This window comes from Arachis ipaensis, chromosome B8 (genome assembly GCF_059453495.1).
Source record: "Arachis ipaensis isolate K30076 ecotype BB chromosome B8, ASM5945349v1, whole genome shotgun sequence".
NCBI classification, from domain to species: Eukaryota; Viridiplantae; Streptophyta; class Magnoliopsida; order Fabales; family Fabaceae; genus Arachis; species Arachis ipaensis.
Window position 1 is genome coordinate 125,664,051 of NC_142443.1, and position 144,179 is coordinate 125,808,229.

General features: G+C 35.4%; 2 protein-coding genes, 1 non-coding gene and 4 pseudogenes across 17 annotated transcripts; 3 read left to right on the plus strand and 4 right to left on the minus strand.

The window, feature by feature from the left end:
* Window positions 1–9,381: 9,381 nt before the first annotated feature.
* Window positions 9,382–9,489, plus strand: LOC148549763 (small nucleolar RNA R71). Its single transcript, XR_015897501.1, has one exon. It is a non-coding gene; the product is annotated as a small nucleolar RNA R71 (small nucleolar RNA).
* A 10,411-nt stretch (window positions 9,490–19,900) lies between these two features.
* LOC107611433 (naringenin 8-dimethylallyltransferase 1, chloroplastic) lies at window positions 19,901–28,713 on the minus strand. Its single transcript, XM_088497088.1, has 13 exons — window positions 28,460–28,713; window positions 25,752–25,799; window positions 23,487–23,773; window positions 23,052–23,138; window positions 22,138–22,212; window positions 21,828–21,911; window positions 21,562–21,651; window positions 21,339–21,440; window positions 21,064–21,159; window positions 20,887–20,958; window positions 20,710–20,805; window positions 20,433–20,540; window positions 19,901–20,283 (listed from the first exon to the last, which is right to left on the minus strand). Exons 1-13 carry the CDS (start codon window positions 28,518–28,520, stop codon window positions 20,242–20,244), a joined length of 1,248 nt encoding a protein of 415 aa, XP_088353214.1. The 5' UTR covers window positions 28,521–28,713; the 3' UTR covers window positions 19,901–20,241.
* A 19,366-nt stretch (window positions 28,714–48,079) lies between these two features.
* LOC110266037 (EH domain-containing protein 1-like) lies at window positions 48,080–93,950 on the minus strand. Of its 15 annotated transcripts, XM_088497361.1 has the most exons (14): window positions 93,804–93,943; window positions 86,905–86,949; window positions 86,729–86,825; window positions 84,658–84,805; window positions 84,404–84,522; window positions 52,650–52,662; window positions 52,311–52,379; window positions 52,178–52,235; window positions 51,990–52,045; window positions 51,860–51,896; window positions 51,689–51,753; window positions 49,715–49,815; window positions 49,425–49,538; window positions 48,082–49,087 (listed from the first exon to the last, which is right to left on the minus strand). In XM_088497361.1, the coding sequence occupies exons 5-12, from the start codon at window positions 84,457–84,459 to the stop codon at window positions 49,753–49,755; spliced, it is 417 nt and encodes a 138-aa protein (XP_088353487.1). In that variant the 5' UTR covers window positions 84,460–84,522; window positions 84,658–84,805; window positions 86,729–86,825; window positions 86,905–86,949; window positions 93,804–93,943; the 3' UTR covers window positions 48,082–49,087; window positions 49,425–49,538; window positions 49,715–49,752. The 15 variants fall into 15 exon arrangements, 14 of the variants coding, with proteins under 14 accessions (XP_088353485.1, XP_088353481.1, XP_088353480.1 ...); XM_088497362.1 differs by lacking the exons at window positions 86,729–86,825; window positions 86,905–86,949 and adding an exon at window positions 91,486–91,571 and having other exon boundaries at window positions 93,804–93,855; XM_088497365.1 differs by having other exon boundaries at window positions 52,311–52,756; window positions 86,729–86,949.
* On the plus strand, window positions 63,620–64,594 carry LOC148549764 (uncharacterized; annotated as a pseudogene).
* Window positions 65,728–66,688, plus strand: LOC148549765 (uncharacterized; annotated as a pseudogene).
* A 6,486-nt stretch (window positions 93,951–100,436) lies between the features above and the next one.
* On the minus strand, window positions 100,437–101,735 carry LOC148549766 (zinc finger BED domain-containing protein RICESLEEPER 2-like; annotated as a pseudogene).
* Window positions 101,736–101,889: 154 nt separating this feature from the next.
* LOC148549767 (zinc finger BED domain-containing protein RICESLEEPER 2-like) lies at window positions 101,890–102,779 on the minus strand (annotated as a pseudogene).
* Between the last annotated feature and the right edge of the window lie 41,400 nt (window positions 102,780–144,179).

The window sequence follows — 144,179 nt, forward strand, 5'->3', positions numbered from 1 at the left end:
AAAAACTTCACTTCACTCTTTCAAAATTCGCATTTAGATAGCTTAGCATACAACTTCCTATCTTTCAGGATTTGTAGCACAGTCCGTAAGTGATCCACATGCTCATCTTCTGTCTTGGAGTAAAGAAGAATGTCATCGATGAATACAACAACAAATTTATCTAGATACGGATGGAAAATTCTATTCATGTAATCCATGAATATTGCCGGAGCATCAGTCAACCCGAAAGACATCACTGTGTACTCATAATGGCCATAACACGTTCGGCAAGCAGTCTTCGAAATATCCTCATCTCCAACTCTTATCTGGTGATACCCAGATCGCAAGTCAATCTTAGAAAATACACTGGCTCCCTATAACTGATCTATTAGGTTATCAATCCTTGGCAACGGATATTTATTTTTCATAGTAACCTGATTCAGCTGTCGATAATTGACACACAGGTGCATACTTCCGTCCTTCTTCTTTACCAATAGCACTGGCGCTCCCCACGGAGAAACACTTGGGTGAATAAAGCGTTTACCCAACAAATTTTCCAACTAAGCCTTAAGCTCGGCCATCTCTAGAGGTGACATCCTATAAGGAGCACTCGGGATTGGACCGACTCCAGGCACCAATTCAATTGCAAATTCAAACTCTCCGTTAGGTGAAAATTCATCAATATAACCCAGAAACACTTCAGGAAACTTACAAACAACCAGAATCTGCTCTAAACTTTTTGTCATCGCTTGAAACACCTGCAATTAATAGCATGATACCCTAACATTCAGTTCCAGAATAATTCACTATCATAGAGTTCAAATAATAGCTATTTGCCACAACCAGCCCTTCCGTATCCTCCAACATAAAGCATACTGATTTCTCAGAGTAGTCAAGCAAGACATGATTCTTGGACAAACAATCTAGTCCCAAGATGAGATCAAGACCAGTCATCGGCAGACAAATCAGATCATGCATGAATTCACGTCGTTGTACTCAAAACGGAACTTGTGGACATCCTAACCTAGTTACCATAGCTTCATGGGTAGCATTATACACCTTTAAATCATAACCCAAGACCACTATTTTCAACCCTAACTCATTAGCCTTTTCAAATGCAATGAATGAATGTGTTGCTCCAGAATCAAATAAATCACTTAAAACTTTACCGACTATCTCACAGTTACTTCTAATCAGTGTCTCTGATCCCTCAGCACCTGCTGCAGAAGTAGTATACACTCTCCCTGGCTGCTGCGCTCTACCAGTCTCATACTTCTTCTCTAGACAGTTCCTAGCTAGGTGCCCGAGTTGTCCACAAAAGTAGCATACCCCAAATCCTGACCTGTACGGGGCTCCAGGATGATACTTCCCGCACCTCTGACAGCTCAAATTCTGCTGTGGCTGTTTCCCAAATCTTCTACCTTGATTATTATTGTGAGTCGGCCTCCTGAAGTAGCCTTGCCCCTGATTATTTTGAGGGACAAAGCCCCCACTCTTAAAGTTCTTGCCCCTCGGTGCCAAGTTCCTCCCCTGAGTCCTCTGAAAAGGCATCCTCATGCTCCCTTTTTCTACTGCTGCCTTCCTCATGCACTCCTCAGCCACTCTACTCTTATTTACAAGTTCAGAGAATACTCTGATCTCTATTGGTGCAACGGAGCTTAGAATATCACTCCAAAGACCTCCCTCATACTTGATGCACTTCCATTTAGCAAAATCCTCTAGAACACCTTGACAAATGCGAGAAAATCGGCACAACTCTTCGAACTTGTTGGTATACTCAGTAATAGTCATCTGGCCTTGCTTCAGTTGCATCAACTCAAGTTCCTTGGCATTTTTGACTGAATTGGGAAAATACTTTTTATAAAACTTAGTTCGGAACACTTCCCAAGAGATCACGACACCACCTGGCTGCAGGATTCGCCGTGTTCCCTACCACCAGTGCTGGGCCTCGCCTTGTAGCTGATAAGTTCCAAGCTCAATCCACTGCTCCTCAGGAACCTGTTGACCCTGTAATGCTCGCTCTATAGCCTGTATCCAGTTGTTTGCATTGGTGGGGTTTGAGGTTCCCCTGAAGGTTAGAGGATAAACCTTCAGGAATGTGGCAAGCGTCATAGGACCATCTTCACCATTATTATTTCCGTGATTACCATTGTTTATTTGGTTCCCCAAAGCTTCAGCTGCCGCCTACATAGCCGCAGCCATGTTTCCCAGGGCAGCCATGAAGTCTACAGGATCATTCCCTATCGGGTCAGGATTAGCATTGCCTATTCTACCTCTGCGTCACCCGCGACTGCGTCTGCGAGTCGACATCTGGTTCCTATACACACCAAACAAGTGATATCAAGTTGATCAGTCTCAATATCGCAAGTCTAGTGCTTCAGGATTCAAATGCATGCTCATGAACGTTTATGCCACATATATCAGTTAGATATCCTAATAGCACATAGACACATATACAGAGAATACACAGAAGTATAGTCAGTCCGTCCCTCAGCCTCTATAGGAACGAACTGCTCTGATACCATAATGTAACACCCTATCACACAGAGCCTTACGCTTAAGCCGTAAAACAGAGGTAGTGTGATGTTACGACCTCTAAAATAAAATATATACATATATAGCAGAAAAATATAATAAACTAGGAGCCTTGAAAAACAGGTGAAACAAAAACAAAAAAATCGTGAAAATAAAAAGCGCAACGCTCAGGAAACGAGATTACTTGTTGGTGCACGAAATTGTGATGTCCAGGATCGAACAATCCCTGGTAATGGCTCCAAAGCTTGGTGCTTTGATCTTAATTCATAATTGTCATAACTTCGATACAACTAACCAGCAAGTGCACTGGGTTGTCCAAGTAATACCTTACGTGAGTAAGGGTCGAATCCCACGGAGATTGTTGGTATGAAGCAAGCTATGGTCACCTTGTAAATCTCAGTCAGGCGGATATAAAGTGATAATGGTGTTTTCGAATATTATATAATAAAATAGGGATAGAGATACTTATGTAAATCATTGGTAGGAATTTCAGATAAGCGAATGGAGATGCTTTTCGTTCCTCTGAACCTCTGCTCTCCTGCTATCTTCATCCAATCAGTCTTACTCCTTTCCATGGCTGGCTTTATGTGATACATCACCACTGTCAATGGCTACTTTCGGTCATCTCACAGGAAAATGATCCAATACCCTGTCACGGCACGGCTAATCGTCTGGAGGCATCACCCTTGTCAATGGCTTCATCTTATCCTCTCAGTGAATAATATGCTCACGCACCCTGTCACGGCATGGCTATTCATCTGTCGGTTCTCGATCATGCCGGAATAGGATTTACTATCCTTTTGCGTCTGTCACTAACGCCCTGCAATCGCGAGTTAGGAGCTCGTCACAGTCATTCAATCATTGAATCCTACTCGGAATACCACAGACAAGGTTTAGACCTTCCGGATTCTCTTGAATGCTGCCATCATTCTAGCTTACGCCACGAAGATTCTGGTTAGGAGATCTAAGAGATATTCATTCTAGCTTAATTCATGTAGAACAGAAGTGTTTGTTAGGCACGCGTTCATAAGGGAGAAGGATGATGAGCGTCACACATAATCATCACCTTCATCACGTTCCTGGGTGCGAATAGATATCTTAGAAGCGAAATAAGAAGAATTAAATAGAAAACAGTAGTACTTTGCATAAATCTTTGAGGAACAGCAGAGCTCCACACCTTAATCTATGGAGTGTAGAAACTCTACCGTTGAAAATACATAAGTGAAAGGTCCAGGCATGGCCGAGATGGCCAGCCCCCTCAACGAGATCAATAGTCTCCTAAGATGAACAATGGAATAAAACTGAGACCAAAGATGCCTAATACAATAGTAAAAGGTCCTATTTATAATAAACTAGCTACTAGGGTTTACATGAGTAAGTAATTGATGCATAAATCCACTTCCGGGGCCCACTTGGTGTGTGTTTGGGCTGAGCCTGAGTGTTGCACGTGCAGAGGCCATTTGTGGAGTTGAACGCCAGTTTCTGTGCCAGTTTGGGCGTTCAACTCTGGTTTTGGATCCTTTTCTGGCGCTGGACGCCAGATTTGGGCAGAAGGCTGGCGTTGAACGCCAGTTTACGTCGTCAATTCTTGGCCAAAGTATGGACTATTATATATTGCTGGAAAGCCCTGGATGTCTACTTTCCAACGCAATTGGAAGCGCGCCATTTCGAGTTCTGTAGCTCCAGAAAATCCACTTTGAGTGCAGGGAGGTCAGAATCCAACAGCATCAGCAGTCCTTTTTCAACCTCTGAATCTGATTTTTGCTCAAGTCCCTCAATTTCAGCCAGAAAATACCTGAAATCACAGAAAAACACACAAACTCATAGTAAAGTCCAGAAATGTGAATTTAACATAAAAACTAATGAAAACATCCCTAAAAGTAACTAGATCCTACTAAAAACATACTAAAAACAATGCCGAAAAGCGTATAAATTATCCGCTCATCACAACACCAAACTTAAATTGTTGCTTGTCCCCAAGCAACTGAAAATCAAATCGGATAAAAAGAAGAGAATATACTATAAATTCCAAACTATCAATGAAACATAGCTGCAATCATATGAGCGGGACTTATAGCTTTTTGCCTCTTGAATAGTTTTGGCATCTCACTTTATCCATTGAGGTTCAGAATGATTGGCATCTATAGGAACTTCAGATTTCGAATAGTGTTATTGACTCTCCTAGTTCAGTATGATGATTCTTGAACACAGCTTCTTTATGAGTCTTGGCCGTGGCCCTAAGCACTTTGTTTTCCAGTATTACCACCGGATACATAAATGCCACAGACACATAATTGGGTGAACCTTTTCAGATTGTGACTCAGCTTTACTAAAGTCCCCAATTAGAGGTATCCAGGGTTCTTAAGCACACTCTTTGTTTTTGCCTTGGACCTTGACTTTAACCGCTCAGTCTCAAGTTTTCACTTGACACCTACACGCCACAAGCACATGGTTAGGGACAGCTTGGTTTAGCCGCTTAGACCAGGATTTTATTCCTTTAGGCCCTCCTATCCACTGATGCTCAAAGCCTTGGGATCCTTTTTATTTGCCCTTGCCTTTTGGTTTTAAGGGTTATTGGCTTTTTCTGCTTGCTTTTTCTTTTTCTTTCTATTTTTTTTTTTCGCCTATTTTTTTTTCTCTTTTTTTTTTCTGCAAGCTTTGTTCTTTACTGCTTTTTTTTGCTTCAAGAATCATTTTTATAATTTTTCAGATTATCAAATAACATGTCTCCTAGTCATCATTCTTTCAAGAGCCAACATATTTAACATTCTTAAACAACAACTTCAAAAGACATATGCACTGTTCAAGCATACATTCAGAAAACAAGAAGCATTGTCACCACATCAATATAATTAAACTAAGTTCAAGGATAAATTCGAAACTCATGTACTTCTTGTTCTTTTGAATTAAAACATTTTTCATTTAAGAGAGGTGATGGATTCATAGGACATTCATATCTTTAAGACAAAGTTACTAACTACTAATGATCATGTAATGAAGGCACAAACATAGATAAGCACATAATACAGAAAACGAAAAACAGAGAAAGCAAGAACAAGGAATGAATCCACCTTAGTGATGGTGGCGTTTCCTTCTTGAGGAACCAATGATGTCCTTGAGCTCTTCTATGTCTCTTCCTTGTCTTTGTTGCTCCTCCCTCATTGCTTTCTGATCTTCTCTTATTTCATGGAGCATGATGGAGTGCTCTTGATGTTCAACCCTTAGTTGTCCCACATTGGAACTCAATTCTTCTAGGGAGGTGTTGATGTGCTCCCAATAGTTTTGTGGAGGAAAGTGCATTTGAGGCATTTCCGGAATCTCATGGTGATGAGCTTCTTGCGCCTCTTGAGCTCCATGACTGGGCTCTCTTGCTTGCTCCATCTTTTTCTTAGTGATGGGCTTTTCCTCTTTAATGAGGATATCTCCCTCTATGTCAATCCCAGCTGAATTGCATAGGTGGCAAATGAGGTGAGGAAAGGCTAACCTTGCCATAGTGGAGGACTTGTCAGCCACCTTGTAGAGTTCTTGAGGTATAATCTCATGAACTTCCACCTCTTCTCCAATCATGATGCTATGGATCATGATGGCCCGGTCTATAGTAACTTCAGACCGGTTGCTAGTGGGAATGATTGAGCATTGAATAAACTCCAACCATCCTCTAGCAATAGGCTTGAGGTCCAATCTTCTTAGTTGAACCGGCTTGCCTTTGGAGTCAATCTTCCATTGAGCTCCTTCTACACATATGTCCATAAGGACTTGGTCCAACCTTTGATCAAAGTTGACTCTCCTTGTGTAGGGGCGTGCGTTCTCTTCCATGTATGGCAAGTTGAACGCCAACCTCACATTCTCCGGACTAAAATCTAAGTATTTCCCCCGAACCATTGTAACATAGTTCTTTGGATCCGGGTTCTTACTTTGATCATGGTTCTTGGTGATCCATGCATTGGCATAGAACTCTTGAACCATTAGGATGCCGACTTGTTGGATGGGATTTGTTAGAACTTCCCAACCTCTTCTTTGAATTTCATGTCGGATCTCCGGATACTCATTTCTTTTGAGTTTAAAAGGGACCTCAGGAATCACCTTCTTCTTGGCCACAACATCATAGAAGTGGTCTTGATGGGCTTTGGAGATGAACCTTTCCATCTCCCATGACTCGGATGTGGAAGCTTTTATCTTCTCTTTCCCTCTTCTAGAGGATTCTCCGGTCTTAGGTGCCATCAATGGTAATGGAGAAACAAAAAAAGCTATGCTTTTACCACACCAAACTTAGAATATTGCTCGCCCTCGAGCAATAAACAAAAGAATAGAAGAAGAAGAAGAAGAAATATGGAGAGGGAGAGGGAGATGAGGTTTCGGCCAAGAAGGGTATAGAGGGGCTGTGTTGTGTGAATTTGATGAAGAATGGAGGTCTTTATATAGGGAAGGGAGGTGGGGTATTGTTTCGGCCATATGGGTGGGTTTGGGTGGGAAATTGGTTTTGAATTTTGAAGGTAGGTGGAGTTTATGAGGTAGGTTTATTGGGAAGAGTGGGTGGATGTGAGTGGTGAAGGTTTAGTGGGGAAGAGAGATTGAGGTGATTGGTGAGGGGTTTTTAGGGAAGAGTGTTTATGGGGTTGTGTGAAAGAGAGTGGTGAGAAGAAGTGAGTGGAGGTAGTTGGGGATCCTGTGGGGTCCATAGATCCTGAGTGGATCCTGTGGGATCCACAGATCCTGAGTGGATCCTGTGGGGTCCACAGATCCTGAGGTGTTCAAGGATTTACATCCCTGCACCCATTAAGCATGTAAAAATGCCTTTGTATCCAACTCTGGGCGTTCAGCGCCAGGTTGGTGGCCATTTTGGGCGTTCAACGCCCATTTGTGTGCCATTTCTGGCGTTGAACGCCAGAACCATGCCTGTTCTGGTGTTCAGCGCCCAGAAGCTGCCCATTTTGGGCGTTCAGCGCCAGAACCATGCTCTGTTCTGGCGCTGAACGCCAGACAGATGCTCCTCCAGGGTGTGATTTTTCTTCTGCTGTTTTTGATTCCGTTTTCAATTTTTATATTTATTTTGTGACTCCACATGATCATGAACCTAAGAAAACATGAAAAACAATAAAAATAAGAATTAGATAAACATTGGGTTGCCTCCCAACAAGCGCTTCTTTAATGTCAATAGCTTGACAGTGGGCTCTCATGGAGCCTCACAGATGTGGAGCTTTGTTGAGACTTTCCAACACCAAACTTAGAGTTTGGATATGGGAGTTCAACACCAAACTTAGAGTTTGGTTGTGGCCTCCCAACACCAAACTTAGAGTTTGACTGTGGGGGCTCTGGTTGACTCTGCTTTGAGAGAAGCTTTTCAAGCTTCCTCTCCATGGTTGCAGAGGGAGATCCTTGAGTTTTGAATACAAGGGAGTTCTCATTCCATTGAAGGAATATTTCACCTCTGTCAACATCAATCACAGCTCTTGCTGTGGCCAGGAAAGGTCTTCCTAGGATGATGGATTCATCCTCTTTCTTTCCAGTATCCAGGACTATGAAATCAGCAGGGATGTAAAGGCCCTCAACCTTTACTAATACATCTTCTACTTTTCCATAACCCTGTTTTCTTGAGCTGTCTGCCATCTCCAGTGAGATTTTAGCAGCTTGCACCCCATAGATTCCCAGTTTCTCTATTACAGAGAGGGGCATGAGGTTTATTCCTGAACCAAGGTCACACAGAGCCTTAAAGATCATGGTGCCTATGGTACAGGGTATTATGAACTTTCCAGGATCCTGTCTCTTCTGAGGCAATGTCAGTTGATCCAGATCACTTAGTTCATTGATGAACAAGGGAGGTTCAACTTCCCAAGCATCAATGCCAAATAATTTGGCATTCAGCTTCATGATTGCACCAAGAAACTTGGCAGTTTGCTCTTCAGTAACATCCTCATTCTCTTCAGAAGAGGAATACTCATCAGAGCTCATGAAGGGCATAAGGAGGTTCAATGGAATCTCTATGGTCTCTAGATGAGCCTCAGAGTCCTTTGGTTCCTCAGAGGGAAGCTCCTTATTGACCACTGGACGTCCCAGGAGGTCTTCCTCCTTGGGATTCACGTCCTCTCCTCTCCTCACAGGTTCGGCCATGGCGCTTATGTCAATGGCCTTGCACTCTCCTTTTGGATTCTCTTCTGTATTGCTTGGGAGAGTACTAGGAGGGATTTCAGTGATCCTTTTACTCAGCTGGCCCACTTGTGCTTCCAGATTTCTAATGGAAGACCTTGTTTCATTCATGAAACTTACAGTGGCCTTAGATAGATCAGAGACTAGATTTGCTAAATTAGAAGCATTTTGTTCAGAATTCTCTGTCTGTTGCTGAGTTAATGATGGAAAAGGCTTGCTATTGCTAAACCTGTTTCTTCCACCATTATTAAAGCCTTGTTGGGGCTTTTGATCCTTCCATGAGAAATTTGGATGATTTCTCCATGTTGAGTTATAGGTGTTTCCATAAGGTTCACCTAAGTAATTTACCTCTGCTATTGCAGGGTTCTCAGGATCATAGGCTTCTTCTTCAGAAGATGCCTCTTGAGTACTGTTGGATGCAGCTTGCATTCCATGCAGACTCTGAGAAATCATATTGACTTGCTGAGTCAATATTTTGTTCTGAGCCAATATGGCATTCAGAGTATCAACTTCAAGAACTCCCTTCTTCGTAGGCGTCCCATTATTCACAGGATTCCTTTCAGAAGTGTACATGAACTGGTTATTAGCAACCATGTTAATGAGTTCTTGAGCTTCTGCAGGCGTTTTCTTTAGGTGAATGGATCCACCTGCAGAAGTGTCCAGTGACATCTTTGATAGCTCAGATAAACCATCATAGAATATATCCAGGATGGTCCATTCTGAAAGCATGTCAGAAGGACACTTTTTGGTCAACTGTTTGTATCTTTCCCAAGCTTCATAGAGGGATTCACCTTCTTTCTGTCTGAAGGTTTGAACATCAGCTCTAAGCTTGCTCAGCTTTTGAGGAGGAAAGTACTTGGCTAAGAAAGCCGTGACCAGCTTATCCCAAGAGTTCAGGCTGTCTTTGGGTTGAGAATCCAACCATAATCTAGCTCTGTCTCTTACAGCAAAAGGGAAAAGCATGAGCCTGTAGACTTCAGGATCTACTCCATTAGTCTTAACAGTATCACATATCTGCAAGAATTCAGTCAAGAACTGAAAAGGATCTTCAGATGGAAGTCCATGAAACTTGCAGTTCTGCTGCATCAGAGAAACTAATTTAGGTTTCAGCTCAAAGTTGTTTGCTCCAATGGCAGGAATGAAGATGCTTCTTCCATGTAAATTGGAATTAGGTGCAGTAAAGTCACCAAGCATCTTCCTTACATTATTATTATTTTCGGCTGCCATCTCCTCTGTCTGTTCGAAAATTTCTGAAAGGTTTTCTCTGGATTGTTGTATTTTAGCTTCTCTTAATTTTCTCTTCAGAGTCCTTTCAGGTTCTGGATCTGCTTCCACAAGAATGTTCTTATCCTTACTCCTGCTCATATGACAAAGAAGAAGGCACAGAAAAATAATAATAATAATAGAGATCCTTTATACCACAGTATAGGGATCCCTTTGTGAGTGGAAGAAAAGAGGGGGGGACAAAGAATGTGATGTAAAGGAAGAAACACAACTGTACGGATGGAAGAGATGTGAGATGAGATGTTAGGATATGAATGAATAAATAGAATAGGATGGGGGAGGGATAATTTTCGAAAATTATTTTGAAAAAGAGTTAGTGATTTTTGAAAAATGTTTTTTGAAAAATGTTAGAAATTTTCGAAAAATTTTTAAAATTTAAACATAAAAATAATTAGTTAATTAAAAAGAAATTTTTGAAAAAGAGGGAAGATATTTTCGAAAATTAGAGAGAGAGAGTTAGTTAGGTAGTTTTGAAAAAGTTAAGAAACAAATAAAAAAGTTAGTTAGTTAGTTGAAACAAATTTTGAAAAGATAAGAAGTTAGGAGGTTAGAGAAGATATTTTGAAAAGATATTTTTGAAAAAGATAAGATAAGAAGATATTTTTGAAAAGATATGATTGAAGTTAGTTTTGAAGAAGATTTGATTTTTTTAAAATCTCAATTAATGACTTGATTCATAAGAAATCACAAGATATGATTCTAGAACTTAAAGTTTGAATCTTTCTTAACAAGCAAGTAACAAACTTCAAATTTTTTTGAATCAAAACATTAATTGATTATGTTATTTTCGAAAATTTGATATAAAAATAAGAAAAAGATTTTTGAAAAATATTTTTGGAATTTTCGAAAATAACTAAGAATTTTGAAAAAGATTTGATTTTTGAAAAAGATTTTGAAAAAGATAAGATTTTCAAATTGAAAATTTGATTTGACTCATAAGAAACAACTTGATTTTAAAAATTTTTGAAAAAGTCAATCCAAATTTTCGAATTTGATGAGAGAAAAAGGGAAAGATATTTTTTGATTTTTGAAATTTTTATGAAAAACATGAAAATTATGCAATGCATGAAATTTTTAGATCAAAACATGTGATGCATGCAAGAATGCTATGAATGTCAAGATGAACACCAAGAACACTTTGAATGCCAAGATGAACATCATAGACACAATTTTGAAAAACCTTTAATGCAAAGAAAACATGCAAGACACCAAACTTAGAATTCTTTAATGCTTACGCACTAAGAATTCAAGAATGCATATGATAAACATAAAAAGACACAAAACAAAAAATCATCAAGATCAAACAAGAAGACTTACCAAGAACAACTTGAAGATCATGAAGAACACTATGAATGCATGAAATTTTCGAAAAATGCTAGATGCATATGCAAGTGACACCAAACTTATGATATGACTCAAGACTCAAACAAGAAACAGAAAATATTTTTGATTTTTATGATTTTCTAAATTTTTTTGGATTTTTTTCGAAAATAATATGAAAAAGAAAAATAAGGATTCCAAAATTTTTAATATGAATTCCAGGAATCTTGCATTTTTAGTCTAAAGCTTCAGTCCAGGAATTAGACATGGCTCACTAGCCAGCCAAGCTTTCAATGAAAGCTTCAGTCCAAAACACTAGACATGGCCAATGGCCAGCCAAGCTTTAGCCTTTAACACGAGAGTATATTGCTCTTTGATAACAAATTGCAAGCCTCAGTCCAAAAGAATTTAGACATGGCTTTACAGCCAGCCAGGCTTCACATGCTTCATGAAACACTAGAATTCATTCTTAAAAATTCTGAATAAATTTTTGAAAACATTTTTATTTTTTTTTTCGAAAACAGATGAGAAAATTTTTTTTGAAAATATTTTTGAAAAATTTTTGAAATTAAAATAAAAAGAAAATTACCTAATCTGAGCAACAAGATGAACCGTCAGTTGTCCAAACTCGAACAATCCCCCGCAACGGCGCCAAAAACTTGGTGCACGAAATTGTGATGTCCAGCCTCGAACAATCCCTGGTAATGGCTCCAAAGCTTGGTGCTTTGATCTTAATTCATAATTGTCACAACTTCGATACAACTAACCAGCAAGTGCACTGGGTCGTCCAAGTAATACCTTACGTGAGTAAGGGTCGAATCCCACGGAGATTGTTGGTATGAAGCAAGCTATGGTCACCTTGTAAATCTCAGTCAGGCGGATATAAAGTGATAATGGTGTTTTCGAATATTATATAATAAAATAGGGATAGAGATACTTATGTAAATCATTGGTAGGAATTTCAGATAAGCGAATGGAGATGCTTTTCGTTCCTCTAAACCTCTGCTCTCCTGCTATCTTCATCCAATCAGTCTTACTCCTTTCCATGGCTGGCTTTATGTGATACATCACCACTGTCAATGGCTACTTTCGGTCATCTCACGGGAAAATGATCCAATGCCCTGTCACGGCACGGCTAATCGTCTGGAGGCATCACCCTTGTCAATGGCTTCATCTTATCCTCTCAGTGAATAATATGCTCACGCACCCTGTCACGGCACGGCTATTCATCTGTCGGTTCTCGATCATGCCGGAATAGGATTTACTATCCTTTTGCGTCTGTCACTAACGCCCTGCAATCGCGAGTTAGGAGCTCGTCACAGTCATTCAATCATTGAATCCTACTCGGAATACCACAGACAAGGTTTAGACCTTCCGGATTCTCTTGAATGCCGCCATCATTCTAGCTTACGCCACGAAGATTCTGGTTAGGAGATCTAAGAGATATTCATTCTAGCTTAATTCATGTAGAACAGAAGTGTTTGTCAGGCACGCGTTCATAAGGGAGAAGGATGATGAGCGTCACACATAATCATCACCTTCATCATGTTCTTGGGTGCGAATAGATATCTTAGAAGCGAAATAAGAAGAATTGAATAGAAAACAGTAGTACTTTGCATAAATCTTTGAGGAACAGCAGAGCTCCACACCTTAATCTATGGAGTGTAGAAACTCTACCGTTGAAAATACATAAGTGAAAGGTCCAGGCATGGCCGAGATGGCCAGCCCCCTAAACGAGATCAATAGTCTCCTAAGATGAACAATGGAATAAAACTGAGACCAAAGATGCCTAATACAATAGTAAAAGGTCCTATTTATAATAAACTAGCTACTAGGGTTTACATGAGTAAGTAATTGATGCATAAATCCACTTCCGGGGCCCACTTGGTGTGTGTTTGGGCTGAGCCTGAGTGTTGCACGTGCAGAGGCCATTTGTGGAGTTGAACGCCAGTTTCTGTGCCAGTTTGGGCGTTCAACTCTGGTTTTGGATCCTTTTCTGGCGCTGGACGCCAGATTTGGGCAGAAGGCTGGCGTTGAACGCCAGTTTACGTCGTCAATTCTTGGCCAAAGTATGGACTATTATATATTGCTGGAAAGCCCTGGATGTCTACTTTCCAACGCAATTAGAAGCGCGCCATTTCGAGTTCTGTAGCTCCAGAAAATTCACTTTGAGTGCAGGGAGGTCAGAATCCAACAGCATCAGCAGTCCTTTTTCAACCTCTGAATCTGATTTTTGCTCAAGTCTCTCAATTTTAGCCAGAAAATACCTGAAATCACAGAAAAACACACAAACTCATAGTAAAGTCCAGAAATGTGAATTTAACATAAAAACTAATGAAAATATCCCTAAAAGTAACTAGATCCTACTAAAAACATACTAAAAACAATGCCGAAAAGCGTATAAATTATCCGCTCATCACTTGTGTGAAAAGAAATCTAAGATTCATAAGAAGTAGAAATAGAGGGACGGGAAAATGATATAACAAGATCCAAGCTCAGCCTACGAAGCCAAAGCTGGCCGGAGAATATTTACAGATATATATACATATCCCAAATCCCAAAATATATAGATGAAACCTAACTCTCCTTAGACCTCTAGGAGGCATAAAATAAACAAGTTATATGGAGAGGAAGTTAAGTATATATACATATAAACTATATAACAAAAGGAACCCAGAACCCACTCTGCTTCAGAAATCTAGACGCCTACCGATGAGACTCTCAACCTGCATCTGAAAATAACAACACAGTATGGGGTGAGAACTGGATGTTCTCAGCATGGTAAAGGTGCCACGCATATAATATATAAGGTCTTGGGAATGCCAGAGGCAATCCTAGAACGCCGACACTCAGATTATAAAGCTTAAAATAATAAACAGAAATCATAAAAGAGGGTAGGTATCTAAGGAATTATAAAATCAACTTAAACTTATCCTTATCACTCAACCTGTCCACCTTTCCTCCGTTCCTCCATCTCCAGAGAGTTTGCAAAGACAAACAAACAGACAATTGCAAGCATCGGTAGGAGACAAGTAGTGGAAGTAGCCATTATCATAATTAACACAATATATTCAGTTAGACATTCCCAAATAAGGCATAGCAAACAAACAAACAAAATACACATGATGTATGCCTGTCCTATGGCTGATGAGGCTCATCTGTCAGTTATTAAGCCAACCCGACAACTCCAAAACCCTTGGACTATCCCCCGACGCGTATTCCCAAGAATTTATGCATAGCTTTTCTCCAGTATATAAAATTTCTCAATGGGGCTCAACATTCCCAGGAATAATTTATAAGTGCCCGGTTACACTTACGTTATAGGGTCAACAGATTATCGAGTCTCAACCTGGTACACGAGGTGGCAAGTCACAGTACTTTACCCAGAGAAACTCGTATCTCAGATCAATTGAATATATAAGCTAAATCATTTTCATAATCAATGTAAACTTTGCATAAGCATGTCATATGAGCCATGGTATCATATATACTCCAACATACTCTTTTCCATATTCACTTTATCATTTTTCCACTTTACTTCGTCTCCAAGTTACATTAATTTCCTATCTCTGTCCTACTACTAGAGCTATTACTATGATTTGAGGCTAAAAGAATGAAAATGGAGGTTTATATATTCAAAGTTGAGCTTTAAAACACAAATGGACCATCACACGTACGCATCCCTTCATTACGCGTACGCATAGGCACCTGACAGAAGCACCCAATCGCGCATGGAAGTTTCGCGTACTCAAGCACCCCATGTCATGCGTACGCATGGGCCACGTGTATGCGTGGACATGCATCCTGGCCCACTACGAGTACATAAAACTTTCATTCCACGCGTACGCGTGGGCGTACGTTTTTCCAAAAATTTTACTAAGTTGAAAAAGCTGCAGAATTCCAATTTTTAACCCCAAACTTCTGACGTGCATAACTATTTCGTTTTAAATCATTTTTCCTCCGTTCTTCAAACGGCATAAACTTCGCGAATCCAATTTTCATATAAAATAAGTTTGAAATCATTTGGGGGTCCGGAAGCCAAGTTATGGCTCGCTAAAGTTCGGCCAAAAAATCAAATTTCTCAAAAAGTCCAAACCTCACTTCATTAAAATCAAGTTCAATATCCACTCCCTATATATATATATATATATATATATATATATATATATATATATATATATATATATTCAGCACAACACAAATCATAACATCTCCATACAACTCTACTATCCACTTACCAAATCACAACCTAAGTTTCTTGCCTCTATCAACATAATCAGCAACATATAACCATGCATACATATACAACCAATATCATCAATTTGCCAACAATATCCACACACCAAGGAATTATGATTGCCAACACATACATAACTTATATCATCAATCAACATCATTAATGCTAAGCATCCAACTTACATAATCATTCCAACTTATCCTATGGTTCTCTAGCCTAAGTTTTCACACGACATTATATATTAAGTACGAAAAACCTAAACCATACCTTGGCCGATTTTTGCGTATACCCCAAGACACCACCAAGGCACCCAAAGCAAACCTCAAGGTTCAAAATCGTCAAGACAAGGCCTCCCAAACTCCACCAAGCCTCCAATGTACTTAATCAACTTCAATATACACATATACAAGCCTAATTCACATAGTTCACACCCAAATTCAATACCCAAACCCACATAAGCTAGAATTTGTAGAATTTTGAGAGTTCTCACCTTATATATGTCTTGATTAAACAAGGACCCATAAGCTCCTCCAGCTAGTTTGAGCCTAAACATCAAGTCACCGAATTTTAATAACCAAAACCTCAATTGTCAAAAATCCAAGAGAATAATAGTCTGAGACAGAAACTGAGGTTTCTTACCAAAATTGGATACCGGGCTTCGTTGAGCTCGACGTGCTGGACGCGTGCCCATAAACAGTGTGGCGATCGGAACTCGGATGAAGAAGTTATGGTGGATTGATGTGGAGGTTAGGGTTTGGAAACTCTCCTCTTCCCTTGGCTGTGTTAAGTGTTCTTCTTGCTGAATAGGGAAGGAGATGAGCTTCAGCTCATTTAATTGATGGGCTGGTTGGGCCCACGGGTCCGGTTTGGACCCAGTTGGTCCGTTCGGCCCAATTTCGGGCCAAATTCTTTGAAATTAGTGTCAAAAATTTTATTTTAACGAGCTCTATCCTAACTTAATATAAAATTCACATGACGAGCCTCTGGTAGATGGCCCCAACATTTTTCAACTCGAATGGCATGACCGTACAGTAGTACGTGTCGTCCTCGTCAGGTCAATGCATGGGTATTTGATTGTACCCGGAGTATGCGTCCATGAAGCTGAGGTACTGATGTTCTGAGGCGGCGTCAACTAGTCTATCGATGTTTGGTTGGGGAAAGGCTTCTTTAGGACATGCTTTGTTCAAGTCCATGTAGTCGACGTACATTCACCACTTGTGTTTGCCTTTTTGACTAGTACAACGTGGCCAACTAGGTCGTGTAAGGGAGTTCTCGATCGGATGAAGCCTGCTTCGAGCAGGTCTTTGACTTGGTTTTGTACTTTAGATGCTCGGTCGGGGGACATTTTCCTTTTTCTTTAAGCCACCGGTTTGGCTTTTGGATCCACGGCTAAACGGTGGGACATTAGATTAGGGTCTATGCCCGACATATCGGCTGGGGTGAATCCGAACAAGTCCCTATGTTGCTTTAAGATCTTAATTAGGTCGTCCTTTAGGTCGTAGGGTAGCTTTTTGTTGATGGATGTGAATTCTTCCTTGGTTTGCCCTATTTGCAGTTTTTCCTTGTCTCCTTTTGATTCTGGTCGGAGTTGGGTGTCTTAGCATGCATCGAGGTCGGCAAGAAAGATGCCTATCATATCTCGGAATCTCTTATGGAGGGCCAAGCTAGTGTTGTTGCACTCCACCGCAACTTCTCGGTCCCCGTGTATCGTTCTGATGGTGCCGTTGTCGGCCTGAAACTTCAGGATTAGGAGACAGCGGATAGATTGTTGATCATCTTTCTTCCGAGAATGATGTTGTAGATAATGGAATCCTTGAAGACCACAAATTCGGAGAGAATGATTTTACTCTGGCTTCCGGTTCCGTTGATTAGTGGTAACACTATAGAACCATTCAGTTTGAGGAAGTTGTCTACGAGTCTGGTCACCCCAATGCGGTGGCTTTGCAGATTTTTGTTTCGAAGACCCAGCTTATCGAAGGCTCCACTGAAGAGGATGTTGGAATCAGCTCCGGTGTCGACCAATATTCTTTTCACCAGTCCGGTTTCAACCTTTTCTGAGATGACGAATGGGGCGTCTTCCGCCGAGGTGTCCTGTTGGCAGTCATCGGGGGAGAACTTGATCGCCAATGGAACTGAAGGGGTTAGTACTTGATTTTTTACGGCTAGGACTTTGAGATCATTTTTTAGTGCTGATTTCGACTTTTTGAGCGCGTCCTTTCCGGTGATGACATTTACTATTATGGTGCGGTCAATTTCTAGACTTTCTTAGGGGTGCCTGTCGTTCGTCCTCAGGTTACGTCCTTCACGCTCTGGTGATCTTTCTCTTTCAGCTCTTCTGGGTTCTCGAATGAGCTCGGCAAACTCGGGGAGTTTTTCGTCTCAGAAGGCTTTTTCGAGAGCGTCCTGTAGGTTGAAGCAATCTTGGGTTTTATATTCATATCCTTGGTGGTATTCACAGTATAGACTCTTGTTCCTGCCTGTCTGTTCCTTCAGTTGTCGCACCTTTGGAAGTATGCCTCGTTCCACTATTTGGTGATATATTTCTGTGATAGGGGCAGGTAGGGCGTGTAGTTCATGAACTTCCCTACCCTGGGTGGTCGATTGGGGTAGTGGATTTGAAGTGTTCCTTCGGGATATCTTTCAGTGGTGGGTTGTTACAGGGTGCCGTGTTCCCATGCTGTCGTTTATTGGTTGCCACGAATTGGCTTATTTCTTTGTCATTTATGTATTTTCTGGAGACGTTTTAGATTTTTTACATTGTCCAGACTGGTTTGGTGGTGAGTTGATTTTGGAAGTCTTCATTCATGAGACCATTGGTCAGACAAAGATTGGCTACCGAGTCTGTGAGCCCGTCGACCGTTAGGCATTTATCTTTTCTTTGAGTGATTCCGAGTAGGCTAATCGAGATTTTTTACTTTGGTGATCCTAGTGGTGAACTGTGCTATAAACTTCCTAGAAACATTGTCGAAGCTGGCTATGGAGCCATTGGAGAGGGCATTGAACCACTTGATCGCGGGTCTGGCTAAGGTTATCGGAAAGGCCTTGCATCGTACCATATCGGCGGCTCCTTCCAGGTTTATCCTGTCCTCGAAAGCCATTAGATGTTTCTGAGGATCTTTGGTGCAGTCATACTTCATGTCGGTGGGTTTGTCAAAGCCTTTTGGGAGTTTGGTTTTCAGGATTTTCTCGGTAAAAGGGGTAGTTCCCATTATCACATGCTCATCGAGTTGGTGTTCCGGATATCTGGAAATGCTGTGGTTGCATCGTATGTCGTGTCATTGTTCAAGTAACATGTTGTTCCCGATTTCACGATGCGATCGAATCCTGGAGGTTGCTTGACTTGCATGTTCTGGGTGATATCACTCTTTGGAAGTGACTTAGCCTTCGAGGTTTTGCACTCTGAGGCAAAGTTTTTGGATTATTTGGATTGCTTTCTCTCCTAGGCCATCGGGTGCTCGAATTTGTCAGGTTGACGATCGTCCTCCTTCTGTTGCCGAACAGGGGTTGGCTGGCGGTGCACGGTGCTAGTTATCCTCCCATGGGTGGGGAGAACACTATCCTGAAGTTCGGGCGTTGGGCTTCGTGGGTTTGAGTTGTGGTGGTGGCTGGAGGATTGCTTCTCGAGGTTCTCTGCCATGCCGCCACGACTTGGCAGTCCCCACAGACGGCACCAATGTACTAGATATCTCTTGTACGGGTAGTGAGATAGATCGGGGACTTGCGAATCGAGGCGGTTGCCAGATCGTCTGATTGGAATGGCTGGGGGTGGTACCTACAAAAATACTCCGACGCCGAAGTTAGAATAAATCTGAGATGTATGAGGTGTGTGGAATGAGTAACGTACCTAAGGGGTCTCTAGCTTCCCTTTATATAGCTGGTGATAGTTATCTTATATTATCTATATTTAGCTAAGATAAGGGAGGAATTTGAATCTGAATACTGGGTTAGGATGTTAGAAGTTATTAATCCGTTTTGGGTCGTAAAGATGGTCCAATCATGAGACTGCCGAGTTCGGTGATCGTTTCGAGGAAGGACCCGGGAGGTCGGATCGGAACACTTCTATAATTAATACAACATTATATACATATGTCTTGCAGTTTTGTGTTAATTAGAGAGTAGTAAAGGAATTATGGGAAAGAGATCAGATTTTGCATAGAAGCTTGTGGACGATCATACGCTAAGGAAGGAAAAGAGTGTGAACTAGTCAATGAAGGATCACAAATTAAGCCTTCAATGGAGGAAGAGTAAGCCATACATGCTCTCAAAGAACTTGGATGGATTTTTAGGTAACTCGTGATGAGCAATTTAATGCTAAACACAAACCATTGAATCAAACTCTCCTTATCAGAATGATAAGCTTTTAAAACAAGACATAACAACATAAATAAATAAATAAATAAATAAATAAATAACATTCATACATTAACTTGAAAATGATTCCTCAATTATACACTGTTTATCATGGTACAAATTATAGCCGCAAAACAGAAAGACACATGATAATCGATCATAGAATGATAGCTTTAATTTCTAATGTTAAAATAATACAGTTGTATAACGAAGTACTTGAAGTATTTGAATTTATTAGAATTTGACTAAAGTTAAAAAATAATATTATCTATCTCATCACAAAATAATTTACTTGATACAAAAATATAAAGGCATAAATAATCTTGCATGAATATTCATGAATCTAGTTGAAAATGTTGCACCATTTATTAAATCAACAATCTCCTACTTCTTCAACGAACAAATTGTATAAGGATGCTTTCCACAGTTACAAGCTGCAACCAAAAAGAGCATAAAAACGATAAATCTCATAACTCTAGTCTTCACAAGCATAACAGTTTTATTCATAGAATATCACTTAATTGAAAAAGAATCGAAATGATTAAGAGGAACAAATACCCAATCATAATAAGTTATTGCTTACCTTAAACATAAATAAATGAAAGGAATGTAACGAATCTTTGCTTGATAAATCTACTGAATTAAGAGCATGGTTCCACACGTAGAAAACCATGAAGGCATGTGCCACAACCTAACAAATTAAAAATTACAACAAATTTAAAATATTGATAAAATGATCAACAATTTCACTTTAATTTTATTCTTAAATTAAACAACATAGATATATATAGTCTAAAGAAAATTGAATAAATGAATTAGAATAAAAATACTATAATCTATATATGCATGTATCATATTACCGTAACAATTTTGCTCCATAGAACAGGAGATAATGCTCCCATTGTAATAGCAATTCCATAAGCCATTTGAATAAGTGATACACATAACCAAAATACCTAAAAAAAAGATGTGAGTATATATCATCAAAACTTCATTTTTAATTAGATAATATAAGAAATTAAAGAAAAATAAATTACCGGCTTAACACCCAAGCGTATTGGCAAAGTTTTCAAACCTGCTGCTTTGTCTCCTTCAACATCCCCTAAATCCTATTTATCAGCAAATAATATTAGATCTAGTTGTGATTAAACACATCCAATAAAAAAAATGGAATTAAAGTTTAATGTTTCTTTTTAAAAAGTTGAAAGTTTTACCTTTGTTAATGTTATTATTGTGTAGAACAAACCTATGACCACACAACCAAGAATCATAGATCTTGGAAAGGTAGCTGCCTTTTTTAGCACAAAGGTCTAAACGTCATCGCACGAATTTGAAGCCAAAAAAAAAAAAAAAAAAATTAGACTTCATGAAAATTGCATGATAGGAAACTAAATAATATAATTTATAAAAAATATATAAAAATTAATAAAATTATAAAGACTAATAAAATAATTTAAGGATTAAATATTATAGTTTAGTAAAGCAATACCTTCATGTGAAGAAAAGGTCCTATATGAAATGATGCCAACATAGCAATTGCATTAGATAGTGATGTGAGGATTATAGATCTCTTCCATCTCAATAAAGGAAACTGAAAAAATAAAGAGTTACAAACATGTCAATAATCTAGTTTCTATTAAATAAATATGTTATACTTGAAAATATTAAAATCACAAGCCAATGCCCTTTAATTTTATTTTAAAGCAACTCACATTAACTGAATATGCTCCCATTAGCGCAGCAGTAACAGCAACATTCCAAATTAATGGTTGTGATCCTAACATCCATGCAACTCCAAAACCCTGCACAAAAAGCACAAAGAATAAGCTTTTCTAGGTAATGTTTTTCAATAACCTGTTAGATAATTCAATTAAATAATATATATAATAAAAAATATAAAATTATTTAACAATTAATAATATCATCTTTATATAAAAATATCTTTATAAAAATAAAAAAAAAATTCTATATGTAATACCGCAAGTAAAAACGATGTCACAAGTATAACTCCGGAAGTGAAGGAATATTCTCCGGATGCCAAAGGAAGATCTGGCTTATTAATCTACAACAAAATTTATAACAAAGGTAAAAAGAATTAATAACAAATTAAAACAAAATATGCAAATGCAATGATACGTTAATTGGTAAATTTATCTTATGTCTTAGGCATATGTTAATTAAACCCTAAAGGTTAAATGATCTATTTTTATTAACCAAACAATTAATGAAGGCCTAGTCTATTGAAGCAATGAAAATCCAAGTGTTGACTTTTAGTAAGAAGTGCATACCTTGTCTATTTCCACATCGGATAATTGATTCACTCCCATAACAAATTGAGACGTGAAGAAGAAAGTTACTATATACTGAAACATGGGGAAAAAATTGAGTAGATTATTAAACTATTTCAAAAAGAATTGAATATATGAATCAATTTTTAATTAGTTAATATATATTAGTTAATTTTTTTATTATAAAATTATTTTTTAACTTTTATTTTTAAAGGATTAAGGATTAGAATTTAAGATTTAACTTTTTGTGATTATTTAATATTTAAGATTTAAGATGCAAAATTTAAAGCTTAAAATTTAAAATAAAAAAAATAATTTCAAAAAATTAGCTGAAAAAAACTTAACTTTCTTGTTAAACTATTTCAAAATAGTAAAATTACACCTTTTAAAATAGAAAAAAAAAATTCTTTTCTAGGCAACTTGCGTTGATGAGCAGAGATGTTGTCGTTACACAAAGTTAATTAAATATGAAACTTTGAAAACTTCGAACAAGACCAAATGTTATATCAAAGAATAATTATACCTTAATAAATACATTTTCTAAATCAATTCATACAATAACTAAATATAAATAAATAGTTTGAAATATCTAATAAACCTAAAATCAAGAAGTACAAACATACTTGAAATGTGTAATTACCATACAAATTCAATTTTATGTTATTTATTGTGTAGAATAATATTCATCTCTTAAAATAAGTTTTGAAATTTTTATAAAACTATTATTTTTATATTAAAATGTGTAAATTAGCACTTTTTTATTATAATAAAAAGATGCATGTAATGTACCATTAAATTTATTTTTTTTTTCTTTTTCTACTGATTTATAATAATATCTATTATGAAATTAGTTAAAATACAACCGTGATTTTAGAATTTATATTAAACAAATTATCTAAATTTTTAGAGCTCACCTGCAAGACTCCTTTTAAAAATAATAATGGAGATATTTCTGAAAAATTATCCACGGCAAGAAGTGATGAAGAAAGTCCTGCTGGTATCTGTTCAAAATAAACAAAATGAGCAATTGATGATGACTAATTTTTATTTAGGACGCGTTTAATTAAAAATAAAGTTAAAAGTTAAAATCAATTTATATAAATTTTACACAATATAATGCTAATTCAACACACCATTAAATAGATAAGTTTGGTTTTCCGACCCTAAATTCGATATCAAATCAATTAAGGTTAAGTATAATTAGGTTTTACTCATTTAGACTCGATTAGCACTCGAATATATCTAATATAATCGAGTCAGACTGGATTTAATGAGATAATCAAATTATTCGTATCTGTTTACACCGCTATCATTAAGTATTAGTATATGGAATTAAGAATGAAACTAACCATGCCAAGAAATGCATAAAGTCTGCAAAACTGGAGAAACATAACGAGTCCCTTTTTAATAGACTCTAAAGCTTTTGGTGATTCATGAACTTGTGGTTCAGATTCATGTGATTGTGCAGAAGATGATGCATTTGTTAAGTATGTTTTCTCAATTTTATTGCTTCTAGATCCTCTTTCAATGGGATTGTAATGGAGCTTTGAAATGTTGTGCTGCAAAGATGTCTTGATGCTGTGATCTTTTGTGAAATTCCTATCACTCTGCCATAAAGCTCTTCTTCCATAAGAATCTGGAGACCCAAATCAAATTTCATATTAGCACTGATATTAGGAATTAAGATACTAAAAGTTTTTATTTTCAGTGTGTTTAGTTTGTATATTAAATTTTAGTTTTTTTGTTTTTAAAATTTTATGAAAAAATAAAAAGTAGAAATAAAAACTCATAATTTAGAAACATAATAAATAATTCTCTGTCTTTTATTCCAAAGCCAAATAAATTTTTTATTAAATTTAATTTTAAAGAAGTTTTTTATCTTTATAAAAAGAAAGACACATAGCTCTTTTTGCGCTGAATTCAAACTATTGTTACAGGAACCTATGTGTTTTTTACTTTTTTATTTATAAAGGTTAAACACCTATTTGTATTTTAATTTGGTAAAAAAAATTATTTATTTTAATAATAAAAGATCAGAAATTTATTTACTATTTTTTTTCAAAATTTTATTATTTTAAATTTTTTATAAATTTTTTAAATTATAAAATATTAAAAATAAAAATAAAAAATAAAAATGTAAATCAAATATATTCTAACTGTTTATGTATATTAAATTACTTGAGCTGCAGCTTATTAATACTATTTTCCACATTCAGCTAAACTTTCCTCTTAGATCATGACTACTTTAGCTATTTAATATTCCAATTTTATATTATCTTCTGTTGAGAATTTTAGTATTTTAGCTATTAATATATTTGAATAAGTATTTATTTGGGTTTCATTAAATTTATAAAAAATAATTTTTTTTTTATTTTTTAGTGTATTTGACAAATTTTTAATACTAAAAATAAAAGTACTAAAAAAATAAAAAAATTATTTTAACATATATTCTTAACATATATTCTTAATATAAATTTAGATATAGTATATATTATTATTTATTAAAACAAAAAATATTTTAAATACTTGATATAATTAAAATAAAATATTAAAAATAATTAAAAAAATAATTTATATTTTAATTTCAATAAAATATCAAAATTATGTTACGATTTATTTAAAAAATACTTTATATTTTATATGTATACGTATCTTCATGTCTTAAAAATTTTAAAATTCGCGTGTCAGTGTATCTCGTATCGTGTCCCGTATCCGTATCAATATCCGTACATTATAAATTTAAATACAACAAGAAAAGGACGAAGCATCATCTTTTAATTTAATAATAATAATAATAATAATAATAATAATAATAATAATAATTTGCAAATATATAAATGAATGAGTGATAAAAATTTACTATAAGAGATAATGGTATCCAATATTTTCTCTTAAAATTAATTATGTTATATGTATATAAAAAATTAATTATCAATATAATTATTTTGTATAAAATATATATTAAAAAAATATATATCACATATGTTTATATATAAATATATAATAATTATTTTTAATAATTAATTTTATTTTTTATTTCTGATATTTGACCACATATACAAGACTACAGGTTGATGAAAAACCGGAATACTTATTTATTTGACAAATTTTACATTTATTAATGTTATTATTATTGAATAAAAAAACAAGGGCGAATTAATATACAGACACGCATGTTTGGATCTATATAAGGTGAATGCTATGGCCTATGGTGTCTATAATATATAATATTGTCCCTAATTTATTAAAAAAAACAAATAAATAATATTTAATAAATTTTAAATTTTTTATTTTTATTTTATATATTTTATTATTTATTTATAAAAATAAATTAAACAATTTAAGTACCATAATAAAAATTATTATAGAACTCACCTATATATAAATCCATGATGATCTTACGCGATCTCCTTTTCTAGAGTCTAAATTTTATTTTACTAAAATATTTGTTTCATGTATAAATATAAAATATTTTACTATTCCCAAAGTTGGAATCCAAGACCAATTTTGTTAGAAAAATTAGTAAAAGTTTGGCCACTTGTCCTAGCAAAGCATATTTCTATTTTTTATTATTAAATCTAACTTTTTTTAGAGGAAAGAGAAAGAGAGCATACTTGCATAGTAATTGTCGGCGAATTTTTTACTCTTCCAGCAGCAACTTCCTATAAGAAATGAAAAAGACAAAAAACATAAAATATAGATAGACAATAACATTATTTAATAATGTAAATAATAAAATTAAAATAATAAATTAATTTTAAATTTAATTAGTGACATAATGTATTTTAATTGAATTGGACTAATTTTAAAATTTGTTATTTATGTTATTTAAAAAAATTATTAATTATCTAGTATAATCTATAAAATATTTCACCCTTGCTAACAAGCAAATATCAAGAGAAAAATTTTACTAACAGCTATAATTTCAAGATTTCATTAGTAAGAAAAAAATATATATACAGTCATGATTTGTGAATATATTTACCAGAAAGCTTTTCGTTTCTCCATTAATAATTTGAAATAACTTTAATTTGTAGTTGTATTTCGTATATAATTAATTATCCCTCTATATCTTATTTCCATTGGTTGATGTGCATATTTATATGGCTGACTAGGAAACTAAATCGTTTAGAAAAATGCTTAATGCAACAATTTTATTTAATATTGTTCAGTAATCAATAGTCTAATATTTTATAATTTTATAATTTAATAATATATTTTTAATTAATATTTTTAAATATTATTATCTAACTATTGGACTAAAAACAATAAATTATTGAGGTGTAGCATTACTCAATAGTTAATTACCCTGCAGAACACTTTGAGAGATCCATTATAAATTTTTACAATCATAATTCATGACAATATAATATTTTTTATAAGTCACATGTATTTTTTTTTTGTAATTGTTATGGTGTCTAAAAGTGTTTGTCTAACTTATTAAAAAGGGTTAAAATTAATATTTAATTTTAAAAATATAAAAGTAAATAATTATTAAATATTCAAAAGTTACTATAATAAGTAAGTTAGACAAAAATTAGACACTAAATTATAGGCACCATAAAATTTATTTTTTTTAGTAAAATAAGTTACATGTATCTCTTTTAAGTTTTAACATGTTTAGTGCGTCAGGTATTTGTCGGCCCACTTTCTATATTTTTAGATAATAACATAATTTATTAAATTAAAATAATAAAATTATGTAAGTGCAAAGAATTTGGCCGTCTGATGAATTCGTCTCCTAAAATAAATTAAGAAAAAGTACAAGGTACTAACATATTATTCGTCAATTTATTGTCAATAATAATTAATTATTATATTTTAAATATATATATAAAGAAACACATTTAAAAAATATATTTATAAAAATATTTTTATTAAATATAGTCATAAAAAATATATTTTTATTTGGCATATCTATAAAGACACTTTTATTAAATACAATTATAAATAAGAGTTGGCAAAAATTGACAGAAATATTATTAATAACGTAACGAAATTGATTAATTAATTAACTACGTCTCTAATCCCTAATATTCACATCCATGCGTTAGATTTAGCCGATTAATACCATATTCTTTCTTAAATCTTAAACCACCCCCAAACAATCGTCAAAAATACATCGTTACAACCTTGAGTCAGCGTTAATGGAAAAAAAGAATATAAAAGATTAGGTCGTAAAATTTAGGAGAGGATTTGGGGTATTGAATACTTTTACACAGAAAGAGAAGGATGAATTTTTTATACAAGGCCCTTTTTAAAACATCTTCGTATATGAACATCTAGACACTCAAATTGGAGATAAATCTGTCTATTTAAAATAAAGTAGTTTAGATTTATTATAAAATGACATCGTTTTAACCGCTTGTACAAATAATTTAAAATATCCTAAAAACGACGATAACCTAATCAAATTTTTTTTTGGAAAACAAATTCATCAGCCGGCCAAATTTTTAAAAATCTATTTAGGGTATTACTAAAAAGACAAAAAATATAAGTAGACAATAAAAATATTAAATAATATAAATAATTGATATATCAAATGTTTATTTTAATAAGTATGTAGATAGTTATTTTAATATTAAAATTTAAATAAATAATTTTAAAATATAATTTTTTTTTTATTTAATTGGTGATTGTTTATATTGTTCAAAAAATTTATTGATTATCTAGATAACTCAAAAAAATATTATAGTTTAGCTGTCATCTAATCCTCTTTATTTATGTATATACGGCTGTATATTCAACAAACAAATGCATGCTTAATGATATTTTGAAATTATTATTATATCACTTGTGTTAAAAAATTTAAATTAATAAAAATAGTATATAAATGATTATATTTTTTTATATAAGAGTTTTTTAGAATTATATAAAATTTACACAAATTTTCTTTTCATTTTTATTTGTCTAATGTTAAAGTTTTTTTAAAAAAATTAATAGAGATTAATCATAGATATTTTAATCATAAAAATTTTAATTTAATATAATAATATATTTTTTTTAAAAAAAAATTAAACTCATATATATAAGAAACAAAGAAGGCAAAAACGGAATTGCTCATTTCTAATCAAACTTATGATTGTTAATACGTTATTAAAACAAATAGATCAGAATATATCAAACAACACTCTGTGTCTTCTTTTCTGTTTCTTTTTTGAAGAAAAGAACACTGATTGATTAAGGTTAAAATATATCAGCCTAGAGAAAAATGATACTCTATCTTATTTTTAATATTTATCATCTTCTAACATTCTTCGACTTTTGCTGTGTGAGAAAAGAATACAAGAAGAAGAAGAAGAAGAAGAAGAAAGATGTATACCAGCAGTAGTGGCAATGGAAGAAGTTGATCTGGGAATTGACACCAAATGCCCAAAAGCCATTAGAAATCAGCTAATAATTAATGTTAATGTAATGTGCATCAAACTGAAGATGTGTTGCAATTAGAGCATCGATCAGAGAGCGCTCTCTATGTGTTGCGATTCATGATTGCATATATATATATAGAACGAACTAGTTAGGAAATCGACGAGCCACTATTGGCGGCTTCTACGGTTATTATTTTTTTATTCATGCAATACATGCACGCCCACTTAGCAACTTAGTATACTACTTTTTTTTTTTTTTTGCTTAGCTTTTTCCAAATTGACCGTTCAATGAAAATAAACATTATTTTTTTCCTTTTTCCAAATTGAACATTCAACGAAACTAAACATTATTTTATATTGTTCTTGTCTAGCCATCATATAAGTTCTAAGAACTTTTTATTTAAAAATAACAAATTTTTTATTAGAGAAAATTTCATCCGTCTCTCTTGAGAGATGTTAAAATGGCACTCTTCTCTTCTCTATTTGTGAAATATACATTCTCTTTTTTTATAACTTTTAAAAAATCTTCTCTTTAATCTATTTTAAATTTTTTGTGTTAACTAATGTTAACTATATGCATTTTTCAAAAAAATATTCTTTAATAAAAATTTTATTTTTTTATCATTAATTTTTACTTACAAAAATATCCTTTAATAAATTATTTTTTTATTGATTAAATTGTATTCTTATCAAAATATTTTTTTTTAAAAATTAATAATTAAATTATTTTTTATTGATTAAATTGTATTTTATCAAAATATTTTTTTTAAAAATTAATAATTAATTTTTTTTCTAAAATATTCTTCAATAATTTTTTAATTATTAAATTATGATTTTACCAAAATTTTTGTTAACAATTATAGTTATATTTTGTTATTAATTTTTTTATATCAATATATATTACTTGTTATACATATTAATAGCGGTAAGATTTTTTATTTAATGTTAAAATAATATATATTGATATTAAAAAATTAATAGTAAAATATAAAAATAATTGTTCACTAAGATTTTGGTAAAATTACAATTTAATAATTAAAAAATTATTGAAAGGTATCTTAATAAAAAATAATTTAATTTTTAATTTTTTAAATATATTTTGATAAAAATACAATTTAATCAATAAAAAATAATTTATTAAAGGATATTTTTGTAAGTAAAATTTAATGACAAAAAAATAAAATTTTTGCTAAAGGTATTTTTGTAAAAAAAATATTTTTCTTAAAAAATGGATAAAGTTAACATTAGTTAACACAAAAAAAAATTAAAATGGATTAAAGATGAAGTTTTTTAAAAGTTATAAGAAATGGGAATGTACATTTTACAAATAAAAGAGAGAAGAGTATCATTTTAGTATCTTTCAGAAGAGAAGAGTGAAATTTTCTCTTTTTATTATTGTTGTTGGGTTTATGAGTGTTTTATGTATACCTCGTCTGGATTTAAAAGAGACGTAGACTTCACTGAGGAGTGTGTATTGTCTTTATAAAACTATTAAGGCCTATAAAGTTCGGATATTTTATTAAGTTGTTCGATATTCATTTCATATGTGTGTCTGTTGTATTTAATTTTGTCTTAATAAAAGTAAAAAAAATGTTTGTCATACTTAAATATCATTACATGTCAGTATGTCCAGTTTTATTTTTAATATGTCCAGCTTTATTATTTATTAAAATAAAAAATATTTTAAATATTTTATATAGTTAAAGTAAGACATTAAAATATTAAAAAATAAATTTATATTTTAATATCAATAAAATATTAAAATATTATTTTTTTGTTATAATATCAAAATATCATTATAATTTATCTAAAAAATACTTTATATTATATATATATGTGTGTGTGTGTCTTCGTGTTTTATAAAATTTTAAAATTTGTGTGTCGGTGTGTCTCCTAACGTGTCATGTCCCGTGTAAATGTCAATGCGTCATATATTAATACTAAATGATGTGGCCGTTATAACTCGATTACACATTATAACTCGTCTATATACGTTATAGATCGGTTACAATAAAACATCAAAGCAGATATTAAAACGCTCAAACGAGCTATTACTCTCTGTTTAATGACAAAATTACTCGGAGACTCAACCATCACCTTCTATTTCAGATATAAAAGAAATGGTAAGAATGTTGTTCAGATTATTGCATATTACAAAGCTTATTATCCACTCACTAACTTGAGCGTCGGAGTGCCTTTTCCAGGTACCCACCCCCTTGTTCTTTCATTGCTGAAGTATAACTTATCCCGACAAAGAACTTGTAGTTATTCATCAGCGGACGAGTTATATAGCGGCCAATCTCCACAAGAACAATTGGCGTCCACCGTGGGGCTGACAGAGGAAAAATGTCGGTAAAGATTTTCACAAAAATATCGCGTTGCAAGTATAGTTCTAAACCAACAATTAAACCTCAATCAACGTTTAGATTGTTTGTCACAAATACAAACCCAATAAAATTAACCGAAGTATTCAAACCTCGGGCCGTCTCTCAAGGAATTGCAGGGAAGTGTAGTTTATTATTGGTTATGGGAAAGTATATTTTTGGGGGTTTTTGAAATAAGAAACAAGAAAATATAGATTGCGAGAAAAATAAACTAATAACTAAGAAAGCTCCTAGCAAAGATTGAGAATTAGAAGTCCTATCCTTATTATCATCATCAATTGTGATGGTAAATGTGAATTGCCTTCACTTAGTTAACCTCTAACCAATGGAGGAATGTCAAGTGCATACAATCAACTTGAGTTCACAAGTCCTAGTCAACTCATAGTGAGAGACTAGTTTTAGTGAAGTTCAAGCTAAACGGCAATCTTCAATTACCATTCAACAAGAAACTTCGACAATTCAAGAGTCTCTAATTAATCAATCCAAGTCAAGAATATAAAAATCTAATTTAAAATCCACCCAAGCATTTTATCAAACACTTGGAAGGCACAAAATAAAAGCATAGAGAATTAATAAGAGATAAAATCTAAGATACCCAATTGCAAGACAACAATAACCAATAATTAAACAAAGAACAATAACATAAAAATATAAATTGCATTAATCTAAATCGAAGGGAGCAAGAGTGCATCAAAAATGAAGTAAACAAACGGAAGCAATAACAAATAAACTAAAAGAAGTAAGATGCTAAAACAAACAAGAGTAAAGAAAAACTAAATTAAAACAAGGTGAAAATCTAAATATAAGAAGAAATAAGACTAAAAAAAATCCTAAAATCTAGAGAGAGGAGAGAGCCTCTCTCTCTCTCTAGAAACCTATATCTAAAACCTAAAGTGTGAATAAGTGAATGATTGAATGATTCTGCTCCAGTCCTAGCTTCTAATATGTATTTTTGGGCCTGAAACTAGGTTAAAAGCAGCCCAGAAATCGGCCCCAGTGTTTTCTCGTAATTGAGGCACGTGACGCTCATCATGCGTACGCGTGAACCACGCGTACGCGTCACCGAACAAATTCCTGGTCACACGTACGCGTCATCCACACGTACGCGTCGCTTGCCTGCTGCTCCGGTAACGCGTATGCGTCGTCCACGCGTGCGCGTCAAGGCCAACTTCTCAAAACTTCAATTTCTTGTGTTCCTTCCACTTTTGCATGCTTCCTTTCCATCCTCTAAGCCATTCCTGCCTTATAAAACCTGAAAACACTTAACACACATATCACGGCATTGAATGGTTAAGAGAAGATTAAAAATTAGCAATTTTAAGGCCAAAAAAGCATGTTTTCAATCATAGCACAAAATTAGGAAGGAAACTTAAAAACATGCAATTTATATGGATATGTGTGAGAATAGTTGATAAAATCCACTCAATTCAATACAAAATAAATCGTAAAATAGTGGCTTATCAGGGGCCTAGAAACAAAAACACTTCTTTCCTTAGGTCCCAAAACTTTCATACCTGTTCATGGCTGACCAGCATCCTCCAATCCCACACCATCCGAGCTTCTTCGGATGGTAACGGAACTACAACAAGCTAATCAGCGCATGACGGAAGAAAACCAATGAATGGCAAATCAGATAGCCGAGTTAACTAATGCTCGAATTGAAAATAATCATAATCGCAATGAGCAACCAGAGGGTGATGAAGAAAATTCTGATCCAACACACGTCTTTGAAACTCAACAACTAGAGAGAGATCAACAAAACAATGATGATGACGAATTGGACAACGTTGTTGGACTATTCACGGCCGACGTTATGAATTTCAAACTGCCTTGGAAATTTGCATTACCGATCACTTTGACTCCCTACAATGACATGGGAGATTTGAAAAAATATGTCAAGAAATTTTGATCTATGATTATAGTGAACGGTGCTTCTAATCCTATTTTATGTCGTTGTTTTCCTATTTTTTGACGATCCTATACTTGATTGGTTTTCATCTTTGCCTACAGGTTCAGTTTCATGCTTTCAAGAGCTCGCTAAGCAATTCGAAGATTAGTTCACTTCATCTTCCATCTATTTACATGATTCCGACTATCTGAACACTATCAAGCAAGGGCAACATGAAACCTTCAGGGAGTATGTCACCCACTTCACCAAAGTAGCAATGAGCATCTCAAACCTTCACCCTGAAGTACACCTGCATGCTATAAAGAGTGGACTCCAACCGGGAACATTCCAAGAGGCCATCACAGTGGTCAAACCCAAAATCTTGGCTGAGTTTTGAGAGAAAGCCAAGGGTCAAATAGAGATTGAAGAGCTACACCAAACTCGAAAATACGAGAAGAATCAAACCAATAAGGAAGACAATAAAGCTTGGGACAACAAGAAACTTTTCGGTTGATACCGTGTTACGATTCTTATACCCAACTCAACACCCAAAAGGAGGAAATCATCAAGGAAATACTGAATTCGAAACTAATCAAACTTCCTTGAAAGGCTGGAACCTACCAAGATATGAAGAATGTGGACAAAAAAAAGTAGTGTGCTTTTCATCAGAAACACGGGCACACTACTGATGAGTGTGTCGTAGCCAAAGACTTGCTTAAACTTTTAGCCCGGTAAGGACATTTGGACAAATACATTGGCGGCCATATCCTAAAGCGTGCCACGCATCCATCTGACTCATCTTCTGCAGGACAATCTTCACGGGACAAGGACAAAACAAATAATCATCAACCTAATCAACCCCATGGCGTGATCAATTGCATATCTGGGGGCTTTGCAGGTTGTGAGCTTCAAGCTCGGCCCATAAACTCATCAACCGAGCTATGCTTGATGTCAAACGCATCCACAAAAATTCTCAATCTTTGCCCACTTTCCCTGAAATGACTTTTCAACAATTCGACTTCAATTCAACCAAGCTCAACTTAGACGACCCGGTTGTTATCTCTATTCAACTAAGAGACTTAATAGTTCGCAAAGTCTTGTTGGACCCTGGAAGCAGTGCCGATGTTTTATTTTACCCCACATTTCAGAAAATGAAATTAAGTGACAATATACTACAACCATCCACGGGAGATTTGGCAGGATTTTCAGGTGAACGAGTACCTGTGCTGGGATCAGTGTGGTTACAGACCATACTTGGTGAGAGTCCTCTAACCAAAACTCTAGATGGTCAATACCTTATGGTTGATTGTTTTAGTCCTTACAACTTAATACTTGGCTGACCTTTTTTGAATAAGTTCGGTGCAATTGTCTCTACAATTCATCTATGTGTTAAGTTTCATGTACAGGAAAATCTTGTTGTACTAATTCAGTGTGACCACCGTGAAGCTCCGCATTACTATAACATCAGTCTTAAAATGCCTATATCTAACCGAGCTATAGGTGCACAGATAAATACCGTCCACAACTCACTCGAGCTACCATCATTAGCCGAGTTAGATCCGCGCGCCGAGTCTCAAGACCACCCTACCCCAAATAAAGAATTACAAAAAGTTTCTTTAACTAATGATCCAAATAAGTTCACTTTTGTAGGTTCAACTATACAAGGTGATGACAAAGGAGAAGCTCATCCAATTTCTCCAACAAAATGCCAATCTCTTTGCTTGAACTCTCGCAAACATGCCATTCATTGATCTCTCTGTAATATCTCATAAGCTGGCAATAAACCCATCAATCCGACCTATAGCACAGAAAAAGCACAATCTCGGAATGGAAAAGAAACAAGCGTCCTTGGAGGAGACCAAAAAGCTCATTGATGCCATCTTCATTCGAGAAATCAGATTCACAACATGGTTAGCTAATGTTGTCATGGTAAAGAAACATAATGGTAAATGGCTCATGTGCATCGACTTCACCGATTTAAACAAAGCATGTCCTAAAGATGCATACCCCTTACCACCTATTGATGCTTTAGTTGATAATTCATCTGGCTTTGGCACCTTAAGTTTCATGGATGCATATTCTGGTTATAACCAGATCATGATGCATCCACCCGATCAAGACAAAACTGCTTTCAAAACTAAGTATGGTAATTTTTGCTATAAAGTTATGCCTTTTGGCCTTAAGAATGCGGGGACTACTTACCATCTACTTATGGATAAAGTGTTCGATAGGAAAATAGGGGAGAACAGGAGGTCTATATTGATGACATGGTGGCAAAAACCAAAACCGGCGAGTCTCATGTCAATGACCTTGTGGAAATTTTTGCACAAGTTAAAAAATACAACGTGAGGTTAAATCCTGAGAAATGCGCCTTTGGCGTCCAAAGAGGTAAATTCCTTGGCTTTTTGCCTACGAGCCGAGGCATAGAAGCAAATCCTGAAAAAGGCTGAGCTGTTTTGAAAATGTAAAGTCTTCGAACTATAAAGGAGGTCCAACGATTAACTGGGAGATTTGCTTCTTTATCAAGATTTTTACCTTGTTTAGCTTATAAATCTTCCTGCTTTTTTCAATTACTCAAAAAGAAAAATAATTTCAAATGGGATGATGAATGTGAAACTGCTTTTTTAAACCTAAAAAACCTGCTTTCAAAACCTCCCATTTTGCAAATACCTGAACATGGCGAAGAACTTTACCTTTATCTATCAATTACTGACTTGGCAATTAGTTCTGTTCTTGTTACAGAAAAGGACAAGATGCAAAGGCCTATTTACTTCATTAGCAAATCACTACAAAATGCCTAGCTTTACTACCCAAAGATAGAAAAACTCACCCCGCCTTAGTATTCTCAGCTAGGCGTCTCCGACCTTATTTCCAGAGTCATACCATTAATGTTCGAACTGAGCAACCGCTACAGCAAGTACTCACAAAACCAGAATTTGCTGAGAGATTAATAAAGTGGTCTATCAAATTATCTGAGTTCGATATCAGATATCAATCCTGAGGCTCCATCAAATCACAATATCTTGCCGACTTTGTTGCCGAGTTTACTGCTCCCAACTCCAACGATATGCCAACACAATGGACACTCTATGTCGACGGCGCCTCTAACTCTCAAGAGTCAGGAGCTGGAATTCTTCTCGAAGATTGTAATGGAATTGTTTTAGAACACTCCTTATGCTTCTCTTTTAAGACCAGCAACAATCAAGCCGAATATGAAGCACTAATTGCAGGCCTAAGGTTAGCCATTGAGTTAAGCATTTCTGAAATAAAGGTACATTGTGACTCTTTATTAGTAAAACAACAGGTAAATAAATCTTTTCAAGTCAAAGATCCTCTCTTAACAAAATACCTAGATATTGTCAAATCACTCATGCCTTCTTTTCGAAATTTAAAATTTATCATATTCCAAGGGAACAAAATTACCAAGCTAACATTTTGTCAAAACCCGCAAGTACACAATGACACACTGCCACCCTTTTAAAATCCACACTAATTACACCAAGCATCCATTTCATTAATGTTTGCAACATCAGCAATGGCCTTATATCCAATATCTGAAAACTAGAAACATTCCACCTAAAATTGATAATTTGAAAAAAGTTCGAAGACAAGCTTCATATTTTACATTGTTAAATGATACTCTGTATAGACGAGGATATACCCATCCCATATTAAAGTGTTTAAATAGGTCAGAAGCCGATCTTGCCTTGGCCGAGGCCCATGAAGGAATATGCGGCATGCATATAGGAGCACAGAGCTTATCATTCAAAATTCTCTGAGCTGGTTTTTTCTGGCCGAGTTTACAAAAAGACTGTCATCAAAAGGTGAAAACCTATAAAAATTGTCAAAAACATGCTCCAATGATACATGTACCAGTCGAGCAATTGCATCACTCTGAGGTAAGTTGGCCATTCTATCATTGGGGGATTGACATCCTCGGTCCATTTCCTATTGCACCAGGACAGGTACAATTTTTAGTTATGGCTATTGACTATTTCTCCAGGTGGATTGAGGCATAACCACTGGCCAAAATCACATCATAGTAAATGATTTCCTTTGTTTGGAAGCACATTATATGCAGATTTGGTATACTTCATTATATTATTACTGACAATGGTCATCAGTTTGTCGACCATAATTTCACATCTTTTTTATAGAACTTAAAAATCCAACAACACTTCTCTTCAGTTGAACATCCGCAGACTAACGGATTAGCTGAAGCCGCAAACAAAGTTGTCTTACATGCTTTAAGAAAGAAATTGGATGATGCAAAAGGACTTTGGGCCAAGCTGGTTCCAAAAATTCTTTGGGGTTATAACACCACTACACATTCTACTACTAAGGAAATCCTATTTTGTTTAGTCTATGGGTCTGATACAACGATTCCTTTGGAGATCTCTAAATCCTTACTAAACACAAGCAACCAATCACAATGAAGCTCGGAGAATTGAACTAGATTTACTTGAAGAAATCCGAGACATAGCCTCTATCCACCACCGAGTAATACAGCAAAACATAGCTCGGCAGTACAATCAGAAGGTCAATCTTCTCTCTTTTCAAGTTGACGACTTGGAACTCAAAAAGACTGAGCAAGCCAGACGACCTCCATTTCATGGGAAACTTGCAGCCAAATGGGAAGGTCCACTCAGAATTCTTGAAGTTCTCGAAAATGGGGCTTATAAGCTAAATCTCTAGATGGTACAATATTACCTAACACTTGGAATATTTCCTCTTTAAAGTAATATTATAGTTAAAAAGACAAGGATAGGCTTGTACTTATTTTCCTACTCACAGGATTTTTTCCAAAAAGAGTTTTGGTTAGAGAGGTATTAACGAGGCAAGCCTACCTGCACCTTTGTAAACAAAGGTCAAACATCAAATACGTCACGACTAAAGAAAGGCCGAGTTATATATCAATCATCCTCTTTTCTCCAATCTCTTTCAAACTAACCTATGACTATATACTATCAAATTAGTCACAAAATATCAAAATGATTTATCCACTAGTGATAACTCTTCAATTCAAATTCGCATCATTTAAACATGCATAATCAAACTCAATCATCAATCAATTACCAAACTAAAAAGTTAACTAACGAGGCATTCTCGTCCAAACAATAAAGTGCACTTCTATCAAAACCTCAATAAAAAATAGGGACCAATAATTCAGTGGCAATCTAAAATAGCCATTACCCAATAATTCACTCATAAATCTACCTACAAATTCATTAAATATCAAACAGTCATTCAGATATTGTCCAAAAGAGATAAGTCTCAAACAACTAACTATTACAAATAGCTAAACCAAACTGGCAAAACTCAAATCCAAACTCATCAAACAATTTGATGTCTAAAAGTAATAAAATCAAATACCATAAGTTCAAAATCAAAATAGAAAGTACAAATTACTTTAAATTATCATCTTCTTCCTCGGCAGCCTCGTCATCATCTACTAAGACCCCATCATGAACCACTTTGCCCGTATCCATTTGTGAGAAATCAATGTCAGGGGCCACAAACTTCACCTGCGTCACTACACGCTCAAATCCCTCCACAAAAGCATCAAGAATCTCAGACTCCCTGCTCTTCTCCATCTCGTTCAATTTGACTGTAACTTCAATTACTTGATTCTTCATGCTGGAAAGACCACTATCCCTCCTTCTTAATAATTCTATGTCTTTACCATAATTATTCTTCTCCGACTTCAACTCTTCTTCTTTCGCAGCTAGCTTCTTTCTCAGATCATCAATTACCATTTCTTTCAAATCAAGCTCTTCCTTTAAATTCACTAATTCATCATTTTTTCTAACAGTTTCTTATGCCTCCTTTTCTGGCTCCGCCAAATACTGGCCATGCGAAAACCCAAAACTTAAAACAACCCAATAGTTATACAACATATAGCTCATCATTTCAAAAGTTTACAAATGAAGTTCAGTTTTAATACCTGAAGATATTGGTCAACAGCAATATCTCCGACCTCATCAATCAAGACAACGTCGGAAGACGCCTGCAACACCTCGTCAACCATAAACCATAAAAGGAAATCTCTTATCCCATACTGAGGAACTATCCCCATCCTCGACAAACTTATGGAGCTTCTCTTGCTTACTTACAAATGCCAATAGCTCTTTCAAAGGAATTTCCTTCTCCTTCTTCGTCACATCATCACCCAAATTTATAATATTGGCCTTCCTTTACTTGAAAACAATGCTCTTCTTCTTAGGGGCTGGTTGATTCACCTCTCCTTCTCCATTAATTTTTTTAGAATTTGAAGATGAACCCTCTTTGTCAAAATTCTTTGTCTTCAGACGAGTTCTCAAGCCCGTTGCCGATACACCCGGATACTTTTCTCTTATAAAACAAATAAACAGTGTCAAAAATACAGTCAAATTGTCAACATTTTCAAAAAATAGCTTATCAACCCTCCCCAAGGTAGTTCACCACAGGCGTTTTGTCTTCTTCCCATGGAAGCAAATCCACGACAGATATCCAATTTTCTCTATCAACAACCTCAACCAAGTACTCTATTATACACTCATTCCAAGGACTTATCTCCTCTGGATCTAATATATGTTGTAGTTGTGAACACCAAAATAGAGAAAACTTCTCACCTAAATACTCATCTAAATAGAATGGAAAATCCTCATCCACCAACTTTACTTTCAGAAATATTTTCTTGAAATCTTTGAAAGATGACTTATAGAGATTGAAAACTGAAAAACTAGGAGCACTATTTAGATTAACCTAAACCCACTTCCAAACTCCTTTAGCTTGAAATAAAGAGAAAAACAACTCAAGAGAAGGTTTTATTTCCAGAAACTCCATTAAAATTTCAAAACATCTTAGAAAAGCCCAACCATTTGGATGGAGTTGAGACGGGGGACAATTTAGTTGTTTCAAAACATCACACTCAAAAATGGTAAAAGGCAATTTCACACGAAGTTCTTCAAGAACACAGCTATGCATGTAAAAAATATTCAAAATCTATTTTTTTATGAAATACACGATCAGCACTAGTGCATGGCAGCAACTCAACCCTCACTCCAGAACCTTTCCTAACTATCTTCGACGCATCAATCTCACCCACACTACCCTCATTAACAAACAATGAACCTCGACTTCTCACGTCCTCATTTACCCATTTGTAAGAACCATCTTCTTCATCTTTATATTTTTTCTTCCCTTTTTTTTTTATCACCCATGGACTCTTAAGAAAAGAAAAAATTGACAAGTAGAAGAGGTTATTAGAAATCCTCTTGAATTTTTCACCACTGCGAAAAATTGAGGCAAAATCTGGAATTCAAGGAAAAAACTCAAAGTATTAGATAATATGTCATTCAAATCACTTTGTGTAACCTATTCATGAACAGTATGGGTTTACAGCGTAAGAAGAGAGGTCAATTGGTTGAGAGTCTCTGGGGTGAGATCTTCAGGAAGATTTGGTTTTGGTAATTCCTCCATGATCAGAGTCGAGGTGGGTACTTTCTCCTCATCGGTAATCCTGTCCAAAACAGTCAAAAGTTCAGCCAAGTCAGCATCAAGCGGGCTAGAGACAGTGGCTGAAGGTTCCTTTACAAGTTTGGGACTTTGTTGGAAAGATGGTCCAGATTGGTCCATTGGACTTGAATGATTTTGGGATTTTGGAGTAGCCTGAGGAGAAGGCATTATTGCCCTGGTATCTCGAACAGGTGAGTCAATATTTTGTGAAAGAGGGGGATTGATGATAAGATTGACATCAATCGGAGAAGAAAGGGTAGAGTTATTCACAGTTTGAGGTGAAGGAGATTTTTCTTTATTCGAATCTATTGGATTTTGTTCTTCAATAACTGACGAATCGATAACTTGGGTAGGAGTGACAATGGTGGTTATCGGCTAAACAGGTGATGAAGGTTTTTGGGCTTCATGTGTGTGATGAGAGGTTGTTTTGTCACTGGAAGAGGACGAGCTCAAGTGATGGCCTTCTTACCTTTCTGGATCGATCTGTATTATTGGCAGAAAAGGAGTAGATTGAGTAGTCCTCCCAGCCTTTGTCATGATAAAGATAATCATGAGTAAAATAAAAATAGAAGTTGATGAGACTAAAGCTAAAATTAGTGAAAAATTATACCTGGGTAGGTCTTCTAGGTTTGAGATGTGGAAATGGAGAAGAAGTATCTGATGATTCATTTGAATAAGAATTCTTGGAAGAAGAGGAGGTAATTTGATTGGTGGAAGGTTTATGACTTCCATCGGAGGAGCTCTCACTCGATGATTATTTCTGAAATAAAGAGTATAGAGATTATGGTGCGTGAAATTAGAACTCACACAACTTCACCGGCAAGTGCACCGGGTCATCTAAGTAATATCTCAGGTGAGTGAGGGTCGATCCCACGAAGATTGTTGGATTGAGCAAGCAATAGTTATCTTGCTGAAATTAGTCAGGCGAAATAGAAAAAGAGTGGTTGTTGTAGGCGCATAAAACAAGGAAATAAAGAAAGCAGTAAAGAATTGGTGTAGAAACATGGTGAAAATTGTTAAGGCCTTGGAAATGCTTATCTTTCCAGATTAATACCTCTTACTGACTATTGTAACAACGAATGATTCATTCTATGGCAAAGTTGTAAGTGATTAAACCCCAATTCCTTGGACCCTTTTAATCTCCTCTGATTCTCATCAAAAGCCAGGGTCAGTAGTCATTCGAATCGAACGAGGGTGAAGCTCAACGTAATTCAATCTCTCTTGATCCTATTTAAAATGCCACATACAAGGTCAGATCTTTCGGATCGGAGAATGAAGCTCAGTATTCTAGTCTTAGCGCCACAGAAACTTCAATCACCCAAAGCTAACCAGATTTTATGTCACTTATCTAATTAGCCCAGGCAATTTACAATTTAGGAGATGTATTCTCAAGCTGTAGTTCAATACTATCCGATCAGGGACTCGCAAGAACTCATGTAGAAAAAGGGGTCATACTTCCATTCCACCTTAGATTCATTTAGATGAAGAACGACAATACATCATAGAATGGAATCATATATATATGAAAATAGAAAAGTAATAGTATTAATCCATGGGAACAAGCAGAGCTCCTAACCTTAACCAGGAGGTTTAGTTACTCATACTTTACAGAGAAAACAAAGAAGATCTGAAATTAATATTCCGTGTGTGTCTAAATCTCCCCTCCCGAGAGGCGTGATCCTCAGAAGGAAGGAAGTCCCTTATTTATAGTAAAAACCTCTAAGACTAAACCTACAAGATGTTAATTTTAAATTTAAAAGTTACAAAGATAAGACTAGATAAGCTAAGGAGTGCTAAAATCCACTTTGGGCCCACTTTGGTCATGTGCTTTAGTCAAGCCTGGCATTCAACTTGGAGTATGGGCGTTGAACGCCCATAAGGGAGGTGATCTCTCTGTCTTCTTCTCCTTGGCAGGCGTTGAACGCCAGTTTTGGGCGTTCAACTTAGGAGGTTGGTCCTTCTTGGGCGTTGAACTCTAGATGTAGACGTTCAACGCTAGTTGTGGGCAATGTTTCTAGAAAAGAAGTATAGACTATTATATATTATTGGAAAGCTCTGGAAGTTAGCTTTTCAACACCATTAGGATCGAGTCAATTAGACAGAGGTCAGGATATGCTCATTCGAATGCACAGAGGTCAGGATTGACAGCATCTGCTATCCTTTCTTCGTCTCTGAACAAGATTCTGTCAAATTCGCCCAAAAATCACCTAAAATCATAGAAATAACACAAAAACTCAAAGTAGCATCCAAAAATGAATTTTGCACTAAAACATAGTAAAAATTAATGAAATCTAACTAAAAGCACTTAGAAAATGCTAGTAAAAAGGGTATAAGATATTCACTTATCTCACTTTCCCTTGAAGCTCATATGTATTGGCACCCTTTAGAATTAGAATCTGGATGATATTATTGACTTTCTTCTTTGAGTTTTTCTTGATTCTTGAACACAGATTTTTCTGTTGGTGCTTTGCACCTTTTGAGCCTAGTCGTGACTCTAAGCGTTTTGGTTTCAAGTATTACCACCTGATACATAAACGCCACAAGCACTTAACTGGGGGAACCCTTTTGATTCGAATTTAACTTTACTTAAATTCCCAGATAGTGGTGCTTAGAGTTCTTATGCGTACTCTTTATAGCATTGGATCACGACTTTAAATGCTCAGTCTCAAGATTTTCTTGACACCTTCACACCACAAGTATATAGTTAGGGACAACAACTCTTTTGAGCTTTTTAGGCCAATTTTGACCCTCCTAACCATTGATGCTCAAAGTCTTGGACCCTTGTTCCTTTGTTCTTTTATTTTTCTTCTTATTTTTTTTCTATTTCTTTTGCTTCAAGAATCAATCTTTTTTATGTTTCAGAGAATCAATAATACTTCTCTAAATTCACTGTTCTTTTAAGAACCAATATGCTCAACCTCAATATCAATTATGCACAGTTAATTTATACATTTAGAAAATAAAGGTAAAGCCATAATTTTGAGGTAAATAGAACAACTCATAATATATAACTCAAAATCTCATGCATTTTACTACTTCTTTTTCAAAAATTTTCTTTTTAAGCTTAGTGGGCAATTCATGAGACATCTTTAACCATAAAAAAATTGAAAATAAACTAATAAAGCAAAATCCTAAGAGTGATCATGCAAAAGCTAGAATAGAAAACAAAAAATAGAATAAAATACTGAAAAACAGAAAGGGGGGTGAAACTCAACCACCTCGGTGCTGATGGTTGCTCAAGCTGTACTCTTTTGTGAAGATGATTCACCTTCCTTTGGTGCCATTGATGATAATGTACACCTAGAGCTCGTTCTGCAACACTAAACTTAAAAAGTTTGCTTGTCCCTAAGCAAAAAAAACTTGGTCCCCTGTTGGCGTTTAGATGCCAGGACTGCTTCCCTTATGGGCGTTGAACACCCATGCTCTCCTCTCCCTTCTGGCGTTGAACGCTAGTAAGGGGCACCCTCCGGGGTGTTCAGTTTCTCTCCTATGCGTTTCTGTTTCTATTCTAATGGCTACACATGATCACAAACGTTAGAAAAACTAAGAAAACTATGAAAAATAATAGAAAATAAAATAATATGAAATCAAACTAAAATAATAGAAGAAAAATAGAAAAGAAGAAAATACTATAGGATATTTATGGTTGGGTTGCCTCCCAACAAGTGCTTCTTTAATGTCATTAGCTTGACACTTGATTGTTGACTTTTCTTTGTCTTCTTCCAGTTGCTTAAAAGAAATGACTCCAAGGAAAAAGAGGAGGAGATTAGTGCCCTTAAATTTGAATTCTTCCTAACAAGTTTTCTTTTTTTGTTTTCAGCTTGATTCTCCTTGCTTGTTAGGATAGGAGTTAGATTCTTTTTTGCTGACCTTCTCTTTTTCATGGATATCATCTTTGGTTCCTTGGTCACAATCCCTTTTTCAGTACATTTCTTAATTATCTCTACCACCCTGAATTCAGGATTTGGGTGTTGTGTACTGGGTGGAGTGTACCCTTCATTAAGAACCTCTGGAATTGGTGGTTCAGTGAACTCACCCTCTATGTAGCTCTCTGCTTCATTAGAGTGTACATTCCCATAATTGTTTTTCTCATTTACAACTTTTCTTGTTTGTGCATCTTTTTCTTCTTCCATGTGTAAGGGTGAAGAGTTCTCTAATTCACTGGGGTATAGACTCCTTTGAATATTTCCCTCACATTCTTTTGTATGAATTTGCATTGCTTCTCTTGTGAGGGAGTTTGCTTGTTTCTCTGCCCAACGCTTGGTAATCACCTCCGCATGCCCCTCTATATTTTTGACACTCATTCTCATATCTTGTATGCAATCTTGGGCGACATCCCCTAATTCTTTTATGGTAAGCACTAAAGCTGATAGTTCTGAATAAGAAGATGATAATTCTTGATATGAATAATGAGATGGTGGCTCTTGATATGAGTAAAAGGAGCATAGTTCTTCGTATGGATAGAGAGATAGTGGTTCTTGGTATGAGCAAGCAGGAGATGAGGATGGAAATTTTTTAAAAATTTCCTCTGTTATTTGCTCCAGTTCTTGGCAGGCAAGATCAAAAGATGATAGTTCTTGATATGAGCAAGAAGATGAAGGTTTTTGATAGGGATAGAGAGGTGGTGGTTCTTAGTATGAATATGGAGATAGTGGTTCATGATAGATGGAGTATAGAACATTGACTTCTTGTTGCTCTTGACCTTGTCAACCAAAATTCGGGTAGTTCCTCCATCCACAATAATATAAATCACTTCTTGGATGTGAGTAGTAACCCATGTGATCTCTTTCCATGATTGGCCTTCAGCATAAAATACCAAACAAGATTAAACGCACCAGGTGGTAAACAAAAAAGCAAGAATTTTTTTTAAACTAAAAAGTCAAAAATAAATAAAAAATAGAAAAAAGTAATTAAGAATTTCGAAAAAAATTAGAAAGAAAGGGGTGTAAAATTTTTCAAAATTCAAAAAGTAAGAGAAAATACTAGAGAAATACCAAACTTAAAATTTGAAATTAAATGAAAGTAAACTAACTAAAACAAAATTCAAAAATCAATAAAAAGATAATTAAGGTATAAATCGAAAATTAAAAAGGATAAACCAGATAAAATTCAAAAATCAAAAGGAAAGGTAATTAAACAAAAACTATTACGAGACACCAAACTTTTAAAATTAAAATAGGATAAAGCAACTAATTAACTAACAAGTTTTTGAAATTAAAAATGAAATTTTCAAAAATTAGAGAAGAAAAAGTCAAATCAAGATTTTGAAATTCAATTTTTGAAAGAAAAAGTAAAGAAATACCAAACTTAAAATTTAAAACAAGATGAAGCAAACAATTAATTAAAAATATTTGAAAATCAAGATAGAAGATTTGGTTTTTAAAAAAAAAATTCGAAAATTAAAAGGAAAATGTCAAATAAAGATCTTGAATTTCAAAATTACAGAAAGAAAAACTAAAGAAACTCTAAACTTTGAAATTTGAATTTAAAATATGGAAAAGATGAGATAAGATATCAAAGTTTGAAATTTAAAAAAAAAAAGATAAAGATTAAAGATCAAGAAAGATAAACAAGATATGATTTGAAAATTTAAAAAAAAATTGATTAAAAAAAGAAAAAAAAGATTTGAAATTTTTGAAATTTAAAAAGAAAAAAATATTAAAAGACACCAAACTTAAAATTTGAAATTAAATAAAGATAAGATAACTTAAAACAAAATTTTGAAAATAAAGAGAAAGATAAGTAAGATAAGTACGAAAATTTAAGGAAAATAAATAAACTAGTAACCAAAAATTAAAAAGAAAATCAATATACAATCAAGACAAAATCGAAAATCAAGAGAAAGTTGAGAATTAAGAAAAAGATAAATAAGATAAAGATCAAAAATCAAGATATTCGAGAATTAAAAAGAGAATTAATTAAAAGAAAAACTAACGGGACACGAAACTTAAAATTTAAAATTAAATCAAAATAGGACAACAACAAAAATTCGAAAATTAAAAAAAAGAAAGATAAACAATATTAATTATAAAAATTTAAAGAAAAAAAACTAAAAGAACACCAAACTTAAAAATTTTGAAATCAAACAAGGAAAAACACCTAAGAAAATACGAACAAAAAGAAAGCAAACAAGAACAATTTTCAAAAATCAAAAAGAAAAAGAAATTAAATGAAAACTAATAAAAATGCCTGATCTAAGCAGCAAGACAACCGGTAGTTGTCAATCACGAACAATTCCCGGCAACGGCGCCAAAAACTTGGTGCGCGAAATTAGAACTTGCACAACTTCACCGGCAAATGTACCGGGTCGTCCAAGTAATACCTCAGGTGAGTGAGGGTCGATCCCATGAGAATTGTTGGATTGAGCAAGTAATAGTTATCTTGCTAGACTTAATCAGCCAAAATAGAAAAAGAGTGGTTGTTGTAGGCGCATAAAGCAAGGAAATAAAGAAAGCAGTGAAGAATTAGTGCAGAAACAATGGTGAGAAATAGTTAACGCCTTGGAGATGCTTATCTTTCTGGATTAATACCTCTTACTGACTATTGTAACAACGAATGATTCATTCTATGGCAAAGCTGTAAGTGATTAAACCCCAATTCCTTGAACCCTTCTAATCTCCTCTGATTCTCATCAAAAGCCAGGGTCAGTGGTCATTCGAATCGAATGAGGGTGAAGCTCAACGCAATTCAATCACTCTTAATCCTACTCAAAATATCACAGACAAGGTCAGATCTTTCGGATCAGAGAATGAAGCTCAGTATTCTAGCCTTAGCGCCATAGAAACCTCAATCACCCAAAGCTAACCGGATTTTATGTCACTTATCTAATTAGCCCAGGCAATTTACAATTTAGGAGATATATTCTCAAGCTGTAATTCAATACTATCCGGTCAGGGACTCGCAAGAACTCATGTAGAAAAAGCGGTCATACTTTCGTTCCACCTCAGATTTATTTAGATGAAGAACGACAATACATCATAGAATGGAATCAAACATATATGAAAATAGAAAAGTAATAGTATTAATCCATGGAAACAAGCAGAGCTCCTAACATTAACCAGGAGGTTTAGTTACTCATACTTTATAGAGAAAACAAAGAAGATCTGAAAATAATATTCCGTGTGTGTCTGAATCTCCCCTCCCGAGAGGCGTGATCCTCAGGAGAAAAGAAGTCCCTTATTTATAGTAAAAACCTCTAAGACTAAACCTACAAGATGTTAATTTTAAATTTAAAAGTTACAAAGATAAGACTAGATAAGCTAAGGAGTGCTAAAATCTACGTTGGGCCCACTTTGGTCATGTACTTCGGTCAAGCCTGGCGTTCAACTTGGAGTATGGGAGTTGAACGCCTATAAGGGGGATGATCTCACTGTCTTCTGCTCCCTGGCTGGTGTTGAACGTCAGTTTTGGGCGTTCAACTTAGGAGGTTGGTCCTTCTTGGGCATTGAACTCCAGATGTGGACGTTCAACGCCAGTTGTGGGCAGTGTTTATAGAAAAGAAGTAAAAACTATTATATATTGCTGGAAAGCTCTAGAAGTTAGCTTTCCAACGTCGTTAAGTCCACGTCAATTGGATCTCTATAGCTCAAGATATGCTCATTCAAATGCACGAAGGTCAGGATTGACAACATCTGCTATCCTTTCTTCGTCTCTGAACAAGATTCTGCCAAATTCGCCTAAAAATCACCTAAAATAATAGAAATAACACAAAAACTCAAAGTAGCGTTCAAAGATGAATTTTGTACTAAAACATAGTAAAAATTAATAAAATCTAACTAAAAACACTTAGAAAATGCTAGTAAAAAAGGTATAAGATATTCACTTACCATATTAACACAAGAATTCTAGAAGAATGATTGATAGAGAGAATTAATCAAGTTGTTACCTTTGTCGATCTGGTAGTCTTGACCGAAACTCTTTGTGCTTTTTGTCTTGGATGTTTGGAAGTTTCAATGGTCTCGATTTTCCTCTTTTGAGTTCTTTTTGGGGATGCCTCAGTTCCTGGAGGAGTTTTAATCGAGGATTCCTTTATTTCGTCCAATCACTACAAGAAAACACGTTTTTTGCTACGCTTTTAAAGCATGGCGAAAAGTTGAAAAAAGCGTAGCGATAGCTTTTCACCACGCTTTTGAAAGGGTCACAACTGCAAGGGTGCCGGTTGCTCTATCGCCACGCTTTTCGTGACCTATCGCCACGCTTTTTTTTGTCTCATTTTTCACAAGTTGCCACGTTTAAAAGCGTGGCCATATGTGGGAGATATGGCCACACTTTTGAAGTGCAGCAATACTAAGACATGGCCACGCTTTCAAAGCGTGGCAATAACGAGATATGGCCACGCTTTTAAAAAGCGTGGCGATAGCGAGAGATACGGCCACGCTTTAAAAGCGTGGCGATAGCCTTATCAAATTAAAAAAAATTATCTTTTTTCTAACTTTACCTTCATCGCTGCACAATATAAATTTTCAATCTTTTTTATTACCAAACCTATAAATATAATATGCAATTTTTATAACAAGACAAATCAAACAGTAATTAGTGACATATAATTTTTGCTATAATTGTTTTATACATTAAAAAAACTAATACTCAAATACAAAATAAATCTCGAGTTCAAATTCCAAAACTAAAAATTGAAGAAAAATACAGAATTAATACAAACTTAAACCCCAAGTCCTTTGCTATTCTTCCTTCCTCTAACCTTCTCAAACTTCCTTAGATCGTACATAAGGGTTGATATAGCTGTAAGGAACACCAGAAGCAGGACCCAAGTGTTTCATAGCTTCCCTGAAGTTCTTTGGGCCTCTAAGAAGGACCTACATTCATGCAACAATATATAAACCATTTCCTAAAATTAACTTTTAAACACGAGAAGATCAATCTACATTTCTAGTATTTCTATAAAATATGAATCCGTAGAAAAGAAATCCATCAAACATATTCTTTTCATATCGATGCATACAATATATTTCTGGTAAAGAGACTTAAATGGAGATGAAGGTTTAACATTTAATAGGTGAAGCTATACTGTTATGAGTAAGAAATTGTCATCTCCTTGACATTCAGTTATTTGAGACAATAACTTGAGTGGTTCATGAGTTTGTTTACAATGGCCAAAGTTGTGTCACATGGTCAAAGTTAAAAATGGCAAACCTGAAATACAGCTCAACCTTTTGCCTTTGCCTGTTTATCCAATGATCGCAACAAGGACAAGATAGCAATTTCTTCTTCATCTGGATCTAGTACATCTCCAACTTGAATCAACACCTAGAACAAGAAACAAAAATAAACGTCCACAATGTTAAAGTGATAAATCTTAAACCAAAACCTTACAACTACTTTATAACTTCATATTCTGATTCTATGCACATTGACAAAAGAGACTAGTGAATAAATTAAAATTAAAACTAAAAGCTATCAGTTTCTAAAAACAGGACACGTACCGTTTCTCCACCAGTCCATAAGTCTTGACCATCAGAGCTCAATACACCAGCCATTTGAAGTGCATATCTAGCCTGCTTAAGATCTCCATGTAGATCTTCAACTATTAAAGAAAAATTGGTTTTAGTGAGATGCATAACAATAGAAAAACTTGTAACGAAGTTGAACATTATCTCTAAAGCTAATTAACAAGAAGACACTCATAAGCAGGTTAATAGAATCAATCAGTGAAAAACATCCCCATCCACTGAAACTTTCACTTTGACATTGAGAATTTCATACTAAAGTTCCACCATACAAGGCAATCAAATTAGAAGAACATAATAACAATTATCTTTTGTAGATTGCAAATAAATGAAGAACATAATACTAGATTAATAACATTGATAATTTTTTTTCTCTTTGGTGTAGATTGCAAATAAATGAAGAACAGCAAAGGTCCTTGTAGCAGCAGGGAAGAAAGTATTAGGACACAGAATGAGATGACTGAGTAATAATTATAACAGTTAGAAAGTTGATCAAAGTAGTTGAATATTTTTTCTAATTGGTATTAAAAATTTCATTGATCAAGTGTTATGTTCAATAGAAGCATGCAAACTGAATTTGGTGGATAATATGTTGAATCAATTTGGATCATAATTTTTCAGGTGCAGAGACATTTGAAGCTTAAAATTTAAGCATAAGGAAAGTACTTGCAATCATAACACATTCAACAAAAATGATATTAAAGCTTAAAATTGAAGCATAAGGAAAGTACTTGCAATCATAACACATTCAACAAAAATGATATTAAGCTCAATCTGTCATATTCTTTCAAGCTTAAAAGCTTAATCTGTCATGTTCTATTAAGCTTAAAAGCTCAATCTGTCATGTTCTATTCTATTCGATAATTCCATAACACCCAAAAATAATATTAAGCAAACAAAATAAATCAATTCAACCAACACATTCAACACAACACAGCCACAACCAACTCATGCACTTTTAAAACATTCATATATTAAAAACTGTAATTTTTAAAAAAATTCAATTACAAAATTACAAAAATTATAGAAACTTGTAGATTTATTAAACCTATATTTGATTAAGTATAAATTAGCAATTACATAAGAATAGCTTTAACGAATTATCATTCGAACAAAATTTACTTTAACAGATTTTGAAAGCATTTAGCAAAGAGTAATGCCATGAATCAATATGAAATTTGGTAGAACTCAACCAAAATTTCTCAAGATTCAAATAAAAATTCACTCTCAACTAGAATTACATAGCATGTCTTTGATCATCATAGTAGAAATCCACCTCACAAGAATTTAAAGCAAGGATATTGGATCTAATAATACAAAGTTTATTAATAAATCTAAATACAGGACATAGTTTTCTAAATCAAATTAAATATGTTGATTAGAAGGTGCTAATCATGTGTTGCGCAATAACTAAAAGCAATTTAGAGTTGAAAAGCCTGAAAGCAATTGGATATGAAAAGCTCCATAGTAGCTAAATAATGGAGATAGAAAGTTGCTAAGATTCCTCCCATAAACCTGAGTCCCAGGCTTTATAAATATACACATGGACATATATATCCCTATATATATAACTCTTAGCTAGAAATAATGGATCAGCAGCTATCTAGAAATTTTTATATTATTAAAATTTTCATATAGTCTCCTAGCTAGTCCAACCTAACAATACCTTTATTAATGATATAAAAGTAGAGAATTTTAATTCAAAATGCTAGATTTTAATTAATAACATCAAATACATGAACACTTTTGTATTTAAAAGAATTTCTTTAGAGCACTAATTGGACTGAATTTTCTTTTTAAAACTTTTAATGCGAGAAACTGAGAATTATAGCAAAGTGAAAATAGCAAAGAAGCAGCAAAACAGAAAGTGAAAAAAAAACTATAGAAATCCCTGTCAATAATTAAAAAATGAAATGAATATTTCATATGAAACGGTAACAAGATTGTTACCTTTTTAGTTGACTTCAAAGAGAACCAACTACTTGAAGATGGTGATGGCTGCAATGGAGAACTACCTGCATTATTGCTAACTACTGAAACTGGATTTTCAAGACGAAAGAAGGAATATAGAAACCAAAGGAATACAAATGCCCATATTCAGTAATAGTGGGAATAAATCACCATTTGAATCAACTTCTTTTTCTTTATGCCTTTTCTTCTGGATAAACAAACCCAAATAGTAAGCACTTTTCCTAAATAAACATTAAGATATCAATTACCACAATAATACTAAAAGTTAGAAAATATTTACAGCTATTAATACATCCAAACCATCTATTGTGGGAGGTTTCAAGTTTTTTAGCTCAACTGAAAAACAGAAGTTCACAATCAACATATGCCAACAGCAACAAGAATTACCATCGTGAAGTCTTCAACTACTAAAAAAATTTATATTCAAACCAAACAATGGCAAACAAATCTAGAAGTACAAAAACTCACCACCACTAGAAAGAAGATCTTGTGTTATTGGTTGGCCGGATTGTGCCAAAGAAATGAGCTACATTTCAGAACACGTAAGCACTCTAGAAAGAGTTCAACATCACATTCCAACTAAAAAATAACATGAATTCACCTGCATAGCAATGATGAACTCTACAAAACCAAGATATCTTTGTCGCTTTGAATCAGCGATAGCCCACACCTTCAATTTTGGCAAATCGGAGCACATAAATAAACAATTCAGTTAAAACTTGAGAAGAAATCAACTGTGATACATATCAGCTAAGCACAACTCCTACAAACAACTCAACCATTCATAGCCAGCCAGCATCTATATAATCAGAAGCTAGAGAGTTCAAAACTAATCAAATATAAAGCTGAAACTAACCACTATCATTAGAATCAATAATTGCAATGAAAAACAAAAAATACAAAACCTGCTTAAGATCCTGGCGAGACAAATAGAACATACCTCAAAGTTGCACCTGCTAATACTTATATGGATAGTATAATTATACAAATAAATTCTGATAAACTGGGAATTGATGAAGCCACAGCTCCAGAACCATTCAAACTCACCTGCAATGTAAAATTACATTATTCTCGTTATTTAAGAGTTACTACTCTATTCGTAAATCTAATCAAGTTTTTTTAACTATACAAGAAATCAAAGATACATAGTATAATTCGAGTAGCATATGCAAAACTGTCAATACTTTAGTTTATATACGGATAACAAATTTAAACTTTTTGACATCAACAAGGACAGGGAAGCAGTACTCACTTCATGCACAACACAGACTATGATCTTTTGTCATTCAAAGTGTGAAATGAAAGTATCAAGTCAAGAAACAAAGATGACTATTCATTTAATATGGTATATTATATTTAATCATTCTGAATTTGTAACAAAATAGGTACTAATTAGCTACGAATGTAAACAAGGTGTTTGCTTTTCTTTATTCCAGGTTTTTCTGAACATTAAATTAAGAAAAATCCTAGCCAACCCTCAATAGTCAATATTATAATAGCTATGCAATTACAAGGCAGAGATGTAACCATGTTGCCCAAGTCAATTTGAATCTAAATTGTTTTTGTTTTTACTCTGTTGCTTTCAGATTTTATTAATGGCTATGAAAACGGGATAAGTATAGCACCTCCTAATCAGAATTTCATGTAAGATATTCAAATTATTTGGTTACAAATAAAATTTAATCAAAAGACACTTACATAAGGACCATGAAATTCCTACCACCACCTGCCCAGGGACCAACTCATGGCGAAGAAAGTGTTGATGGCCGAAGCAGAGCTTGCAACAGAGCACGACAAAGCAGCGACGATGACAGAGCGCAACGACCTTGACGACAGAGCACGACAGAGCAGCGATATAACGGAGAGATAGAGAGGTCGATGGTGAGACCAGCCGTGAGAGAGGTGAGACTCAGTGAGCTTGAGGGTGAGAGTGGCGAGTGAAGAGAGAAGAAACTCAAAGGAGGTGTAGGGGTTCTTCGTCGTGGTTAGGGGTTATTCGACGGAGGCATTGCGAGCGCCGGCGACTGGCGACGTTCCTCGCAGAGTGCTATTAGGGGTTCTTCGTTGTGGTTAGGAGTTTTTTGATATGGGATTCTTTGTTGTGGTTAGGGGTTCTTCATGAGGCACAATGAAGAGAGAGTTAGGGTACAGTGAGGCACAATGAAGACAGCGTTAGGGTTAGCTAGGGTTAATCGTCCGGGTGTTCTTCATGGAGGGCTTTCAACTGAGCTAGGGCAATTGGAAGAAGGAGAAAGACTGGAAGAGTAGATGACTTTGTAATTGGAAGCTAGCTAGGGCAATTTTAACTTAGAATTTCGAAGCAAGGGATGACCTTGTAAAATTTTTTTTTTGGAACTTTTTGGCAACGCTTTTGAAGCGTGCCAAAATAGTAATAAGAAACGGCCACGCTTTTAAAACGCTCCAGTAGCAAAATCCTGTCGCCATGCTTTGAAAGCGTACCTATTTCTCTCTATGGCTATGCTTTTTGAGCGTGGCAAAAAAAGCATGGCTAAATCTCGAATCAGTTGTCACCCTTGTAAAAGCGTGGCTGTTGATCCCTTTCGCCATACTTCTAAAGTGTAGCAAGGAAAAACGTAGCCAAATCTCTATTTAATCGCCTCCCTCAAAAAAGCGTGGCCATTGATCACTTTTGGCTACGCTTTTAAAGCGTAGCAAGAAAAAAGTGTGGCCATAGGCCTTTTTTCTTGTAGTGAATGAGCGATTATATTGAGAATAATAATTTCTCCACCATTCGACAAAAGATTTGGTGACAAAGTCACTATGAACATAAGGAAGATGAGAGTAATGACTCCGATTCTTGTCACTAATATCGAGGCATCTTTTGATTTCCTCTTTCGATTTGAATTCGAAATGACAAAGAGATTTGCTTTTCGAGGAAAGGGAGACGGTAGAGCTTGTGAAAAATCCATTTGTCTTGCAACATAATGGGGGGCTTGAAGGGTCATCTTGAATTGTTCTTTTTTGTATTGAGGTATTTCTAACAGCAAGAAAAATAGCCCAACTTGCATTATTCAAAGTATTGTCATTATTGTCGGTAGGAAAAAGGAGGCGTTCAAACCAAGCTGGGCCACAATTTCGATATAGGAAAAGAGCAAACATCAGTTCTTCATTTCAAAAACTCTTACATAAATGAAGTATTGAAAAAACTACCCAAAAGAGTTCTTCAGTCGAAGTGGTGTCTTTAAAGTTTGGTTGGAGAGTGACCAATCGAAAACCTTCAATATGTTGCTTTTCCGAAGTAGTGATCCCAGCTCGCTTCATATGCTTTTCGAAAATGGCATTTAGCCAAAGTTGTAAAAGCCATAGGGGACCCCCTGCATTAATCAAAGACCTCTTTCGAAGGCAGTCGACTAGATGCCCCCAATTCGTCATATAGATTCCCTAAGATTAGTTTGGCCAAATTGAACTTATGGCCTTCAAGAAGTAGGGCAGCTAGAGGGATAAATAATTTCTGCATCTAGATACTTCTCGAGCAAAAGATGATAGCATTCAGCCAGTAATACAAAAAGGCCATGCTTTCGTCATCGGTGACAGGACTGTCTTCTTGACCCATATTATGTTTGATAAAATCACCATAAGAAATTTTCTAAATTATCTTGTAAGATTTGGTAGGTTTTGTGTCAAATGTAGCTATAGAATTGCTCATCGAGACCCTAGTAATAGCAGCTACATCGAACAGTGTGGGTCCAACCATTCCACAAGGGAAATGAAAATTGTTTTTGATTTTATTCCAAAAGTAGAGTGCAGCACCATTCATCCAATGATGGGTAGTTGGATTGAAATGAGAAAGGCGAAGAAGTTTGTGAATACCTTGCGCTTTCCAAGCCTCACCTTTTACTGGTTCGAGTTGTTGTAGCAAGAAAATCATCATTTTTGAAAGTGATTTTGGGATTATTTCTGAATGGTTTTTTGCCCTCGATGAAAGGTGCTATGAAGAAGAGTTGTTTGATAAGCAAGTCTTCCCCTTCGACACTTGGGAAGATTTGGGCATTCTTCTTGGATTGCTCAGATGTTTGCAATGGACTAACAAAGCAACAAGTATCGTCTTCCGCGACAAGGAGCCTTTTGTCATTTGGTACACTCTCAACGTCCTTAATGACAGTGTCATCGAATTGAGATAGTATTTTCAAGTCATATTAGTCGAAAGTCTCCGTCATAACTTGTTTACCTTTGTCTTGGGTAGTTGAAGTTCCTGGAACTAAGGAAGAAGCCATTGGTGTATGTGAAAAAAAGGAAAGTTAATGTTGATTTGGTTTTGGAGGAAGGAAGTTGTACGATAAATTTGAGGAAAAGATTGTTAAAACTATTGAAAGGAGATAGATTTGGAAAGAAGAATGAGAATTTGAAGGTGAATAATTGACGTTGTTCAAATGGCAAACGTGCTGTTAAGTGAAAGTAAAGGATGTAAGTAAAGTTTCTTTACCATTTTATATTTCATTTTCTCAAAATTTGAAAGAGGAAAACTTCTTTGAGAAGGGAAAGTGGAAGAGAGAGAGACGGTAGTTAATAGAGAACGTGCCGTAGTGGGCGCTAGTAAATGGGCGGTTAGTAAATGCATTTAAAATCAAATTTGTTGATTGTGTTTAAAAAGTCAAGTGAAATAGAATTAAGCGTTTCATTTTCAAATGGTATAAAAAAGACGCATTAATCCTAAAAGGGCAATTCGTTGGTCGAAAAATATGATTTCAAAGACACTAGGGTTGAGGTACAATAAATATCTTTTTGAGGAATATAATTCTTATCGAGAAGGATTTGTTGAAGAAAAGAGGTGGAGCTCAATCGATGATCCTGCTCGAAGGGAAGGAACCAGTGGAGCTGAAGATTGACAGTTACCCATATTGTACAAAAGAGCGAGAACGGTTATTCAAAGATTAATGCACGTGGGAGTTATATTTGAATCTAATTGGTCGAAGATTTCTATAAATAAGTGAAAGATCAAAGAAATAAGGGTTGAAATTTCTTACCAGAAAATGCTCTCGCACACTCACATCGCTAGTAAATTTCTGAGTCTGTTAAGAGCTTTCTTTTTTATAGGGGTTCCTTCTATTGTCTTTATTTTTCCTTTAAATTTTTGTAATTTTTATTCTTCTTGCAAATTTATTTTTCAAGCAAGTTTTTTTTTTGTTTACTTTTAAGATTCAGTATTTTGTCTTTGATTTTAAAAGTCCTTCGATCTTATCAGAAGCAGTTTACAGCTTTATTTAAATTTAATGTTATTCATTTTAGTTCAAGTCAATTTATTTTTAAGTTTACTTTGTTTATCTTTCAGATTTTTTTTATTATTTTATCCAATTAAAAGATTCTTTTGATGTACTTTTAAAAATTAGTACTCAAAAAGAATAGATTTTATTCCTAAACTATTAGATATCAAACTATATTCGATTTGCTAAAAATTGATAAAACAGATAAATAAACAAAACAATTTTGAGAGGGATTTATATTTTGATGGATACTACAATGAAGATGGCAAAAATATCTTCTCATGAAGATGCTTTGGTTAAAAGTGTGGTTTATTTATTTAGCCACACTTTAAACAAAAACAACATTTTTATAAATATTAAAATCTAACCATATAATCCATCATCTAAGGATCAAAAAAAAATATATTCACATAAAAATAATTATAAAATTTTCATTGTAGTATCCACCTTATATTTTATACCAATATTCCAGTGATTTTCTCGCTCCTATATACATTACAAAGTCCACTGTCCTCTATTATTAATTTTTTAAATTTTGCACGTTCTTTTCTCATATTTCTAAACAATGTATTTTTCTTCCGGCCAAAATATACCCCTCGTTACACGTATTAAAAAAATATCATAATTAGAAAATTTTCACAAATAAATTTTGAAAGTTAATTTATGTGTCAAAATGAAAATATTTTTACAATACATTTGCCGTTTACTTTTGACTGTTAATACTTATTAAATATCAACAAAAATACTGTCAACTTGCTAGCAGTTTTGATAATTAGTCAACACGTAAATATACTTTTTCTCTGATATTATATTATTGAAGAGTTTTAAAAATAAATCTAATAGTTAATTTATTTTAATAACAATATTATATAATTAATAAATATTATTATTTTAGAAAAATATTTGACTAATAATAATTTATAAATTGATACACATAAAAATATATAATTTATATCTATATTTATTAAAATTTGTATATATGACACAATTTGTATTTATATTTTTTGGCATGACTTATTAAATTTTTTAAATATTTATTAAAAAAATATTAGTAGATATTATAATCAAATTAATTTTAAGGTTAAGTTAAATTTATTGATTTTTAATATGGTATTTTTTTAAAAAAATTATTGAATCATGCTTATTACATATACAATTATAAATCTAACAAAAACAGATATACTAACTCTTACAATTAGGCTAACTTAACATACACATTTATGTGGCACATATATTTTATTTTTCTTTGATTTATAATGTGTGCAAAAATTATGTTAACAAAAAAAAATATATGTCAAATTTGTAACTTAATTCCACATGCATAATGTCAAATTGTCAACAAAAATCTGACAATGTCCCATTTTAAAAAATATGTTTGTATTAAAAAATATATTTTAATTTGGATTTTAAAGCATCATTATTCACTTTTCTTGTTTTTAACGAAAAAAGTGTATTAATATGTTGGTGTCATCATCTACATGCACAAAGCTAAGCTAATAATAATAAGAGTAATTACCCAAATCAGTTCCCAAGAATTTTAAAAGCAGACATTTTAGTCTCCAAAAAAAATTAATACACAGATCAATCCCTAAGATTTTATTTCAACAGACAAATCAGCCTCTATTTTATTTTCTGGCAGAATAATTACCCAGATCAGTCTCCAAAGATTTTAAAAGCGGACATTTTAGTCCCAAAAAAATTAATACACAGATCAATCATCAACGTTTCTCTTTGTCAGACATAACAGTTCTCTGTCGAAAAAAAGTAAAATAAAATTATTATTATTATTATTATTATTATTATTATTATTATTATTATTATTATTATTGATTGTGTAATAAAATAATACTGTACCATAATTTTTTATATTTTTTAGATAAAAATAATAATAAATTCATTCATTAAATTCTTATGTGTGTATTTATAATATAAAAAGTATATATATATTCATTTAATAATAATAATAATAATAATAATAATAATAATAATAATAATAATAATAATAATAATAATAAAATTATTAGAGATTATTTTACAAAAAATTCAAAGTTGAAACTATTTGATATTTTTGTATTTAATATAATCAAAAGATATCCTATTTTAAAAAATATGTTTGTATTAAAATAATATTACGAAAACTAAAATGTCTGTTTTTAAAATTCTTGGGATTGATTTGGATAATTACTCTAATAATAAAGATTGACATATAATAAAAGTAAAAACATATATAAGTTTAGAGTAACTCTCCTGCAGGTTATTAAGTCTCATCCACTACAAATGAAATTTTCATTTTAAATTAAACAAAGAAGAACCATTTTTAATCTCATCTACTTAATTATTACGTGTGCGAATTTGCGTGTCAAATCAGTATTTTCTATTAGTGAGTTACATAAAAAAATGAACCGAAACTATTATGTCTAACAAAAAAAAATATTAGAATTAATGTGTGTATTAATGTTTCTTTAGGACTAAAGTGTCGATTTTTAAAATTTTTTAAAATTGATTTAAGTAATTATTATGCCAAAAAATAAATTAGAGACTGAATTATTTGTTGGAATAAAACTTTGTGAATGTTTTTATGTATTATTTTTTTGGAGACTAAAATATTTACTTTTAAAATTTTTGAAAATTAAATTTAAATAATTATTCTTTATTTTTTTAAAAAGCTTTAAAAACTTGAAAATAAATATCAAATAGTTAATTAAAAATCAAAGGTACAATAAATTTAAGTGTATGCAACAATTTGGTCAACAATTAAAAATTAATAAATAATCCATATTTAAAAATCCCTTAAAAGTTAATTTTTGCTGTGCCAACACTCTGCAACTTGCTTTTTTATGTTTTGAATATTAAAAAGTCCTTAATTTTACATTTTATTCACTCCCTATTCAGAAGAATTGTATATTCAGTGTTTTGACGACTTATTCCATAGTTGTGAATAAAAAATTTACGATGTAATTGTTTTATCTTTTAGGGATATTTCAATAATATAATAATATTTTTAAATAACTTTTAATAAAATATTTTATTTTTATAATACTGTTAAAATATGTATAATAAAAATACATGTTAGCAAGATCCAAAAACTTAATATGTCGTATGCGTAAGCCGATAAGCACGCCAAAGGTCTCAACTGAATTTGATTTCTTGTTTTGAATCCATGCATTGACCAGTGTTGTTCATTCCAATAAGTAAAGCACCCATTAGTGGCACGTATATTTTTTTAATGCCGCCTCCTCTGACAATATATTAAATATATATTCACTGTGGTTACAGATTTACAGTATAATATTTTGATACTATTTTGGTCAATGACTCAATTCTATAGTGTTTATGAATTAGTGTCTAAATTTTATCTAATTTAATTTTTGTAATGAATTTTAATTTTTTAAAAATTATTTATTATTATATTTTTTAAATTAAATATTATTTTTTAATATTTTTAGTAAATAGATATCAACTTTTAAGCACTATAACATTCACCATTTTTATGCCCCCAAAAAGGTAAAATTCATAGAAGATCTAACGTTGTTTTAACCAAAATTAAATGGTTAAATATCTGAGACATGGTGCGTAGTCTCTATCTTTGAGGTTTTATAAAAGCAACTGCTCGGACTAAATCACTACAACTAAAAACAATTACTAAAATTGATTAAAATAAATTTTATTAAAATTATAGTTATTTTATTTCTAAGACAATCAGATCATTTTGATATTGTAATAATTTAAATAAGTAAATTATTCTTTATTAAAATAATTTATTCTAATTAATTTAAACATAGGGTAAACTATCATTTCTATCCACAAAAGTTCTAAATGCGGACAAATCTACTCATAAAATAACGAAATTGAAGTTGTACCCATAAAAAATAGGTTTTGTACGACAAAACTATTCAAAGCTAAAAAACAACCGAAAAATTTCATAATACCCTTCTTCTAATCCTAATTTTTCTCATTTCTTATCCCCTACCTATTCCCACTGCAAATATTGTAAGCAACAAAATTAATTTTCTAAAATTGTCAAAACTAAGAGAGGAAGGAAGGAGCTGCTGGTGGAACTGAGAGCGGCCGTCGCCATTGCCATCGAGCAAGGGAGGAAGAGTGAGAGAGAAGGCTGAAACAGAGAGACTAAGAGAGAATGACAAAACGCGAGGAGAGGAAAGAAGGGATGTGTTGTCGCAACTGAAGCCTCCTTCGAAGTTGCGGCTATCAAAGCTTCCGCTGGAGGAGGACTTTGTCGTTGTCGTTGTAGCTGGAGGTGCAGAAAGGGGAGGGTTGCGATGGAGGCCAGGAATCGTTCTGTCACTGCCGATGAAGCTCGTCGTTGGAGGCATTATCCTTGCTAACGGCTCCAACTTTGAAGGCCACAACATCACTGTCAACAGGCCTTAATTAGTGGTGATGGCGGAGGTGATGGTAGTGGCTTCAGAAATGAAAGAGGCTGTGGATATGGTGGTGGTGGTGGTGAATTTCACCGCCGTGGTGGCTATTGTGAAAGTGGATACAAAAGAAATGGTGGTGATGAAAGTGACAGTTATGACAGTGGCAAGGACTGTGGTTTTGAGGATGGTGGAAGTAACTGGTATTTAGTTATGTTTTCATGGTGTTGTTGCGGTTCTATCTAATTTTTGACCTATGAATCTGGTTGTTTGTTGGGAGAAAATGATGGTGGTAAAATGAAAGAGGCGACGGGAATGGTGGTTGGGGTGACGGTAGTACTGACAGTTGTGGTAGATGTGGATGAGAGTTGAAGAGGAAGAGTTTAGTGGTGATAAAGCTATAAAGGGGTTAGGGATTAGGATGGGTTAGGTTAGGCTAAGAAGGGTAATTTAGAATTTTTGGGTAATATTTTAGGGTTTGGATAGTTTTGTCGTACGAAACCCATCTTTCATGGGTAATGTTGAGTTTAAAAAACTAAACTATGATTAAGATGATGGCTAAACATTATTGGATTAAAAGCCAATTGTATGTGTGATTTGTTTTGTTTAGTGTGTAGAAAATAAATTGAATTGAAACTAGCCTAAGAAACAATGATACCAATCAAATAGCATCTAGCACACACAAACACACATAATGGCCCAAGAATATATTTACTACCATCACAAATCCTTCCTATCAGCAACAAAACAAGCCTCTAACAAAATGAAAGAAAGAAAGAAATTGGCCCAAGTTCATCACAAGTCCAACCGGTGGTCCATATCAAATCCAATTTTCTCACTTAGTTTCTAATTAAGTGATTCATTTTTTATTTCATTTGAACCAATTCACATTACTACCGAACCAAAACACTCTTCACCAAAACCAAACTCTTTCTTCTCTCTCTTCTCTTTTTTTTCACATCACCCACATAAAGACTCTGAAGTAAAAAGGAAAGAAAAAGGAAGCTTTGTGCTAGGGCACAATTGAAGAACGAAAAAAAAGTTTTCGATTTCAAGCAAGAAAAGAGAAGGTCAAACAGGCTAGGACAAAAGGCAATATCACATCCAAAGGCAAATCACAGAAATAGAGTTTCTACATTTTTTCTTCGTTGAAGATTGCTGAAGAAATCCTCTGTGTTACAAGCACTAATTTGGAAAAATAAAGAAATCAAAGATGATGAAGCTCTGCTGTGAATCAACGCTCAAAAATCAAACTTGGAGCCAAAGTAAAAAGACGCGGTCCAGATTCAATAAGCAAGATGAAAAAGGTTGAAAGAGAAGATGGAAGGTATGGTTGTATGTTTGATTCGGTCACTGCTTCTACCTCGTCTCTCCTCTGTCACGCTGTTGCTATATCTGATTTTGGGAGAAGAAGTCAAACAAGGTGCTAAAGCAAGTTTCAAGCCTAGAAAGCTTCATTCCTCAATTAAAGGGATGAACGGCCAAGAATTGAAGCAAGAAGTGAGAGCACAACATTTGGATTCCCATAGCTCACTGAGCTGTTTATTCTTTTCCTTCATTATTTTCATTGAGTGTCTCATTATCTCAGTCTAGTCTTTCTATGTTTCAATGTTAAAAGGTAAAATGGTGAGGTTTACATGTAAAGCTATTGAGTGGAAAAAAAGTAGAGAGTTAGACTTGAAGAAAAAGCCTAAGTTTATCTCAGAAATTCTTTATTAATTTTTCTGTTTTGTTGTCATGATCCTGAGAGGATTTTCTTACAAGTTGGGTTAGCACTTTGCTGTTGAAAGCTAGGGTGAGTTCCTAGTCAAGTCTAGTTTGGTTTAGAAACTGGATTTGTCGCAGATAGGATTTGTTAGAATCCTAAGGAGAATTGGTGATTATAATTCTATTGAAAGATAGTGAAATTCCATCATTGTTGTGATGGAGACTGGATGTAGGCTACATTGGAGTGAGTAATTGAACTAGGATATATCTGTGTGTCATTTCCCTTTCTCTTCTCTATTTTTAGTTCTGCACTAGAGGAGACAAAACAAAAGTATCTCCTGATTCTACTATCCAGCAATACTTCACTATAATACACCTTGCACATAAATATGTTTGACTCTTAATGCGTCATGAGACAAAATCAAAGTATCCCCTATTTTATACTCAAAATTTCTTAATAGAATTCATGGTTTGAAAGCAAAGTTAAAAGGAGGCTAAGATTCAACCCCCCTTCTATTAGCCACTGATAACCATCAATTGATATAAAAGCTTGGTCTCAAAAAGATCAAGCTTCACAGATTGGAGAAAAGATCCTGATAGCAAATAACATGGGTTCCAACATAGTGACTTATACTCTGACAGAAGGACAATCCAACAACAGACCTCCATTCTTCAATAGAAAAAATTACAACTACTGAAAAGAAAGAATGAAGATCTTTGTTCAATCAGTAGATTACAACCTTTGGAAGATAATCATGAATGGTCCTTAAATCCCTACAAAAACTGGCGTTGATGGTGTTGTTACTCCCAAAATCGAAGTAGAGTGGAATGAAGATGACTAGAAAAAGGTGGAACTCAATGCCAAGGCTGTCAACATGTTGAACTGTGCAATCAGTTTCAAGAAATACTGGAAGGTTTCAAGATGCAAAACAACAAAGAAAATCGGAGATAAGCTCTAGGTTACACATGAGGGCACCACATAAATAAAGGAAACAATGATTGACATGCTGAGCAAAGAGTATGAGATGTTTTCTACAAAGGAAGGAGAATCAATTGATGACATATTTGAGAGATTCTCTATCATCATTAATAGCTTAGATGCTATAGGAATTACTCACTCTGAACAAGTTTTGGTGAGAAAAATCTTGAGAAGTCTGACTAAAGAGTGAGAAACTATGGCTACTGTGATCTCTGAAAGCAGTAACCTAAGTCAAATGACCTATGATGAGTTGAGAGAAAAGTTACTAGCATATGAAATCACTCACATAAAGAATGATACAAAAAATAAAGGAATGGCTCTTAAATCTTATACTGAATCATTGGATGATGAATCCAGTAACTGTTTATCAGATGACGAGTTTGTGTTTTTCGTTAGAAAACTTAGAAGAATGATGAGACTCAAAAAAAGAAGTAGAAAAGGCAACTCAAAGGAACCAAAGAATGACCTAAGCAAGGTCATTTGCCACAACTGCAGAGAGGCTGGACACTACAAATATGACTGTCCGAAGCTGAAGAAAGAAGATAAGTCTCGAAAGGACAAGAAGAAGGGACTTATGGCTTCTTGGAAAGATTTGTAAAATGACACTGATGATGATGATGAATCTGACCACAACTCTCAAGCATGCTTGATGGCCAACCACAGCTACCATAATGAGGTAATCTTTCTTGAACCTTCTAATGAAGAACTCAATCTTATGATTCAGTAATTAAGAGAAGCCGAAACCACTATTGATCTTGTTGAAGAAAACAAGCGGCTTAAATCTGGAATCAAAAGTCTTGATGAAAAGCATCCTGTTGTTTCCTATTTGAATTACTTTAAAGAGAATAAAAGGTTGCATAAAGTAATTAAGGGTCTAAATCAAGACTTAGCTAAGTTTTCTCAAAGTTCTAAAAATTTAGACAAATTGTTCACTAGTCAAAGACCTCTTTTTGAAAAGGCTGGGTTGGGGTATCATGAAAAACCTAGACTTATTTTTGAAAAATCATGCTTTGAAAATGAAGCCTCAACTTCCAAAGACAAAAGATTTCAAATCCCAAATCACTTTAAAAAAATCAACAAGTAACAAATTCTGTCGTATATACAATCGGGTTGGTCATTTGCCTATTCAATGTTTTATTTTTGAAAAAAAATTGGTGATAAAGTTTACAAAGTAATTGGCAAATACAATGCTCTTGGGTAACCGAGAAGGTTTAACATTAAAGGATCCAAAATTATTTTGGATACCTAAGGTCACTTAAAGGCTTTGTGTAGTTTTTCCTAGCATCCAAGAAGAAGAATGACATGTGGTACTTGGATAGTGGATGCTCTAGGCACATGACCAGAAAGCCCACAATTCTTCATCAAGCTTGATAAATACTATAGAGGCTTTGTGACTTTTGGTGACAATAGAAAAAGAAAGATAGTGGCCATAGATAAAGTGGGTAAGTGTTTCTCCACATTTATTAATGATTGTATTTTTAGTTGATGTATTTTTAGTTCACTGTAATACACATTGCACATAAATCTGTTTGACTCCCAATACGTCAAGAGACAAAATTAAAGTATCCCCTATTCTATACTCAAAATTTCTTAACAGAATTCAAGGTTTGAAAGCAAAGTTAAAAGGAGGCTAAGATTTAACCCCCTTCTATTAGCCACTGATAACCATCAATTGGTATAAAAGCTTGGTCTCAAAAAGATCAAGCTTCACAGATTGGAGAAAAGATCATGATGGCAAACAACATGGGTTCCAACATAGTGGCTTACACTCTGACAGAAGGACAATCCAACAACAGACCTCCATTCTTCAATAGAAAAAATTACAATTACTGAAAAGAAAGAATGAAGATCTTTGTTCAATCAGTAGATTACAACCTTTGGAAGATAATCATGAATGGTCCTTAAATCCCTACAAAAACTGGCGCTGATGGTGTTGTTACTCCCAAAACCGAAGTAGAGTGGAATGAAGATGACAAGAAAAAGGTTGAGCCAAGGCTGTCAACATGTTAAACTGTGCAATCAGCTTCGAAAAATACTGGAAGGTTTCAAGATGCAAAACAACAAAGAAAATCTGGGATAAGCTCTAGGTTACACATGAGGACACCACACAAGTAAAGGAAACAATGATTGACATGCTGAGCAAAGAGTATGAGATATTTTCTACGAAAGAAGGAGAATCAATTGATGACATGTTTGAGAGATTCTCTATCATCATTAATAGCTTAGATGGTATAGAAATTACTCACTCTGAACAAGTTCTGGTGAGGAAAGTCTTGAGAAGCCTGACTAAAGAGTGAGAAACTAAGGCTACTGTGATCTCTGAAAGCAGTAACCTAAGTCAAATGATCTATGATGAGCTGAGAGAAAAGTTACTAGCATTGAAATCACTCACATAAAGAATGATACAAAAAAGAAAGGAATTACTCTTAAATCTTGTACTGAATCATTGGATTATGAATCCAGTGACTGTTTATCAGATGACGAGTTTGTGTTTTTTGCTAGAAAATTTAGAAGAATGATGAGACTCAAGAGAAGAAGTAGAGGAGACAGCTCAAAGGAACCAAAGAATGACCTAAGCAAGGTCATTTGCCACAACTGCAGAGAGGCTGGACACTACAAATATGACTGTCCGAAGCTGAAGAAAGAAGATAAGTCTCGAAAGGACAAGAAGAAGGGACTTATGGCTTCTTGAAAAGATTTGTAAAATGACACTGATGATGATAATGAATCTGACCACAAATCTCAAGCATGCTTGATGGCCAACCACAGCCACCATAATGAGGTAATCTTTCTTGAACCTTCTAATGAAGAACTCAATCTTATGATTCAGTAATTAAGAGAAGCCGAAACCACTGTTGATCTTGTTGAAGAAAACAAGCTGCTTAAATCTGGAATCAAAAGTCTTGATGAAAAGCATCCTGTTGTTGCCTATTTGAATTGCTTTAAAGAGAATGAAATGTTGCATAAAGTAATTAAGGGTCTAAATCAAGACTTAGCTAAGTTTTCTCAAAGTTCTGAAAATTTAGACAAATTGTTCACTAGTCAAAGACCTCTTTTTGAAAAGGTTGGGTTGGAGTATCATGAAAAATCTAAACTTGTTTTTGAAAAATCATGCTTTGAAAATGAAGCCTCAACTTCCAAAGACAAAAGATTTCAAATCCCAAATCACTTTAAAAAAATCAACAAGTAACAAATTCTGTCATATATATAATCGGGTTGGTCATTTGCCTATTCAATGTTTTATTTTTGAAAAAAAATTGGTGATAAAGTTTACAAAGTAATTGGCAAATACAATGCTCTTGGGTAACCGAGAAGGTTTAACATTAAAGAATCCAAAATTATTTTGGATACCTAAGGTCACTTAAAGGCTTTGTGTAGTTTTGTCTAGCATCCAAGAAGAAGAATGACATGTGGTACTTGGATAGTGGATGCTCTAGACACATGACCAAAAAGTCCACATTCTTCATCAAGCTTGATAAATACTATAGAGGCTTTGTGACTTTTGGTGACAATAGAAAAAGAAAGATAGTGGCCATAGATAAAGTGGGTAAGTGTTTCTCCACATTTATTAATGATTGTATTTTTAGTTGATGTATTTTTAGTTCACTGTAATACACATTGCACATAAATATGTTTGACTCCCAATACGTCAAGAGACAAAATTAAAATATCTCCTATTTTCTATTCAAAGTTTCTTAACAGAATTCAAAGTTTGAAAGCAAAATTAAAAGGAGGTCAAGATTCAACCCCTCTTCTCTTAGCCACCGATAACCATTAGATATAATTTTAATTTTAGTTTTTATTGCTAAATTTGTTAATGTTTAGAACTTTCATAGATAGAAATGATAGTTTATCCTTAAATATACGTAAATATTTTTTAAAAATTATTATGGATAAATTTTTAATTAGTAAATTAAATTAAAGCATAAATAAAATCTTCCAATTCTGGATATTATTAGAAAACAAGGTATTGAGCAGTTTATAAAAATTTCCAAACCGTTTTTCAAATAATAAAATTTGTAAATACGGTTAAACTTTTGTACGAAAAATGTGCTGACTTGAGATTTTTTGTAGTTTAAAGAATAGGTATTTAATTTTCTTTTTAAAAATTAAAATGTTAACCGACTAACAATTCTTTAAGAATTCAAGTCTACACATCTAGTATTTTAATAATTGAAGTGTTGAAATAAAGACTTTTATAATAAAATAATTTAATTAACTATCATGTGCTATAAAAATATATATTAAAATTATTATTGTAAATATTTTTAAATTTTTTATTTAAATAAATAAATAATAAATATGTTAAAAATTTAAATTTTGTATTTTTGTATAAATTTTTTAATTAATAATATTAATATGTGATTTTAGGATACATGTTCGATAAGTCGATAATAAAAATGTTTTACTCAAAATTATGAGATAATATTCAATTTGGTCTTCATGTAAGTTACAATTTAGTCCTTAAAATTTTAATTGTTTTATTTAATTTTTAAATTTTGTGAACATAATTCATGTTAGTCTTTGAAAAATTTTTTAACATACAAACGTTAATAGAACACTGTCATGAACAGTTAGATACCACATTAAACCTTATAAAATAATATCGTTTTAGTTTTGACACTCAAATAACCCAAAAACAACCTCGTAAATAGTATTTATTAAAATTTTACCTAATAAAATAAATGATATGATGTCGTTTTTGAGCTATTTAAATGTCAAAATTAACACTATATTATTTTATAAGTTTTAATGTGACATCTGATAACAGCGTTCTATTAATATTTTTATACTAATAATAATCTTAAAAATTAATATAAAGTATGCTTATAAATTTTAAGAATTAAATAAAGACAATTAAAATTTTAAAGATTAAATTAAGATTTATGTATAAGTTTAGTGACCAAATTGAATATTAATTTCAAAATTATTGAAGAAAAATATTCGGCTAAACCCATTGAATTCCTCGAAGTTCAAAGCTGTTTTTTATTTTAGTGATTTTAATATATCGTCAGAGGAGGCGGCGTTTAAAAAATATAAACGTGCCAGATGCCACTGATGGTGTGCTATACTTATTGGAATGCACAACCCTAGTCAATTCTTGGATTCAAAACAAGAAATCAAATTCAGTTGAGACCTTTGACGTGCTTATCGGCTTACACATATTAAGAGTAAGCTTGTTTAGAAAGTTTTAAAAATTATTTTTTTTAATTTTTAATTTATAAAAAATAATAATATTAATATTTAGTGTATTTTTAAAATTAAATTGTAATGTTTTAAAAAATTATTTAAGTATTTATGAAAAAGTTAAAAAAATAAATTTTTTTATAATAATTTTTTTATCATATTTATTTAAAAATAAATACTTTTAGAATTAAAAAATCAAATACAAAATAACTTATTTATAAGTTATGTTATGTAGGTAACTTGAGATAGGTGGGTTGGGCTTGTAAGATTGGCCCAAATGCAGATAGAAGATGGTCTCCGACTTGTACGCGTTCGAGAGCCGCGCGTCCGAGTTGTGTATGTGAAGGAATGAGGGAGTGGTACTTGCAATGACACTCCGATACCTAAGTTAGCAAGGGAGCAAGCAGGTTTAGAAAGTATTGGAACTTAGTTTTATTTGAGTGGGTTAGTGTATTTATAGTGGTGATCCAATAACCACCGTTCGAGTAGTTCCACTTCTGAAGGTGGATAACCGTCATTTTATCTTTGGGTTGTTGAATATTGCTTCTGGAAGGGGATAAGAGATTTTAGGAGGCAGTTACTTATTTGAATAAGTGCTATCTGCCAGCTCATCTCGAGCGCAACCTCTTTGGGGAGGGGCTCACGTTGAACCCGACCTCTTTCCTGGGAGGTCGGTTAGGTGGTGAAGGCCAACCTTTTGATTTGGCCTTTTTGGCTTACTTGGACCTGGATCATAGTGTGGGGTCATGGTATGAACAGTGCCCCTACTCGAGTCCGATTTCTTTGCTATGAGTCGGGTTCGACTAATAACTGAACTCGGGTTGTCCAAGTCGGGAACCGACGTGATTTAAGTTAAAAACCGACGTGATTTTGAATTTCTCAACCGTCGTGTCTAATCAAACGTCGCGTCCGTTTGGGATTTCGCATTTACACGTGGGGGCAGTTACATTGGTAACGGCGCGTTTCTTTTAATGAGTGTGTCATTTTACCGTTGTGCCCCTGGCGTATTATAAATACTTTTTCCCTCTTCTTTCTTTGTTTTCTTTCGTCTTCTCTTCAAAGTTTCTTGCCTTCCTTTCTCATTCAAAGATTTCTTTTAGTCTTCCGTCTCGGGGCACTTCGTTGCTTTCCACTGCTGCGACTATTTCTCCTTGATTATTTAGAGAAAGGTTAGTCTTTCTTTTACATTCTTCAGTTAATTGTGTAGTGCTTTGTCTTTGTTCGGAGTGCTTTTGTGTGTTTGAGGAGATTTTTGTGTTTTTACTACTCCTTTGCTTGCATTGTGAGGTGTTAGCATTTTCGCAAGTTTATTAGATGTCGTTGTTGTCGTCTGGTGGTTTTCTTTATTTTGCTTTTGGAGAAAGATTGTCTTGTCTTTGGGAGCCCTGTTTTTTGATGATTTTATTTTTTTTTGTAGGTCTTATCACCTTTATACCTACTTCCTTTTTGTCGGAAAAAATGTCTTCCCATATCCCTGAGACCCTCTCGAGATGGGTAGATGATTCTGTGCTTGATGAGAAACCTTTAGTAGATGTCGATTTTATTACTGAGCTCCGTACCCATCATAGGATTTGTAGTTTGGAGGATGATGAGTGATGAATCCATATTTTACGATATATTTTGGTTTGATTTGAGTGGATTCCATCACATAAACCCACATTTATTCACCTAAATAGCATGCTTTTGACATTTCTTCCTAAATTGTGCTTGAAAGTGAAAACATGCTCTTTTGTGCTTAATTTAGTCAATGTTATTCACTTTAATCCCATTTGGTGCCTTGATGTATTTGTTAAGTGATTTTCAGGTTTCCAAGGCAAGTATGTGTTGAAGAAGTGAGGAAAAGAGCATGCAAAAGGGAAGAATTCAAGAAATGAAGGATTTGGAAAGCTGCCAGCCCTGACCTCTCTGTACTAAATTTATCATAACTTGAGCTACAGAGGTCCAAATGAGGCGGTTCCAGCGGCATTGGAAAGCTAACGTCCGGAGCTTCAAAATGGTATGCAATTTACTATAGTGGACATAAGTCTACGTGTGCGTACGCACAGGTACTTGTGCGTATGCACAAGTCGGGATTCAGCATGTGTGCGGACGCACATGTCTGTGCGTCCGCACAGGTCCTTGCACGTGAGCTCATTAATGCAAATCGTTGGGGGCGAATTCTGGGCCTCCAAAACCCAATCCAACTCACTTTCTGAAGCTATTTAAGGCCAAATTGAAGATGAATGAAGGGGAGGGCAATTAGGTTTAGTTTTTATTATGTTTTCTCTTAGTTTCTAGAGAGAGAAGCTCTCCCCTCTCTCTAGAATTAGGGTTTTATTAGTTAATTTCCTTTTAATTTCAGCTTTTAATTCTTATTCTAGTGTAGTTTCATTTATGTTTCCATGTTCTTCTATCTTGTTCTTCTTCATTTCTCTTGTTATTTCCTTTATTTTGTCATTTTTATGCTTATGGATACTCTTTGTTACTTTAATTTTAATTAATGTAAATTTATGTTTCCATGTCATTTATTGCTTTCTCTAGTTGTTATTGTCACTTTCTTGCTTTGGTAGTTTTAGAATTTATTTTATTGCAATTTAATATTATTTTATTCTCATGCACACAAGTATTTGATAAAATGTTTGGCTTAGTTTTTACTTAGTTTTTCTCCACTCTTGGCTTGAAATTGTTGGCTTTGGCGATCCTTGAGTCATTGATGTCCATTCTTATTTGATATATTAGAGTAGTTAGTTGATTTGGTTTCCCTTGACTCTATGTGACCCCTTAGTGTTGACATAGGACTTAGGGATTGAAATTAACTATGCCTATTTGACTTATTTTCGATGTAAGGTTGACTAAGTAGGATTAACTCTTCATAATCATCATTTGTTTGTGGTCAATGTCTAGGATAGGTAGCCTTAGCTCTCAATTACTTGCCAAGATGCTTTCTTGCATTTGAAGTTTTATTTCCTTGCATTTAATTGCTTTGACTTTTATTGCTTTGATGTTTAATTTCTTGCATGTTTAGTTTTTCACACTCTTGGTTGAGAAATTGGATGTCTGGGGGGAATTGAGTTGTGGATGTCCATTCCGCATTGTGTGAGAATAGTTAATTGGTTTGGTTTCCATTGACGCTAGTTTTTCACTAAGTAATTAGTGAGTTGACTAGGACTTATGGATTGAGATCAATTATGCTTTTGACTAATTCTCAAGGAGGATTGATTAATTTGGATTGATTCCACACAATTGCCATGTTTGTGCTCCATAACTAGGATATGAATCCTAAACTCCCCAATTCTTGCCAAGAGTTGCCATTTATATTCCTTGCATGTTTACTTGCTTTCTTGCTATTTACATCTCTTGCTCTCTCTTGCTTTCATTCCCCAATCCCCCATGCTTTTCTCCTTCATAGCCAATAATATTACATTTTATTGCAACTCCTAGGGAAGACGACCCGGGAGCTAAATACTCTCGATTTATTTTGTATTGTGACATTATTATTTGATCGTGAGAATTCATTATTGGTTTGGACTATGCTACCACCAAAATGATGCTTGTTTTGATGATTGATTCTGAACCATACGATAATCCTCATTCTCAATGAGCCTAAGTATGAATTGGTGGCCTCGGATCCTGAGGACCGGGTTTGTTATGGGAGGGTTGCTGATTCTGATCCTCATTTTTTCTTTATGTACGATTGCCTTTTTACCCATCTGGGGGTTTCCTTTCCTTTCTCTGACTTTGAAATGGAGGTCTTGGGCCATTGCCGAGTTGCTCCTACCCAACTCCACCCCAACTCTTGGAGTTTCATGAAAATCTACCAACTCATCAGTCAAGAGCTGGACTTCTCGACTTCTTTAAAGATTTTTTTCTATCTTTTCCATCTGACCAAACCATTTAGCGCTCAGAATAATAAGCAACAGTGAGTATCCTTCCGAGCTATTCAGGGACGAAAGGTTTTTTCAATCTTTGTTGAATCTTTTCACGATTTTAAAAACTTCTTCTTTAAAGTCTAAGCTGTGGAGGGCCACCATCCCTTTTTTCTAGATGAGAACAATTATCCTCGATTTCCTTTATACTGGTCGGAGGTCTCCCCTGTTGAAAAGTATGGCCTGAATGATTTGGACGAGGTTGAGGAGGCCATTGTGGGGTTTTTCCGGGAGGCTTGGGGGAGAGCTCCCAATCTGGATACTAAGAAATTTCTCCTTGGTCCTCGGAGTTTCGTTCACTATGAGCTAGGTAGTTTTGATTTCTTTTGTGGTTGTTACTAAAGAATCTCGACTTGTGATGTTTTCCGATTTGTAAACTGATTGATTTTTTATTTCTTCCTTTTAGAAATGGTGAAGAGTGGATCCAGCGCTGCCTATCAGAAGGTCTAGGAGGCCAAGAGGAAGGCTCGGGCCCGAGCTGATGCTGCGAGGTCAGAGCTACTGGCATTCCTCCTCCTCCTTCTCATGACTCGGGGACCTTCTCTCGCCCGATTATGGTAACCTCTGCCTCTGCTTCTCCTCTTCCTCCTCCTGCCCCTATCCCCCCCAGTCCAACCTCTTTTCGAACCCGAAAAAAAGAAATGTAGGACCTTGGAGCCCGGTTCTATTGCTGGAGAGGCCGGCTTCGACGGTTCGAAGTTCATTCGGAAGCACATCTTCCCTCATAGCCAAATCACTATAGATGATGCTTCCCTTCGAAATCATCTTCAGGTTTTGGTTTGGGGAGGGGTTCGGACTGCTGGGGTTTGAACTGCGCTTCTTGACATCTTGGACAAAACTCCTTTGAGTTCTTTGAGCTTTTCCCAAAAAACTGTGGAGGAACTTCAGGGGAGGATTGTTCTTTATCAAGAAGAGGAGCAAAGGCTTCAAGGGGAGAATACCTGGCTAAAGGAGGAGTTGACCCGACTTCAGGAGAGGGAGAAGAAGCTAATGGGTTAGTGTACCATGGCGGAGGGCCTGAAGGAGAAGGCAGAGTAAAATTATGTCAGGTTTTTTTTTTTGAAAATATTGATCTTCAGAAGCAGCTGGAGTCGAATTGGGAGGCCTATCAGGAGCTGGAGGATTCAATTGTTTAGAGCTCAGAGGAGGCTTGGAGGGTGTTTAAGGAACAGGTCGGAGTCATTGCTCCTGGCTTGGACCTTTTCCTTCTCTATCCCGACAAGATCGTTGTTGATGGAGCTATTTTCTCCCCTCCTCGTCCTGAAACGAACTACGAGCTGAAGACTCGTGGGCAAAGGATTGTTTAGTCTCCTCCTCGTGAGGAGCAACAGGAGAGATTCCTGCCGAGTTCTTCAGAAGCTCCGACTTCAGTTGCCGAAGAGACTACTCCGACCCCCCTAACCTCAGTAGCAGATCCGAGCTCTTCTCCTCTTGATGACCCCAATCTTCCTTCTCAATGATTTTAGCTATTTAGGGCCCGGCTTGTGGGCCCTTTTTGAACAATTTATTTTTTATGTTTATGTGGTGGTAGTTCCTGACACTTTTGACCTTTTATGGTACGTTAACAAAAAAGTTGCTTTGTTGGGTTCGTCCTTTTTGGATAAGGGCTTTTAAGAAATACTTTGTGTGTGCATGCTTTGTAGTCGTTGTGATTTTTTATAAGGCTTTTATGAAAAACCCTTGATTTTGTGAAAAAAAATCTTTTAACTAGGTAGGCTGTTTTGTCTAAGTTATTGTAAAAAAATTTCGAAGACTTGAGACAGCCTTTGCTTCTATCTTTGAGAGATTTTCTTATCTCTTTTGTATTCCTCACATATTCAATTTTTGCTTATAGAATTATTTTCGTGACTTAGGTTATTTTTGCGATGCATTTCGATTCTTCTCGGGTTTTCCAACTGGTAGGTCGTTTAGTGGTAATGTTCCCGAGTTATCATGATCGTCTTTGTAACCTCTTTACACCGACTTGTAGCTCGTAGTTTCATCCTGCCGACCATTTAGGTCAGTCATAGGATTTTCACGCTTTTTTGAGCTTAAATCGGTGCATTTCGTAGAACAATGATGACAATAATGGAATTATAAAGAGACAGAATAAAATCTTTATTTATAGATGGAGGTAACTTTTGATCTTAGCTACTAAGGGATTTTAAGACTTATTAACCCTTAGACCCCACTTTGATGCCTCATTAAAATCCCCTTTGGGAAAACCATCTTTGGAAAAAAACTATGAAGTCGGGAAAAAGAGTACATCAGGGAGTGGAGTTCGCTTCTAGCTATAATACCTGCTCATGTTACAAGCATGCCACGATCTTGGAAGCACGGTACCACTCAAGTCAGATACCTTATAGTATCCTTTTCCTAAGACTTCACTTATCTTATATGTCCCTTTTCAATTAGCAGCGAGTTTTTCTTCACCCGACTTGTTAACGCCGATATCATTCTTGATCAGGACCAAGTCGTCGGAGGTGAAGCTTCTTCGAATGGCTTTCTTGTTGTATCTGTTTGTCATCCTTTGCTTCAGCGCTGCTTCCCTTATCTGGGCTTGCTCTTGGACTTCGGGGAGTAGTTTAAGTTCTTCTTTGTATGCCTGAATGTTGCCAACCTCGTCGTAGAATCTCACCCTTGGACTTTGCTCGTTGATTTCGACTGGTATTATGGCCTCTATGCCATAAGCAAGTCGGAAGAGTGTTTCTCCTGTGGCAGATTGAGGTGTAGTCCGATATGCCCATAATACTTGAGGGAGTTCTTCAGCCCAGGCTCCCTTTGTATTTTGTAATCTTTTCTTTAATTCAGCCAGTATAACTTTGTTGGTTGCCTCAGCTTGTCCATTTGCTTGTGGGTGCTCAACCGAGGTGAACTGATGCTTGTTCTTCATGCTAGCTACCAAGTTTCTGAATGTAGAGTCGGTGAACTGGGTACCATTATCCGTGGTGATGGAATGGAAAATTCCATACCTTGTAATGATATTCTTGTAGAGGAACTTTCGACTTCTCTGAGCTGTGATGGTGGCCAATGGTTTTGCTTCGATCCATTTTGTAAAATAGTCTACTCCCACTATGAGGTATTTTACTTGTTCGGGTTCTTGGGGGAAGGGTCCGAGTATGTCCAACCCCCATTTGGCAAAAGGCCATGGAGAAGTTATGCTGATGAGTTTCTCAGGGGGAGTGACATGGAAGTTAGCATGCATTTGGCATGGTTGGCACTTCTTCACGAACTCGGTGGCATCTTTCTGCAAGGTCGGCCAATAGAACCCGGCTCGGATAACTTTCATAGCCAAAGACCTTGCTCCGAGATGGTTTCCGCAGATACCATTGTGCACCTTCTCTAAGACCTCTGTTGTCTTGGAGGTCGGGACGCACTTCAACAATAGTGTAGATATTCCTCTTTTATAGATGGTATTTTTCACCAAGGTGTAGCTTTGTGCCTCCCTCCAGATTTTTTTAGCCTCTTTTTCCTCTTTGGGTAGGATGTCGAATTTTATATATTCGATAAAAGGGGTCATCCACCCGAGTTCCAATCCGGATACCTCAAGGACATCTTGTTTAGCCTCAGTTTTTGTGACAGAGGGTTCTTGGAGAGTTTCCTGAATTAGGCTTCTATTATTCCCTCCTAGCTTGGTACTTGCTAACTTGGAGAGGGCATCTGCTCTGCTGTTGAGGTCCCGAGTTATGTGTTTGACCTCAGTCTCCGAGAACCACCTAAGGCACTCCAAAGTTTTATCTAAGTACCTTTTCATATTTGGGTCTTTAGCTTGATACTCCCCATTGATTTGAGAGGTCACTACTTAAGAGTCGTTGAAGACCACTACTTTTGTTGCACCGATTTTTTGTGCTAGTTTTAATCTGGCGATCAAGGCTTCATATTCTGCTTGGTTGTTGGAGTCTGGGAACTCAAATTTGAGGGAGACTTCTATTTGGGTTCCCTCTTGGTTGGCCAATATTATGCCTGCACCACTTCCAATTTTGTTGGAAGAACCATCCACATACAACTCCCAAGCTGTGGAGGCCTCCTCTTGATCTCCTGCATATTCTGCCATGAAGTCGTGAGGCATTGAGCTTTTATTGCTGTCCGAGTTTCATACCTGAGGTCGAACTCAAATAGTTCTATAGCCCATTGAACCATTCTGCCCGCAATGTCTGTTTTTTGAAGAATTTGCTTCATGGACTGATTCGTTCGAACTTTTATTGTGTGAGCTTGAAAATAAGGCCGTAGCCTTCGAGACGCCACTATTAAGGCATACGCAAACTTCTCGAGTTTTTGGTACCTTAACTCGAGGCCTTGTAGAACTTTGCTGGTGAAGTATACTGGATGTTGCCCAACCTCATCTTCTCGTATTAGTGCTGATGCAACAGCCTTTTCGGCTATAGACAAATATAGGACGAGATCTTCCCTGATTTTAGGTCGGGTCAGAATGGGAGGTTGGCTTAAAAACCTTTTGAACTCCTGAAAAGCTTCTTCGCATTCTGGAGTCCATTCGAACTGGCATCCTTTTTTTAGTAGAGAGAAAAGTGGTAGGGATCTCAATGCTGATCTTGCTAAGAACTTGGAGAGAGTTGTAAGTCGGCCATTCAGCTGCTAGACTTCTCTTAAACAGGTCGGGCTCTTCATTTCTAGGACGGTTCTACACTTGTCGGGGTTAGCTTCTATCCCCCTTTGTGTTAGCATAAACCCTAGAAATTTTCCAGCCTCTACTGCAAAGGTGCACTTTGCGGGATTCAATCTCATCCCGTGCGTCCTTATGGTGCTAAAGACTCGTGAGAGATCGGTCAAGAGGTCTGCCTCATCCTTGGTTTTTATTAACATGTCGTCCACATATACTTCCATTAAGCTCCCAAGGTGAGGTGCAAACACCTTGTTCATTAGCCTTTGGTATGTGGCTCCTGTATTCTTTAGCCCAAATGGCATAACCACATAGCAATAATTTGCTCTAGGCGTGATGAAGGATGTCTTCTCCTGGTCTGGCTTATACATCGGGTCCATAATAACAAGTATTGATATCCCGAGCTGGAATCTACTAGGGTAACAATATTTGGAAGAGGATATGGGTCTTTTTAGGTGCCTTGTTCAAGTCGGTGTAGTCAACGCACATTCTCCACTTGCCGTTCTGTTTCTTGACTAGCACTACATTTGCCAGCCAGGCTGGATATTTGACCTCTCTGATGAAACCGGCTTCTAGGAGGGCTTGTATTTGTTCTTCGACCACTTGAGCTCGTTCAGGACCGAGTTTCCGCCGTCTTTGCTGAACAGGTCGAGATCCTGGGTAGACTGCTAATTTGTGCGCCATGAGCTTGGGATCTATCCTGGGCATGTCGGAGGCTTTCTAGGCGAAGAGGTCGGCATTCTCTTGTAGGAGCCTTATTAGCTTCTGTTTCAAGTCTTCTTTCAAGTTGGCTCTTATGTTGGTATTTTTTCCGTCCTCTTGCTCGATCTGCACTTCTTCAGTCTTCCCTCCGGGCTGTGGTCGCAACTCTTCTTTAGCTCGGATTCCTCCGAGTTCAATGGTATTAACCTCCTTGCCTTTATCTCTCAGGTTTAGGCTTTCATTGTAGCACTTTCTCGCTAGCTTCTGATCTCCCCTGATGGTGCAATTCCCTCTGGTGTTGGAAACTTCATGCAAAGATGGGGGGTGGATACCACTGCTCCAAGCCGATTTAGAGTCGTTCTACCTATTAAGGTATTATAGGACGAGCCCACATCAATGACTATGAAGTCGATGCTTAGAGTTTTAGATTTCATCCCCTTTCCAAAAGTTGTATGTAGGGGTATGAATCCTAGTAGTTTTATGGGAGTGTCCCCCAAACCATAAAGGGTATCGGGGTATGCCCTTAACTCTTTTTCGTCCAATCCTAGCTTGTCAAATGCTGGCTTGAACAGGATGTCTGCCAAGCTCTCCTGATCCACCAGGGTTCTGTGTAGATGGGCATTGGCGAGAATCATGGTAATTACCACTGGATCATTATGTCCAAGGGAAATATCCTGCTTGTCTTCTTTGGTGAAACAGATTGTTGGAAGGTCGGGTAGTTCACCCCCGACCTGGTAGACTTCTTTCAGGTGTCTCTTACGAGATCACTTTGTGAGACCTCCTCCAGCAAACCCTCCTGAGATCATATGTATATGTCGCTCGTCCGTGGTTGGTCTTTTCGATCTTCTTCATCTCGCTTCCTTTTCCCATGATTGTCCAACCTTTTCATGAGATATCTATCAAGTCGGCCTTCTCTGGCCAGCTTTTTTATCACACTTTTCAAGTCATAACAATCATTTGTTGAGTGCCCATATAACTTGTGATATTCACAGTATTCGCTACGCCTTCCCCCTTTTTTGTTCTTGATGGGCCGAGGAGGAGGTAGGTTTTCAGTGTGATAAATTTTCCTGTAGATGTCAACTACGAAAACCCACAGAGGAGTATAAGAGTGATATCTGCTGGGCCTTTCAGGCCCGACTTCTTCTTTTTTCTGGGCTCTCTCTCTTTCTCCTTTGATGAGTGAGAGTGCCCAGGTCGCCAGCTTGGTTCTCATAGCCTGGCATTTTTTTCCATGTTGATGTACTTTTCAGCTCTTTCTTGTACATCACTTAAAGAAGTCGGATGCCTTTTGGAGATGGACTGAGAGAAGGGACCTTCTCGGAGTCCATTTACCAGGCCCATGATTACTGCTTCTGTAGGCAGGTCTTGAATTTCTAGGCACGCCTTGTTGAACCTTTCCATGTAGTCTCTTAGGGGTTCTCCGACCTTCTGTTTTACCCCCAGGAGACTAGGCACATACTTGACTTTGTCCTTTTGGATTGAAAACCACATAAGAAACTTACACGAGAGGTCGTCGAAACTGGTGACCGACCTTGGAGGGAGGCTATCAAACCACTTCATCGCTACTTTTGTTAGAGTTGTCGGAAAGGCTTTGCAGCGGGTAGCATCAGAGGCATCAGCTAAATACATCTAACTTTTGAAGTTGCTCAAATGATGATTTGGATCAGTGGTTCCGTCGTAGAGATCCATGTCAGGACTTTTGAAATTTAACGGGTCTTCTCCCCTCAAAGGGGAATATTCTCAGTCAGCGCGAGAGCTCTTACCTCGGAGGTTGGATTCTAGCCTCAAGAGCTTTTCTTCAAGCTCTTTTCATCGCTCAACCTCTCTCCTTAGGTTTCTTTCCATTTTCCTCTGTCATTTCAGTTCTTGTTCCAGCTGTTCTAACCGTCTCTAGTGGCTGTGAAGTAGCCCCATGAGGTTGGCGGCGTGAGGTTGGCGGCGTGAGGTTGCCCCCCTTTTTCTGGTTCGTGAACTTCAGAGGGGATTCCCTTTGGGTCTTTTACCCCTGAGGGGCATTCTCCATGCTGGTTATTCGCTCCTTGCAGAGTGATTATGGCTCTGTCATTGTTACCTGTGTCTTGGTGTTCTTGCTCAGATTCGGACGCGGTGTTTTTGTCCTCGTTCAGGTCGTCCACCTTCATGCATTGATCTCCCAGGTCCCCAGAAACGGCGCCAATGTTACGTCGGTAACCTGAGATAGGTGGGTTAGGCTTGTAAGATTGGCCCAAATGCAGATGGAAGATGGTCTCCGACTTGTACGCGTTCGAGAGCCGCTGTCCGAGTTGTGTATGTGAAGGAATGAGGGGGTGGTACCTGCAATGACACTCCGATGCCTAAGTTAGCAAGGGGCAAACAGGTTTAGAAAGTATTGGAACTTAGTTTTACCTGAGTGGTTCAGTATATTTATAGTGGTGATCCAATAACCACCGTTGGAGTAGTTTCACTTCTGAAGGTAGATAACCGTCCCTTTATCTTTGAGTTGTTGAGATATTGCTTCTGGAAGGGGATGAGAGATTTTAGGGGGCAGTTACTTATTTGAATAAGTGCTATCTGCCAGCTCATCTCGAGCCCGACCTCTTTGGGGAGGGGCTCACGTTAAACCCGACCTCTTTCCTGGGAGGTCGGTTAGGTGGTGAAGGCCAACCTTTGGATTGGACCTTTTTGGCTTACTTAGGCCTGAACCATAGTGTGGGGTCAAGGTATGAACAAGTTATTTTTAATATAAGTATTTATTGCTTAAACTATTTCTTCAAAAAGAACTTAATTAAATTATTTACCCAAACAAAACTTAAATCATCCAATTAATTTTTGAAAGATCACTCATTTTTTTAAAATTAATTTTAATTTTTTTTAAATTAAATTCATCTTAAAGGTTTTAAATTAATCATATGATCCTTCTATCACTTTCTTTACTAATAACATAGAATTTTTTGATATAATACGTTAAATAATATCATAGTACACATCTAATAATCTTATTTAACTATTAACATGATTAGTTTATGAAATTAAATCAAATCAATCTCAAATTAAAAAATTCTAAAGCTTCAAGTTCTTTTTTCAATTAAGTTTTGATTTGATCTAATTTCATAAATTTATTATATTAATAATTAATTAAGACTCTTAGGTGTATGTTATAGTATCACTTAACGTGTTATATTAACAAATTTTGACAACATTAATAAAAAAAACTAACAAAAGAACTAACATGATTAACTTAAAATTTTTAAAAAATAAAATTGATTTAAAAAATTTTAAAAACCAATTTAAAAACTAAATAATTTTTTAGAAATAAATTTAATCATTTATTTCACATATTAAATTATTTAACTGTTCACTATTAACATGTGAATATTCTCTTTAAATTTTTGGATCTTTTTAAAAAACTTTTGGAAAGTGAAAAAAGGAAAAAATAAGTGTAAAAATAATGTGAATATGTTAGAATTGATAGAGATAAAGAAGGAGGTGATTACTAAGTTTGATGTATTGTAATTTTGGGATAATAATGCGTGGGTTTGGAATTTGTGGGATCGGAAGGTGCTTCTGGAAGTTTATTAATAATAGGGGATGATATGATGTTTAGGTTGAGTAATTATTATAAAGAGGAGAGATTGTTGTGTATAGAAGAAAATTGACAAACAATAATTTTTATTTGTGCGGTTTGCTTAGTGTATGGTGTGTATACAAGAGAAAAGAAGCTTGCTGTGTGGGAAGAGTTGAGTTTTTTTTTATCGAAAATATGTCAAGTTTCTCTTTACTACTTGGGTATCTTTAATGAGGTTGTGCAGTTGGAAGAAAAGAAAGGCACTAGTGTGTTAAGAGTAATATGGAACTGGTGGATATAGAGTTGAATGACCGTAAGTTTACGTGGTTCAGGAGTCAATCGTACAGTCGATTTGATAGAATGTTGGTGAATTTGGTTTTGTTGTTATCTTTTGGAGCATTTGGGTAAAAAAAAATGATAGAATCTTTAAGAATCAAGAAACGGGTGTTGCAAGAGTAGTCAACAGGTGGATTAGGAGTTACAAAAAGTGGAATGATATTTAATCTTTTGAGTTGGTGATAATTTTTGTCAAAGATAATTAAAAATTAATTTATTTTTTCTGTTAGTACTTTTTTATTGATGCTCCATCTTATTGAGTTGAAGTTTTTGTTTCCAAAAAAAACATGCACGGCCCTTGTTATGGTATGGACCTCAAAAACATACATACATGTAGAAGTGATTTGTGATGACAGCTGCACTGCTGCGGCTGAATTGGGAGTTGGTGAAATGACCTTGCACCAGCTTTTTCAGATGAATCTGAACGCAACAAGGGTTTGTGCTGGTGTAATTGTGATTAGTCATCTGATTAGAATGTCAATTAACTTAATTATTTTTTGGTGAGTATTGGGCTAAATAAGTTGTGGAAAAAACATGTGAAGGTAGGCCAATCGATGGGCTTCGAACTCACATAGAGGTATCACTAAAAAATACACAGTGGTCTTGATTCCTAAGGTAAGACAACCACTAAAAAATACACAGTTTTAATTCCAAAACACAAAAAAACAATAATACACAGGTATTTATCATCATCATCATCATTATACAACATCTCCAAAATATAACGTGAAATACCAAATCTTTCACAAAATATAAAAACCACTTTCTACTTTTTTTTTTTTGGTAAGTAAACCACTTTCTACTTAAAAAAGGAAAAATTACCCCAAATCATAGGTAACGAAAATGCTTCTATTTTGTATAACAACAAATTTATATGTACCATGATTTGTGATTCCAATCAAAATTTAATATCCGTAAAAAATATAGCGTTTTCCCAAACTTATATCCGAAATTGGATTTATATTCAAATTTTTTATAACCAAGGCCTTTTCACATTTTTCAATTTAAATTTAAATTTAAAGTGAATAACAAAACAACACGTAGAGTGGGTTTGGATTTTCCTTTGAAACAAATACCTAATTTTTCTAACTTTTTTAAATGGATCATTTCAAGATACAAAAGATATTTTATATTTAGATAATATTTTTTAAAAATAGTTTATAAAAAATAATTTTTTTAAAAATTATAATATTTATATTTGATAAATTAAATTAAAAATATTTTTTAATAAAAATAAACAATAATAATTATATTTGATAAAATAATTTTTAAAAGATAACCAAAGATGGTTTTTCTTGGTCCATTCATGTGTCCAACAAGAGCCCATATCACCAAAAAATTGAATTTCTCTTAACATCCTCTATCTATCATCTTATATTATTTTTTTTTTATTTTTCACATTATTCCCTAATCTGTCAGACTAAGAACTAATCCGTTGCATGCAATTCGTCGCATGCAATACTAAATCCTATTTAAGGATTTGCTGTTGACCAATAAATTACTGCATGTACAAAATGAAATTCGAATTCCCAACACATACTTAATGAGGCTAGTGATATCATCTTATGTTTTATTAAGTACCAAAAAATCATATGTTTTTTCTGGCCCAAACACAACAAAATAATTATCACATCATCAATAACTATTCTCTAGTTCTTTGCACGGACAAAATTTTGCCTTTCCAGAGTGCATTTGACAAAACCGAATGTACAACAGTATACAAAGTGACCAACATTAAATTGATCACACCCATGTGTAATTCAAAAAGCCGCAACACTTATAATTCTACAAATATGGATATTTTTTGAATCTATAACTTAGAAAAATCCGAACTGTTATAGGTATTTTAAGAGTGTTATAAAAAATATTATTATATTATTGAAATATATGCTTTAAAGATAAAAGTACTAAATCCTAAATTTTTTATTCACAATCATGGAATAAGTCGTCAAAGCACTGAATATACAATTCTTCTGAATAGGAAGTGAGTAAAATGTAAAATTGACGACTTTTTAAATATTCAAAACATAAAAAAGCAAGTCGCAGAGGGTGTTGGCATAGCAAAAATCAACTTTTAAGGGATTTTTAAATATGAATTACTTATTAATTTTTAATTGTTGTTATTTCGAAGATTACCTGAAATGTTGATTTGGGCTTGAACGTGAGGTCCAGATCCCTTTATATGACAGCATCTGACTTGTTGATGTTGAGGTATCGCCTATCCGAGTTCCTCGTGAGGAGGTAGGAGATGATACCTGCAAGATACTCCGATGCTTAAGTTAGCAAGAGTTTTAGCCAGGTTTTTAGTAGATTAGAAAGTACTTTATACCTGAGGGGTGTCAATGTATTTATAGTAGAGTTGATAACCACTTTTGTTAGAGTAGTTTTACCTTTATTGATGGATGACCGTTCCCTTTATCTGTTACTTGTTTGAACAAGTAGAGCTAAGCTCCCTATACAACGTCCGATCTCCTTAAAGAGGTCGGGTAGATGATGCAGACCGACCCTCCGAGGTTGGACCTTTTATCTTTATTAGACCTGATTTTATGTTTTGGGCCAAGGTATAAACAATTGCAAACACTTAAATTTATTGTTCCTTTGATTTTTAATCAACTATTTGAGATTCATTTTCAAGTTTTAAAGCTTTTTAAAAAATAAACTTAAATTAATGAGAGACTTAATAATTTTTAACCATATACACGAGTAAATTATCAGTTTTATTTATAGAAATACACAAACTTAACAAATTAACAAAAATAAATTATATACCCATGAAAAATAGCTTCCGTGCGACAAAAATAGGAGTAGTAAACGGGCCTAAATGCGTTGGGCCGGCCCGCGTAACCCGCCGAAAAAGGCTGGCTGGGTTTTAAAATTGAGACTGCTATACTTCGAAAGGCCGCCTAACTCGCACCGCTTAAACCGCGGGTTTTGACGGGCTTTGGCGGGCGGGGCAGGCCTCCTCGGCTTGCCCAACCCATTTTTTTGCAAATGTTAATTTTATTTTTTTGTTTCAAAAAACTTGATTTTATGATTATGTTTATTACATATTTATAATTACAAGACTTCAATATTTATGAATTTAGAAATTATAATTTTTTTGTCTTTAGAAATTATAAATTTATTAAAATAGTTGCAAAATTATATATATTATTTAATATTTAATAATAATAAAAATTTGACGGGCTTGGCCCGCCAGCCTGCCGTTAGGTGGAACGGGGTGAAGTTTCAAGACCGCCTTATTAAGCGAGACGGGGTGAACTTTTGGCAGGACAGGACAGCTTTCCCTTTTGCCACCCCTAGGCAAAAATGTCCAAAAGTTAAATGAGCATTATTTTGTAATCATCTTATGTGGTCCGTTAACATCTTAGCTAATTGAACTCTAGCAAAGTTCGTCTTTTCAACTTCCCTAACTTGTTTTCTAATTAGAGAAAAAGCTTTGCTCGATTATGGCGCAACCATCCTCCCCAACCCATGACACTACGAGAAGGGCATTGATTATTGACAACCATTCCGATGCATAGCCGTTGGAAAAACAAGAGGACATCGCTAAATTATGCTAGTTTTATTTTTGTTCGAGGCTTATATTTATAATCGGTAGTTGTTTGTAAACTTTGGCATAATCTTGGTGCCAATCGGTAGTTGTTTGAGGCTTATATTATCAACGTAGTATTGTTGACAAACAAGCTGTCGGTAGTGTTGTGATAAGATTGCCTGAGGTGGATGCCCATTTTCCACAAGGCTCAGGTTTTCAAGGGGAATCATATTTAATGAAGTTTGAAAATGATGTCCATATATGCCTATAAATAGAGAACCTGATATGAAGTAATATACACAAACATAACAATAAACAAATCAATTCTCTCTCTTTCTTTACGAATACTTCTCTCTCTTTATATATATACATTACAACATATAATATTAGTAAATACATATATGAATTATTGTTATTGAGTTAATTATATTAATACTAGAGTCTTCTATTTATACATCTTTATTTTATATTTAGTATATCTTTATTTATTTTACAACACGTTATCAGCACGAGACTCTGATCAAATTTTTAAGAAGACTCAGGTAACAAATTTTCATTATGTCGAAGCTATTTCATCTTGAATTCAATGCTCTTGATATATTTGAAAACAATTATTTATCATGGATATTAGATGCTGAAATCCATCTTGATTCAATGGATCTTGGAGATACCATTAAGGCTGAAAATAATGCATTCCAGAAGGATAAAGCCAAAGCCTTGATTTTTCTTCGTCGTCATCTTGACGAAGGATTGAAAAATGAATATCTCACATTAAAAGATCATGCAAATCTTTGGAAAGACCTTGAAGAAAGGTACAATCATCAAAAGACGGTGATACTTCCTCAAGCCCGATATGAATGGACGCACTTGCGTCTACAGGATTTTAAGTCTATAAATGAATATAATTATGCAATGTTTCGAATCACCTCACGAATGAAATTATGTGGGGAAAAGATAACTGATAATGATATGTTGGAGAAAACTTTCTTGACCTTCCATGCCTCGAATGTGCTCCTGCAGCAGCTGTATCGAGAAAAAGAATTTAAAAAATATTCCGAGTTAATTTCTTGCCTTCTTGTTGCTGAATGCAACAATGAATTACTTTTAAGGAATCATGAAGCGCGTCCAGCTGGCGTAGCCCCATTTCCTGAAGTAAATGTGGAAAATCATTACCCCAGAAGAGGAAAATGGTAACAAGAAAAATTATGGAAGGAAAATGAATTATGTTCAAAAGAGAGGATCTCACCAGAAGTGGGATAAAGAAAGAAATATTGGGTAAAATAAATCAATAGAGGATAAGTGTTTCCGTTGTGGTGGAAAGTGTAATTGATTATTTAGATTTCTTTTTCAAATATTAATATTAATTATCGTCGAATTTTATATTGACCATATCTCATAATAATCTTAATTAAATTTATTTTAAGTGTTTTTTTGTTTCTCATTATTGTTGGATATTGCGTCGAATATATCTGACGGTAACTGATATTTGAAATTTTTTTTTCGAGTTGTTTTCGTTGACATTACTGTCATATTTTTTTTGTCGGTAACGACTACTCAGATTTGTCATTTTGCACATCATTTTTGTCGGATTAATCCAACAGTAATAACTATAACCGTTGATTTCGCATATGAAATTTGATAGTAAATCTGACGGTAGTCAGCATTTTTTTTGCAATGAACCTTCCCTTCTTCTCACTGTATGTGCCCCTTCTTTCTAGGTTTTCTCTCTCTTCGTAGCTCCAATCAAAATTCTATTATTGCCATTGTATTCATGGTGATTTTCTCTTCAATTTTGTTGGTTTACATTTTTTTATTAATCATATTTTTTCTATCGTTTTTAGTGTCCTTATTTTTTGACACTTTGACTTTGGGTCTAAGTGAATTTTAATTTTTTGTAAATTTTGGGGTCATTTTCAAGAGTTGTGTGCTGTTGTTTTTGCTGTTATTGACGAATTTAATAGGTTAATTTGCCCAATAAATTAGTTTCTATTGGTATTAAACATTAATTGAAATAGAGAATTATAGATTAATACAAGTGAAAATAATTTATGCATTGAAAAATGTTTCTTTTATAAATTATTGTATGCTTAGGATAGAGATTTAAGTTCTTAGAATAGAGTTGTAGAATGAGAGAGGCTAAATAATACTGTAAGGAAGCTAATTCCTTCGCCTCATAGTAATTCTTAGGAATGTTGTTTGTTTCGGAAACTTGTTCATTAACAAAGGTGCCCCACTAGTCAAATGAATATCGGGTTTGATTTGCCTCAGTCTTAATACCATCATTCTAACCGTGACAAACAATCTAGAATGAACACAATCATCAAACCTAGCTGCTTTCGGATAAATCTCTTATTCAACATTCTCCATATTACTAACACGAATTGCATTAAATATTATATTATCTCATTATATTTCCTACAGTTACCTCCCGATTAATTTCTTTCAAGAGATAACTTCTCTTACATTAGCCTTTCTTGACCGACCTTTAAACCTATTGGCTATTAATGCAAAACAATTAATCTCGTCTACATTAACTTCTCCATATTTAGTCCATATGCAAGACCAAGGCTTGAACCCATGACAGTAAAAGTGGTTGGTTATATCGCCAGCACGTAAATACTTTGTGATCGATGCTTACTAGACGGACATCTAGATACCGCTTTCGACAAAAAAAGATTTGGTGTTAAACACATACGCCACAAAAATACTCAGATTTTATTCTACCGTTGAGCGTTACTTCTATCTATCGTACATTCACAAATAATAATTTAAAATTATCGTACCACAAAGTTCAAACAACTTAAGTATTAACAAAATTATAACATTAATTTTTTTACAAAATTTTGACAGTATTTTCCTTAAATTAGAAGCATCCACCAAACAATATTCTAATTTCTTTTAGAATTAAAGCAACATAAACATCAGTGACATCAGAAATTCAAAACTTTTTAGAAAAATTATGGCTGAATTTTTTCTTAAATTAGAGGTCTCAACCAAACAACATTTTCAATTTTCACAAAGTAAATAATATCAAACAAGCATTTAACTAAACATAGGGACAGACTCAAGGGGGACCTCCCAAACAAATTTTAAACTCATATACTATTATAATAGATGCATTGTATAAAGTAAAACTTAATAGTATAGTGATAGTAAAAAAAGTTGATATTTTTTATGCATTAAGATCCAAATTTCTCTACATGTATTTATATTATTTGTATTTTTATATTTGATTTAGAGTTTTTTTTAACATATTTTTAAATATTAATTTTAATATCTATAATCATATAAAAAATACTTTAATATTATTTATAATAATATTATTCTTTTTCTAATTTTATTTAGTTGTTTCTTTTGTATTATTTTTCTATTAATTTTTACTCCTATATATTATTATATAAAAATACTTTAATATATTTTAAATTCATATAACAAAATTGTTAGTGCAATTAATTTATATTATTTTATGTCGTATCTTTTAATGATATAAAACACAAAAATATCTCACTATCACATAAATACTTAATAAAATAATAGATAATTTTATATTTTATTAGATGTAAAACCATAAAAAAATTATAAAAACTTAGATAATTCTTTGATTTGACAAGTAGAGTATCGTTTTTGTCCCCAACGTTTGAGGTAAGTCTTAAAATTGTCTCCAACATTTGAATCGTCCTATTTAAGTCCCTAACGTTTCAAAATTGACTCAATGTTGTCCTGCCGTTAAGAATCTGTTATCGGAATTGACGGTGGGACAAAATTGAGACGATTTTAAAACGTTAAGGACTTAAATAGGACGAAAATGTTGGGGACAAAAACGATACATGGAAATACATTTTAATTTTATCCTTTACTAATATCAATCTTTTACTGTACATAGTTATTCAATTATTTTTTAATCACATTTAAGTAAATTACACTTAATCACATTACTTTCCAGGGGAGGTTGGTGCAACAATGCCTCTGATTGTTTGGATCGCAGGGACACTCGCTTAGGTTCATCTAAGAAAATGGATCAGACAGCTTCCTTTTCTGGATATTTAAGCAACAAGCAAAAATTTAACCCAGGTATATTCTTCACTGGTCACAATTTTGATTCTTTTTCCTCATTAACACAAACATTTTTTAATTTTATGGATCTTAAAAGTGCTGCATATTTCAGATTTCTACAACTGGAACAGAATCAAGGTTTGATACTGTGATGATTCATTGTTTACCGGTGACGTCGAAGCAGTTGATCCTATAAGTATTGCAACATTGAAAATTCTGTTCTAAGTGATAAGATTTGTTATTTTGTAATTTCCATTCTGATGAAATTTTCACAACATGATAAATAAATTAGAAAACCAATTTGCACCACAGAAGAGGAAGAATTTTCGTTGCTGTCATTGAAGACTTGCTGGCAAAAGGAATGAGAAATGCTCAAAATGTAAGTGACATTATTTATTTATGTTCTAAATGATTTCTACTCAACATGAAATGTTTGTAAAATAACTAGAATCACATTACTTTATTGTATATATATAATTTTTTCCCACAAGTTTATGTATTAGTCATTCTACAAATATTTTATGATGAGTAAAAATTTTTAAGAGTAAAATTATAAAAAAATAAATTTATTTAGAATAAAATTAATGTGATTAAGTGTAGTTTACTTAGATGTGATTAAAAAATAATTGAATAACTATGTACCGTAAAAAATGATATTATTGAAGGATACAATTAAAATTTATTTCTATGTAACGTTTTTGTCCCCAACGTGTTCGTCCTATTTAAGTCCCTAATGTTTCAAAATTGTCTCAATTTTGTCCTGCCGCCAATTCCGTTAACAGATTCCTAACGGCAGGACAACATTGAGTCAATTTTGAAATGTTACGAATTTAAATAGGACGATTCAAACATTAGGAACAACTTTGAGACTTACGCCAAACATTGGGGACAAAAACGATACTTTACTCTTGACAAATATTTATTAATTTTTTAATTAAAAAATTAATTATAATGATATCTATTATCAACTATATGACATTATATTTAATTATACAAGATTTTAATTTTCAACCTCTCCACTCTTAGATTTCTAAATCCGTCCGTAATTAAACATACATATAATCATAACCACTCTAGTCTATATATACTCCTTTATTACTCCACAATTTTTAATAAACAAAAGGTCAACAAGGAGACACTAGACATCCTTCGACCTCCTACTTCTGTCCTACAAATCTACCTTGAGAAATTAAGTATATCATAAAGTAACAATACTTATAAAATTTAAATATAATTATAGAAAAGCAACCTGAACTCCAAACAACGGGGTAGCAAACTCATGTTAAAAGAAGTCCACGAACAAATCTCCAATCGAACCAAAAGAAAACAGACAAACCCTAAATTTATATAACAATTTGGTAGCAACTCATGTTAAAAGAAGTCTCAAGCTATATTATAAATAATTAATATAAAATAACCAAAAAAAAATGTGTGACTCTAAAATAAATTACCTCTAGGACAACTTTAAATTTATCTTTGTCAATAGCTTAATGCTACTCAATTTAACTCATCTACTTCAACAGTCAAATTATCTAATTAAAGTCATTCCAAATAACTTAACTAGAGGATTAAGAAAAATCATAAATCTGATGAAAGGAACAAAAAGAACGAGTGAAAGGGGAAAAATTACCAGAAGGTGGTAGAGAAAAGGGAGGCCAAAGAGTGTGGTGGCACGGCGTAGGAGGCAACAGGGATAGAGAGATGGCGCGGCGGAACCTGGTGGAGAGATTGTAATTGTGGGCGTATTTTTTATTTTTTCAGCAGTGGCGGAACTTGAAACAAAATTTTGGGGCCACATAGAAGATAATTATCAAAATGCTTTTGATATAGACTCTATTTAAGATAAGTTCGTCTAATCTCATCTCTCTAGTTTGGGTGATATTGCCAAATTTAAAGCCGTTTTTTAGGGTCTCGTTCCAAAAAATTAAGGTCAAACTCATCAGATGTAATTTTTTAAACTTTTGAAGGTTGTATCTCACTTTTTTCGTAATTCATTAAAGTAGAAGAACTACAAGTGTTAATATTATAAAAATTATATGTTCTCCTTCTTGAATATTAGCATTCCTATTAAAAAATACATCAATTCTTTGATTTTTTATTATTATTTTATATAAAAATTTGAATATATATCCTGTAGAATATGTAAAGAAGAAGTTAGAAGGACAAATATTAAAATTTATAATATTTATTGAAATTTTTTTATCAATTTATACAAATACAATAATATTAATACTTATTGAATATTTTATTATTTTTTATCATATAAAAAATTAAATTAAATAAATAATAAAATATAAAATAATATTAAATTAAATAAATAAAAAATATTTATTTTTTTATATTTGAACTTAAAAGTAAAAAAAGTGTTGCTTATTGAACTTATTGGATACTTTAAGTCATAATAAAGTATTTAAACCAATTGAATTATTTTTTATCTTTTGAAAAAGTACTACTAATTTTTTTATAAAAAATTTGGGACCATAATCCCCTCTTGTCTGAATTAAACTCCGCCCCTCTCAGCAACTTCTAAGTTCTACCTATGTCGCCAATTATTGTTATCAGGTACGAAGCGAATTAAAAGAAAAATAAAATAAAACGAGAAGAAAAGAAAACAGAAACAAAATTTTAATATACATGACCAACGGTTTACGTATATATTACAAACTCAAAAGAAAAGCTCTAAGCACTTCCAACTGAGTCACCAAAAGATATAAGAGATTAATGCTCTGCTATAATTTATGTTATGGTGTATTTGGAATATAATGAAGTTGAAATTGATTTAATTTTAAAATAAACTTTTTTTTTTTTTTGGAATGGAGATAAAAAATAAGTCTTTAAATTGATTTGTAAATTCATGAATTTTACATTATAATTAGACCACTCTAAGAATAATTCATTAAAATAGGAGTTACAATATTCTTTTTTAATTATAAAATCAAATCATTATATTAATATTCAAATCTAAAAATTTATATTTTACACAATTTCAAACCCAATAATTTATTTTTAATTCATTCAAATCGAATCAATTCCAAAAATAATTTATTTTAAACGCTCTAAACACATTTATAATCGCATGTTATATAAGATCTGGTGAAAATGCCACCCCTAATAACTGTCTTGAAGAATAAGAATTATGATGTTTTATATAGAAACCTAATCTTTTATCATCAAATTATATTTGTTAGTTATTTTTTTTAAGTATTTTTTATTTAATAATTTGTTACTAACCAATAAATTATTATATATAAGAAGAAATTTGAATTTTTTAACACTTGTTTAAGTAAATGAATGAATTAATTATTCAAATTATTAATTTCTCAGTATTTTCTAGTTTTCTAATTAATTCTAGCGACTCATCATTGTCTAATCATCATTTTTTTGGTGACTAGTCTTATCATCATTATTTGACAGAAGCCAATTATTTCCGTGAAATTATTATATCCTTATGTAATTATACAAAGCCTCGAAATCTCATCCTCACAAGTTAAACTTTTAGCTTTATATATAATGTTTAATTCTAACTTCAATTTAAGCCTAATTGCTCTATAGTTTGACTATTAGTTACACCAATGATCTGGCTTCTAAGGCAGCAACTCTATTGGCAAATAAATTACTCTCTATAATCTAATTTTTCTAACTTTTATTCTTAGTTTCCTAAATTAATTAATCAATTTATTTTTAAAGTTACTTAATTATAATTTGATAAAAATTTGTACTTTTCAAAAATTATAACAGTTTTGTTTGATAAAATTAAACAAAATGAAAGAGGCTTGCAGTAAGTATAAGATATAACAATAATGCTTGGTAAAATTACAAGAGTAAGAATAAATCTGGATATATAGACGAAGAAAAAGAGTAGAAATAATTAAACACAACAATTCAAGAAATTAAATGAAAACAAAATAATGATAAAAACAATAATAAGAAAGATGAAAGAAGAGATACCGGTGGTGATGGGAGAAGGAAATGATGAATCTAGAAGCCCAAAAGCCAGTGTTCTTGGTTAAATCAGCATAATCAGTTGGAACTGAAAGAAAAAAGAATGCAATATATAGAAGCGAAATTCTCATAAAGCAAGACGAAAGGGACAAAGAAAAAATCTCGTTGTGCAATCTAATACGGACCACAAACTCTTTAAAGAACTGTACCTTGTGATGGCATAATGAATAGTCAACAGCTGAATTATCAAATTTTGTCAAAAGCGTAAAGGTCGATGAAAGATATGTTGAAAACAGTAGCATGACTAAAATTCAATTTATAATGTATTAAATAATTTGTTATTATTATTATATATATTATTTAAATAATAGATTAATAAAATAAGCTTTTTTATTAAATTTATAAATTTATTATATATTATAAATAAAAATTATAATATTAACAAGTTTTTTTTATAATTTAGTCTAAATAATTATTTTGACTATAAAATTATTAACAAAGGCATTAATAATCCACACACAAATATATATATTCTTTACTGAATGAGAATTCATAATAGTGAATAATAATATTGTATATTTGTTAATAGAATATTTTTAAAATAAATATAATATTAGAGATTTTCTTTTACTATTTATCAGCATTCTAATGAACTAAGTGTTTATTATTATTATTATTATTATTATTATTATTATTATTATTATTATTATTATTTTAAAATAAAAAGCTCAACACAACAAGGTGGAGCATCAACGTCTCAAAAAAAAGTATTAAACAGATAAAATAAACTAATTTCTACTCATCTTCGACTTAATGTCTTATGGATGCTAGTTGAATGAATGTGAAGTATCATTTAAATATTTGTGAAATTAATGATTAGTTGAAAATATATTTATTAACTCTCAATAATAAATTCGAGCTATACAATTATTATGATTGAAGTAAAGCTTTGACCAAAGAGATTGAAGGAATAAAGAAATTAACAAGCTAACTGTTTGAAAAGCTTTTTATAACACCCTACCACATAAAGTTTTACACCTAGGATGTAAAACAGATGTGGCAAGGCGCTACGACTTCTAAAATAAAATACATACATATAATAGCAGAAAGAATATAATAAATTAGGAGTCTTGAAAAATGGGTGAAACAAAATCGCAAAATAAAAAGCGCAACGCTTCGGAAACGGAATAACTTGCATGTGAAGAAACTTAAAGATCATAGTTATGAATAAGTGAAAGAGTGAGTAGAGAGTCAAGAATACAGCATAACTAGCTCCTGACTCAGCCTGCGAAGTCAAGGCTGGCCGGAGAATATTTACATACATATACAAGTATCCCAAAATACACAAAATATAGAAATAAGACCCTAACTCTCCTTTAACCTCTATGAGGGACAAAATAATCAAGTTTCTTGGAGAGAAAGCTAAATACATATATACATAAGCTACATAACAAAATAACCCAGAAATCGCTCTGCTTCAGGAATCCAGACGCTTAGCGGGGTACCTTTCGACTTGCATCTGAAAATAACAACGCAGTATGGGGTGAGAACCAGAGGTTCTCAGCATGGTAAAGGTGCCACGCACATAATATAGAAGGTCCTGGGAATGCCAGAGGTAATCCTAGAACGCCGACACTCAGATTTTAAAGCTTAAGTTATTAACCAGCAACAAAAAAAAAAGTGGTCTTCTAAGAATATCTAAGCCTAGCTTAAATCTGACCCTAATACTAAGTCTTTTCCACCATTTCCTCCATCCCTCCATCTCCGATTAGTTTACACAGACAAATAAGCAAACAAGGCAAACACAAGTAACTTACAAGTAATACAGATAACAAGTACAACAAATAGCATGTTATAATCACGTAGGCATTCCCAAATAGTTCACAAATAAGCAAACAAACATTGTGCACATGATGCATGCCTGTCCTATGGCTGTTGATATCAACTGTCGGTTACGTAGCCATCCCGACATGTTCTCAAGTTCAAGAATACACCATAGGGAGAATTCCCAAGCTGACATAGGGAAGAGAACGCCCCCAAACTCAATAATATCCATGGGACGAGTCCCAAACTGACATGGGGAGAAGAGACAACACCCCAAGCTGACATGGGGAAAACAATACCCCAAGCTCAAAATATTCAATCATTTCTCATAATCATCGCTTTCATTCTCGATACTAATTCATATCTCATCTCATCGTTCTCACTTTTACTTAATCCATTGATCATACATTTTAATATTCTTGATTAATTAACATCATCAATTCTCAATTTCTTACATTATTCTCTTACTTGCCTCATACATTTCATAATGTAGAAAATCAATCATTCAAGCCTTAACATCATAATTCGTTCATATATACACCTCCTTCTTATATAATTCATCATTTTTAACCTTTACTTCATTCCCAAGTTATCTCTATTTCCTAGCTTCAACTAATTACTAGGTTTACTAGTAAGATCTAAGGTTAAAAAGATAAAAATAGAGGCTTAGAGGTTCGAAACCATGTTTGAGTCATAAAAATATAAGTGATGAAAAAATAGAGTGTGTGCGGACGCACACAATTGTGCGTGCGCACAATTTGTGAAAAGCAGAGCGTGTGCGTGTGCACGAGTGCATGCTTGCGCACACCAACCAGGAACTACTTGGTGTGCGTGCGCCTCACCTATGCGAGCGCCACCAGCAGAAAATATTTCCTGGTGCATGCGTGCGCACAATGGCGTGCGTACGCACATTTTCTGTAAAACACCAGGTGTGCGTGCACACAAAGGCGTGCGTATGCACAAGTGAAGTTATTGCTACTGTTGGGTGCGTGCGCAAATCAGTGTGCGTAGGCACACACCAGAAATTCTGATTATTTTGCTGTTCTTTAAAAATTTTCAGTTTTTGCACCAGATTTTTGGTGTCCATAACTTCCTCTACAGGATTCATTTTTCCGCAAAATTTATATTGTTCTCAAGCTTATAAAACCCTCTTTGATTTCAAACAAATCTCATCTTCATCCAAATTTTGAGGTTCGAGTTATGGACTGCCAAAGTTCATAAAAATCAAGTTTTTGTTCTAAACCTCAAACCTCCATTTTCTTCAACATTAGGTTCAATATCCATTTCCTATACATATATTCATCACAATACCTATCATAGTATGTCCATACAACTTTACACCCCACTTGCCAATTCAAAACCCATCAAACATCAAATTTTTACCAAATTCATACCTTAGTTCTTTTACCTCTATCAACATAACCATCACATTTTTCCATACATACATTTACAATCAATTTCATCAACTTGCCAACAATATTCACACACCAAGGATTATAGTTACCAACACAATATACTTATATCATCAATCAACGCAATTAATGCTAAGCCTCCAATTTACATGATCATTCCAACTTATCCTATAGTTCTCTAGCCTAAGTATTCACACAACATTATATATTAAATACGCGAAACCTAAACCATACCTTGGCCGATTTCTGCATTTGGTCCAAGGAAACACTTAAGCCATACACAGCTCCAAGGTCCAAAATCACCAAAGCATCAAGACTAATCCTCTACCAAGCCTTTCAATGCCCAAAATCAAACTCCAATATATGTACACACACCTAATTTTACATACCCACATTTAAAATTCAATTCTCACACACTAATTTAATGAATTAAAATAGGGTTAATAATCCTCACCGTACTCACAGATTCGGTGAGTCAAGTTCAACGAATTCCGCAAACTAATTCGAACCTAGAAAACCAAAATTGACAAATTTCTCAAGTTAGACACTCTTAATTTTCAAAAATTAGGGATAGAAGAACTGGAATCATAGAGAGACTTACCTAAGAAATTGTTCCAATGGAATCGTAGGGCTCAACGGGGTGAATGCGTGGCCGCAAACGGTTCGTCAATCGGAGCTCTAGATCAAAAGTTATTGAGAAATGAAATTTGAGTGAGGGTTAGGTTTTGCTTTTGTTCTTCTCCCTCCTTGAAATGTTTCTCAGCGTAAATGATGAAGAAGAAGGGAAATAAGAAGCTGTGTCTTCTTTAATGGGTTGGGTTTGGTTGGGCCTTGGGCTCATTTTGGGACCGGTTCAACCAGTTCGGCCCGTCCGGCTCAATTTTGGGCCAAATTTTTTAAAATTGGTGTCAACATTCTCATTTTGAAGAGCTTTATCCTATTTTAATATTAGATTTATATTTTTAATTTCCTTTATTAAAATTTAATTTATTGACTAATTATTCGCTAATTTAGCGGAGTTTACACTTTTCTCCATTGTGCTCTGGACTAAGTTTAACACTTTCAACAAAAAGGAAGCATAAGTAATACCCAAACCAGGAAACTAGTCACACAATGAAATAGGATGAGTTTTAAAAAGATCATTAATGTTTCTATGCATATAAATACAAGACCTTAATAAATCTCTAAAAGACAAGAAGTTGTAAAGAGTTTTCATATAAGATTTTTAATTCATATTTTAGTTTATATTATGTTCTTACATATTTGAGATGGTTCATACACATTAGATAACATTTTTGAATGAGACTTCAGAAGTTATAAAAGATTTTTATACTCATTCCTTCAAAATTTATTATAATTAATTCAGTAATAATTTTTAGTTTTGAGAAACACTATAAGAAAGTACCAAAATAGCGACTGAAAAAATTGGTTGCTAATAGCGACTGATTTAGCGACTGATACAGAATTTTCAGGACCAAATCAATATTGCTCACTAAATCGGTCGCTAAATTACATTCAGCGACCGATTTTAGCGACCAATAAATTCGGTCGCTAATTGCAACTGAATTAGCGACCGATAAGTTTTAAATACAACTAAAATAAAATCGGTCACTAAAATCGATCACTATTTTTTTATTTAGTGATCGATTTAGCAACCAAAACAGAAATAATGTCTTTGGAACTGTTGGTCAAAAAAGCGGTCACTATTTTTATTTTAGCGACCGATTTTGCATCTGATAGTGAAATAGGGTGGACAACTGTTTGGTCGCTAATTCAATCGCTAAATTGGTTGCTAATTGTTAATTTAGCGACTGATTTTAGTGACTAACATAATCTATCATTAATAGCCACCAAATTAATGACCGACTAGTTTTATACAACTAGAATATAAACCGTCGCCATTTTTTAATTTAGCGACCGAATTAGCAACCAAAACAAAAGAAGGAATGTGATTGGAACTCTTGGTCAAAAAATCGGTGCTATTTTTTAATTTAGCGACCGATTTTGCAACCGATTTATAGGTAAATAGAATAACGTGGTTGGTTACTAATTCAGTCGCTAAAGTTATGGTCATCAAATAGGTTGCTAATTTTAAATTAGCGACCGATTTTATAAATTAATCAGTCACAAAAGCAGTTGTTAAGTAAAAAAAAAAGATGTTATCTAAATTACCCTCACCAATCCTAAGTCGCCCACACCATTCTCATCTCCTCTAATCTTCTGCGCGCGTTGTCGTCTTTTTCACCGCCGTCTTCTACGCGCGTCTCGCCGCCGTCTCCTGAGGTCCTGTCGGCGTCGTCTTCTCCAGTATCAGCGCCATCTCCTGAGGTCTCCTCACCGTCTTCTTCCTCCTACAGAAACCGCCCCCTCACCTCCCACCTCCTCCACTCGCTCCGGCCAGGTTCACACATTCATCCACTATTCTCTCTCTCTCTCTCTCTCTCTCTCTCTCTCTCTCTGACTTTTCGAATTCTTTTTCTAATTATCGCTTTTTGTCATTTACATTGAGGCCAGCTCACAGAGGAAGAAGCTTAGGCTCTTTCAAAGAGGTAAATAAAAATGCTCTTTCACTCAAATCAGATCTGTTTTCAGGTTTTTTTTTGTTCTCTATTTTTGATTTTTTCGTTCTATGATCTGATTTCTTCATTTTGATGGCTTTCAACGATTACTTCCTAAATCATGGCTTGACCGATGATAGCTGCAGTTTCAGTAATACAGCTGCTATTACTTCTTTGAACCCTAGTTAGTAAATAAAACCCCTCATTTATTTTTTTCTCCTATTTTTATCTTACTCTTTTGGATCAGAACTTCATGCAAGGTAGATTGGGTTCTATTCGTTATAGATTCGTTCGTGTGAATTCAGCTTATTTTGTTTTTAATTTGCTTAGAGTAAGATAAGATTAAATTAAATTAATGTCGAAATCTAAGGGAAAAAAGTAGGCGTGGGCATGGTTTGGATTTTTATAAATCCAAACTGGATCCACTTCAGAACCAGTTTTATGGTTCATGAAACCAATCCAGAACTGGATTGAAGAGAGAAACCGGTTTGAAAAAATAAAAATCGGTTTTAAATCGGTTTTAGAATTTAAATCCGGTTTTTTTTTATAAAATCCAGTTTTAAAACCAGTTTCTTCAACCAAAAATCCAATTTTAAAACTAGTTTTTAAAAATCTAATTTTCAAACCAGATATTTAAAAAAAAATCCACTTTTAAAACCAGTTTTTAGAAATTCAATTTTCAAACCATAATTTTTTTAAAAGTAAAATTAATACTAAAGTCATTTTAAAGTGTATAGGTTCATTACAACTAGAATTTGGTTCTTTATAAATCTAATGACAATAGCTAATCTATATAACATTTAATCATTCTCAAACTATCAAAAGGATACCACCAAAAAATTTCTCTAAAACAACAACCACAAAGTATCAAAAGATGCCAAGTTGCCAACAAAATCATCAAACAACCACAACCTTTGAGGAAAATATATCTGCAAATAACAAAATATACCTTTGTCATTTTAAAACAAATCTTCGAATGAAAGTATTAAACCAAATGAGAATATTAAGCATACCGAGTCATCATCACGATTATCAATTGATGCCGCCATAGAACAAGCACCATCATTAGAGGAAAATATATCTGCCAAGGGAATCAAATTAATTATCAAGTCTATATTCAACAACTTTTAAGTGGTAACTAATATCTAAATTATAAAATAGAAAGATGACAAAAACAAAAATAAAATAAAATGAGAAGAAATATGAAAAAAATTCTATATCTTGATCAACTTGTTGAAGAACTTCACCATCATCATCTAAAGCAGAGAAAAGATCTTCCTTAAGCCAATCTCCTGTGCAGACTAAAGCCTCTACCATTCTAGGTATTAAGGAACTGCGGTATGGATCGAGGACTCTTCCTCCATTACTAAATGCAGACTCTGAAGCTACCGTAGAAACAGGTATAGCCAATACCTTACGGGCCATATTTCCAAGAATTGGAAATCGGGTTGAGTTAACCTTCCACCAGTTTAGTATATCGAATTTATGGGAATATGGCTCGCATTCTTCTTGTAAATATCTATCAAGTTTAGATCTTGTATTTGTGCTACGACCGGTTGCTTGTAGAAAAAAGTCCATGCCATGAAGTTCGGTATTAATGTTGTTGGCTTGAACATTTTGCGTATCAGCTTCACTTGCTTCCTCAGAACTTGGTATTGCTGATAAAGTAACTTTATGCACTTGGACAACTTTGACTTCAATTCGCCTCCTTTTTCTTCTCCAAATAAGTAATCCAAGAAATAATTGACATACTCAATCTTTTGCATTGGATTAAGTACGATAGCAATCAATAATAACATATTCACCGAATCAGGATTGCCCCAATACTTCTCATACTTAACCCTCATCCTTTTTGCCATTGACATAGTACTAAAATCAACAGAATCACAAGAATGACGAATAAATCGTCCAATTGCAAATACTTCCTTCATAGACATATCACTGGTAACATATAAGGTACCAGAAACACGTATAGTGGCATCACTGAACACTCGCAAAAATGGTACAATGGACTCAACATACTCCCAGTCTGAATCAGAAGGAACACCTCTCCCTTTTCCTCAATTCATCTCTCCTATATAGGTATTATCTTTTAAAGCAAGCAACTCAAATGCTTTGTGATGCTTCAAAACTATCTCTAACATTTGATAGGTAGAGTTCCACCTAGTCTCAACATCCATACAAGGCAAGCCTTTATATTGAATTTTTTCTAGTTCAATACACTTTTGAAACCTACTAGCTCTAGATGGGGAAGATCTAACATATTTTACTGCACTATAAATTCTCAAGACTGATTCATCAATCTCTTTCAACCCTTCTTTTACAATTAAGTTTATAATATGTGCACAACACCTAATATGAATAAATTCACCATTCAAAATAATGCTATTCCAAGAACTCAATCGCTGCTTCAGATATTTAATTGCAACATCATTAGACGAGGCATTATCAACTATCACACTAAATACCTGATTCAAATTCCAATTATTTAAACAAGATTCAATTGTTGCTCCTATAAACTCTCCTGAATGACTTGTCACTTGACAAAAATCAAGTATTTTTTTATGTAATTTCCAATCCAAATTAACAAAGTGTGCTGTCAAACTAATATAAGTAAAATTTTAAATTGAAGTCCAAGTGTCAGTGGTTAGACATACTCTACCACAATTTGCTGAGAGAAAATCTTGCAACTTCATTTTCTCTTCAGCATAAAGAGCTCCAATGTCACGTGTTAATGTAGTTCGTGAAGTAACTTTGAATCTTGCTTGTAGGGCATGAACAAATCTTCGGAATTTTGGACTTTCAACAAAGCGAAATGGTAGCTCTTCCCCAATAAACATTTCCACAAGTGCCCTTCGAGCCTCCTCTTGGTCAAATTTGGAAGCACTGGGTGAATTTAAAATACCACGCTCATCTATAGTTAGTGTGGTCGATGTTTTTCTTCTTTTGTTCGAATCATTATTAGGATTTTGCTTGCATCTTCTCAAATGACCACCCATTGAGCTGGTTCCATTCCCATATTGTATTAAGCTTCCACAATATTTGTATTTAACCTTCTTCTCGGTAGCATTCTCTACATCAAAATGATCCCAAACAGCTGACCGATTCTTACGAATACCTGACGGTGGAGAAGATGATTGAGTGCTAGCGGACATCTCTGCTGCTTCAATATTACTGTTTTCAGTCATCTTGCTCTGCATATAAAGCAAGGTGTACATAACTCAAAATTTGGTGCCAAACATGCTAAAATTAACACAAACTAATCCAAAGAAACAACATCCAATAAAACTTTAGCATGATTCATAAACTAATCTATGTTTATATATCTCGCAAAGAAAACACGACCCAAAGATTGTGAAATTAAAACTTCATATTAAGAATGATTTTAGCATGATTCATAAACTAACATAGCCCAAAGAGAGACAAACAACTGATTTACCAGCTTAGTATCTTGCATTTTATGAAAATAATATGATATTTGCAAAGAGATATATGAACATGGATTATGAGGCTATTTCACATAAACTTAAACAGTCTAAGCAAAAACAGTACCCATTTCTTAGAAAGTTACTAACATGAACCCATGTTATGAAGATAGACCTAAGAATAAGAAGAAATTAATAAATTTGGAAAATATAAGATTAGTTTTGTACTATTGACATCAGTTATAAAACAAATGTAGTAAACCAAAATGAAATAAATAACAATATCTCATTATAAATCCAAACAATCACCTGTTATAATAATGGCTATAATTAAAGCCTCATCAAATTTGGTTATGAAGAGAGAACACAAATACAACGACAAATAGATACAAAGATATGTTGAAACTAGACATGTATACATAACACAAAATTTTCCCTGTTCATGTTCTTCTAATGACATCATCATCCACATTAATTCTCAGTGCAATTGGAGCCTCCATGACATGATTTTTCTGTTTCTCTCCAGAATAATAATGATGATAATCGGAGTACTCTTCAGACCAAACCTTATTAGACAAACTAGGACTGCTCCAAAGTGAAGAAGAATTGAACATTCCATGATTCTGACTTTTGCATGAGAATTCATCTTCAACTATGTCATAGAATTCCACTATTCTAACTTCTTGTGCAAGAGAACACCAACAACACAATAGCCATTGCATGCAATCACTAACATTTTGATTCCCACAACAAAGTTTATTATCATTTGGTGGCAAATTGAACCTTTTCCTCATTTGAATCCTCCAATATCCACCGTAGAGTAAAAAAAAAAAAAAACTGAAAGCAATATACCAATGAATCCCATGATTCTTCTTAGATTCTCATCATCAATGTGCAACAAGATTATGGAGGGCGTATGTGTTATTATCTTTAATATAATAAGATTATGAAAAAATTAAAGTGGACAAGATATTTAGAAAAAGCTTTAATTTCTTTGGGAAATAAGATGAATGAATAACAATAACAAAATCATATCTTGTTCCTAAATATAAAAACATAATCACAATCAACGCAGATTAATGGTTGGACAAAGAACTAAGTATGAAAATCAATTAATCAAAATGCAATTCAAACTCAAGAATTCCAGCAGCAATATCTCAATAGGATTAAACAATCTTAGCCCAGTTTCTCATCAAAACAGCCCAGTTTCAGCAACAATTTCAGCAATTTTGCAATAAAGTATTAAATTTTCACACAAGCAAACAATGTTCAAACCATCTCAGCCCAATTTTTCATCAAAACAGCAATTCCATCATAAACCTAACAATCTAAAAAAAATCATCCTAACCTAACCACCTATAATCAACTAACAGTAACTAATCTAACTAAGCTAATTAACCAAAATTAACTAATTAACCAAAATTAATCAAACTTAATAAAAATAAAAAGGAAAATGGACAAAAACCTAGAAGCAGAAAACTAGAACAGGGGCTACTGCTTGTTCTGGTTTAGTTTCACGAACTTTGTTGTGCTCTTGGGTGGAAAAACAAAATCTACAATGCAATCAATTACAAAATCAGATACGACAACCCAAAATTCCTCTAGAAGAAGAACGAGCAGAGGTAATGGTACTAACGCTGTGACCCAGTGGCAAGAAGCACGAGCAAAGGCGAATGGAAAGCCCACACCTGTGACGGCAAGTCGGCAAGACGGAGACGATGAAACCAAAGAATGACAACGGCGAACGAGAAAGGAGAAGACCGAAGAAGAAGCGCCGAAGGAGAAGGCACCACAGTTGAAGGAGAAGCACCGAAGGAGAAGACACCACAGTTGAAGGAGAAGCGTGACGCCACAGTTGATTTGTGCATAGTGTGAACTGTTATCTGGGTCACTAAATTAGGGTTTTTCCAAATTTGGATCCGGATCTGGATTTAAGTTGGTTAAATGGTTTGGATTAAAAAACCAAACTATAAAATTGATGCAATGTGATTTGGATTTTTTTTTAAAACTGATTTTCTTAAAATGGTTTGGTTTGGATTGGGTTTAAAATCCAAGATTTATATTTTTTTGCGCAGCCTTAGAAAAAAATATGAGTGAAGACTTATGCGTTAATGGTTTTTGATTTTTCAGGTAATGATAAATGCAAGTTTCCTTCCAAGTGAATTGAGCTAAAATTTCAGTTTATTGAAACTGCTTTCTTTCTGCCTTTTTTTTGGATAGTAAGAAGTAAAACTATTTTTAGTAGCCGCTTGAATTGGGAAAGGAATATGGCAAAACATAAAGATCACTACAAGAAAATGATGTATTTGTAACAAAAAAATTGTATTAAATTTAAAATTGTTATAAAATTAGGATTTTTTCGTAACAATAATTAGTTATTATTACAAAAATAAGAATATTTTGTAACAACATAATTCCTTTTGTTACAAATTATGTGATGCATTCGCATTTTAACTAGATTAGCTAGTTAGTTTAGTTAATTTTAGTTCAATTTCATGTATTTTAATCAAAATAAACAAGCACTTAGATGGATTCTCTCATCATATTTTGATATGTTAAGAACTAAGTGAATTATGCTCAATTTCATGCAAACAATTCAAGAAAAGTATGAATGAGTGAGCTATCTAAAATTAGCTGCTCAAGAGACAGAGCTTTGATGTATTGCTATTTGTTTGATCATGACAGGGGAGAAGAGCACCAAGTTTCCTTCAAGAACACCCCACAGCCAGCATAGCGCTATGCCCCCTTGAAGAGCGCTGCGTCCTCCTGCACCATACATGATTAAAAAGAGCGCCTTTGGCGCTACGCTCCCTTTCAAGAGCGCACTGTGCTTGTGTGTGTACGCACAACCGAGTGTGCGTACACACAGGAGGAGCGCCTTTGGCGCTACGCTCTTCACCAAAGGGTGCCTGTGATAGTTTCAAAGTTGGTATTGAAAAATTGGCCAGTGACGCGTACGCGTAGACGACGCGTATGCGTGAGAGCGATATTTTTGAAGGGTCGCATGCACGCATGGATAAAGCGTACGCAAGAATTTGACATTTTTGATGGCCACGCGCACGCATGGATGAAGCGTACGCATGAGTGTGAAGTTTTTGCAAGGCCACACGCACACATAGACGAGGCGTACGCGTGGAAGAGCGCCCTTGGGCGCGAACACTACGCTCTTTTCAAAGAGCGCTGAAGATGACGCACACGCGTGGGTGACGTGTATGCGTCACAAGTGCTAAAGTGCTGAATGACGCGCACGCTTGGGCAACGTGTACGCGTGAGTACACGAGCGCTACGCCCTCTCAAGAACGCTACGCCAGCCTGGGAGAAGAATTTTTCATGAACCAAAAAGCCCACTTTGAAGAGTTTCCAAGTACACCTGAAGAAGCAAGTACACTAGTATAAATAGATGGCATCTTGAATTATTAAGGGGCTTCTTCTGGATCTTCTTTTTTAGCTTTTTTCTTTTATCGATTTGTACTTTTGCACTTTACTTTCTGCTAAGACTTTATATCACTTTCAGTTTTCACTTTTGATTTACAGTTTTCTTTTCTTTTTCTTCTATGCTTAGTTTAATTTTCAGTTTTAGATTTCTGTTTGTACTTGGAGCTATGAGTCACTAAACCCCATTTTCACTAGGGGAAGGAGCTCTGTTGGTTTTTAATGAATTAATACTTCTTCTTTTCTTCTCAATTCAATTTGATTTATCTAAGAAGAAACTCCTGTTCTTCACAGATTCAATTACTATCGAGAGAGGAATTGAATCTATTTGAATTGTGTGATGAACCTGAGAAAGGAGTCATAGAATTCAGTTTGGAGTTTGTCCTCTCATAATTCTCTTGATTGATATATTCTGGGTTTGGTATGTGAGATGTAACCACCCTGAATTGAAATTCTGGGAATTGTGTGGCATTTGGGATTAGCAATTGATCTTCACCTCTTCTCATGAGCAATTAGATCAAGAGATTGGCAATTGTTTGTGATAAGAGAAATTGAATCACCAAGAGATTAGGATCCAATTATTCACAATCCGCCATAGATCTATCTTACATGATTGAGAAGGAATTGATCACCATTAATTCATGAGAAATCAACATCTCTGATCCCTAGTGATCTCACCCATCATCAATCTTTACTTTTGTTCTTTTGAATTTCTCATTACCCAATACCCAATCCCCCTATTTACATTCCTGCAATTTATAATTTCTACCATTTACATTTCAGCTTTCACTTACCTGCAACTTAAGCTTCTGCTCTTTATATTTCAGTTATTACTTTCCTGCACTTTAAGTTTCTGTTATTATATTTTCAGTCATTTAATTCATTCTCTTTTACTTTCAGTCATTTCAATTCCCTGTCATTTATAATTCTGCACTTTACTTTCATGTTGAATATATCAAGAAATCACAAATTGTTTGCCTAACTAAACCACCATTTAACTAAAAATTGCTTAATACACCAATCTCCGTGGGATCGTGATGTAGGAAAATTGTCGGTATAGAATTTCTCAATGAAATTGTTATGTTGCAGGTATATTTCTAAACCAACAAACAATCCTCAATCAAAATTTAATTTATTTGTCACAAGTACAAACCCCAATAAAAATAACCGAAGTATTTAAACCTCGGGTCGTCTCTCAAGGAATTGCAGGGAAGTGTTCATGTTATTGGTTATGGGAAAATGTTTTTGGGGTTTTGAATAAGGGACAAGAAAAATAAATGACAAGAAAGTAAATGAACTCAAATGATAAAAAGGTCTTGACAAGGGTTGATGGTTAAGGATCTTTATCCTTGTCACTAACCACAACATGATAATTGCAAGGATCAATCCCATTAAGTCATCTTCTAACAAGTGGAGGAAAGTCAAATAGGCTACATCAATCCTAATCCATAAGTTCTAGCCACCTCACTAATTAACTTAGTGGAAGCTAGAGTCAATGGATACCAATCATCAATCACTTGGATATTAGCAACTCAAGTTCACCTAAGTTACCATCCCAAGCCAAGAACACAAAAATCTACTCTAACATCCTTCCAAGAATTTTATCAAATACTTGGAAGGCATAAAAGGAAAGAAAAATAAAATTGCAAGAGATGTAAATCTACAACTACCAATTGTAAGGAATTAGCAACAACAACGCAATTAAACAATGAAAGAAATCAAACATAAATTGCATTAAAGGAAAATAAGAGAAACAAGAGTGCATCAACAACAAAGTAAAAAATACAAGGAGTGGAATACTAAACTAGGAAAATAAAGGTAAAGAAACAAGAAATGATAAAGGAAAAGTAAATCAAAGTATGAACTAAACCTAGATCTAAAGAAATCCTAATCTATATCTAACCTAATTCTAGAGAGAAGTGAGAGCTTTTCTCTCTAGAAACTAACTAATACATGGTGAAAACTCCACTAATTGCCCCCCTTTTGACCCATCTTGAATTCTGCATGAAATAGTCTCTAGAATCAGTTGGATTTGGGCTTGGGAAGCTCAGAAATCGCCCCCAACGTTTTCACTTTAATGAGGTCACGTGCGAGCTGCGACACGTATGCGTGGGCCACGCGTACGCGTTATCTGGCATTTTGCTTCTCACGCGTACGCGTCATGTCACACGTACACATCGCCTGGACAACCTCATTTTCATGCGTGCGCGTCTGTCACGCATGCGCGTCGATGTATGCACTCCAAATCCTTGATTTTCCATGAATTCTCCACTTTGCATGCTTTTCTCTTCACTACTTTGATCCATTCCTAGCCTTTTCAACCTGAATTCACTAACAAACACATCAAGGCATCTAGTGGAATTATAGGTGAATTAAAATTAATCAATTAAAGGCCTAAAAAGCATGTTTTTACTCTTAAGCACAAATTAGGAGAAAGTCATGAAACCATGCAATTTCATTGAATAATGTGAGAAAAGTTGGTAAAATCCTCCTAAATTAAGAACAAGATAAACCCTAAAAATGGGATTTATCAACCTCTCCACACTTAAACCAAGCATATCCTCATGCTAAACCAAGAAAGAGACAAAAAGTATCAATATCTATTTAATGCAAACTATCTATATGCAACCTACCTAGATGCAACTATCTAAATAAATGTAACTAGTGGAATTAAAGGTGAATTAAAATTAACCAATTAAAGGCCTAAAAAGCATGTTTTTACTCTTAAGCACAAATTAGGAGAAAGTCATGAAACCATGCCATTCATTGAATAATGTGAGAAAATTTGGTAAAATCCCCATAAATTAAGAACAAGATAAACCCTAAAAATAGGATTTATCAACCTCCCCACACTTAAACCAAGCATATCCTCATGCTAAACCAAGAAAGAGACAAAGGGTATCAATATTTATTTAATGCAAACTATCTATATGCAACCTACCTAGATGCAACTATCTAAATGAATGTAACTACTTAGTCAAAATAAATCAACTTCCCAAGAATACATATATAAGCATGAGGGCTAAAGCAATAGCAATCAAATCAAACCCACAACTGTATTGAATTATTAAAGAGATCTACAAACTTTCCTGAAAAGAGATGATCATAGGTGAAAACATGTAATTGAGCAATCGAACCCTTACCGGATGTGTATTCGCTCTAGTCACTCAAGTGTATAGGGTTAATTCACTCAATTCTCCCCTAATCATGCTTTCTAAGATTTTTTTTTCATCTAACAATCAATAATTATTTCATGCATGTATACAAATATCATGAGGGCTTTCCCAAAGGCTGTAATGGGGCTAGGGTCAAGGTAAGATGCATATGGCTAAGTGGACTAGAATTTGAATCTTTGATTAATTTAAACTTCCCACTTAGCCTATGACAACCTATACAATTCTAAATAAACCTAACTACCCATTCTTCACCTTTTCACACACTCATGCATTCTCTTTTGATCACCACACATATGCATTGATTATTATTGAGCTTCACTTTGGGGCATTTTGTCCCCTTTTTATTGCTTTTCTTTTTCTTTCTTTTTTTTTTCTATATATTTTTATATCTATTTTTCTTTATTTTGTATATATATATATATTTTTTTTTCTTTTTTTGCAATAAAGTATATACAAAAGTATCAATGCATATGGTTTTACATTTAATTAACACATGAGTATGTACCCAATTCCCAATGTTTTCACTGAAAAACTCAAAATACACTTTTACCTCAACCAATGTTCCCAAACTTCCCAAACTTGAATGATAAGAACTCTCACTAGCCTAAGCTAATCAAAGATCCAAACAAGGGACATTTATTGTTTTTCACTTTAGGGCTTGTAATGTGCTAAAATTAAGAACGAATGGGTTTAGCATAGGCTCAAAGTTGGCTTACAATAAAAGATAAAAGGTAAGTGCTATTTGGGTAAGTGAGCTATTTGAAATAATGGCCTCAATCATATAAGTGCATTCATACACAAAATAATGGACATAAAGAATCAAACAAATCAAAGATTACAATTATAGAAAGAGAATAATACACACAAGAAGAAAAATAGTGGTTATATGATGTAACCACACAATTAGGCTCAAATCTCACATGCGTGCTTATGTGTTCTTAGCTCAAAAACATACTCCACAATATATATAATTCAAGCAAGTTCTAAAAATTTTTAATCAAATCAATTGGGGTGCCCTATAGATAAATTCCTTGGAAAATTTCATTATTTTGACTAAGCTTATTATATATGTATGCAAAAAATAAGAAAATGCAACAAAAAAAAATCCTAAAAGACCTAAAAATTAAATGCAAAAGTGTTGGGATTAGAAACTTGTCACCCAAAAACACCGATTCGGTCGGACGACCTCCCCACACTTAAAAGTTTACACCGTCCTCGGTGCATTCAAAGAAGAACAAGGGGGTACGGCAAATACACGGGTTGCCAACTTCAGCTGGTGGATCAACTGGCTGCTGCGTGTTCTTCCTCTCGCTTCCGTTTTTGCTTAAGATGACTGACCCTGAAAATATAAAACAAAATAAGAAGACAAGTAAATACAAAAGCAAAGAAGTATACATTGTTGGAATGAAGTAAGAATCACTAGAATGGAGTGAGTGAATTAGTGTGACATTTATGAAAATAGGTGTGTGAATTCTAAATTAGGCGCCGTTTAGAACACACACACTATCATAGAGAGCTATGTCACAATTACACAAGAGAAAGCATACACTTCACTCATTCTAGTGTGCTTGAAATACTTCAAAGAAAACTTGTAAGTTAAGATAACTAACCAAGCAATAAAGAAGCATAAGCATTCAAGCAAAAATCAAGCAATTGTGAATTGGATAATAAATGGACATTGATTGATATGCAAGGAAACTTTAATGAACCAAATGAAATAGAGAACTCACACATCAAACAATGACACATATTGAAGTTGTTGCAACACCTAAGTGACATAGGAGTGGAACACATGGTTGTTATGGAACATAGGAAAAAAGAAGATAGAAGTGAAACTCAATCACATAGCAAGAATGGTCCACAAAGCTTGAAAAGCTAAAAAATATGTTATTAGGTAAGCTTTTGATCCAATTCCACAATTCCACAAATCTCAATACATGAATTAGGTGATGTGAATAAGGGTCAATCATAAACAAGCATCACTTAAAAAAATGCAATGATTATACATAATTTGGCTAATCACAGAAAATGAAATCAAATCATATGATGGCTAGCTATAACATGCAATTCGAAAGATTTAGAAAGCTCGAAGGCAGTGTATAAGTACTTGGTATTCAAAAAGGTTAGGCATGAAAAATTGAAAACTAGGTAATAAATTATAACCTCAACAAGAGAATCCAACAATGAATATTCAAAAATAATTATGTTAAAATAGCATCAAGTTAATAAGTAGCAACGAACAGTAAACAAAATCAATAATCCAGCACTTATCATGAAAAAAATAGAAAATTAAATAAAAAATTAAACTAACTAAATAACTAACAAAAAGAGTTGGTGATAGATGGTGATTGGTAGTGTTGGATTATGGGTGGAGAAGGGAAAGAAAAGAAGAGAAGAGAGAAGAGAGAAAGAAATGGAAAGAAGAGAAGAAAAGAAGAGTGATGAAACAGGGCAATCCACGCGTACGCGTGATGTGACGCGTAAGCGTGGTGAGGTGAAATGGATGCAACGCGTACGCGTGGGTCAAGCGTACGCGTGATGGAAAAATCAGAGAGGTGACGCGTACGCGTGGGTGACGCGTACGCGTGGGTGGGATTGTGCTAAAGGCACAATTCCAGCCCAAAACTCACGCAACTCTCTGGAATTTGTATGGGAGGAAAAATTTTGGAGCCACGCGTACGCGTGGGTGAGGCGTACGCATTGATGGTCGAAAAATATGGGGTCACGCATACGCGTGTCATGGTGCTCTGTTTTTCAAAATTTTTTCCAAGTTCTTGCACCAAACCAAGCATTCCAAACCTCCAAACAGCTACCAAAATACCATAAAATCTTATTTAACATACTAGACTACCAACTAAACTCAACAAACTAAACAAAACATGAAATTAAACTAATTTTACCAGTACTTACAAGAGAAAAATGAAAAGATTTTACCATGATGGGATGTCTCCCACCTAGCACTTTTATTTATTGTCCTTAAGTTGGACTTATGGGGAGCTCCTCATCAAGGTGGCTTGTGCTTGAATCCATCCTTGAACATCCACTAATGCTTGGACTTCCAATAAGCTCCATCATTCAAAATTAATATCTCCAAGCTTTAATGGAGTTCTTCACAAACCATGAGCTCCCAAAATTGATTCTCCTTGTGCGATTCGGGGTCCCACACTTTGTTTTGACACTCATTTTCAAGTTGATCATCATTATTCCATTTGGGTGCCATAATCTTGGAATTCTCACTCAAGCGACCAAACATCATCCTAGACCCGAGCAATCTAGTTCTACACCAACCCTTGCTATTAAGCCTTGAACATGCAACCATCATGAACTTTGACTTAGAATCCCAACCACTAACCATCTCCCTTTTGCTCTTAAAGCCACAAAGAGCTCTAAGTTGCCCATCCATCTCAAGCAAACCATATTCAAGTGGAATAATAAAGCTTAGGGATAAGAGATTTACCCACTTGAATGAAAGAATGGATGGTGATGGCTTGGGGAGAGGTATTTCCAATGGCCTTACAAGCTCCACTCCCTTGTGTTCTTCTTTGATGACTTCCACCTCTTGACAACTTCTTTCAACTTCTCCTTGCTCGTCAACTTTGTCCAACTCCTCCTCATCATCAACCAAATAAAATTTAGGAGGTTGTGTAAAGTCTACTTCAACATCAACTTCACATCCATTGTAAGAATCTTCAACAAGGTCACCAATGTCACTTGGTGTAGAGTTGTCTTCAATGACGGAACTTAACACTTGCTCAACTTCTTCCACACCTTCTTCTTGGTAGCTTTTTTCCAATTTCATCTCTTCTTCATTGCTCACCAAGTGTATGGAAGGTTGGGCATATTCTTCTATGACTTCAACTTCATGTCCAATGGGAGAGGATTCAATTATAAACAAGAATTCATCAATAATTGAATCCATCTCTTGATCAACCTCTTCAAGGTCTTCCATCATGATATGCCTTGGAGGTTATACACCTTCCTCAACATCATTATCAAGCTTCTTGGAAGAGGGCTCCATGATTCTACATTCCCATGGACTTTCAACATCTCCTAAATCTTCAACCACTTCTTTCTCGTCATTAACAATCATAGCTTCCTCCAATTGTTTCAATACAAAATCTAACTCCTCATTTTCCACCGGATTTTCTAATCTCTCCTTCATGCTACGCTCTTCATTTGATTCTTCACATGTAGCCATGGAAGTACTTTGCGTGCATGAGTATCGGGAGGCCAAAGTGTTTACTACCTTGGTCAAGGCGGCCGTGAATTCTAGTACCTCCCTTTGCATTTCTCTTTGCCCTTGAAGAATGAGGCCAAGGGTTTCATCCATTGGAGATTGGGGTGGATAGGAGGGTTCATTATTTTGGAGAAAGTGTTCATAATAGGAAGATGGTTCTTCTTGGTGGAAATATGGAGATGGTGTGTATTGAGGTGGTTCTTGGGAGTAATTGTGATGGAATTGTGGTGGCTCTAAGGATTTTCTTACATAATGGTCACAAAGATGAGGTAAGGGTGATTGGTTATATGATGGATGAGGGTCATAGGAAGGTGTTCGGTAAAAAAGGGCTTGTGAGTATGGTTGAGGGCTATGTTGAGGATGAGGTTCATAGGCATATGGTGGTGGTTGATGACAACTACAATGAGGATTACCACATCCATTAGGTTGATATGCATTAGGAGTTGGATTATACCTATAAGTGATCGGAGGAGGTTGTTGCCAAGAAGGTTGGTCAATCCCTTGAGGCTTCTCTCATTTTTGATTTCCAAATCCTTGATGCATATCTTCATTGTAATCTCCACTTTCTACAACATAATTGTAACCAAACTCATAGCCAAAAGGATGAGAATTCATGGTAGCAAGGGAAAATAAAAACAAAAACTAGTAACAAATAAAGAGAACAAACTCCTACAACTACCAAAAACTAACAAAGAAGTAAAAGGCAAACATATTCAAATACTTACATATATACAATAACCAATAACAAGGCACACATTTGCAATTCCCCGGCAACGGTGCCAAAAAATTGATATAGAAAAATTGTTGGTATAGAATTTCTCAATGAAATTGTGACGTTGCAAGTATAGTTCTAAACCAACAAACAATCCTCAATCAAAATTTAATTTGTTTGTCACAAGTACAAATCCCAATAAAAATAACTGAAGTATTTAAACCTCAGGTCGTCTCTCAAGGAATTGTAGGGAAGTGTTCATGTTATTGGTCATGGGAAAATGTTTTTGGGGTTTTGAATAAGGGACAAGAAAAATACATGGCAAGAAAGTAAATGAACTCAAATGATAAAAAGGTCTTAGCAAGGGTTGATGGTAAAGGATCTTTATCCTTGTCACTAACCACAACATGATAATTACAATGATCAATCCCATTAAGTCATCCTCTAACAAGTGGAGGAAAGTCAAATGGGCTACATCAATCCTAATCCATAAGTCCTAGCCACCTCACTAATTAACTTAGTGGAAGCTAGAGTCAACAATCATCAATCACTTGGACATTAGCAACTCAAGTTCACTTAAGTTACCATCCCAAGCCAAGAACATAAAAATCTACTCTAACATCCTTGCAAGCATTTTATCAAACACTTGAAAGACATAAAAGGAAAGCAAAATAAAATTGCAAGAAATGTAAATCTACAACTACAAATTGCAAGGAATTAGCAACAACAATGCAATTAAACAATGAAAGAAATCAAACATAAATTGCATTAAAGAAAAATAAGAGAAACAAGAGTGCATCAACAACAAAGTAAACAAATACAAGGAGTGGAATACTAAACTAGGAAAATAAAGGTAAAGAAACAAGAAATGATAAAGGAAAAGTAAATCAAAGCATGAATTAAACCTAGATCTAAAGAAATCCTAATCTATATCTAACCAAATTCTAGAGAGAAGAGAGAGCTTCTCTCTCTAGAAACTAACTAAAGCATGGTGAAAACTCCACTAATTGCCCCCATCTTGACCCATCTTGAATTCTGCATGAAATAGTCTCTGGAATCAGTTGAATTTGGGCTTGGGAAGCTCAGAAATTGCCCCCAGCATTTTCACTTTAATGAGGTCACGTGCGAGCTGCGACGCGTACGCATGGGCCACGCGTACACGTCGTCTGGAATTTTGCTTCTCACGCGTACGCGTCATGTCACGTGTATGCATCGCCTGGACAACCTCATTTTCATGCGTGCATGTCTGTCACGCGTGCGCGTCGATGTATGCACTTCAAATCGTTGATTTTCCATGAATTCTCCACTTTGCATGCTTTTCTCTTCACTCCTTTGATCCATTCTTAGCCTTTTCAACCTGAATTCACTAACAAACACATCAATGCATCTATTGGAATCAAAGGTGATTTAAATAAACCAATTAAAGGCTTAAAAAGCATGTTTTCACTCTTAGACACAAATTAGGAGAAAGTCATGAAACCATGCCATTTCATTGAATAAATGTGAGAAAATTTGATAAAATCCCCCTAAATTAAGCACAAGATAAACCCTAAAAATGTGGTTTATCAAATCGACCTCACTCTTGTGAGTCTTACTACTTGATACGATCCGGTATACTTGCCGGAAATTACGTGAAATTAAATTTTTCCGTATCAAGTTTTTGGCGCCATTGCCAGGGATTGGTAAAGAGTGACCATGATTAAGTTAGTGGTAGTCTAGATTAGGTATTTTTCTTTCATTTTGTTTAAAGCACATTAACTGTTCGACACTTGGTGTCATCTAACCCCCTAACAACACTCTTGCATTAGAGTGTCCATTTTTCACTTAGTTTGTTTGTGATTGTGTATGCCAGGAGGAAGGAGAGGAGCCTCTACTTTCTTTGATTCTGAGCCTAAAAGAACCTTCCTAAGACTTAGAAGAGAAGCAAGGGGGAAGGGTGTAATTGGTGAAGAGGACTCAAAAGAAGAAGACCAGGTTATGGAGGACAATCTGCATAACCCACCTGAGGAGGCTGCTGATAACAATAGGCCACCTGCTAGAAGAGTATTGGCTTCATATACCATTCCTAATGCAAGGAACTGTGGAAGCAGCATACTTACTCCAAATGTCCATGCCAATAACTTTTAGTTGAAGCCCCAACTCATCACTTTGGTGCAGAACAATTGCTCTTATGAAGGGAGTCCTCTGGAAGACCCTAATCAACACCTATCTGTCTTTCTGAGGATATGCAAAATGGTTAAGACAAATGGTGTCCATCCAGATATATACTAGTTGCTGTTGTTCCCATTTTCTCTGAGGGATAAAGCATTTCAATGGCTGGAGACCTTTTCCAAAGAAAGCATCAATAATTGGGATGATTTGGTGAGCGAATTCCTAGCTAAGTTTTACCCACCTCAGAGAATCATCAAGTTGAAAACAAAAGTGCAAACTTTCACTCAAATAGATGGTGAATCACTCTATGAGGCATGGAAGAGATACAAAGCTTTGATAAGGAAGTGCCCACCTGACATGTTCAGTGAGTAGGTAAGACTCCAAAACTTCTATGAGGGCCTAACTCTAAAAGCACAAGAGGCTTTGGATTACTCTGCAGGAGGCTCACTTCAGTTAATAAAAACAGCTGAAGAAGCTCAGAATCTCATATACACTGTTGCCAACAATCAATATTTCTATTCTTTCCAAAGACAATGCAACCCAACTCCAAAGAAGGGTGTGTTGGAACTTGAGGGTGTAGACACTATATTGGCACAGAACAAATTAATGCATCAGCAAATCCAAAAGCAAATGGAAATGATGGTGAAGAGAATAGATGGTCTTCAACTAGCTGCAGTGAGCACAGCAAGCCAACCTTCAAATGAATAGGGCCAATGTGAAGAAGGATTTGAGAAATGCAATAATGAGCAGCAACCTGAGTAGGTTCAATACATGCATAACACCTCAAGTTCATCTCAAAATGACTTCCATGGTGATACATACAATTCATCATGGAGGAATCATCCTAACTTGAGGTGGGGTGATAATCAAAATCAATGGCAGAAGAACCACAACTCTCACAATGTCCGCAGAACTAGAATTATCCATCCAATAACACTAACTAATACAAAAAACCACAAAACACATATCACCAACCCCACAACAATTCACAAGCCCACCAGAATAACTTCTCCACACCACCATTCAACTCACAAAACAACCACCTCAATGCCCGAAACACCTTCCAGCAACAACAATTACACCTCAGCCAACCACCTATTGACCACTAGGAAGCCAGGATCTCCACTCTTGAAGCCACCCTTCAAGCCCTCAACCAAACCACACAAGCACTTGCTCAAACTACACAAAGCCTAGCTAGAGGACAAGAAAGCCTAGTTAAAAGACAAGAACGACAAGAGGCCACTATGAGAAGTCTTGAGAGACAAGTGGGGTAATTAGCCAGACAACCAGCTGAACGGCCACCTAATGCCTTTCCAAGTGATACAATGCCCAATCCAAGGGAAGAATGTAAAGCTGTGCAGCTGAGAAGTGGCAAAATGGTGGGAGAGGACACCCAGGATATCAATAAGGATGCAACAGAGCCAAGGGAAGATGATAAGATGCACCACAAGAATTACAAAGAAGCACAAACTTCTAAGAAAGGTGTAACACCCTAATTAGCCTAAACTTTACCTCACGTCGTAAAGCAAAGGTTAATCAAAGGTTATGACAGTTCTAAAGCTCATACATATAGTATATAGAAAGAATAATATAATCTAGAAGCCCGATGAAGGATATAGATCAAAAACAGGATTTGAAAAGTGCAAAATGTACTAACGAAGCTTCTAACTTAAAGCTCAAGAAATAGATACAATATAACAAAATATCATAGTATAATATCATAAGAATCTAGCCACGGCTCGCGGAGTTTAAGCCAGCTAGTCATATATACAGAGAAGACAAAATCTGAAGTTTAAAAGGGCTTATACAAGTTTTGTTCTCTCAATACATGCCTCTAGGCTAAAGCAAAATACCAAATGAGAGATGTATAAACAAAATAAATAAAAAAGACTCCAAGAGTAACAGGATCCTCTGCTTCTGTCACCATCCAAGCAACTCACCGAGGTGAGTTGCGACCTGCATCTGAAAAATACAACAGAAATATGGTATGAGAACTGGAGGTTCTGAACATGGTAACAGTGCCCAGTGATGTAAGATATAAGACCCCGGGACGCCAAAGGCAATCCTAGACTTCATATTCTTCACGAGATTCAATCTTAGAGCACATTAAAAATAGTAAAGCATATTTTAAACCATAATACAATAAAAGGATAATCTATCTTAGGGGATTTTCTATTCTAACAGTCTCCGCTGTCCCACAGCCTTCACCAACCTATCCTTCACGTGATCTCATCGCCACTGCCTTCCGAGCCTCCTCAATCCCAGTAGGAATCACAATTAATTACAATGCAAGTAAAACACAAGTAGAAGCATATAATACAAGTAGTTCAAGTAAGAAAATAGGCATGTTATTCAATTAAGCATACAATTACAAGTCGGCAAAGCAAACAAGCAGATAGAAAATGCACACGATGAATGCTTGCCCTATTGGCTATGATATCACATTGTCGGTTCAACCGCCAACCCGAGACATCTCCATGGAGATGTCTCTCTTCGGAATCATCATTGGGAACCCCCAAGATATAGTGCTCGGATCACTGTCCAGGATTTTGCGCCTGCACGCTCTATAGATATGAAGGGATGCGAGCGGGATACTCTTGTCACAGACCTCACATCTCAATGTAAGCGGGATTTAACCACCATCCTTACGCCACCGCCGCTACCTCGACAGGCGGGACCCAACCGCCGTCCCTGCCGGGCGTATAGCGTCTCATAATCTCAAGTTAAAATAGTAGTTCAGTGGTTTTTCATAAAACATTTTCAATACATCAATGATTGATCATTGCACATTCGAGTCCTCGACTTGTTCTCAACCACTGTCACATCAACATTTCCATTTCCGGGTCCTCGACTCATCTCAACTACTGTCAATCAACATTTTAGTTCCGAACTCAACAGTTCATCGGTTCTCATTTCACATACCAATCATTCTTCGCACGCTAACAAACACATCCTCAGTACACCCGAAACCTAAGCCTCCGTTTTCTAATTTTTTATAATAATCATCAACTAAACCATTAGATTATTTCCCATGTTCTCATACTCAAAATTAAGCCCAAAAGTCTTAAAATAGTGTCATAGAAGCTTACAATCTTGTTGGAAAGGTGAAATAGTTGAAAACAAAGTTAAATTTGACAAGTAGGGCGTGTGCGTCCGCACAGGGGTGTGCGTGCGTAAGAACCGGAGTTTTTCCGTAAAACTGTTTTAATAAAAATAATAATTTTAGTGTCCGAAATAGATTCAAAATTTAGAAGTTTTAATTTGAGAATATAAAGGTGAAATTTGGTTTCAATGAATTTTTCCAAGTCAAAAAATGTATTTTCTGCGAAAAACCGAGAAAAATCGCGAACCGGACAATCCTGAACCGGTCGAGAATGTAAGAACCGGAGTTTTTCCGTAAAATTGTTTTAAAAAAAATAATAATCTTAGTGCCCGGAATAGATTCAAAATTTAGAAGTTTTAATTTGAGAATATAAAGGTGAAATTTGGTTTCAATGAATTTTTCTGAGTCAGAAAATGTATTTTCTGCGAAAAATCGAGAAAAATCGCGAACCGGTAGAAGAACCGGTCGAACCAATTCAAGACTGTTCGGTACTGTGTTTTAAGAAGAATAAGATTTTAAAAATTGATTTATTGTTTTGAAAGGATAAAAATAATTTAGAATCGAAAACCGGACACTAATCTTAAAAGTTTTGGCCCAAAGTGGGCCAAATGGACCAAAAGCACTTGGCGGGTTGGACCGGGCCCAAGTGGGCCCAAGTCCAACATATAAGTGCCCTAAATAAGAGGCATTTAGCCTCATTTTTCAGAAAAGAAAGAGAGAGGGGCGGTGAGAAGAGAGAAGAGAGGAAGAAGAGAGTGCACTATTCATCCTCCACTTTCGGTAGCCATAACTTGAGCTACGGAGCTCCGATTGACGAGCCATTTATGGTAACGCGAAGCTCTCGTTGAGATCTTCAATTATATCTAATCAAACCTGGTAAGAAATCGCATCTCAATCCCTAGTTTCCTGCCCTAACTTCTGCATTTTTGGTGGTTTGGTTTTTGAGTAGATTTTGTGGTTTTCCTTATTTAGGTGATCTCTAGTATCGAGTAATTGTTGGAAATTGCCCCAATCCTCTTTGGACAAGGTAAAGTTGCGCATAAACCCTTGTGTTGTTATATGTTGTGGTTTCTAGGTTTTGATTTTGATATATATATATATATATATATATATATATATGATGTTAGATTGAGTTTTGGGTATTTGTTAGAGTTGGTTGAGGCTTTGGATCAAGTTTGGTGGCTTCGTTTTGGTGTTTGGTGCATTTAGGAATCGGCCAAGATATGGTTTTGGTTTTCTTTGTGTAATATGTAATGTTTCTGGAAACTTAGGCTAGTTGACCCTAAGATAGGATTTAATGATATTGGTGTATGAGCAATTATATGTGAATTGATGTAATTGTTAGCTATATTGGATTATTATGGTTGATGATGATTATTGGGGATTGTTAGTGTTAATGAGTATTGATGATTGGTGTTGTCGATGAGGGTTGTTGATATGGTTGTTGAGTAATAATGAATATTAATGTTGTGGTAATTGAAGGTGAGTGTTGATATTGTTGATAAATGATATGAATTGATGAACTGATGATGGTTATGATGAGTTAAGAACTTGGAAAGGAATGATGAGGAAATGATTGGATTATATGAGAGTGTGTAGAGCCTATATCTCCGGCGTGGCAGATTGTTCTGCTGCATAACGAGTTGTTGTTGAGAAGTGTACGGAGCCTATATCTCCGGCGTGGCAGATGTTTCTGTCGCAGGACTTGTTGAATGTTGAGAGTGTGCGGGGCCTATATCCCTGACGTAGCAGATTGTTCTGCTGCATAATTTGTTGTGGTTGGTTCCTTTTCTACTGCAGGAAGTGTGCGGGGCCTGTATCCCTGGTGCAGTAGACTCCCTACCACATGAGTGTGTAGGGCACTATATCTCTGACATAGCAGATTCGCTGCTGCATGAGTGTGTAGGGCCCTATATCTCTGGCGTGGCAGAAAAGGCTACATCTGGGAGGATGTGTCAGGTTGGCATTTACGGACCGACAAGTGATATCACGAGCCAATAGGATAGACATTCATCATATGCATCTTCTACATGCTTGTTTGCTTTGATTATTTGAGTTTGCCTAATTGTATAACATGCCTACTTGCTTCTTGAACTACTTGTTATATATGAATATTATCTGTGTTTTACTTGTTTGCATTAATTGTGATTGTCTGATGCTGAGGAGGTTAGGTAGGTGGTGGCGATAGGATCGCATGGAGGGTAGGTTGGTGAAGGCTGTGGGACAGCGGTGACTAGTTTTAGTTAGAAATCCCCTAAGTTTAGATAACCCTATTTAATGTTTATGGTATAAGTTATTTATTTTATTCTAAGCTTGAATATTCCATAATTGATGTGAAGTTCTAGGATTGCCTTTGGCGTCCCAGATCTTTACATCTTACATATTGGGCACTGTTACCATACTGAGAACCTTCGGTTCTCATTCTATACTTGTTATTTTTCAGATGCAGGTCGTAAGTCACCTCGGTGAAATTGCGGACATGGTGACAAAACGGAGTATGGTTTCTTCTTGGCTTATTTCTGTTTTATTTTGTTGTAGTAGTTTCTCTCACATTTTTTGTTTTAGACTTTATGGCCTTAGAGGCTTACTTGAGAGATAAGTTGTATAAGCTGTTTTAACTTCAAAACTCTGTATTTTTCTATTTGTAACTAGTCCGCTTAAACTCCGCAAGTTGCGGCTAGTTCCCTATGATTATTATACTATTATATCTATATATGTTCTATTCTTTTGCAACTATATCTTGTATCTTACGTGTTAGCTTCGTGTGAACGTTTCACACTTTTGTAATCCTGTTTTTGAGCTATATCCTTCATCGGGCTTCTAGATTATATTATTTTCTTCTATATATTGTATGTATGAGTTTAGAACTGTCGTAACCTTTGATTAACCTTTGCTTTAAGTTACGAGGTAAAGCTTAGGCTAATTAGGGTGTTACATTTAGTGGTATCAGAGTGGTTCATCCTCGTGAGCCTGAGGGATGGATCGATTGTGCTTCGTTGCACTCTCTGGGTCATTTTTCTTTCATGCTATTTAGGTTATCTGCTTGATATGCATAGCATGCTTGTTTGTGAGTGCCTTTGGGGATAATCGAAGCACCGAGCTTGAGATATTAAGACTAATCACCTTGATATCGATTGTTTGGTGTAGAAAGGAAACCTGTATGACAACTCACGGATGAGGTCGATCATGTTAACGGAGAGGTAGTGAGGATGGCTGACCTACCCTATGCATTACGAGCTCTACATGTTCCAGAAAACCAGTTCGTGGAGTCGCGACATATCAGCTGACGGGTGAGGCTTAACACTGGTAGCAACAGAACAGCCGACTGTTTCTTTTCGGTTTTTACTTGAGATTTTCAGTTTCTAATTGTTATGGTCTTGAATCCAGTTGAAAAAGTTTTAAAGCTTGGAATGATTTTGAAAATTTGATTCTGAACTTTCGTTTGAATGTTTTGGTTTTGAAGGTAAGTCGGAATTTTTCATTTAAATGACATGATTTAAAAGAAAAGTGAGTTCTATGATTTTGTCAATTTGTGAACTTGGTTTCTAATTTATCTTGTCGAATGCGGATTTAAATTGAAAAGTTTTATCTGAAGAAACCGTGATTTTAATCCATTTGACTTACAAAGAAATGATTTTTGACTCCTTTGAAAAATCCTTAACAATGCATTCGTTTAGATTGAACTTGTTTTGACGGTTTTGAAAGAATGTTACAAAAATTGGTATTTGTTTTAAGGAAAATTTTGGATTCTTGATGACGATAATCAGAGTGACGTAGCGGAAGGCGAGAGGCAATATCGACACGGTAAGCTAAAGGAGGATATATCACACAGTTCGTATTTTCGAGGGCAAAAATTTTATTAGGAGGGGAGAATGTAAGAACTGGAGTTTTTCCGTAAAATCGTTTTAATAAAAATAATAATTTTAGTACCCAAAATAGATTCAAAATTTAGAAGTTTTAATTTGATAATATAAATGTGAAATTTGGTTTCAATGAATTTTTCTGAGTCAGAAAATGTATTTTCTGCAAAAAAACCGAGAAAAATTGCGAACCGGACAGTCTTGAACCGGTCGAGAATGTAAGAACCGGAGTTTTTCCGTAAAACCGTTTTAATAAAAATAATAATTTTAGTACTCGGAATAGATTCAAAATTTAGAAGTTTTAATTTGAGAATATAAAGGTGAAACTTGGTTTCAATGAATTTTTTTGAGTCAGAAAATGTATTTTCTACGAAAAACCGAGAAAAATTACGAACCGACAGCCGAACCGGTCGAACTAATTCAAGACTGTCCGGTACTGTGTTTTGAGAAGAATAATATTTTAAAAATTGATTTATTTTTTTGAAAGGATAAAAAAAATTTAGGATCGAAAACCGGATACTAATCTTAAAGGTTTTGGCCCAAAGTGGGCCAAACGGACCAAAAGCACTTGGCGGGTTGGACCGGGCCCAAGTGGGCCCAGTCCAGCATATAAGTGCCCTAAATAAGAGGCATTTAGCCTCATTCTTCAGAAAAGAAAGAGAGAGGGGCGGTGAGAAGAGAGAAGAGAGGAAGAAGAGAGTGCACTATTCATCTTCCACTTCCGGGAGCCATTACTTGAGCTACGGAGCTCCGATTGACGAGCCGTTTGTGGTCACGCGAAGCTCTTGTCGAGCTCTTCAATTCTATCTAAGCAAAACTGGTAAGAAATCTCATCTCATTCCCCAGTTTCCTGCCATAACTTCTGCATTTCTAGGGGTTTGGTTTTTGAGTAGATTTTTTGGTTTTGCTTATTTAGGTGATCTCTAGTAGCGGGTAATTGTTGGAAATTTCTCCAATCCTCTTTGGATAAGGTAAAGTTGCTCATAAATCCTTGTGGCATTGTATGTTGTGGTTTCTAGGATTTGATTTTGATATATATATGATGTTAGATTGAGTTTTGGGTGTTTGTTGGAGTTGGTTAAGGCTTTGGATCAAGCTTGGTGGCTTTGTTTTGGTATTTGGTGTGTTTGGGAATTAGTCAAGGTATGGTTTCAGTTTTCTTTATGTAATATTTAATGTTTCTAGAAACTTAGGCTAGTTGACCCTAAGATAGGATTGAATGATATTGGTGTATGAGTAATTATATGTGAATTGATGTAATTGTTGGCTATATTAGATTATTGTGGTTGATGATGATTATTGGGGATTGTTGGTGTTAATGAGTATTGATGATTGGTGTTGTTGATGAGGGTTGTTGATATGGTTGATGATTAATGATGAATATTGATGTTGTGGTAATTAAAGGTGAGTGTTGATATTGTTGATAAATGATATGAATTGATGAACTGATGAGTTCGGAATGGAGAACTATGAATTGATGATGGTTGTGATGAGTTAAGAACTTGAAAAGGAATGATGAGAAAATGATTGGATTATATGAGAGTGTGTAGAGCCTATATCTCCAGTGTGGCAGATTGTTCTGCTACATGACGAGTTGTTGTTGAGAAGTGTGCGGAGCCTATATCTCCGGCGTGGCAGATGTTTCTGTCGCAAGAGTTGATGAATGTTGAGAGTGTGCGGGGCCTACATCCCCGGCATAGCAGATTGTTCTGCCAAAGAGGCTCTTGCAAAGATAAGTGGAAAGCTCGGTCCAAAAGATTAGACATGGCTTAACAGCCAGCCAGGATTCAACATATCTCATGAAACTCTAGAATTCGTTCTTAAAAACTCTAAAGAATTTTTAGAAAACTAAACATTATTATTGATATTATTTATTTTTTTCGAAAATCATAAAAAAATAAAAAACTTAAACATAAAATAAAATTACCTAATCAGAGCAACAAGATCTACTGTCAGTTGTCTAAACTTGAACAATCCCCGGCAACGGCGCCAAAAACTTGGTGCACGAAAATCTTGATTCACACTTTTCACATCTCCGCACAACTAACCAGCAAGTGCACTGGGTCGTCCAAGTAATAAACCTTACGTGAGTAAGGGTCGATCCCACAGAGATTGTCGACTTGAAGCAAGCTATGGTCATCCTTGTAAATCTCAGTCAGGTGGATTCAAATGGTTATGAGGTTTTGATAATTAAAAGATAAGTAAAACATAAAATAAAATAAAGTTACTTATGTAATTTATTGGTGGGAATTTCAGATAAGCGTCTGGAGATGCTTTGTTGCTTCTGAACCTCTGCTTTTCTATTGCCTCCTTCCAACCATGCGTTACTTCCTTCCACGGCAAGCTGTAGGATCCTCAGAGTGAAAATGGTCCTCTACGATTTCTGCACGGCTAATCAACTGTCGGATTTCTCGTCTCGGATGAAAAATACCAGGTACAGCTACCGCATGGCTAATCATCTGTCAGTTCCCGCTAGCGTCGGAATAGGATCCATTGATCCTTTTGCACACTGTCACTTGCGCCTAACATTCGTAGGTTTGAAGCTCTTTACAGTCATCGCTTCCCGGATCCTACTCGGAATACCACAGACAAGGTTTAGACTTTCTGGACCCCAGGAATGCTGCCAATAGTTCTAGCCTATACCACAAAGATACTAATCTCACGGACTCGGTCCGTGTATTAGATATCCAAGAGAATATACTCCAGCTGTCGTCCAATGACTATGTTGAACATCATGTAGACCGCTTGTGGTTGTCAGGCACGCGGATCTTGGCTAAGCGAGAAACGAAGATAGTTGGTGATTATCACGGGTCACCCCTTCATTCTGACTTAACTAAATTAAGTACGAGAGTATATCTTGGAGAAGAAGTAGGCGTGAATTGAATAGAAAAATAATAGTACTTGTATTAATTCATGAAGAATAGCAGAGCTCCACACCTTAATCTTTGGGGTATAGAAACTCCACCGTATAAAATACATAAGTGAAAATAGTCTAGGCATGGCCGTTAGGCCAGCCTCCAAACGTGAAACATGGCATAAGCTCTATAGCATCTCTTCTTCGAATACAATAGTAAAAAGTGCTATTTATACTAAACTAGTAACTTAGGTTTACAGAAAATGAGTAACTAAGTGCAGATAGTGTAGAAATCCTGGGGCCCACTTGATGTGTGCTTGGGCTGCGCAATGAAGCTTTTTCGTGCATAGGCTGTTTCTAGAGTTAAACGCCAACTTAGGTGCCAGTTTGGGCGTTTAACTCCAATTCTGGTGCCAGTTTGGGCGTTTTACGCCAGAAAGTTTTAGGCTGAGTTTGAATGCCAGCTTGGGCCATCAAATCTCGGGCAAAGTATGGACTATTATGTATTGCTGGAAAGCCCAGGATATCTAAAATCTAAAGCAATTGAGAGAGCGGCAATTGGGCTTTTGTAGCTCCAGATAATCCACTTCGAGTGCAGGAGGGTCAGAATCCAACAGCATCTGTAGTCCTTTTTCAGCCTCTGAATCAGATTTTTGCTCAGGTCCCTCAATTTCAGCCAGAAAATACCTGAAATCACAGAAAAACACACAAACTCATAGTAAAGTCTAGAAATGTGATTTTTGAATAAAAACTAATAAAAATATAATAAAAAGTAACTAAAACATACTAAAAACTATGTAAAAATAATGCCAAAAGGGTATAAATTATCCGCTCATCACAACACCAAACTTAAATTGTTGCTTGTTTCCAAGCAACTAAAAATAAACTAGGATAAAAAGAAGAGAATTTACAATGAATTCCAAATATCAATGAAGCTCATTTCCAATTAGATGAGCGGGGCTAGCAGCTTTTTGCTTCTGAATAGTTTTGGCATCTCACTTTATCCTTTGAAGTTCAGAATGATTGGCATCTATAGGAACTCAGAATTCAGATAGTGTTATTGATTCTCTTAGTTCAGTATGTTGATTCTTGAACACAACTACTTTATGAGTCTTGGCCGTGACCCTAAGCATTTTGTTTTCCAGTATTACCACCGGATACATAAATGCCACAGACACATAACTGGGTGAACCTTTTCAGATTGTGACTCAGCTTTGCTAGAGTCCCCAGTTAGAGGTGTCCAGAGCTCTTAAGCACACTCTTTTTGCTTTGGACCATGACTTTAACCGTTCAGTGTCAAGCTTTTCACTTGACACCTTCACGCCACAAGCACATGGTTAGGGACAGCTTGGTTTAGCCGCTTAGGCCAGGATTTTATTCCTTTGGGCCCTCCTATCCATTAATGCTCAAAGCCTTGGATCCTTTTTACCCTTGCCTTTTGGTTTAAAGGGCTATTGGCTTTTTCTGCTTGCTTTTTCTTTTTCTTTTCTTTATTTTTTTTCGCTATTTTTTTTTTCGCAAGCCTTTGTTTTTCACTGCTTTTTCTTGCTTCAAGAATCATTTTTATGATTTTTCAGATTATCAATAATATTTCTCCTTTTTCATTATTCTTTCAAGAGCCAACAATTTTAACATTCATGAACATCAATATAAAAAATATGCACTGTTCAAGCATTCATTCAGAAAATAAAAAGTATTGCCACCACATCAAAATAATTAGATTATTTTCAAGATAGAATTCGAAATTCATGTATTTCTTTTTCTTTTGCAATTAAAAACATTTTTCATTTAAGAAAGGTGAAGGATTCATAGGACATTCATAGCTTTAAGGCTTAGACACTAGACACTAATGATCATGTAATAAAGACACAAACATAGATAAAACATAAAGCATATAAATCGAAAAACAGAAAAATAAGAACAAGGAAATTAAAGAACGGGTCCACCTTAGTGATGGCGGTTAGTTCTTCCTCTTGAAGATCTTATGGAGTGCTTGAGCTCCTCTATGTCTCTTCCTTGCCTTTGTTGCTCCTCCCTCATGGTTTTTTGGTCCTCTCTAATTTCATGGAGGATGATGGAATGCTCTTGGTGTTCCATCCTTAGTTGTCCCATGTTGGAACTCAATTCTCCTAAGGAGGTGTTGTTTTGTTTCCAATAGTTATGTGGAGGAAAATGCATCCCTTGAGGTATCTCAGGGATTTCTTGATGAGGAATTTCCTCATGCTCTTGTTGAGGTCCATGAGTGGGCTCTCTTGTTTGCTCCATCTTCTTCTTAGTGATGGGCTTGTCTCCTTCAATGAGGATGTCTTCCTCTATGACAATTCCAGTTGAATTGCATAGGGTACAGATGAGATGAGGGAAGGCTAACCTTGCCAAAGTGGAGGGCTTGTCCGCCACCTTGTAGAGTTCTAGGGATATGATCTCATGAACTTCTACTTCCTCTCCATTCATGATGCTATGGATCATGATAGCCCGGTCTATTGTAACTTCAGACCGGTTGCTAGTAGGAATAATAGAGCGTTGGATGAACTCCAACCATCCCCTAGCCACGGGTTTGAGGTCAAGCCTTCTTAGTTGAACCGGCTTGCCTCTTGAGTCTCACTTCCATTGAGCTCCTTCCACACAGATGTCCATGAGGACTTGGTTCAACCTTTGATCAAAGTTAACCCTTCTAGTGAAAGGGTGAGGATCTCCTTGTATCATTGGAAAGTTAAATGCTAACCTCACATTTTTTGGACTGAAATCCAAGTAATTCCCCCAAACCATTGTGAGCCAATTCTTTGGGTTTGGGTTCATACTTTGATCATGGTTCTTAGTGATCCATGCATTAGCATAGAACTCTTGAACCATTAAGATTCCGACTTGTTGAATGAGGTTGGTGAGAGTTTTCCAACCCCTTCTTTGAATCTCATGTCAGATCTCCAGATATTCACTCTTTTTGAGCTTGAAGGGGACCTCGGGGATCACCGTTTTCTTGGCCACAACTTCATAGAAGTAGTCTTGATGGACCTTTGAGATGAATCTCTCCATCTCCCATGACTCGGAGGTGGAAGCAATTGCCTTCCCTTTCCTCTTTCTAGAGGTTTCTCCAGCCTTAGGTGCCATTGATGGTTATGGAAAAAACAAAAAAGTAGAGCTTTTTCCACACCAAACTTAAAAGGTTTGCTCGTCCTCGAGCAAAAGAAGAGAGAAATGAGGAGAAGAAGAAGAAATATAGGAGATGGAGGGAGGAAGTGAATTTGGCCAAGGGGGTAGTAGTGTGTATGATATGTGAAATTGAAGGTAGTGAGGAGGGGTATTTATAGGGTAGGAGAGAGAGGGGATTCGGTCATGAAGGGGTGGGTTAGGGAGGAAAATGGTTTGAATTTGAATGGTGAGGTGAGTGGGGTTTATGATGGATCGATGTGAATGGTGAAGAGGATATGGGGAAGAGGGTATTGATGTGATTGGTCAAGGGTATTTGGAGAAGAGTGTTATGGAAAGGTGTGAAGAGGAGAGAAGAAGAGGTGGGGTAGGTGGGGATCCTGTGGGGTCCACAGATCCTGAGGTGTCAAAGAATTCTGCTCCCTACACCATTCTGGCGTTCAAACGCCCACTGTGTGCCAATTCTGGCGTTAAATGCCAGCCCTGCTACCTTTCCTGGCGTTAAACGCCAGTCTGCTGCCCCTTTCTGGCGTTTAACGCCAGCCAGACGCTGGACGCCCTTTTCTGGCGTTAAACGCCCAGAGTGCTGCCCATTCTGGAGTTTAACGCCTAGAATGCTGCCAGGCTATTCTGCAATCCTTACTGGCGTTTAAACGCCAATAAGCCTGTCCTCCAGGGTGTACTATTTTTCATGCTATTTTTTATTCTGCTTTAATTCTGCAGCTGTTTTTATGATTTCACATGATCATCAACCTAAAGAAAACATAAAATAACAATGGAATATAAATAAATATAATTAAATAACATTGGGTTGCCTCCCAACAAGCGCTTCTTTAATGTCAATAGCTTGACAGTGAGCTCTTGGAGAGCTTCACAGAGACTCAGAGCTTAATGGTGGCCTCCCAACACCAAACTTAGAAGTTGAGTGTGGGGGCTCTATTTGACTCTGTATTGAGAGAAGCTTTTCATGCTTCCTCTCCATGGTTACAGAAGAAGATCCTTGAGCTTTAAACACAAGGTAGTCCTCATTCAATTGAAGGACTAACTCTCCTCTATCCACATCAATCACAGCTCTTGTTTTGGCCAGGAAGGGTCTTCCAAGGATGATGGATTCATCCTCTTCCTTCCCAGTGTCTAGGATTATGAAATCAGCAGGGATGTAAAAGCCTTCAACTTTTACTAAGACATCCTCTACAAGTCCATAAGCCTGTTTCCTTGAATTGTCTGCCATCTCTAGTGAGATTCTTGCAGCTTGTACCTCAAAGATCCCTAGTTTCTCCATTACAGAGAGTGGCATAAGGTTTATACTTGATCCAAGGTCACACAGAGCCTTCTTAAAGGTCATGGTGCCTATGATACAGGGTATTAAGAATTTTCCGGGATCCGGTTTCTTCTGAGGTAATTTCTGTTGAACCAAGGTATTCAGTTCATTGATGAGCAATGGAGGTTCATCCTCCCAAGTCTCATTACCAAATAACTTGGCATTCAACTTCATGATTTCTCCTAGATACTGAGCAACTTGTTTTTCAATAATATCTTCATCCTCTTCAGAGGAAGAGTACTCATCAGAGCTAATAAATGGCAACAGTAAATTTAGTGGAATCTCTATGGTCTCTATATGAGCCTCAGATTCCTTTGGTTCCTCAATAAGGAACTCCTTAGTAGCCAGTGGACGTCCATTGAGGTCTTCCTCACTGGAAATCACTGCCTTTCCCTCCTCTACAGGTTCGGCCATGTTGGACGTGTTGATGGCCTTGTACTCTCTTTTTGGATTTTCTTCTGTATTGCTTGGGAGAGTACTTAGAGGGAGTTCAGTAACTCTTTTACTCAGCTGACCCACTTGTGCCTCCAAGTTCCTAATGGAGGACCTTGTTTCAGTCATGAAACTTTGAGTGGTCTTAGTTAGATCAGAGACTATGGTTGATAAGTCAGAGAGACTCTGCTTAGAATTTTCTGTCTGTTACTGAGAAGATAATGGGAAAGGTTTGCTATTGCCAAACCGTGTTCTCCCACCATTGTTATTATTAAAGCCTTGTTGAGGCTTCTGTTGATCCTTCCATGAGAAATTAGGATGATTCCTCCATGAAGGATTATAGGTATTTTCATAGGATTCTCCCATGTAATTCACCTCTTCCATTGCAGGATTCTCAGGGTCATAAGCTTCTCCTTCAGAGGAGGCTTCTTTAGTACTGCCTGATGCAGCTTGCATTTCAGTCAAACTCTGAGAAATCATATTGACTTGCTGAGTCAATATTTTGTTCTGAGCTAATATGGCATTCAGAGTATCAACCTCAAGAACTCCTTTCTTCTGAGTTGTCCCATTATTCACAGGATTTCTTTCAGAAGTGTACATGAACTGGTTATTTGCAACCATTTCAATGAGTTCCTGTGCTTTTGCAGGCGTCTTCTTCAGATGAAGGGATCCACCAGCAGAGTGGTCCAATGACATCTTGGACAATTCAGACAGACCATCATAGAATATACATAGGATGCTTCATTCTGAAAGCATGTCAGAAGGACACCTTCTGATCAATTGCTTGTATCTTTTCCAAGCTTCATAGAGGGATTCTCCTTCCTTCTAACTGAAGGTTTGGACTTCCACTCTAAGCTTGCTCAATTTTTGAGGTGGAAAGAATTTGGCCAAGAAAGCATTGACCAACTTTTCCCAAGAGTTCAGGCTTTCCTTAAGTTGTGAGTCCAACCATATCCTAGCTTTGTCTCTTACAGCAAAGGGGAAAAGCATAAGTCTATAGACCTCGGGATTAACCCCATTGGTCTTAACAGTGTCACATATTTGCAAGAATTCAGCCAAGAACTGATGAGGATCTTCCAATGGAAGTCCATGAAACTTGCAATTCTGCTGCATCAGAGAAACTAATTGAGGCTTGATGACAAGTCATCCTAGCCTATTTTAACTAGTCTTTTTCTTTTGTTTTCATTAGAATTATGCACTTTCTTGAGCTACAAGCAAGCTAATTGAGTAGATTTTCATGTTTCCCTTGATTGAACCAACCATATATGAATTCATGCCATTTCATGAGGTTTTATGCTATATTTGTTGCATATTATGAAAGATTGAATATCTCATGATTTTGAGCATAGCTTTGATGAGTTTGGTTGATTAATGATAGGTGAAGAAAGCTTGGAGAAAGGTTGAAGCAAAGAGGAATGGCTAGGAGTGAAGAGAGGACAATGGAATAAGTGAAATTGAACCAGGAAGCAAGAAGTTAGCCCCAACGTTAGCCCCCTAACTTGGAGGCTAACGTTGGAACTTGAAATTTCCTCCCTGGCCATCCCACGTTTGCGCCAACGTTAGCCCCCTAACTTGGAGGCTAACGTTGGCACATGAATTACAAAGGGAGAAGGGCCAACGTTAGCCCCAACGTTAGCCCCCTAACTTGGAGGCTAACGTTGGAACTTGAGAAGATCTCCCCTGGGCACCAACGTTTGCGCCAACGTTAGCTCCCTAACTTGGAGGCTAACGTTGGCACATGAATTTCAAGGGAGAAGGGCCAACGTTTGCGCCAACGTTAGCCCCCTAACTTGGAGGCTAACGTTGGCACATGAAAGCATAAGGGAGAGAGGCCAACGTTTGCGCCAACGTTAGCCCCCTAACTTGGAGGCTAACGTTGGCTCCACTAGCACACAAAGCATTGCCAACGTTAGGGTCAAAGTTAGACCCCTAACGTTGGCACCAACGTCCATACCAGTAAATTATGTTTGCTGCTATGAAAAGTTGGAGCCAAAGTTAGACCCCTAACTTTGGCTCAAACTTTTGGTCCAACTTTGGCTAACCTCAAAACCGGTTCAATTGATTCACTTTGGTTCTTCTTCAAACTTCAAGAGCAATCAACCAAGGCCTCTTTCAACCCAATTCCACCAAGAGCAAAGGCCCAACTCAAGGCTTGAAGATCATTTTTGGAAGTGTATAAATAGGATAGAATTCAAGTTATTCGGGGAGCTTTCCTTTTGAAATTTTCATAATAGTTTTCGGAGAGCTTTTGAACTTTAATTTCTTTGTTTCCATTGCTTTCAATTTCATTTTACTTTTGTCTTGGATCTTGGATTGGAGAATTGAAGAAATTCTGTTTCAATCTCAATCTTGGATCTCTCTGTTTATTTACTGCTTAATTGAATTTCTGTTTCTATTACTTACTTCTCATCTAATCCCTTTGCAATTTACAATTCCCTTGCAATTGTTCTTGTTGGATCTAGGAAGGCATTGAGATCTAGACTTTGTTTTCTAGTCTCTGGGTCCTAAGATCTAAATTTCCATTTCAATTCCCTGTTTACTGCTTCTTATGTTCATTTACTTTTCTGCTTCATTTCCGGTTCAATCCCAATTCCCTTTTACTCTTCTGTTTGATGCAATTTAATTTTTCCTTGTTTAATTTCTGCAAATCCACATCCCAATCCCCTTTACATTTCAAGCAATTTACATTCCTTGCACTTTAAGATTCTGCAATTTACATTTCTTGCACTTTAAGTTTCTGTCATTTAATTTCTTGTTCTTTAAGTTTCAGCAATTTATATCTTGTTCTCTTTACTTCAATGCAATTTAATTCTGCAAGTCACAAAACCATCAACCAAATCTTGATTCGCTTGACTAAATCAACCACTAAACTAAAATTGCTCAATCCTTCAATCCCTGTGGGATCGACCTCACTCCCGTGAGTTTTTATTACTTGATGCGACCCGGTGCACTTGCCGGTTAGATTTGTGGTGTTTTGGAAGAGATTTATTTTTCCTACAAAATATCTCATCAAGTTTTTGGCGCCGTTGCCGGGGATTGATTAGATTGACAATGATTAAGTGAGGTGGTAATCTAGATCAAACACTTTTTCTTTAATTTTGATTAACCCACTAACTGTTTGATTTTTTGCTTAAGCTAACTAAAACTTCATTCTAGCAATAGATTGAAGTGTTACTGGTTTGTGTGCTCTTATGCTCTGCTTGTATGTCAGGTACAAGAAGAACCATACCCAATTTTCATGAACAAGACGAAAGAACTCTCAGGAGGTTAAGGAGAGCTGAAAGAGGGAAAAGTAGTGTTGGAGAAGAAGAATCAGACGAAGAATTCCAAGAGATGGATGAACATTTAACCAATCCACCAGGTGGAGAAGACAACAACAATGGCAACCCACCCCAGAGGAGAGTTTTGGCTTCCTATACCTTTGCAAATCCTAGACATTGTGGGAGCAGCATCTTGGCTCCAAATGTCAATGCTAACAATTTTGAACTCAAGCCACAACTCATCACTTTGGTTCAGAACAACTGCTCTTTTGGTGGAGGACCACTTGAGGACCCACACCAACATTTGTCCACTTTCTTGAGGATATGCAACACTGTCAAAACTAATGGAGTGCCCCCTGACAGTTACAAGCTGATGCTATTCCCATTTTCTCTCAGGGACAAGGCTACTCAATGGTTGGAATCATTTCCAAGGGACAGCATCAACAACTGGGATGATTTGGTAACTAAATTCCTTGCCAAATTTTATCCACCTCAGAGGATTATAAGGTTAAAGGCTGAGGTTCAAACATTTACACAAATGGAGGCCGAACCTATCTATGAGGCATGGGAGAGGTACAATGCTCTGATAAGGAAATGTCCCCCTGCCATGTTCAATGAGTGGGAGAAGCTTCAAAACTTCTATGAAGGCTTAACACTGAAATCCCAGGAAGCTTTGGATCATTCAGCTGGAGGTTCCTTGCAACTCATGAAAACTGCAGAAGAGGCTCAAGAACTCATTGATATGGTGTCCAACAACCAATATTTCTTTGCTCATCAAAGAAGCCGCCAACCATCACAAAGGAGAGGAGTAATGGAGCTAGAAGGAGTGGATTCAATCGTAGCTCAAAACAAGATGATGCAGCAGCAAATTCAACAACAATTTGAGCAAATGGCCAAGAGGATTGATAGTCTCCAAGTTGCAGCAGTTAACACCAGCCAACCATCAACCACATGGGGACAGAGTGAAGAAACTCAAGAAGAACAACAACAAGAGCAAGTACAGTATATGCACAACCAAGGACCAAATGAAGTGTATGGTGATACATACAATCCATCCTGGAAAAACCACCTAAACCTCAGATGGGGGGATAACCATACCCAAAACCAACAACCATGGCAGAGGAACTCAAACCAACAAAACCCAAGAAGCAACCAAAATCACAACCAGCAGCAGACTAACCAAAACCCCTACAGAAAACCTCAAAACAACTACCCCAACCTCAACCAATACCAATCTAATAACCAACCCACCAACCAAAATGCCTACCATCCACCACCCACATCTCATAACCCACCTCAAATATCACCCGAAGCCCAAAGAATCACTCACTTGGAGGCCATGATAGACAAAATGTTGAAACACCAGGAAATGGTAGCCAAGAATCAGGAAGCCTCTATGAAGAGCCTGGAGAGACAGATGGGGCAACTCTCCAAGCAAGTATCTATTGAGAGACCTTCAAACTCACTGCCCAGTGACACAATCCCAAATCCCAAGGAGGAATGCAAGGCAATACAATTGAGGAGTGGGAGAACATTGATAAGCAACAATGACACTACAAATAAGCAAGCAGAGAACATCAAAGAACCAACGGAAGTTGTGATGCCAAACAAAGACACTGAGAAACTCAAAGAGAAGGACAACCAGCCACATAGCTCAAAGGAAGTAGCTCAGGGGCAGCAGCAAATAGGAAAAAGCATCACACCTCCACTGCCTTACCCTCAGAGGTTCAACAAAGAGGTTAAAGACCAGCATTTTCACAAATTCCTTGAGATTTTTAAGAAGCTGGAAATCAATATTCCCTTGGCTGAAGCACTTGAGCAAATGCCTCTATATTCCAAGTTTCTGAAGGATCTTATCAACAAGAAAAGAAGTTGGCTTGAAAGGGAAACCATATTACTCACCGAGGAATGCAGTGCTGTGATTCAACGGGGTATTCCACCAAAACTTAAGGATCCGGGAAGCTTTGTAGTCTCATGCACTATTGGCAAGATAATTCTCAACAAGGCTCTCTGTGACCTGGGTGCCAGCATCAATTTAATGCCTCTCTCAATGATGAGAAAACTTTCCATAGAAGAACTTAAACCCACCAGGATGTCACTAGTCATGGCTGACAGATCAATCAAGACACCTAATGGAATTGTGGAGAATCTGTTGGTGAAGATTGGGGAGTTTATTTTCCCAGCAGATTTTGTAATTTTGGACACTGAAGAAGAAGGAAACGACTCAATCATTCTGGGAAGGCCATTTCTACACACAGCAAGGGCCATCATTGATGTAGAAAAAGGAGAAATGACCTTCAGGGTCCATAATGAACAAATGATCATAAATGTGTTCAAATCAATGCAAAACGCTCCTGAGCAAGAGGATTACGTGAGAGTGGATATGATAGACAGTTTGGTGGAAGAAACATTGGAAGAAAATTTTCAAGAGCAAGAAGGAAATCAAGGGGCAACAGAGGAACAAGTGGCTGAGACCTCTACTGAGCAAAATGAAAGGCAAGATAAGAAAGAAGATGTACCAAGACAAGAACTGAAACCTTTACCCACCCATCTCAAATATGCATTCCTTGGCACATCGGAGAGTTTCCCAGTAATCATTAATTCATCCCTAACAAAGAAGGAAGAAGGAGAACTTCTTGACGTACTCAAAGCTTACAAAGATGCTTTAGGATGGACCATTGATGACCTGAAGGGAATCAGCCCTGCAGTATGTATGCATAAGATCCTCTTGGAAGATAATTCCAAACCAGTGGTTCAACCGCAAAGAAGATTAAATCCCACAATGAAGGAAGTTGTCCAGAAGGAAGTAATAAAGTTGTGGAATGCAGGGATAATCTTCCCAATATCTGACAGCCCATGGGTAAGCCCGGTTCAAGTTGTACCAAAGAAGGGAGGGATGACGGTCATCACTAATGAGAAGAATGAGTTGATTTCTACTAGAACAGTGACTGGGTGGAGAATGTGCATAGACTATAGAAGATTAAATGGTGCCACCAGGAAGGATCATTTCCCTCTCCCATTCATTGATCAGATGCTGGAAAGGCTAGCCGGCCATGCCTATTACTGCTTTTTGGACGGATATTCTGGGTATAATCAAATCGTGGTGGACCCCAAGGACCAAGAGAAAACTGCCTTTACATGTCCATTCGGAGTTTTTGCATATCGGAGGATGCCCTTTGGGCTCTGCAACGCCCCTGCCACATTTCAAAGGTGTATGCTCTCCATTTTCTCTGATATGGTCGAAAAATTTTTAGAAGTTTTCATGGATGACTTCTCTGTTTTTGGTGATAACTTCAATGCTTGCCTAAACCATTTAACCCTTGTCTTGAAACGGTGTCAAGAAACCAATTTGGTTTTAAAATGGGAGAAATGCCATTTCATGGTACCCGAAGGGATTGTTCTTGGCCATAAAGTTTCAAAAAAGGGGATAGAGGTTGATAAGGCAAAGGTTGAGATCATAGAAAAACTCCCTCCACCAATTAATGTGAAATCTGTTAGAAGTTTCTTGGGGCATGCCGGATTTTACAGAAGGTTTATCAAGGACTTTTCAAAAATAGCCAAACCTTTGAGTAATCTGTTAATGCTTGATAACCCTTTTGTTTTTGATGAAAACTGCCAGCATGCCTTTGAAACTTTAAAAAATAGACTCACAACAGCACCAATCATCACACCTCCAGATTGGGAATTACCTTTTGAACTCATGTGTGATGCAAGTGATCTTGCAATTGGTGCTGTACTTGGGCAAAAAAGGGAAATTTGCATCATGTCATATATTATGCAAGTAAAGTGTTGAATGAGGCCCAAAGAAATTACACCACAACAGAAAAGGAATTGCTAGCTGTAGTCTATGCATTTGATAAGTTTAGATCATATCTAGTAGGATCCAAGGTTGTGGTTTACACTGATCATGCTGCACTTAAGTATTTGATGTCAAAGCAGGATGCTAAACCAAGACTCATCAGATGGATACTGCTCCTACAAGAATTTGACATAGAGATAAGAGATAGGAAGGGCACTGAAAATCAGGTCGCTGATCATCTGTCGAGGTTACCACATGAAACAAATCAAAAAGCATCCCAGCCCATAAATGAAAGCTTCCCAGATGAGTACCTTCTGCAAATCCAGCAAGCACCTTGGTTTGCTGACATAGCAAATTACAAAGTGGGAAGGAAGATACCGCAAGAGTTCTCTAAGCAACAGGTGAAGAAGTTGATCAACGAAGCAAGGAAATTTTCATGGGATGAACCCTTCTTGTTCAAAAGATGCTCTGATGGAGTAATCAGAAGGTGTGTTCCCGAAAGTGAAATTAGGGACATCTTGTGGCATTGTCATGGTTCAGCTTATGGTGGACACTTTGGCCCAGAAAAAACAGTCGCAAAAATACTGCAGAGTGGCTTCTATTGGCCAACTATCTTCAAGGATGCCAGAGAATATGTACACCAATGTAATGAATGCCAGAAAGCAGGAGGATTAACAAAAAGGAATGAGATGCCTCAAAATTTTATCTTAGAATTAGAATTGTTCGATCTATGGGGAATTGATTTTATGGGGCCTTTTCCTCCTTCTTATTCTTTTAGATATATCTTGGTAGCAGTGGAGTATGTTTCAAAGTGGGTGGAAGCCATAGCCACAACCACCTGTGATGCACAGATTGTCCTCCAATTCCTAAAAAAACACATTTTCACTAGGTATGGAGTGCCAAAGGGTCTTATTAGTGATGGCGGTAGTCACTTTTGCAACAAACAAATGGAGAAACTTCTCCACAAGTATGGAGTAATTCACAAAGTAGCCACACCTTACCATCCTCAGACTAATGGCCAAGCTGAACTTGCAAATAGAGAATTAAAGAAGATTCTAGAGAAAACAGTGGGAATCACAAGAAAAGATTGGGCTAGAAAGCTAGAGGATGCATTGTGGGCATATAGGACAGCTTTTAAAACTCCTATTGGCAAGTCACCCTTTCAGCTATTGTATGGCAAATCCTGCCACCTCCCTGTAGAGCTTGAACACAGAGCTTTTTGGGCCACTAAACTCCTCAACCTTGATCCCCAAGCTGCAGGAGAAAAAAGGCTGTTACAACTAAATGAGTTGGATGAATTCAGACTGGAAGCTTATGAAAATGCAAAGATATACAAGGAGAGAGCTAAGAAGTGGCATGACAAGAAGTTCACAAAGAAGGAATTCAAGCCAGGACAGCAAGTGCTCCTATATAATTCAAGGCTTAAAATCTTCCCTGGCAAACTGAAGTCTAAGTGGACTGGCCCATACTTGGTGACAAAGATTTTTCCCTATGGGAATATTGAACTGCTAGATGAGGCAACGAAGAATCAATTCACTGTAAATGGTCACAGAGCAAAGTTGTATTTGGGAGGACAATGGGTTAAGGAAAAAGAGGTTCAACACCTACAGCCCTCTTAAAAAGAATTGAAAGGTGTCAAGCTAGTGACAATAAAAGAGCGCTTGTTGGGAGGCAACCCAACCTGAGGTAGTTTTCTTTTCATAGTTATTTCAATAAAAAGGTTAAATGATTGGTATGTATTGCAAGGAGCTAAGTTTGGTGTTTCACACCAAGACAAATTAAGGGAGAATAAAGGATTCTAAGTTTGGTGTTCCACCAAAATCTCACTTAAAAGCACATTCTCACCTTCTACACAAAGGGTTACTAGCTCTAAGCAATCTGATAAATCATTTAATCATTGTCTGTTTCTAGTTTTTAGTAAAGACTTAGGCTTTCTCATATGGTTATGCATAAGAAACATGGCAAGGGACTAAGTTTGGTGTTCACACACCAAAGTAAGTTCAAACGCCTACAAGAAAGTCTTGCACACTAACCAGTCATCTAAGGGCTTGAGAAACAAGCAACTTCCATTAACACTGCAGGAATTCAATCACTCTCTTGGGAGGACTACACACCATTAGCCAAGAGAAAGAAAAAGAAGCCACCAAGAGGTTGTATTGTCACTTAACTCCATCAGCATTGAATTGCTCTAAATTTGAAGTGTGAATATGCCCATCTTAACAGTGACTGTTAGTGTAGTAGTCTGTACAGCATGTTTGTTTCTTTTAAAATAAGTAGGCTAGTTTATGTGTGTGCTTGTGTGTTTATTTTCACTTAACAAGAAGCATGTGTTGTCCCCTGCATCTTTTAATTCAATAAAAGAACAGTTTGAATGTGAAGCAAGATAATCTATGTTAGTTAGAAGTAGAATAAAAGTAAGTGGTGGTATGTGTTTGATTGTATAATAGCTCACTTTTAGTGAATAAAGAGCTAGGATATCTCCTTCTAAGTAAAGAGTGGCCTACTGTCTAGGAATCTCAAGTGAATTAAATTCCTTGGTTAGAAAGAAAAACAAAAAGAAGGAAAGAAGAAAAAGATAGCCAAAAAGTGGCAAAACAAAAGAAAAACAAAAAGAAACAAAGCTGGACACCAATAGCTTGAACCTTAAAATATATGCCTGTGATGTCTTTGTACTAGGATCTGCTTGGATTAGTAAGCTCTTAGGAGTGCCTCAACACTTGGTGACTTGGGTTAACTAACCCGGGATCATCAGCTGAAAGTCCACTATCAAGAGCAACCTAACTACAAGGCATTTAGTAGCCCAAAGAGGTGCTGGGCATCAATGTTTTAAGAAGGAATGTGAGCCAAGTGTCTATGGTGAATAATGTGTCAAGTATAAAGAAAAGAAAATGAACTTGCTACACATGACACTCAAATAAAGCTTATGAACAAAGTAATAGCCAAGGATAAAGGAATAATGAGAGGTCATAGCAGTATGTCACTTGAAGCTTGAAAGAGACTTTCTAGGCCTAAGAGTCAATAAGAAGTGAGTATTTGCATATCCACACAAAACCCCATGAACTATCAATAATACTCTGCTAGCATGAACATCCTCTTCCATTTCATTCTTTCTTCTTAATAAATCTTTTCTTGCTTGGGGACAAGCAAGCTTTAAGTTTGGTGTTGTGATGACAAGTCATCCTAGCCTATTTTAACTAGTCTTTTTCTTTTGTTTTCATTAGAATTATGCACTTTCTTGAGCTACAAGCAAGCTAATTGAGTAGATTTTCATGTTTCCCTTGATTGAACCAACCATATATGAATTCATGCCATTTCATGAGGTTTTATGCTATATTTGTTGCATATTATGAAAGATTGAATATCTCATGATTTTGAGCATAGCTTTGATGAGTTTGGTTGATTAATGATAGGTGAAGAAAGCTTGGAGAAAGGTTGAAGCAAAGAGGAATGGCTAGGAGTGAAGAGAGGACAATGGAATAAGTGAAATTGAACCAGGAAGCAAGAAGTTAGCCCCAACGTTAGCCCCCTAACTTGGAGGCTAACGTTGGAACTTGAAATTTCCTCCCTGGCCATCCCACGTTTGCGCCAACGTTAGCCCCCTAACTTGGAGGCTAACGTTGGCACATGAATTACAAAGGGAGAAGGGCCAACGTTAGCCCCAACGTTAGCCCCCTAACTTGGAGGCTAACGTTGGAACTTGAGAAGATCTCCCTGGGCACCAACGTTTGAGCCAACGTTAGCCCCCTAACTTGGAGGCTAACGTTGGCACATGAATTTCAAGGGAGAAGGGCCAACGTTTGCGCCAACGTTAGCCCCCTAACTTGGAGGCTAACGTTGGCACATGAAAGCATAAGGGAGAGAGGCCAACGTTTGCGCCAACGTTAGCCCCCTAACTTGGAGGCTAACGTTGGCTCCACTAGCACACAAAGCATTGCCAACGTCCATACCAGTAAATTATGTTTGCTGCTATGAAAAGTTGGAGCCAAAGTTAGACCCCTAACTTTGGCTCAAACTTTTGGTCCAACTTTGGCTAACCTCAAAACCGGTTCAATTGATTCACTTTGGTTCTTCTTCAAACTTCAAGAGCAATCAACCAAGGCCTCTTTCAACCCAATTCCACCAAGAGCAAAGGCCCAACTCAAGGCTTGAAGATCATTTTTGGAAGTGTATAAATAGGATAGAATTCAAGTTATTCGGGGAGCTTTCCTTTTGAAATTTTCATAATAGTTTTCGGAGAGCTTTTGAACTTTAATTTCTTTGTTTCCATTGCTTTCAATTTCATTTTACTTTTGTCTTGGATCTTGGATTGGAGAATTGAAGAAATTCTGTTTCAATCTCAATCTTGGATCTCTCTGTTTATTTACTGCTTAATTGAATTTCTGTTTCTGTTACTTACTTCTCATCTAATCCCTTTGCAATTTACAATTCCCTTGCAATTGTTCTTGTTGGATCTAGGAAGGCATTGAGATCTAGACTTGGTTTTCTAGTCTCTGGGTCCTAAGATCTAAATTTCCATTTCAATTCCCTGTTTACTGCTTCTTATGTTCATTTACTTTTCTGCTTCATTTCCGGTTCAATCCCAATTCCCTTTTACTCTTCTGTTTGATGCAATTTAATTTTTCCTTGTTTAATTTCTGCAAATCCACATCCCAATCCCCTTTACATTTCAAGCAATTTACATTCCTTGCACTTTAAGATTCCACAATTTACATTTCTTGCACTTTAAGTTTCTGTCATTTAATTTCTTGTTCTTTAAGTTTCAGCAATTTATTTCTTGTTCTCTTTACTTCAATGCAATTTAATTCTGCAAGTCACAAAACCATCAACCAAATCTTGATTCGCTTGACTAAATCAACCACTAAACTAAAATTGCTCAATCCTTCAATCCCTGTGGGATCGACCTCACTCCCGTGAGTTTTTATTACTTGATGCGACCCGGTGCACTTGCCGGTTAGATTTGTGGTGTTTTGGAAGAGATTTATTTTTCCTACAAAATATCTCATCAAGTTTTTGGCGCCGTTGCCGGGGATTGATTAGATTGACAATGATTAAGTGAGGTGGTAATCTAGATCAAGCACTTTTTCTTTAATTTTGATTAACCCACTAACTGTTTGATTTTTTGCTTAAGCTAACTAAAACTTCATTCTAGCAATAGATTGAAGTGTTACTGGTTTGTGTGCTCTTATGCTCTGCTTGTATGTCAGGTACAAGAAGAACCATACCCAATTTTCATGAACAAGACGAAAGAACTCTCAGGAGGTTAAGGAGAGCTGAAAGAGGGAAAAGTAGTGTTGGAGAAGAAGAATCAGACGAAGAATTCCAAGAGATGGATGAACATTTAACCAATCCACCAGGTGGAGAAGACAACAACAATGGCAACCCACCCCAGAGGAGAGTTTTGGCTTCCTATACCTTTGCAAATCCTAGACATTGTGGGAGCAGCATCTTGGCTCCAAATGTCAATGCTAACAATTTTGAACTCAAGCCACAACTCATCACTTTGGTTCAGAACAACTGCTCTTTTGGTGGAGGACCACTTGAGGACCCACACCAACATTTGTCCACTTTCTTGAGGATATGCAACACTGTCAAAACTAATGGAGTGCCCCCTGACAGTTACAAGCTGATGCTATTCCCATTTTCTCTCAGGGACAAGGCTACTCAATGGTTGGAATCATTTCC

Coding starts and splice junctions, on each gene's coding strand:
- LOC107611433 (XM_088497088.1), bottom strand. CDS start 28,520: ATGGCTTTTGGGCATTTGGTGTCAATTCCCAGATCAACTTCTTCCATT. Junction 25,800..28,459: donor TTCCATTGCCACTACTGCTG/GTATACATCTTT, acceptor CATTTCTTATAG/GAAGTTGCTGCTGGAAGAGT. Junction 21,160..21,338: donor GACCTTTTCTTCACATGAAG/GTATTGCTTTAC, acceptor GATGACGTTTAG/ACCTTTGTGCTAAAAAAGGC.
- LOC110266037 (XM_088497355.1), bottom strand. CDS start 93,928: ATGAGAATTTCGCTTCTATATATTGCATTCTTTTTTCTTTCAGTTCCA. Junction 52,380..52,649: donor TTAGCAGGTGCAACTTTGAG/GTATGTTCTATT, acceptor CCAAAATTGAAG/GTGTGGGCTATCGCTGATTC. Junction 52,046..52,177: donor AGATCTTCTTTCTAGTGGTG/GTGAGTTTTTGT, acceptor TCTGTTTTTCAG/TTGAGCTAAAAAACTTGAAA.